The 144,179-nt window shown below is 41.2% G+C and overlaps 4 protein-coding genes and 2 pseudogenes across 6 annotated transcripts in view; 3 read left to right on the top strand and 3 right to left on the bottom strand.

Moving 5' to 3' along the window:
- The window catches only part of tmem144a (transmembrane protein 144a), a 14,273-nt gene extending 6,005 nt beyond the window's left edge, over positions 1-8,268 (top strand). Inside the window, exons 3-12 of the mRNA XM_017724925.2 lie at positions 1,171-1,293; positions 1,975-2,074; positions 2,249-2,329; positions 3,169-3,247; positions 3,460-3,536; positions 4,521-4,639; positions 5,428-5,547; positions 6,545-6,642; positions 7,407-7,460; positions 7,537-8,268. Coding sequence (XP_017580414.1) covers positions 1,171-1,293; positions 1,975-2,074; positions 2,249-2,329; positions 3,169-3,247; positions 3,460-3,536; positions 4,521-4,639; positions 5,428-5,547; positions 6,545-6,642; positions 7,407-7,460; positions 7,537-7,620 — 935 coding nt within the window. The 3' untranslated portion in view covers positions 7,621-8,268. The remainder of the gene's footprint in view (positions 1-1,170; positions 1,294-1,974; positions 2,075-2,248; positions 2,330-3,168; positions 3,248-3,459; positions 3,537-4,520; positions 4,640-5,427; positions 5,548-6,544; positions 6,643-7,406; positions 7,461-7,536) is intronic.
- A 3,826-nt stretch (positions 8,269-12,094) lies between these two features.
- On the top strand, positions 12,095-19,207 carry LOC108443983 (C-type lectin domain family 4 member K-like). 3 transcript variants are annotated; one of them, XM_017724916.2, is made up of 7 exons: positions 12,095-12,567; positions 14,872-15,091; positions 15,177-15,254; positions 15,873-16,337; positions 16,947-17,092; positions 18,004-18,110; positions 18,221-19,207. In XM_017724916.2, exons 2-7 carry the CDS (start codon positions 14,980-14,982, stop codon positions 18,387-18,389), a joined length of 1,077 nt encoding a protein of 358 aa, XP_017580405.1. In that variant the 5' UTR covers positions 12,095-12,567; positions 14,872-14,979; the 3' UTR covers positions 18,390-19,207. The 3 variants fall into 3 exon arrangements, with proteins under 3 accessions (XP_017580405.1, XP_017580404.1, XP_037388607.1); XM_017724915.2 differs by having other exon boundaries at positions 14,826-15,091; XM_037532710.1 differs by lacking the exon at positions 12,095-12,567 and having other exon boundaries at positions 14,603-15,091.
- Positions 19,208-33,925: 14,718 nt separating this feature from the next.
- On the bottom strand, positions 33,926-49,089 carry LOC108443984 (C-type lectin domain family 4 member F-like). Its single transcript, XM_037532875.1, has 6 exons — positions 48,873-49,089; positions 47,616-47,695; positions 35,968-36,405; positions 34,632-34,777; positions 34,360-34,502; positions 33,926-34,290 (listed from the first exon to the last, which is right to left on the bottom strand). Exons 2-5 carry the CDS (start codon positions 47,620-47,622, stop codon positions 34,500-34,502), a joined length of 594 nt encoding a protein of 197 aa, XP_037388772.1. The 5' UTR covers positions 47,623-47,695; positions 48,873-49,089; the 3' UTR covers positions 33,926-34,290; positions 34,360-34,499.
- LOC108443992 lies at positions 44,100-96,820 on the bottom strand (annotated as a pseudogene).
- Positions 90,251-143,654, bottom strand: LOC108443991 (annotated as a pseudogene).
- On the top strand, positions 106,036-118,713 carry LOC119262034 (gastrula zinc finger protein XlCGF49.1-like). Its single transcript, XM_037532874.1, has 3 exons — positions 106,036-106,292; positions 106,378-106,543; positions 115,853-118,713. The coding sequence occupies exon 3, from the start codon at positions 115,959-115,961 to the stop codon at positions 116,661-116,663; it is 705 nt and encodes a 234-aa protein (XP_037388771.1). The 5' UTR covers positions 106,036-106,292; positions 106,378-106,543; positions 115,853-115,958; the 3' UTR covers positions 116,664-118,713.
- Positions 143,655-144,179: the final 525 nt, after the last annotated feature.

The following is a 144,179-nucleotide window of genomic DNA, read 5'->3' as shown; positions in this document are numbered from 1 at the left end:
ATGCATTTCCAGTGGCTTGTGTAACAGAGTGGTGAGTCAGAGTTGGCAAGAGTGACACAACCAGTATTAAAACTAGACCCAAGAGAGTTACAGTAGGGAAGCGGGCCTATTTTCGCACCAGTAGGCATAACGTATTGTCATGTCCGCGGGTGTGATTGTAATTGAACTGCTCTGTCCTTCGGGTCAGAATGAGCAACAGCATGAGAATAACAAGGGCTGCCGTTTTCCCTTGAGCAAATAATGCAGTCGTCTTCGGGATGAGTTTAACAATGAATGCCTTCTGGACGTTATTACACCTCCCACATCTTCCTCCCAGTACATGGTTTAATCTGTGGACGAGCTAAATCTGCCTGAAATCGTGCTTCAAATAATCAGCCAGACGACTGGATGGACCCTCTGATTTTTGTCTCTGTAGAATTAGTGCTGATCAATCTGAAGTGCTGGGAACATGATGTCTGGCATAAATCAGCTTTAGCTCAGCAAGCTGCACGTTAATAGAACCGCTACCTGACGAATCATCATGCCATGTGGACGAAGGCTTGTGTCCGGTGTGTTAATTAAGCAACGGAACGCGAGAGGAAATGTGTTATCGGGAAATGACATCATTAAGTTCTCAGCTTTAGCCACATCCCCTCTGGGTTGTTCAGATGTCGGAGGGGTTTAACGCAGTCTGGGCTGTAACCCTGGCGTCCTACTGCAGCCTTTATTGGCAGTTTTACCAGTGCTTACTAAACACTGGTGTATGTACACTGCAGGTAGTCTTATAGATGGCTGAAGAGCTATGAAGAAGGTACCTTGCTTAGGAAATTGAAACTCAAGCAGAAGTAAACAAATAAGTAATTTGCACAATTGGACCTCAATTTGGTGCGAGTTGCCTTTTCAATTGACTTAAGTGAGTGCTACTGTCTACTAGGCTCCCAAATCACAGCTCTCTCATTGACGTTACCATGTTTCTGTGTGTGTTTGTGTTGCTAATTCCCTCTATTGTACATCGGTGGACTGTGTAAAATAAAAAGGGTTTATAGTTATTCATGAGGCATCGTAACTTTTGTGCTAGGTGAAGCCCCATGTTGTGCAGTAAATGCCCTTTTTATTTTTTCACCACTGTTATAGATATGCCACTATATCCTGAGAGTGTATAAAAGTGTGTGTGTGTGTGTGTGTTTTTAGGCATGTTCTTCCAGTGGGTTTTGTGTGCTGCTGTATGGACCGTGTCTCTGGTGGCAAATATAATCTTGAGGAGCCCAAAATTCTGGCCTTTGGCAATGCTGGGGGGGGCCATTTGGGCTACAGGTAAGGAGGGCTTTACTCCATTGTATCAGCAGAAAGGGTGTAAATGTATTAATACATTGTAAAAATATTTTATGGTTATACCAACCTGTTACTGCGCCTTATGGGCTCCCACACTTGATTTAATTCTGAAGGATTTTTAGTCTTTTAGTTTGTTGTGCTTAGAGATGAAGTGCCATGGATGTTTGGCATGAATTTAGAATGCTTTAAACTAAATAAGCTGAAATGTGTTTACACAGATTTAAAATGTTTTAAAATACAATTTAAGGGCTTAAAGACAAAGCGCCCAAATGCTAAATAGAAAACTTGATACTTAAATTCATTCATTATGTTGGTATTTGAATTATTTGTGCCAACTGTAAACTTTAGAACAATTTACTTTATTATGGCTGTACATCTTTCAATCTGTTTTCAGACTTTTTTAAAAAATCAAACATTTTCTTCTTGTATTCTACTGCTCTGCACATACAAAATGTGACCTGGAGGAAATATGATTTATTTTTAACCAATACTTTTCATACAGAAGTGATGAAGTCAGTGAAGTCTAAGATAATGATGCAATTAACCACTTTCTAATCAATCGTAATCCAGTTGTGAGGTTAGTAATGATGATGTTTGATGCTGCATGATAGCATTGATAATGATGCTCATGGGTCTATAAGGTGTTTGTTTTTTACTCTGTAGGTAACATCACTGTGGTTCCAATAGTGAAGACCATTGGTCTGGGGCTGGGCATTTTGATATGGGCTTCTTTCAATCTTCTTATGGGCTGGGCAAGCTCACGGTAAGCACAGACCTCAAATGCAGCAGCGCACGTTCTTATTCATTTAGTGGTGTTTCAAGTGGTAAACAAGCCATTTACACATTCAGCACTTTGACCCTTGTCTGTTCATTGTGATAAGAGAGGTCTTTGTGGTTTTTGGTGAGCCCCAGTCCAATCACTTCTCACTGTTCTCAGGTTTGGCTGGTTTGGTATCGAAGCAGAGACGGTTGGCAAACCAACTCTTAACTACTGTGGCGCTGGCCTGTGTTTGCTGAGGTAGCACACACACACACACACACACACACACACACACATATATGCATTCGTGTTTTGAAGAATTGTGACCAACTAAGATCAGTAGCTTGACTTCATTTTTTGCATTAAATTAAAGACGCATACAAGATTAAAAACACAAGGGCTTTTCTGGGGCCTACATCATAATAGTAAATACAGGGTGTCCCAAAGTAATTGACCTCATTTGAGATGGGAATATCTGAGTAACTACATGTCCTAGGCAAACAAAATGAAATGGGCTTCATGTTGAACAAGACAAAATTTATTTTCCAAAATTTGAACAAGGCATTCAGAGGGATGGAGACTTTATAACAGATTTCACATCTTCACAAACACGACACACACAGTCGGTAGTCCAGCTCCTGCCAAACACGGGTTTCCAGAGGAGCTCTTCTTACAGACTTTCTGGGGCTTCTCACAAATGTTTCTCAAACCTGATTGATCTCTTCCAATACCGGTGGTCTTCCAGATCCCTTTGCCCTGCACATTCCTCTTTTAATTTTTTGTGGCATGTCCAAATCTGCTTTCCAGATGGTGCATTTTTTTGTTTTATTGAATTTTCTCAGTCATGTTGGAGCATATTCGAACACACAACGTGCTGTTTCTTTTCTAGTGAATGCCATTCTTCAATTTGGGGGGATTTTAACTTGTTTAGTTTTTACACATTTTGTTAAAATTCATTTGAGGGAGAATTGACCAAGTTATTAGACTAAGAAGTTGTCCCTTTTTTGGGACACCCTGTACTGTAAGTGTTAGATTCAGTCACTTTGGAATCATCTTGATCATGATGTGTGTAAATGATGGCTGTGTTCTCCACACAGTGCCATCGTGTTTTTCTTTGTGAAGACCGACGTTCAAAGACCCGCCACGTCTGAAGAAACGCCACTACTAATAGACAACGTATGTCATTTTTGTGTCGTTGCTGTGGGAACAAAACCTCTTATCTCTGAAACTATAACTTTACAGGCGAGGGGAAAACATTCTTAGAAGATAAAGGGTGTTGTTCTAACAGCTCTAGGGTTCTTTATCTTTAATCAAACATGTTATTAGATCATTTAATTCTACTGCGCTGTGTAGTTTTAGGGTGACCTACTCTGGTTTCTCTGTTTCAGAGTGCAAACTCGTCCAGTCAGGGCTCAACAGATGATTCCTGGGTGGACATGTTGTCACCACTCGCCAAACGGCTTGTGTATGTATATAATCTACCGATGTGTTTGGTGTCTGAGGTTTGCTTCATCTTTTAAACTGGAGCTGCAGCGTTAACAAGAAACGAAAGCTTGTGTTCAGTTTGCACTGTGAGGCCTTTATGTCTAAATCGGTGCCTTTCTAGGTGTGTGTGTGTGTGTGTGTGTGTGTGTGTGTGTGTGTGTGTGTGTGTGTGTGTGTGGTGTTCTTCAATAAACATTGACAAAAGTACATCACTAAAACAGCAGGCATCTGAATACCTGAATTTTGTCTCCATGTTTATGGATAGGCGTGTCGGAACTAATGTAAGCGAATCTGTCAGAGATGACTTTACAGGGCAGTTTGCTGATTGGTCACTTCCATTGTTCCATGGCTCCATTTAGAAGACTAGAGAAGCAAACTTCTGACATCAAACATGTTTTGGCTTGATTGCATTTGGGATAAAAGGAAATTGTGGCCTTGGTTTGAAGGAGCAGCGTTCTGCTCGCTTGTCCTGATGTCGCTTTTCTTTGTTTTTGCTTCTTTGATAACAAGGATTTGCGTTTGTTTGTGCTAAATAATAACTATGATCTTCCATTTATCCTCCATTTGTGTTCTCAAACTTCTCAAATTCTCAAAATGGTTAGCAGCTGCTTTAACGCTTTGAGTTTGTGTTAAGTTCATCTGTTCTGGGCTACTGTAGAAACATGGCGACACAGTGTGGCGACCTCTGTTGTAAGAGCAGCTGCTCCCTATGTAGATATGAACTGCTCATTGCAAGCTAAAGAAAATGCAGTGATTCATATTTCCAGGTGATTTTACACTAATGAACACGTGATTTTCTGTTTCTGCTAATGGATCTCCATAAATCTTACACACTGCACCGGTAAGCAAGATTCTCCGTCTGTTTTAGGGCAGTTCTAACTTTATCGGGCTGAGAGAAGTCAACTCTTGACTTGATGTTCTTCGTTCGGTGAACTGATGTTTCTTCATCTTGTGTGTTTTTCAGTGGGTCAGGACTTGCTGTAGTAGCCGGAATCCTTTATGGCTTCTCGTTTGTCCCGGTGCTGTACATCAAGCATCATGCATCTGATCCAGGTGGCCCGTTCAGTGGGGCCAGTCAGTTTGGTAAGACCAGGTCACCACATCTCTGTTAAAAATGATTATTAACCTTGATTGCCTTTCTTACGTTTAGTTTGATCAGTTCTCACCCAAAGCTCATGAGTAATGAGTAGATGATTATATTAGTAATAAGCAGAGAAACTCTGTTGAAAATGCAGATCATAAATGTTGATTTGAACCGCATGTTTGTACATAGTTTTACTTAAAGAAACACCAGTTTTGTCATTTCAGACAGACGCAAAAGGGCAGACTTGTTGGTGCTGAATTCCAGACATATGTAAATGCAGACTGGGGTCTGTACCGATTAGTCCTTGCGCAAGACTCCCAACACTACCTGTCTCTGTTGTTCTGGATGAGAGCGTCAGCCAAATGCTGTTAATGTGATTATGTATTTATGAATAATTGGCTTATGTGCCTGTAAATCTGTTTTTATTTGGACTTTGTTTTGAAATACATTCATACAGTCTGATCCAGATTCATACAGCCTGATTCAGGCCACCACTACCACAATGGTGTCACTGCAGTGCTTAGAATGATCCCTCACCCAAATGGTACCTGCTCTGTGGGGGTCCTGGACATTAAGAATCGTGTTAAAATGAACTCAATCAGTAGTGGTCATTCTAATCAGCAGTCTGAGCAAATTATTGGTGTGCTACCAGCTCTACATACTTTTGGACAGATGTCCGTCACGGTTGTGGATAACATCATGAATTGGTCAGCTTCACTGAGAGAGACTCCGGTTTATTTCTGTTGCTTTGACTGCGCCGATGACTCATTTTTGCTTGTCGTTTTAGATCTGGATTACGTTTTTGCCCAGTTCAGTGGAATCTTTCTCACCAGCACAGTGTATTTCCTCATCTACTGCGCCTTCAAAAAGAACAAACCTCAAGTCTTCCCTAAAGCTGTGCTACCAGGTAAACCATACTGAGGATACCCACTAAGAGCCTGGCAGGACTCGCCTGCTCCCGGATCTGGTTCAGATTTCAGATTTGGGTTTACACAGCCCACTTGCCATTTTTAACAGAGGATGTCCTGCATTTCTTCAGCCTTATTATGCCTTACTTTATTGTTGTTGTGTATTTTTACACCTTTAAAATGCCTTTAAAGTCTGGCAAACTGGAATAATCGTGTATCGTGTTGCTGACAGAAGTTAGTGCTGAGTTTCACACTCCTGTCCATTGAGCTAAATAAAATGCTCACTGATTTGGGGAGGTACAGATTAGTGCAGCCAAACAGACGTTATGCTATATAACATATGGTCCTTCAGGGGTTCTTCATGAAAGAAAATGGTTCTGTATAGAACAATGTACTGTCCAGAAACCCTTCAGATTGATGCAGAATGTGCTATAGATAATTCTCTATAGAACCTTCTTGAAAAGGGTTCTTCTATTCATACAAGCTTCATGTCCTTTTCTAAAAGGTTCTATGTAGGATCATCTACAGCACATTCTCCATCACTGTCATTTAATCATGCACAGGGGTCTTTGAGTGTTAAAGGTTATAAAGAACCCTTGAAGGACCATGTAAAGTGTGTATGAGCACCACACTACATGAGCACAATGCAGGATGGAAAGTTTACTAAGTCTAAAACCTTTTTGAGATGAACGGTTTTGGTAAAGCTGAATTTAAGAGTGTGGGAAAAGGTAGTTCTACCAGTTATGTTGGCAGGAACGTCATGGTTTTTAACTGAAGTTCCCCTTTCGCCGTTTACAGAGTGGGTGTTGCACCGTGTTTCAGGTTGAGTCTGGACAGTACTTTGTCCAGCTCTGGGTGGTTCAGATAGATTTGTATTTGTTTTTTAGGGCCACATTTAAAGCTTTAATACACGCACTTTGATGTTACTTTTGCTGTCTTAGGCCTTTATATGGCAAGGTGTCAGGATCCAGTCTTATTTGCTGATTCTGTGTGCAGGTTTTGTGTCCGGCGTGATGTGGGGCGTGGCCACATGCTGCTGGTTTCTGGCCAATCACTACCTCAGTCCAGTGGTCAGCTTTCCTATCATCACCACGGTGAGTGACCGCTCTCACAGCCAGTCAGATTACAGTACTGATGTGCTGGGACGGCTGTTATTTGATTAACCGACTAATTGAGCCAAGGTGCCTTCTGAAATTTCCCAATCGCATCACGGCGTCGTCGTTCATAGTGCCATCATTTGTGTGACGCGTGGTTTTCTTCTCTTTATGGTACAGCAGAAGATTGCATTACAGCATCATGTCACCCCTATGCTTGCTGTAGTGTTTTGCAGTTTGACCTCACATATGAACGTTTTCCCCATTACCTTCTGAACTGAGTCATTTTAGTGAAAACTGTAAATGGAATTTAGCTAAAGTAGATCTGTCCTTTCAAGAAATACTTAAATATCTTATAACTTCTATCAGTAGTGTACTTGAATTATATGTAGACAATACCAAAGTTATTTGATTACGTTTATTTAGGGTTAACGGAAACGCACCTAAAATATACTCGTCTGTACTTTATGAAATCTAGATTTTTTTTTTTTTTTTTTTTTTTTTTTTTTAGTAACACATTTTAAGATTCTTGAGTATGCTGTAAGGAATACACGTCTACATATGTATGTTTTTAATATACTTCTAATGTTCCAAAATAATACGTTTAGCGTGCATCAATGTATGTTTATAGTGTAAGCCTTAAAAGTATGTACTTCTCACTTAACACTTAAGTTCATGTTTTTATTGCTTAAATGTATTTCTTTCACAAGGGCAGATCTAATGTGGACATAAGCTGTAAAAAAGCTCTGTGTGTCGCCTCACAGGTTCCTGGCCTTATTGCCGCCATTTGGGGTGTTGTAGTGTTTAAGGAAGTGAAGGTAAGCGTCTCTCTGCGTCTCTGAAGCTCTGCGTTCTTTTGGAAATGCTGAATGTTTTGCGTCTCTTCTTCTTCAGGGTCTGCGGAATTATCTGGTTCTTATCCTGGCCTTTTGTCTGGTGCTGGCGGGGGCGTTACTGACTGCGTTCTCCAAACTGTAGTTGGATGACTTCTCCACAAGGGGGAGGCAAAACACCAAAGCAAATCAATGGAGGGTGAATGCAGTACTGCCAGTTTTAACTTTATTTGAAAGATTTTAACAATCGTACCTCTTAGCAATATTTTGATTACTGTGAACGAAACAGGAGTCACAAATGTGTACGAGACAGATTCACAACTCTCGAGGCCTTTTAAGACATTTTATTGAGGTAAGGCAAGAGGAAGCCCTTGAATCATAGGCATTAACCTCTTTGTTCATATCATACAGTCTGGGTTTGTTAAATTGTAGTGATATAATGCAGAACTTGTGCCAGTGCATTTTGTTTTGTCCAATATACACACGGTTACTGATTTTATAATATAGAACATAATTTTTCTATGATGTTTACAGCCGGGAAGGACCTCATTTTCATGACGTGCTTTTTGTAATTGCACTTTATAATAACTCATTAGGAAGCTGAGGTTTTCATATTACTAGTGATGGTTAAGGGAAAGAACAGAAGTTTGAATGGGTGGCATTTTACAGACACATTTTCATGTAAGCTAATTGTAAACATTTCTGTGCGTTGATTGCTGGAATTTGTGTAAGGTTTTATTATGGAATAATGTTTTTAAAATTTGCATCAGGGAATAAAGAAGTACTAAGAAAAGTGTTTGACATGCGTTTAATCCTAATGTGCAGACGAATTCATGTTTGCTTCATTCGTTATTGTAATATCAGTATTGAGAACATGGCCCATAGGTTGTTGGGCCTTTTTTAAGCACACGGCCATTATCGAGCCCCATGATGTTAACAAAAGCCAAGACTATAGGCATTGCATGTAGTGACCTACTGGCCTGTAGTAATGAAGCTTCTCAGAGTACGAGTGCTGTCTGTTCCTATCAGTAAAACTCAGAACTCTCGCTCAGAGAAGCTTTGTGAATGCAGGTTATGGTGGGCTTGCTTTGTACTACCAACCCCAAACATCTCCAGACTTCTTCTTGTAGACTGCTTTTTGATGATCTGTACAAATGTTAGTAAAACTACACATATTTAGGCTGCAGCAAATGACCACAGCTTGCCCTGGCTGAAATCTATTGATGAACTAATGGAAATCCAAGCACAAAACAGTCTCAGATCTTCATGGCATGGCTGAATCTATAACTATAAGGATGACCTGATTGACCGCAAATATTATCTTCACAAGATCCTAACAAGGTCTTGACTGAAGAACTCATATAGTTTAGAATTAGCTAAACTATCCTGAGGAATATTCAGAAAAATGATTGTGGGTTTGTAGGGATGGGGCACAGTATCTTAATCTGGACCTGCTTCGTGGAATGGGTTGCACAAGATGTTGAAATGTTTGAGATTCTGGTCCATATTGACATGATTGCATCATGCAATTCCTGCAGACTTTTTCATGGAGCAAATATCTCCTTCTACCACGCCCCAAAAGGGTTGGGATAGGATTCAGATCTGACTCGGAAGACTGCCGAAGAACTCATTTTCTGGTTCATGAAACCAGTTTGAGATTTTTACTGTGACATGGAGCATCATCATGCTGGAAGTAGCCTAGTTATTAGAAGACGGTAAATTGTGGTCATGAAGAGATGAACATGGTCAGAAACAATACTCAGACTGTGGCATTCAAGCAATGTTTGATTTGTATTAACAGGCCCCACTATGCCAAGAAAACTTTCCCCACACCATTACACCACCTCCACCAGCCTGGACTGTTGACACAAGGCAGATTAAGTCCATGGAGTCATGCTGTAGGTGCCAAATTATGACAATTATGCAATTTAACCCCAACAATCATGCCACAGTCAAAATCAATCAATCACTGAGCTCATGGTTTTCCTCCATTCTGACAGCCGATGTAAACGTTCCTAGCTTGTGTCTGCATGATTTTATTCATTGCACTGCTGACATACGATTGGCTGATTCGGTAATCGCATAAGTAGGTTTACAGGTGTTCCTTGAAAGGTGCTGGGTGAGAGTATATGCAAAAATAAACATCCTACACACATCTTAGTCAAAAACACTTCAGGAAGAAATAGATTTTTTTTTTCTTCATTAGTTTTTCATCTGAAAAACTAACTTTTTTTTTTTTTTTTTTTTTTTAATATATTTATTTATACGATTTTCATATTATATGCTTCCATAATGTTAACAATGATTCAGCATTTTTAAAGACAAAAATAAAAAATAAATAAAAATAAAATAAGACACAATAAAAAGCAAGGGGCACAGTACAGTAGGCTCACAAACATCCTCAGAATCAACTGAGCAGTGGTAATACATAAGATAGGTTAAATAATAGGTAAATAAAGCAGCTACGGTGAAACACCTAGTGGTTATGCGCATTGGCTAAGTACTCCAAAAAAGGGTTCCATATTTTACAAAACTTTTCCAAACTACCAGACAACACATATCTGAGCCTCTCAACATGCAACACATTTACTACTTCTGTCAGCCACATTTTAAACGTAGGTGGGATGGATGATTTCCAAAGCCTTAAAATGATCTTCTTAGCAACTATCATACCATATGTTATAGCAGATTGTATACAATTATCAAAATTTTGAAATGCCATGGAATAACCAAACAAAGGCCTTTCAGGGTCAGGAGACCTGAAAAACTAACTTAAACAGGATGTTGCGAAGAGAAAGGAAAAAGTGGAGGAAGTTAAGACACATGCTTGGACTATTACAACAGGAGGAAACTTTTTCTTGCACAGATTAATCAGCAATGGATTAAGGGCTGACCACAGAATGACCGCATGCAGCCAGAGCTTTCTTCATGATATATTGCAACACTGTTATTGCAACACTGAGTCAGGAGGACACATACTAGTAATTTAATAAATTCTTGTTTTTTTTTTTGTTTTTTTTTCTTTCCATTTTTCAAGTGCTGATTGCTTGGCTTTACTGCTGTTGAGTGCTGTTGGGTTGGTGAGCTGATCAGCTCATTGGCTGAGTTTAAGTGGTTTACACTCAACGATGGCCTGACTGTACATTGCTGAAAGGTCTTATAACTGGAGTTCAAAAGTGCAAACATTATGACAGCAGTGTTGAAATATTTTACATAGTTCAGTGCTGAGAAAATGAATAATGAATTCTAATTTTGTATAATAGCTCAGTAGGAACCTATTCATTTTTGGACTACAACATAAGACTATATTATATACTAAAACTAATACAAAGAAACCTTACTGTCAAAGGCTTTAGTATTCCAGACAGTATAAAATTAATAAACCCTTTTCATTATGTTCATAAGTCAGTTACAGCATTGATGTTTACTGGTCAGTTTTGTCCCTGAATGGCTAAATCACCTCAAAACTGTCCTAAACCTTGTGTTACTCTACAATTTGTATTTGACTATACTTACAAACCCATTAACAAAGATGAACTTGTTTTAGTGTATTTTACTGTTCATAATCTTAAAGTAGTGTATTTACATTCATTACAAAACACATTTTAATGCATTTTATGGGTTTAAATTGCTATTTTGGATGTAGGAGCCATATATATTCTAGTGGACTATCACTTTCTAGCATGTATGTACTTCAGATATTGTATTTGTGCTGATGGCATTGCATTATAAATATATTGTGACATACCATTCTAGACATGAATGCCTCCCTTTCAGCATATTGCTGCACATTGGTTTTATCATCAGAGGGGAAGTCCTCAGGCTCTGAAGTGACTTCAACATTGCTCTCTGTTTCAGATGCGACTTCTTCTATTACCAGCATTTTGTAAATCTTGGCCTCTTCTTGATCAATGATTTTATGGATTTTATAGACTGTGAACCTCCTTTTAGCCACAATGTATTTTAGAATATATTTTGTCGAAATAACTTTTAATAACATATTTCTTACAATTAAACGAATTGCAGCTTTACTACATCATTTTTACTATTAAATGAAAACATAGTAATACAAACATTCTGCTGTGGGGATGTTTCAGGGGTTGTTTACATTTTGGAGCCAATGAACATGAACAGTCAAGTAATACTCAGTTAAGCCATCACCAACTTGATCAATTCGATCCTAAATCAACAGATTTTATTTAAAAATATAAAACGGTGGTCTCAACCTGTGGGCTGCGACCCCCCCAGTGGGCCGTGGTGCTATTGCAGAATTCAAAAATGAGTTGTGCTATACATTTAAGCAAATTGTAAATATGATAAATCTTCTTCTTCTTCTTCTTTCGGCTGCTCCCTTTAGGGGTCGCCACAGCGGATCATCTGCCTCCATCTTGCCCTGTCCACTGCCTCCTCTACTTTCACACCAACCATCTCCATGTCCACCTTCACTACATCCATAAACCTCTGAGGTCTACCTCTTCTCCTTCTACCCGGCAGCTCCATCTCCAACATTCTTTGCCCAATATATCCACTATTCCTCCTCAACACATGTCCAAACCATCTCAACCTGGCCTCTCTGGCTTTATCTCCAAACTGCTCCACCTTCACTGTCCCTCTGATCTGCTCTGAGTGAATGTTCAGGCCATGAGTTTCAAAAGACAGATGCAGTGAAAGGACCAGTTTATTAAGGTTCTATTCAGTTATAATTCAGTTTTTGGTTACCTCAGATGGAGGCGTCGCACTCGGCTGGTCTCGCCATCAGTTTCGCCATCAGAGTCCACCTTACCCTGAGACTGAAAAGAGACCATTAGATCATGGTCTTGAGGCTGGACTCATGTATTACAACACTACTTTTATGGAAGGCAGACATGAGAAGTGTGTGACGTTGAAACCTGCAATGGGTCAGTTTTGACCCAGAGCACCACAGGAGGCCTGAGTTTAACACGACTGACTCAGGAAAACTCAGGAGGCTCCATTTTCAGCAATATCAGGCAATGTTGACATAATTTGACACTTTAAATGGACATGAATCTGACTCAGATCAAGCACTGGACATGTGTCACAACTGCTTGATGGATGTGACGACACGTTGAGGGTGAGTGTGTCAGCCGTTTCAAAATCCCCTTCCAGAACGATGTGATGAAAAAGGAACTTGGCCTTGAATCAGTGGGCAGCAGTTTCATTTTGGTAATCAGACGGAAGAATTTGTGATATAGACGGTATGAATTCATGTACTGATCAGATGACCTGCTTTATTTCTGTAGTCATATCCTATTATTTCCATGGTAAACGGTGGTTTCCCCCTTTTCACTAGCCACAAGTGCTAAGTTGTGTAATCTTCAGAAAAGAAGTTCTGCTTTCTGTCTCAACAACAGCAGCAGTATTTGTGTCTGCTAATAACCCAGGCCTACAGACTGCACACTACATAGCAGGGACTCCATCTTAACACTGATACACATGCTTTTACTGGAAATGCCCTTGGGCTAAATATTGGGCAAGAAATTGCAACTACTTTATTTGCACCATACTAGCTAGCCACCATGGGCAGTTATTCATAATAGGCTTTAGATACAAAGTGCAGAGTTAAAGCACTCCTGCACATTTAGATTGATTGATTCGTTTTGGTAGCTGGTAGCTAGCTAATTGGCATAATGCAAAAAGCAATGCTGAAAAGCAATCCATTGCTGATTTGAGTCTAGAACATGGATTGGTTTAGCTCACCGAGTAAACTGTGTGAAAATGAGCAGGGCTGCTTTGATGGTGTTCCTAGATTTAACTAGCTAAACAAATCAATCAGTTGGTCTGAAACAGTGTTTTAACCGTTAACTAATAACAACCCCAATTCCAGTGAAGTTGGGACGTTGTGTAAAACAAATAAAAACAGAATACGATGATTTGCAAATCCTTTTCAACCGATATTCAATTGAATCCACTACAAAGACGAGATATTTAATGTTCAAACAGATAAACTTTATTGTTTTTGCAAATATTCACTCATTTTGAATTTGATGCCTGTAACACGTTCCAAAGAAGTTGGGACAGGGACAGCAAAAGACTGGGAAAGTTGAGGAATGCTCAAACACCTGTTTGGAACATTCCACAGGTGAACAGGTTAATTGGAAACAGGTGAGTGTCATGATTGGGTATAAAGGGAGCATCCCTGAAAGGCTCAGTCGTTCACAAGCAAGGACGGGCGAGGTTCACCACTTAGTGAACAACTGCGTGAGCAAATAGTCCAACAGTTTAAGATGCAACTGCAGGAATTTAGGGATTTCATCATCTACAGTCCATAATATCATCAAAAGATTCAGAGAATCTGGAGAAATCTCTGCAGGTAAGCGGCGAGGCAGAAAACCAACATTGAATGCCCGTGACCTTCGACCCCTCAGGCGGCACTGCATTAAAAACCCACATCATTCTGTAACGGATATTCCCACATGGGCTCAGGAACACTTCGGAAAACCACTGGCAGTGAACTCAGTTCGTCGCTCCATCTACAAGTGCAGGTTAAAACTCTGCCATGCAAAGCAAAGCCACATATCAACACTCTGCACGTGTTACAACAGCGTGGCTTCGTAATAAAAGAGTGCTGGTACTAGACTGGCCTGCCTGCAGTCCAGACCGTCTCCCACTGAAAATGTGTGGCGCATTATGAAGCGTAAAATACGACAGCGGAGACCCCCGGACTGCTGAGCAGCTGAAGCTGGACATCAAGCAGGAATGGGAAAGAATTCCACCTACAAAGCTTCAACAATCAGTGTCCTCAGTTCCCAAACGTTTACTGAGTGTTAAAGGAAAGGTGATGTAACACAGTGGGAAACACGCCCCTGTCCCAACTTCTCTGGAACGTGTTGCAGGCATCAAATTCAAAATGAGTGAATATTTACAAAAAACAATAAAGTTTATCTGTTTGAACATTAAATATCTTTGTAGTGTATTCAATTGAATATGGGTTCATTGTATTCTGTTTTTATGTTTTACACAACATCCCAACTTCATTGGAATTGGGGTTGTAAATCAATTAGCTAGCTATATCAGTCAGTCAGGTGTTTTGAGGTGTCATACCTGTATTTTGATGGTGTACAGTTTACCTCAATGGTTTTGAGGTGTTTCAACTGTGTACCTAGATTACGTTAACTAGCTAAATCAATCTAAAACGACCAGTGGTGTTTCAATGGTGTTCCTAGACTTGATTACACCGAAATCAATCAGTTGGTCTAAAATGAGGCATTTTAACTGCGTATCTTTGCCCAGTAGCTAATTCAATTAAAACTGCAGTGGTGGGATAAATTGACTCATGGTCATTGTCACTGAGTTAATAACTGATAATGGTATGGTTTCCCCCTCTCTAAGTTGCCTCACTGCTCTCAGTTCCTGATTTTCCATTCATTTCAACCAGTGTTACACCATCAACCATGCAACTACATTCAGGGCAGAGGCTAAGCATGACAACCACATCCAGGCTGTGAGTTCAAAAGCAAAGGTCCTCTGGGTGTCGGAGCACTTCATGTCAATGAATGTAGACATGGACTTTCGAAACGAACCTATTCACGCTTACCAAAATGTAGAGACACTACACAAAAGCTCTCGCTCGGACGCAAGACATGCTCAACGCAGAGGTAAGAGTACAACTTACCTTCACCTGCCGTCTTTACCTGCAGGAGCACAGAATGTATGCTATATCGGTTGTGTTTGTGTGTTTAGCGTTCAGGCTGGCTGCCCTGTGCATTGGTGTGATGTGTATTCTTCAGGCGACGCTCAATATTGTCCTGAGACTATACTGTAAGTTACCTTCAGTTTTTGGGGGTCGTTAATGGGTTTAGACCAGTGGTGGACAGTAACAAAGTACATGTACTTCATTACTGTTCTTAAATACTTTGTCTAAGCTTTTCCTTTTTTAAAAAACAACTTCTACTTTCATGCCACTACATTTCAAAGTAAATTATACCCTACCTAGGGTGAGCAGCACTTTGTTACTTGAAAGTAGAAGAAAATGGGAGTTTCTGTAATATCTGAAAGAATATCAACTATCAAACTGATCATACCACACGTTACTAAACTTCCCCCTTACATTCCAGTAGTCAATCATAGCTTGACTTGTGCTCTGGCACATCTGACAAGCCTTCAAAATAAAAGGAAATGCTTAAAGGTTGTCATTGGGGTATTTTTTTTATCTGAGACCCAGTTGTTTTACAGTTGTTTTACCTTTGATTTTTAATATATTTAAAAGCAAGTACTTTCATACTTTAATTCAAATAAAAAAGAATTCTACTTGTACTCAAGTAATAATTGGCCAACAGTATTTTTACTTTTACTCAAGCATAAGATTTGTGTACTTTAGTCTAAAACAGTAGTGGATAATGTGCTTTTATCTGTGTTTCTAATTGCTTACATTTTCAGTTACTTTTCAGGTGGACACGAATCTGTTATATACTGGCTGCAACAATCAGTCTGTGGAGAGAGACCAGACCTGTTGCAACAACCTGGCTAAAGAGAGAGACCAGTTACAGGCCAGTATCACCAACCTGGCTAAAGAGAGAGACCAATTACAGGCCAGTAACACCAACCTGGCTAAAGAGAGAGACCAGTTACAGGCCAGTAACACCAACCTGGCTAAAAAGAGAGACCAGTTACAGGCCAGTAACACCAACCTGGTTAAAGAGAGAGACCAGTTACAGACCAGTTACACCAACCTGGCTAAAGAGAGAGACCAGTTACAGACCAGTTACACCAACCTGGCTAAAGAGAGAGACCAGTTACAGGCCAGTAACACCAACCTGGCTAAAGAGAGAGACCAGTTACAGGCCAGTAACACCAACCTGGCTAAAGAGAGAGATACACTCCAGAGGAAACTTTCTGAGCTTGGTTAGTGATTTGTAGTACTTACAGACTTACATACTAACATTCTTTCCACATTTTCCATCTGAAGGACCCTTTCACGATGCAAAGAGCCGTTTAATCATGCAAAGTGTTCTGTGAGTGTTCATGATTCTATACGCAACTTTGTTCGCTAAAGAACCCCTGAAGAATCTTTTGTAAGAATGTAGGGAGCATGGTTTGATTCCACTTGCCCGCTTAAAGAGAAGCATCCCTGCAAATCAATGCAAAGTTAATCTGACTGATCGCCCTTATCCTATGATTGTCCTGATCCTGTCCGGTCTCTTCCAGGGGCACAGGGCATGAGGGGCCACCGAGTGGTTTAATGAGTGTGAGAATTATGTAAATCGCATGCTATGGCCTTCACAGTCACCAGATCTCGACCCAGTTAATAATAGATTATATAAATAGGTAGATCTTATCCCACCTATAATAGATGCTGAACCTGAGACAGGGCTCTCCATCTCCATCACCAAACACCACCTGAGGGAATATCTACTGGAAAAATTCTACAAACTGTTTTTCACTGTCACCTGTCTGTACGTTCAGAATTTTACTTTAGAGAGCAAACTGTATCTTAATTTATTCCACGAACAGATGGAAACATTAACAAGGCGGGATGGATGTACTTCAGATCCAGTATTTACTACATGTCTACTGAGAAGAAGAGCTGGACTGAGAGCAGACAAGACTGCAAAAATAAAGGAGCAGACCTGGTGATCATAAACAGCAGAGAGGAACAGGTGAGAGAGAGAGAGAAAGAGAGAGAGAGAGAGAGAGAGAGAGATGGGGAAGAAATGTGAATTTGCTTGTATCCTACTATGAACCATGGCATAGCCATGCTATTAACATGTTACGTCTTAAGCTGATATGAGTTGCTGTGATTTGGCCAAAACATGAGGGAAAAATACTTCTCTGATGATGCTAATTTCTGTTAGGTCAGGTGAGAGTGATGTGTGTTCTCTCAAAATTGGTCCCATCCACTAGAAAGCAAAATGTGATTGGCTGATTTTCCTATCACTTTGTAAGGATGCTGATGAGATCTTGCTTAGTTTTATCTACTGAGATACTAGACATTCTTAGGCCTTCTCTTAAGGGCTAGAGGCCTGAGGGTGCCTGCAGAGAAAAAAACCAACATCATGAGACTGTGATGAAACTGTCATGAGACTGTCATGAGACTGTCATGAGACTGGTAATGGTAACGTGACACTGTTACATTGCTGAACAAAATCTGTCATGACAGCCCATAACAGCTCTTGACATCTGCTATGACATGTTTATGTCTTGGTTATGTTAATGTTACAGGATTCAGATTTAGGGGGCAGTCGTGGGCTGAAGGTCAGGGATCTGGCCCTGTGACCGGAAGGTTGCCGGTTCGATCCCCAGAGCTGACAGTCCATGACTGAGGTGTCCTTGAGCAAGACACCTAACCCCCAACTGCTCCCCGGGCGCTGCGGATTGGGCTGCCCACCGCTCCGGGCAAGTGTGCGCACTGCCCCCTAGTGTGTGTGCGCTCACTAGTGTGTATGTGGTGTTTCACTTCACGGGTGGGTTAAATGCGGAGGTGGAATTTCTCCGTCTGTGGGATTAAAAAAGTATCACTTCACTTAAAGCTTTACCAATTTGTGCATCATCAATTATTATACCTCAACAGGAGTTTGTTGAAATGATCAGGAAAGGTCAGGAAGCTTGGATTGGCCTGAGTGACATTAACCAAGAAAACGGCTGGAAGTGGGTGGACGGCTCGACTCTAAACACAAGGTAAGAGATCCCTGACCTAAAATGCTGGTCATGCAGTTGCTAACTCTTGCTCTCAGTCAGCTGTAGTGCACGATAAAAGGACAGAACAATCTTTTTTCCTTTGCTTTCAGGTTCTGGTGTAGCAGGGAACCCAACAATTATGAAGGAAACGAGGACTGTGTTATAACTGGCTATGTTCCACAAGATGGGCGACCCGTATTAGATATATTAAATACATGGAATGATATTAAATGCTCTGTCCGAATCAGTTGGATATGTGAGAAGAAAGTTTCCATTTAGAGGGAGCAGCATTGCTTAACTTACTGAATCCATCGAACGCAGGATGTTTTCGCTGGACCTCTTTTCAAAACTTGACGTGTTTTTAATCACACATGTCCACTGAAGTGCGGATGATGCCTGGTAAGCTTTGTGATTGATTGTTCTCAGATTCTGCAAGTGAATCTCGAATAGTGATCTAACATTACTAATTGTATGCCACATGGTGGGGGTGTATTTTTATTTTAATTCTTGGTGTGATGAGGCAAATGCATTGCCCATCACCAGAGACTGTGTATGTGTGTATAATACCGAACTGTAATACTCACTTGTTGTGTGGTTCCATAGCAGAGTCAGCAAAAGGGAGACTAATGGCTAGTTCATGGGAGGGGTGATGTTTTAAACCTAGTTCCCAGAAAATAAAGAGGTTAAGAAATGTGCACACTGTATTAAACACCTTTACCGGTAACATATTAAGGAATTATGAGATTGATTGTGATTTTATTTACCTTTGTGTTAACCCACTCTTAGAGGACAGCAACACCCACACGAGGTTGAAAGCCTGATTACTGACAGTAGAAATTTGGCTCAGGTGATGCAGGCATGGGGCTAAGCCTATAAGACCTATGGGAGAGGTTTAGTGAGGAGGCTAGCTCAATAGTACTCACCTCAGACTGAGGCAGCTGAGGGAAATCTGAGCAGAACAAGTCAGAAGTGTAGTAGGACTAAATATATTCACCTGTCCGGTTAATATTTTAACGGCCGTTTTTTTCCGTTTATACAGTTTTTCTTTTGTATGTTTTGCATGCTTGTAAATAAATCACTGATCGTTTGGACAAGAACCACTCGAAGTTGTCGTATCTTCAACCTTCAACTTCAGCCCTCATACCATTCAGTCACAACCTACCCAGTGACTTCGTGTCTCACGGGGTTCAGCGAAGCATCGTCACATTATGGTGGCAGTGGTGGGATTCGAACCCACGCCTCCGTAGAGACACTTGGTTCAAAATGAATTAGTTCTATGTTTTATTTCTGACTGCAAGAGGAGAACGTAATGAGAGAAAATCAGCATCAGTAGGTAACGTCTGTAGGCAGGTCTAAAGGAATTGTTGAGACAGCTTACTTCATGTTATTGGCCATGGGTATGACATTATTAAACCGATATCAGGATGAAAGATTATTGTTATTGTGGAAGGTTATTGTTCAGATACAGGAATATTTGAGTTGTTTCATTAACTGAGCAAGTACAAAGACCCTCCTGCTCCTAAGAGAAGCTAATACTAATAATTTTATGAATTATGAAATACTGGCTTCTTCACACAAATAGTGCAGTGTGTGTCCAGCTATTGTGTGCATGCGGTTGAATCTCAAATATCTCTCTGTTGGACATATTAGGCACTGCTTGGGTTCAGAAGCCTTACATGTAAGACCTACATTGCGCATTATGTAGAGAGTAGGGAGCCATATGAGATTCAGACTATAAATACTACGCTTTTAAATGGTTCACGTTGTTTCTTTTAGAGATGAATACTGAAATTCTGGGCTAGTTGGAGCTTAGGGTGGGAGGGTTTTAAGCACATTTCAACCTGGCAACCCTGCCATGAGAGTTCAAACAAAGAACAATCTCCTTATCAGAAAATGCTACCAACATTAGAAGAATATTTAAATCCAATTATCAGGGGGTAAGTAGTTAAGTAAGTAGTAGGTAAGTATTAAGCTGAGTCTGTACTGTATTGACATTAAAAACTCAATAAAACATTTGAAATATAATGTTACCATGCTTAGGGCGGTCGTGGGCTGGAGGTTAAGGAACTGGCCCTGTGAAACTGGAAGGTTGCTGGTTCGATCCCAGAGCTGGCAGCACATGACTGAGGTGTCCTTGAGCAAGACACCTGTTAGGAAGGGTCTCCTAGAACAGTGCTCTCCCTCAGAAACCAGAGAATGAAGCGATAAACCTGCTTGGCAATCCTACTAAGTCCCAAGACAGAGAGAGCTCTCGATGCAATAATGAACAACACTCTCGTAGAGAGATGAGAGTTTTATTCATAAAGCACACAGAAGAAGGAGCAGTCCCCTCTTTATAAACACAGAGAGCCCGTCCCACGTGCACGCAGGCAGCCAGGAAGGGCCCGACCACATTCTAACATATGTCGTAACCTGCTGGTCCATACATGGAGTTGTTTTTCTCCATCTCTGAATGTGCTCAGTTCAACATCAAAATCCAGTAAGTCAAAAGTGCAAGTGGTTTGCAGAATAAAAGAGGAACAATAGTTATTAACAGCCTGTAAGTTTGCACAAAGGGCAAACACCCTTGCACCCTCAGCAGAGTCTGATTTTATTAATACATGTTAGTCACCGGGGAAGAGACAGGCCAAAGGAAAGTTAACCCTTTCAACACCTAACCCCCAACTGCTCCCCGGGCGCTGCGGATTGGGCTGCCCACCGCTCCGGGCAAGTGTGCTCACTGCCCCCTAGTGTGTGTGTGTGTTCACTAGTGTGTATGTGGTGTTTCACTTCACGGGTGGGCTAAATGCGGAGGTGGTATTTGCTCAGTAGGACCACTCGACAATTATTAGAGCACCGGAGTGAATGCTGAGCGAGGCTGTTCGACTCGCAGATAAATGTCGACTCACTGATTCTCCTGCGTTTGTATCGTCCTCTACGCTGCTGTCAGGTTTGCTAAGAGCTCTGAAAATAAAGGCCGAGCCCCCTCAGCCCTGTAGCTTGCTGAGCAGCTCACTTTAATGGTGTTGTCGCTTAGTTCTGCTGTTCAAGGCGCTTGCTAACGTTCACATGGGCTGAGTTGGAAGGAAAGACAACTACTGGACCCTTTCCCCCTTATTATTATTATTAGAAACATTTTTTTGTTTTATTGCCATAATTTTAGTCCTCATACAACTTCAGTTTATAAGAAATACATTCTTTGTAGAAATAAGTCATTTTATATTAAAGAAATGACACTGGGTTGTGGTCAGTTGCATGCTTGTTTATGCTGTTAAGCTTTCTCGAACACATAATCAGTTTAATCGTGTAATAAAAGCTCTGAAAGCAGTTTAATAACCGTAAAATTTATTTGATAAATTTCACTGTGTCCTCTTCTTTACACTCAACATCCCTAGAAAATGGCAATGAGACACTAAAAGATAGCTTTTCAAATATGTTATTTAGATTTATGCTTAAAGGTGTCATATCCTGTATCATGAAATCAGAAATTCTATTTTACGATTATTCAGTGAATATAAAATTAGAAATAAATACTTAACTACTTCCTTTAAATTCGTTTTAAACAATGTTTACACTTCAAGTGAATGTTTAAGAAAGAGGCTTAATTTGGAGGTTAACGGCTAAACATCTAACCATCTACTCTATAACTGCATTTTTGATAGAACATTTTGGGAAGACGTGTGACTGGCTAGATACAAAAATCACTTCAGTTCAACAGGAATCACATACTATTTGGTATATTAATGAATTTTATACACAACACAGTCTACACATCTGAAATCCCAGCCTTATATATTATACTCAAGATAAATCTTTTTTTTCTAATGACTTTGAATCACTGCAAAACTCTGAGAAGCTAGCATCGTCATGTTAGGAATTTGACCTTTCTGGTGACCCCTTTAGTCGTTTTATTTTGTTATTGATCTGTTTTTTGTGTGTTTTTTAAACCTTTTGGTTACTTTTGTTAATTTATATGTCCTTTTTCATAAGTTTTTCCACATAGTTAAAGTTAACCTGGATTTGTAAACTTAAAAGCCTTAATAAAATTGAATTTGAATTCCTCTCTACTGCAACGCTAACTTTTCATGGTTTTCCTTGACATTATTGAGTAAATAATGACTATAACGTAATACAACTCTTGGAGTTTATGAAGTTATGAGAAATATGTAAATATCCTGAAGCCATGCTCAGCCTTTTTACTTCTTTAAGGGGAGTTTTTCCCCTTAAAAATCCAAATCCATGTCCAGTCTCTTTACTTTTAACCTTGGCATGCTACTTTTAAAGTCACATTAAGGTGCAAAATTAAGGAGCTAATGTTTTGTGGAGCCACCTGTGGTATTATTTCAATAAACATGCATACTCATACTAATTAAAAGCTTAGCTTTATTAATAAGAATGACTAATACAGATATTAATAAGCTACATTCTGTAATTATGCAGACCTCCACAGGTGCTGATTGCAGCTGAAATGCAATTTTCTGCATCAACAGAGAAACTGAATAAAAAACTGAATAAATTGTCTCTACCAGCAGAGGGTCATGATTTATAGCTAATTCTGTTAGTTCATAATCAGATCTCAACTTGAATTCTCTGCACAGAAACAATCTAAAGGAAATTATGCTAATGGAGTAAATATGAAAGAAAAAATACAAAAACAAAAGGAACTTTTAAGAAGCAATAAGCTGCACAAAATGATCAAATTTCTAAGAAAGATCAAATAGTGACACTATGAACTTTAGACCATAGAAAAGTACTGCAAAGATTGAACATCACCACCAGGGGGCAGACTAACTGTGTGCCTCTCCATCATCTGAAGTAACACGGTTTTCTATAATATTATATGTAATAATAGTCCAAACATATTTGCAAGGTCACGTTGCTTAAGCAAAAAACTAAACTACACGTTACTTTTAGGATCTATAGATGAAAACGGCAGCTGTGTGGAAAACAAGTCATGTATCTCCAGTGGTCACTACAGGAGAAGGAAAACCTGTTGTTAACCTGTTAAACTAACTATTTCTTTTAAAATTGTAAAACAATGAAAAAGATTACTAGAAGTTTTAAAGTGTGCAAAAAAGCCAAAAATGACAAAAATGGAGATACAAAGTTTTTGTGCCACAGTGACGATATGCTGGATCATAAATTCAGGAGGTTTAACTGCAACAGAGGATCACATGGTCAGAACTGACCTACTGACCCCTGATGGATCTCAGACTTCTCAAATATTAATACAGTCTTTAGCACAGAGGTATCTGGACATGAGGGCTCCAAGTTCATACTGAGGACACAAATATAGACACTAAGAAACAGTGACTGTGTGTTTAGACTCTTAACATATTAAAGCTCATCTGAGTGGACAGCAAAGCACTTTTTAGGCCTTTCTGGATCTGCTAAATGCTGTAAATGTAAATCAGTGATCACAGCTCTCCTCCTGAAGATCTACGTTCCTGCAGAGTTTAGTTCTAACCTACGTCTGACGCTGCAGCCATTACCCAACATTACTGCATATGATCTAGTCAGTCAGAGAATTCTGAAGAAGTCCATTAGTGGGAGCAGGTGTGGATTCTTTTTGTTTGCATGCTTTGTCTGCACGTTTGCACTTTATACTTTTTATTCCTTTGAACTTTTTATTATATTTTATTATTATGTATTATATTTCTATTATATTTTTATATTGTTTTACTTGTATTATTATAATTTTATTATCATTTTATTGTTTATTATTGTTTTATTTGTTTAACTTTTATTCCTTTTAAATTTTTTATTCCGTTTTCTAAGTATGTATCAGTTTAGCAAACACTTTTCTCACAGATCCACCCTTCTTTGTAAGAGCATGGTCTGTCATTCCAGCCCTTCTTATTTGGCAAATCCCAAATCTCAGCACAGTCCTCATTCTGATCATTGTTTGGTTCTCCCTGATCCCAGAACCTGAAAGCCAGAGAATCAGAATCAGTCTCTGATCAGTGCTCATTTACTCCTTCAGCTGAACTCTTAGCCTGTGTTCATCAATTCCTACAGCAGGCCTTTTTCCATCTGTTCAAAGTTGTATTTGATTCTTGAGCTGGATGGAAAACTCTCAGTTTATCTGTTTCTTACCCAGTGGTCAGCGCTGATCCGTCCACCCATTTCCAGACTCCCTCCGTGTCACTGTCAGTCAGACCAATCCAAGCTCGACTGCGGCCCAGAGTGTTAAGGATGAACTCCTGCAATTGAGACAAGAATGAGCTGAAGAAAGTTCCCTTTTCTACACTCTCACTCTCTCTCTCTCCCCCTTCTCTTTCTCTCTCTCTCTCTCTTATTCTCTCTCTCCCTTCTCTCTCTCTTTCTCTCTCTCACTCTCTCTCTCTCTCTCTCTCTCTCACTCTCTCTCTCACTCTCTCTCTCTCTCTCCCCCTTCTCTTTCTCTCTCTCTCTCTCTCTTATTCTCTCTCTCCCTTCTCTCTCTCTTTCTCTCTCTCTCCCTTCTCTCTCACTCTCTCTCTCTCTCTCTCTCTCTCTCTCTCACTCTCTCTCTCACTCTCTCTCTCTCTCTCCCCCTTCTCTTTCTCTCTCTCTCTTATTCTCTCTCTCTCTCCCTTCTCTCTCTCTCTTTCTCTCTCTCTTTCTTTCTCTCTCTCTCTCTCTCTCTCTCTCTCTCTCTCTCCCTTCTCTTTCTCTCTCTCTTTCTCTCTCTCCCCTCTCTCTCTGTTTGACACAATGTGCACTCTCTGTCTCTCTCTCTCTCTCTCTCTCTCTCTCTCTCTCTCTGTTTGACACAATGTGCACTCTCTCTCTCTCTCTCTCTCTCTCTCTCTCTCTCTCTCTCTCTCTCTCTCTCTCTCTGTTTGACACAATGTGCACTCTCTCTCTGTCTCTCTCTCTGTCTCTCTCTCTCTCTGCCCCCCCCTCTCTCACCTGTTCTTCTCTGTTGTTTATGATCACCAGGTCTGCTCCTCTCTCTCTGCAGTCCTGTCTGCTCTCACTCCAGCTCTTCTCTCCAGTAGAGATGTAGTAAAGACTGGTTTTTAAAACCTTCCAACCCTGCTGCATTACATTCTCTGTGCAGTGAAGACAACACACACATACAGTTCTGTGAAAAGTCAAAGACACTGTCTATTTAATTTCCAATCAAAACAGCCATTAAGTTCAAGTTATTCATTTTTCTGTGACAGTAAAAAGCAGGAAGCGTATATTTAATGGAAAGTTACACAAAAGTCTCAGACACTTAAAATAATATCAAATCTATAAATATTTCATTTCTTCACTCTTCACATTTTTGCACCTGCTACCACTTCAACTCTTTCCTCCTTCCCCACAAAAGCTGCTCCCAAAACCGGACTGACATTATATTCCCTTTCAAAGAGACACTAGCTTTCATAAAAGCATAAGACAATCCAGTTGGGAAAGTCAAAGGAAAATAAGTGAAACAACAGGAGTTTATGTGTGTGGAACAACATGTTTTCCTTTTTTTCCTGATCCTGAAAAATGAAGAAAAAAAAATTAAAGGCTGTTTTGACTGGAAATTAAATAAAAGTGAGGTTTTTGACTTCTGCACACTAGTGTATAGACACATATATGAAATAATTTAAAAGTATGTTGTAATAATATGCATTGAATGATTTAAAGTTGAACTGGATTAAAATAATTAAATGATCTGCTCACCCAAGATAGAGAACCTCTGATGACACTCTCTCTGATTCTGAAGTTGACGCATCACAGTGGTGTAATTGGTCTTAAATTGATCTCTTTCAATTGTCACTTCCACACATCTGGTCTGTAACTGGTCTCTCTCTTTAGTCAGGCTGGTGTAACTGGTCTGTAACTGGTCTCTCTCTTTAGTCAGGCTGGTGTAACTGGTCTGTAACTGGTCTCTCTCTTTAGTCAGGTAGGTGTAACTGGTCTGTAGCTGGTCTCTCTCTATAGTCAGGTTGGTGTAACTGGTCTGTAGCTGGTCTCTCTCTATAGTCAGGTTGGTGTAACTGGTCTGTAGCTGGTCTCTATCTATAGCCAGGCTGGTGTAACTGGTCTGTAGCTGGTCTCTCTCTATAGCCAGGCTGGTGTAACTGGTCTGTAGCTGGTCTCTCTCTATAGCCAGGCTGGTGTAACTGGTCAGTAACTGGTCTTTCTCTGCAGTGAACTTGATCCACAGCACTGTGATCGCAGCCAGCAGGAGAACACACAGCAGCCCCAGACACACTGCAGTCAGTCTGGAGCATCTTCTGTCTGCAGTGCTCAGTTCTGAAAATTGATACATTCATATTTCAGTGAATTAATGAATTCTTCAGATGTAAAACTAAGATGATAAAGCAGGCGAACTAGTAAAATAGAGATTTATGTTTTGTGATGGTGAAAATTTCCTTGTAACTAACATTGTTGTGCATTTAGAACATATGGCAGTGGTAGGGCTGTCCAGTACATCCCATGCATCTACCTGTACCCATTGTGTAAATGCCAGTAGGCTACCTACTTCTCCTAGCAGGCTTCACTTGGTGAGTGTAACCATGTGAGCAGTTAAAAAAACACTGTACCTGTTCAAATGCTTTTAATAACCAGCCATGGGGCCCAATCACACTGGCCCCATGCTGAGAGCAGGCAATAAAAAATAATATTGTTACATACGTTCAGACGTTTAGTCAAAAATATAATAAAGATTCAATTTAGTACCCTGCCATTAGAGCAGAAAATAGAGATCAAACATTTTGGACACACCAGCCTGAGGATGTCAACATCATTCAGTCTGGAAAGGACAAGAACAGCTCCTTCAGTCCAGAGAGGCTCAAGAGAAAAACATGGCTAACTGCGAGTGTAGCTAAAACCACTCTTCTGCTTTCCTTGCCTGCCCTTGCTTTGCTATCACTTGACCAATTCATTCATGGATTGGTGGACATCGTTACAGGACATGTTATTCCTAATGTCCAGAAAGCAGTGCGTTTCCCTGCTCTGAGATGTTTCATTTCCAGAAAAGATGGGACATTTTGTAAAATACAACAAAAACAAGAAAAATATCATTTTTCATTCTGTGTATTGGATTCAGCAGGTGAATTGGTAACAGGAGAGGGCATCATGATCAGATAAAAAGGAGCATTCAAAGGCTTTGAAAGTGAAGATGGGTCATGGCTCACCGCGTTGTGCCAAGTTTCATGAAAGAATTGGCAAACAGTTCTAAAAGGACATTTTTCAATGAAACATTCCAAAGAATTCAGGTCTTTCACCACTTACCATGAATAATATCATGAAGGGATTCAGGGAATCTAGAGAAATCTTGTAAGGCATGGCCAGAAACCACTGTTGAATGTAACCGTCAAGCCCTCAGATGGAACTGCAAACTGTCAGGCTACTGTTTAATGTAGCCACTGGAGCTTGGGAGCACTTCAGAGAACTCACCTAACACAGTCCAGTGCTGCATCAAGAAATGGAACTTGAAACTCTTACGCTATGAAGGACAAAGCCATGCAGAAATGCCTTTCTCTGGGTCATCTCAGATGGTCCAAAAGACAGCAGAAATGCATGCTGTGCTCAAATGAGTCCACGTTACAGCTTGTCTTTGGGAAAATGGACGTTGAGTTTGGGCCAAAGATGGGAAGAAGGGACCATGCAAACTTTTATCAGCAAAAGGTGCAAAAGCCAACCGCTGTCATGGTACAGAGGAGAATCAGTGATCACAGCATGGGTGACCTGCAGATGTGTGACGGTACCATTGATTTATAGGCATATATTGAGGTTTTAGACAGATTCTTGTTTTTATTCTTCACAGAATATCTCAACTTTTCAATTTTGGAAATGGAGCTTGTTGTTTGTTTGTGTGTACATGCATCTAAGACCTAAAAACAAACCACACTCAGACACTTCAAAAGTGGGACTCGGTAACATTAGGATTTGTTTGTTGTTCATTTTGTGGTCTGATGCATCCTTTGTGAAAATTACACAGCCTTACATTGTGCTTTATGGTTGAAGCTGATCTCAGTACCCAGTCATAATCTTCCATCATTTCAAGCCGGAAAACAGAACGGCCGCCTGTGAGTTTGTGTGAAGATAGTAGCGCTGGCATATAAAAGTAAAAAGCCACAAGAGCCTGCCATATGTGTCAAAAGTGATTTCTCTGTATTTAAAGACAGCAGGCAGAGAAATACTTTTATAAGGTGGTGATAAACAATGTAGTATACAGTGCAGGGAAATGCAGCATAATGAAATACAATGATTCCATAATGATTATGTACAGCTTCAAACATGGCTTGGCCATTTAGATCTCGTTGTGTGATAAACTATAACCAAACTGTCCAAAATTCAGCTTTACCCAGGTGGGGTCTGAGTTCTAAAGGTGTAGTGTGAACTGCAAGTGATCTAAGATCTCATTAGAGTTGCAGAGGACCAGAAACAGAGCTGAATACCTTTAAAGTTCACTTACATATGTAACACAGAAAGCACTGAGGTCATTTGCAGACGGCCCCTTTCAGATTCACGTTAACAGAACTGAGTTTAAGATCAACCGGATGGCCCCTGTGGATGTTGACAGCTACTTATATTAACGCAAAAATGCATTGTTCTGTATCTGAATATGTACATAACCAAACACTACCTTTATATGATTTGATGAGTATCCAGCCCTCTTTGCTGCAGTAATTGTCCTCCTGACTGAGCTTGTTGTCTTCTGTTAAGTTTGTTTTTGTTTGCTGTGAGCAGTGAGCCCTGGTTTATTTGCTAGTATCTGATGTTTCTTGACATGAAATTCACATCTATTTTTGTACTGGCTACTTCTAAACAAGTTATCTGACTCATGTCTGTTTCAGGGGATTAAAATCACACTTTCTTGTGCAAAAGGTCCTAAGTGGGCTACAGAGCTAAAAGCCTTACACTGGACTGCTCCTGTGTGATACAGTACAAAGCAAACTTCACCTGCTAGTTGTTTCGCCAAAATGTGTATATATCTTTCAGCTTTAATGGTACCTTCACAGATGTGGAAGTTACACAGGCCACAGGCACTAATAAACATTCTTATACCATGCCAGACTCTGGCATTACACTGGTACCAGTCTGGGTGTTAGATTGTTTTCATGAAAGAATCTACCAGATTGATTGTTTGGCTGGTTATCTTTGCAATATGTGCCACTGAAAATAAAATATTAACACATTCAACTAAAACAAGCTTGTTTTACATCTGAAATCAGACATAATGAAGGCAAATTAAGCAGAAAGTTTGTGCAATGCAATTTTTGAACATTTGAAAGTGGATGACTGAGTGTATTTTACTTCTAGAGACAAGGAGCAAAAATCAGCTCACGTATAAGCCCCTGGGCTCAGGACAGTGACCCAAAGCACACCTCAGAATCAACAGAAAAATGGATCACTGAAGGTTTTACCGTGGCCAACCCAGTCCCCTGACCTAAAACCCATTAAATAAAAAGTATGATGAGCTGAAAAAGAGAGTCCATAAGCATGAACCTTAGAATCTGAAGGATCTGAAGAGGGTCTCTATGGAGGGATGGCCTCTTAGCTCATGTCATAAGCATTATAGGAAAAAAGCCTCTGAGTTGTAATTAATTAACACAATCATATGTTTTTATCAGCACAGAGACAAACTCAGCTGTATGTGGCTGTTTCAGAACATGAAACTATGTAAAAACCCCATTAAAGCCTTAAACTTACCTCTGTACTGAGGGTCTGCTGCATGTGAGCGAGAGGTTTTGCCCACTTTATCATCATTTATAATGTATGCGGTTCCGGAGGTTCCTTTGCTGTTGGTGTTATGTCTTTCTTCATCCTCATTGGCATAAATGTCTTCATATGAGTGTCCACTGCTGTCTGAATTCCTTCTGTTTTCTGCAGTAATTCCTGAATTAGCATAAATATCATTCCTCATTTCCATTCTGCTCTGACTGACAGGAGCAGAACATATAAGACTGCTCACAAGTCTGAACTAATGACTCTGTATGTTTTACTCGTCATCTTATCTACTGGTAGGAAGTCACTGCAGAGTATCTGTGCTCAGCTGTAGATAGACTTAATTAGGAGATTGTGTTAGATAGTGAGGCCGGACACATATACGAGACTGTGATGGTCTGTGAGATGTGTGAGTCACATGGTACAAGGGTAAAAGCATCTTGAACTAAACATTTTGCTTTAGTTTGTTGACCTTAATTCAGCTCTTGGTAATGTCATCACATATGAGGCTATTACTAAGCAGACTTTCAGAGTTGGGTTAGGAGCCCTGCACATATTGGATTCTGTTCAGTTTTTTAGTTTGGCCAGCTTAGTAAATTATAGAGCAATGCATGTACACTATAGTGCCAAAAGTATTCACTCGTCTGGCTTCACACGCAATGAACTTGAGTGACATCCCAGTCTTAATCCATAGGGTTTAATATGATGTCGGCCCACCCTTTGCAGCTATAACAGCTTCACCTTTTCTGGGAAGGCTTTCCAAAAGGTTTAGGAGTGTTTATGGGAATTTTTGACTGTTCTTCCAGAAGCGCATTTGTGAGGTCAGACACTGATGTTGGACCAGAAGGTCTGGCTCACAGTCTCCACTCTAATTCATTCCAAAGGTGTTCTGTCAGGTTGAGGTCAGGATCAAGTTCTTCCACACCAAACTGGCTCATCCACGTCTTTATGCATTTCTAACATTTCTATTCTTTCCGGAAATTAGATACATACATATTTTATTGAATGAATTGAACGATTCACTGAATTAATTTTTCAGATGTTAAACAAAGAGGAGTAACAACTTTACATACATATTCGAGAAGCATGGTTTTGGTCTGAAATGATGTCACAGTGTTATAGCAAAGGTGTGTTATATGTTCATTATACCTAAAAACACTCCAGGATAAAGCATGTGTGCTAGTACAGTTTGTCTTTTTGTAACAGAGTGAAAGACCTTGTGCTTGTAGAGCTGCTGTTGAGTAAGTCAGTTAAGATGTTATAACCCTTTAATAAGCACATTTTTAACTTCTACACTATCGTGACTTGAATATGAGTTAAAATTTCAGCGCTATAGTTTTGATTCTGAAATTGTTTTTATACCCAGAGTGTTAATAAAACTCTGAGACTGGTGTTATCAGGTTGTATAAGCACTCTCTGTTCATCATTTATGGCAGTTGCTGGGTGCAGAGCTTTGCTATCAAAAATTTCTGAGCAGAGTAATTAAAATTCCTGAGAGTTTGAGTATATATAATGGTAGACATATATTGTCAGATAAAACCATTTTTTTGATTCTTAAGTAAATCTACTTTCGTAGGTTAACAGTGGTTTAATAACTTAGAAGGTCCCATTTTTAACAAGAACCCCTTTTAAAGACCAAAGTAAATCTGAAATAATTTTATTGAGCAAAATAATACAAACAAATCTGAACAATACATAGATAAGCTTATGTCAGTATTGCTTTCTAACCCTAGCGCTGGTGGTGAAATGTGCTAAATGGGATATTCTACAAGGCTGGTTTTGGTTTCTATTTGGCAGCTTTTTGTTCGAGTTGTCCAGTTCACTTTAAATGGGGCAGCCGTTACATTCTGGCACCTGTACAGGCTCCAAAAAGACCAGCCATTCTTTTTTGTCCACCTCCTTGAAAACAAGGTTCTGTAATGGACTATACAGTGGGAGATGAAAGGTGGCTGCATTTTCATTTTTTTAAACGACTGAGATCTCATCAGTGTCAGAGGACCAGAAAGAGACATCACTTGCTTTTTAAAGTTCACTTACATTGTGAACACAAAAGCACTGAGGTCATTTGCAGCTGGTGCCTTTCAAGTTTAGTTACAAAGAACTAAACGTAAGGACACGCTTAGAGCCTCAAATCAGTGGGATGTTGTGGTTGTGGTTGTTGACAGCTACTCACATTTATGTCAATTTCTCTTTCTGTGTACGTATGTAATCAAACCAGGACTTTATATAGTGATGAACATCCGTCCCTTTTTCTTGCAGTCATTTTCTCCTGACATTGAGTTTAATCTCTGATGTTACTTGTAAGGGGGAGCGAGGAGGCGGACGCACACGCTGAGATAAGCGAGATTTATTATGGGCAAATCCAGGGTCGTGGTCAAAACAGTCCAGGGTCAATGAGCCGACACGTACAGAGTTAGGGTATGACATAACAAAGACCTGAACCAACACAAACAAAGACCAGGTACAAAGATACAATGATACAAAGACTGGCAAAGGCAAGGGGCAAACACAGGGCTTAAATACATGGAACAATGAGGGACAGGTGAAAACAATCAGTTCCTTCTGTACTTCCTGATTCAATGAGTTTCAATGTCGTCCTCATTGGCATGAATGTCCACTGCTGTCTGAATTTCTTCAGTTGTCTGCAGTAATTCCTGAATTTGCATAAATCTCCTCCATCATTTAACACGGGTAGTATAAGGAGTTTTAGCCTATCAAAATATTCCACCCAGAGGTTTTATTTATGAGTATACCTGTAAATATGCGCTATAGTAGAACATTTAGATAAGATAGCACAACTTGTCTGAGCACCAGATCAGCCAGCCTTAGTGTCGTGTAGCTTAGTGATGTCAAATTGATGCACAGTAGCTTCAGCTCTCATGTAGCAATATTAGTATTATAGCTCTTTACAACCTCGTAATTTAGAGGTTCCAGTGGTAGTCGGGAGAAAAATGTACACAGGACAAAACGTATCGGATTCTGAACATTTTTATTTAACACAGAGTAAGACAGAGGCACCTATTCAAAAACCCTATTCATTCTAGCCATAGAGAAATGGGGCCTAGACCCGGAGTTCCTAATATGGGCATAACGAGGACTACAAAATGACACACAGCGACTGTGGTCTATGGCAGAAGCAGCCCAGCGGCACGGTAACTTTTGCTTAGCGACATCAACACTTAATCCATTTTTCATCCATAACACGGCAAGAGAGTCACATTTAAAGTACCTCCTGACTTAAAAAAAATCATAGACCCCATTAAAAGTGTCTATTGGCTCCTGGTGGTTTGCATTATCGGCATGAACAGAGAAACTGAATACATTTCTATAGTAAAAATGATGGGTCATGATTTATTGCTCATTGTATTAGATCATAATCATATGTCTACTCGAATTCCTTGCACACAAACATTCTGAAGGAAATTTATGAAAATGTTTATAATAAAAAAGAAAAGAAGCAACATTGAAATCTGATTTCTATGAAAGATGTGGTTAAAAATAGTTAAAGTTAAAATCGTGACATTATGAACTACAGATCATAGAAAAGTACTACAAAGACTGAACATTACCACCAGAGGGCAGACTAATGCCTCTGTCATCTGAAGTAACATGGTTGACAAAGTTACAAATACAACACAAAGTTTTTGTGCCACAGTGACGATATGCTGGATCTTAAATTCAGGAGGTTTAACTGCAATAGAGGATCACATGGTCAGAACTGACCTACTGACCTCTGATGGATCTCAGATTTCTCAAATGTTACTGCAGTCATGTGACCCTCCTCTTTAGCACAGAAGTATCTGGACATGAGGGCTCCAAGTTCATATTGAGGACACAATTATAGACACTAAGAAACAGTGACTGTGTGTTTAGACTCTTAACATATTAAAGCTCATCTGAGTGGACAGCAAAGCACTTTTTAGGTCTTTCTGGATCTGCTAAATGCTGTAAATGTAAATCAGTGATCACAGCTCTCCTCCTGAAGATCTACATTCCTGCAGAGTTTAGTTCTAACCTACGTCTGATGCTGCAGCTGTTACCCAACATTACTGCATCTGATCTAGTCGGAGAGACTTCTGAAGAAGTCCATTAGTGGGAGCAGGTGTGACAGACTGTGGTTAGAACTACAGTCCATATCAAAGTAGATCTACAAGACCATTTTATTAGTCAGTATCAATTTACCACTAAAATGCTTTTCTCACAGATCCACTGCTCTTGGGTAGAACATGGCATGTCATTCCAGCCCTTCTTATTTGGCAAATTCACAATCTCAACACAGTCCTCATTATTATTATCATCATTTGGTTCTCTTTCACCCCAGAACCTGAAATCCAGAGTATCAGAATCAGTCTCTGATCAGTGCTCACTGTTAGCATGCCTTTATTTATCAGCTAGAAGGTACAGTTGGTACTTGAGAAGGTGGGATTAATCAGTTAGCCACTTAATCTGCTTCCTACCCAGTGGTCAGTGCTGATCCGTCCACCCATTTCCAGACTCTCTCCCTTTCACTGTCGGTCAGACCAATCCAAGCTCGACTGCTGCCCATATTGCTAAAGATGAACTCCTGCAATTGAGACAAGAATGAACTGAAGATCAGTGGGCTGCGTTCCCTTTTCTACTCTCTCTCTCTTACATGTTCTTCTCTGCTGTTTATGATCACCAGGTCTGCTCCTCTTCCTCTGCAGTCCTGTCTGCTCTCACTCCAGCTCTTCTGTGCAGTAGAGATGAAATAAACACTGGTGCTGAAAAACTTCCAACCCTCCTGCTCGGCCTTCACTATAAATAGAACACACAGAACACACATGTACACACACTCAGACACTCAGACCAAAGTATTGATTCTCATTCATATTAATTAACTTCAAATTCAAAATTAAATTAACTCACTCAATCTCTCTCTCTCACCTGTTCTTCTCTGCTGTTTATGATCACCAGGTCTGCTCCTCTTCCTCTGCAGTCCTGTCTGCTCTCATGCCAGTTCGTCTCTCCAGTAGAGATGTAATAAAGACTGTTCTTGAAAAACTTCCAACCCTCCTGCACGGCCTTCGCTACTGAACACACATGTACACACACACTTTTTTTCATGTTTTGCTGCTGCTTTTATTGCAGTTATGACTTTCCCTGTAAATCATGTTTAACGTTTGTCATGCTTACCATTGCTTAAGGTGGTTGCTGGGTGTTGCTAAGTGGTTGCTACGGTATCCAAGGTGTTATATTTTTAGATTTATTCAATATTTTATTTGATAAGTGCTTTGGCTGTTTGCTGTGTAGTTGCTTTAGTATCTTAGGTTCTAACACGGATGTGTTTGTGTTGATGTTATTGAATTGCATATTCAATGCAGTTTCAAGTGGAGAACTATCTCTCATGGTTGCTGAGGGCTGTTCAATGGTTACAATCTGTGTTCCAGGCAGGTGGTTGTTATGATATCTTAGGTGATTGTTAGGGTATATAGTGTACATGACTGTTTGGCAGTTGCCGAAAAAAAGTACTCCTAGGATACGACTGTCAATGAACAGATTTATTTATATACATGTATTGCATGTATTAGTTGTGAGCCAACTAAGTAATTCATTCAGTTACTTATCCATTGCTTCGTTGACTAATTAACTTAGTAGGGACTCAGTTGTTATCACTTTGTTGTTTGAATATCTAAAATGTACAGCAGGGGAGCCAAATAGTGGTCTTGGAAATCTACCATCTACCATAGAATATTTAGACAAATAGAATTTAAATTTTCTGTTCCCAGTTAAAAAATGTTTTATCATAATTATTTTAACCTGAGACTTACATGATGTTTCAGAACAGTGCTAGTGGTGAATGCTGTCTGTGTGGATGTATGCCCAACTGAATGCTTTATCTGCGGTGCATGCATGTTCATGTGTTCATTACGCTCAACACAGCATGGCAAGTTAGCCACTGGTGAGGAAAATATTCTGCTACTACAGAGGTGACCAGTCCTGCTCCTGGAGATCTACAACCCTGCAAAGTTTAGCTCCAGCCCTAATCTAACACCCCCAATCCAGTTAATGAAGGCCTACAGTGACTTCTGCATATGAGTGCCAGGTCAGAATCCAGGAGCAGGACTAGGCACCCCGTATGAACAGGTAGTGTGCAGCAGTGGTAGTGATGGGAATTTTACAATATTGTTTTATAAAAACAGAAGTTAATAAAAATCTGTATGAATTCACTGAGAAGAAAATAGAACAAGTAACCCATTTCAGCTTAAATGTGTCTGCTTACCCACTGAAGAGAATGTCTTCTGAAGCTGATCCACTTTAATTGTTGCATTGTACCTTGACTCCAACAGATTTTTCTCTAAAATCAGGTTGGTGTTTTTGGTCATTAACTGGTCTCTCTCTGTAGCCAGGTTGGTGTTTTTGGTCATTAACTGGTCTCTCTCTGTAGCCAGGTTGGTGTTTTTGGTCATTAACTGGTCTCTCTCTATAGTCAGGTTGGTGTAACTGGTCTGTAACTGGTCTCTCTCTGCAGTTAGGTTAGTATTTTTGGTCATTAACTGGTCTCTCTCTATAGTCAGGTTGGTGTAACTGGTCTCGAGCTGGTCTGACTGTGCAGTAACCTTGATCCACAGCACTGTGATGACAGTCAGCAGGAGAACACACAGCAGCGCCAGACACACAGCAGTCTGTATGAAGCATCTTCTGCCTGCAGTGCTCAGTTCTGAAAATATATACAAGCACATTTCACTGAATAAAGTAATTGTTCAGTTGTTAAACTAAGAGGTAAGAGGTAATGCACCAGTAATGTCTATAAATGGGTCATTCCATGGAAATGGCACATTTTGAGTCCTCATCTCCTCTTTAGGTGTATTTTATCTACTGGGTCACAAAAATCTATATTTTAACAGCTTTACACATACATTGAAATATCTCCTTTAATACAGTGTATTTTTTTTTATTTGATCTTTTTATGAGAACTTTATTTATTTATTTTTGCTGACACCACCTATTTTGTCATGTCCCTCATGGCCTTCAACGAAAGTATACTTAGAATATACCAAATGCAACTATAAAAAAGTCCATATATTTTGATGTCAACCTAAACAACTGTCTGTGTTTAATTGTTTGTGATATTATTTTTCAAAATTAATTGATAATTATTTATTAAAATCACATTATTTAGTTCTGTACCTAAGTAACCCCGTAACACAAATTAATCTCCCCCACAAAAACAATGGTATGATCCATATGATCCATATACATCAAGAAGTGACATCACTCAAGTCTTTTGGACAACAGGACAGCAAAGACAGGCAAGTGGCTTCCTTCTTTTATTTAATTTTGGTCATTTATCTTGTGATATTGTGGTCGCCAAACTCAGTGACTCAACACCGTCACATGAAAAAAAGATAGAAAACTATTACTTATAAAAAAAGTTTTTTTTATTTCAAAACTATAAGCTAATTCTGAATCTCATGCATGCCATGTGCTCTCTCTCTGGTATACAGTATGTAGAGCAGCGGCCATTTTGTGCAAAAATCACAACCCCGTCACACTCAACCCCGTTACATGTTTGACTGTGAGGTTTACATATCAATGATACATTTAAGCAAAAAATTTGAAAATGTCAAAGTCCAATTTGAACCATTCTAGTGGAATGACCCAAATATATATTCAAGAAGCACAGTTTTGGTCTGAACTGATCTCACAGTGCTTTAACAGAGACCCAGTCATATAGCCATTTCATTTAAAAACATTCCAGGATTCTGGAACTGGTTTTACACCCTGTGTTTTAATAAAGCACAGTAACTGGTGTTTTCATGGTGTGTAAAAAAATGCACTCAATCTGCTCAACTTTTATGGCAGTTTATGTTGGCCCAAAGGGACAAAGAACATACATGTATTCTAAAACAAAAAGCTCTTAGTCTGGAAGGTAAATAGTGTATATCAAAACTAGATGTTTCTGAATGGAATGGAAAAACAGGATCATAGAGTATGAGCATACCCATAATGCAGCCAAAGCATCCTATTTTTCATCACTAATTGAGAATAAAAAAAATAATCCTAAGATCCTGTTCACAACTATATCCAAACTAACTGGTAACATTAAACAGTTTGAAGACGATATTCAAACAACATACAGCAGCAATGATTTTAGCAGATTATTCAATGTTAAAGTAAAAAACATTAAACAACAAATCCAGAAATCTGCCTTTAGATCTAATTTCACAACATGATGAGATGAAACATGATAAAACTTCACTGTCACATTAAACACCTAATTAAAAAGCAAGATCTTTATTACAATGAACTCGCCAACTATAGACTAATATTCCCAATCTCCCATTCATTGCTAAGATCTTAGAAACATTGGTCTCACATCCACTGTGCTCCTATCTACAAGCAAACTCTCCCCATGAGATGCTTCAGTCTGGCTTTAGACTCTTTCATAGTACTGAAACAGCTTTAACTAAAGTAGTAAATGATCTCCTTGTGTCTCTCAATAGTGGCCATACTTGCATACAATTCCTTCTAGATCTGAATGCAGCATTTGATAAGATCAACCACAAGATCCTCCTTGATAGGCTGAAAAATCTGGTTGGTATCAAAGATCTGCCTGAATCGCTACATGAGAGCCACCAGAGCTGCTAGAGTCACCAGAGCTCCATCTTTGTTGGCTGATCTGCACCATTTTGAACACCATGGTGTTTCATGCTGTAGAAAGCTGTGCAAACCTCACCTGCATGAGCTGACCCTCCTGATGCTGCTGCAACTCAAACTATCTAATTAACCATTACTCCACCTGATTTTCAAGGTTTTGTACTTTATACTAATACTGTTTGCTGTCCGGTGTCGACCAGAGGAGGATGGGTTCCCCCTCTTTTGACTCTTGGTTCCTCTCAAGGTTTCTTCTGCTTACTCTTATGGAATTTTTCCTTGCCACTGCCACCATTGGCGACTCTCATGGGGCCTTGGACCCGGATTTTTTTGTAAACCTGCTTTGTGACAACACCTATTGTAAAAAGCTCTATACAAATAAACTTTACTTGACAAAGTTTGCTCTTCCAAGGTTGTACTAATTCTTATTTTTAGGGCTAGTCCCCTTAAGTTTTTTTCTTCAGCATATGAAAGGCAGGCTCAATAGAATACAAATCAGGTGACTTAATTTTCCAATCAAGAATTTTACAGTATTAAGCTTTTAGCTCCATTGCTTTGTGATTGTCAGGGTGTGACCAAAAGCAAAGGAGCACAACAAGGAGTCAATTTGAACATTTATTACCCCTTACTGGGACACAAGGTTCTGGCAAGGCAAAAAACACTTTTTTTTCCCAAAACAGGGCAACATGGCCACTTTTAACAACATGGGTGAAACCATAAACAATCCACAAGGTACCTTCTCCACCAACAGTAACTAACAGATTACATTTAGCTTGATAACGCCGTTTCCCATTTCACAGCACATTCCCAACCCACAAAATAATATTTCAATATTAGGTATAAAAACAGTAATGTTACACATTATTCATATAGCTCTCTGAGTACTTCTGGTTTACCCCTTAAGCACCACCCACTGGCCCACGCTGCAGACATGGTTCCTGGGGAACAAAGAAGGCGGTAAAACACATCCGATGAGCTTGATAAAGTGTTAAAACTGTTCCAACCTATGGTCTGACTAGCATAGAAAAGTATACATTTTAATGATGTTAAATTAGCAACCATTAGCACAAGATATGAGCAGTGTTAGAAATGTTACAAAGAATTAGAGAGCTATATACATATTATAAATAACAGTGTATTTCTATATTTATGTGGAGCACCTTAAGCTACATTTAAAAACTGCATTAAACTACATGAAATCCCCAGCACACTTCAATATCAAACACACACAACCCATGTTGATGTTACATGTGGGGACCTTAGCGGGCTATTACAGTGATCATCATCTTGCATGATCTTTTCCTGAACTTTTGCCAAAAGAACACACTCTACAGCATACAAAGATGTAAATATGTTAAACAATTACATGCTACAAACTTGTTTTAATTGTCTGAAGAAACTCATTCCATTTTATTGATTTAGTTTTTTAGTATTTGATAAGGGGCGGCGGGGGGGGGGGGGGGGGGGGGGGTGGTTGGAGTAGTGTACCTGTTGTTTAACAGCAGTAGGTCACTTAGTGTTAGTGTGTTAAGGGCACTGCAGGCCACATTGCGAAACGGAGGTCCATGTGCTGGCATAGATAGCGCACACAGTCTGGTGACTTATTGAATTACAGCATTAAAGTTTTGTCTTCCACAGTGAACAATAATCTGTAATAGTCTATTTTACCCCATAGAAATCTCCAGTCCGATTAGGATGATTAAAAACGTATAAAATGAATGCCTGTTAAATACTACAACAGTTAGACCAATCATAATAAGGTCTTTAGCTTTAGTCCATGTAACAGTTCATTTACTTTTTGGACAGAAGTTAAATTTGACGGTCACTGATGCTTCCTCAAAAGGCAGGAAGTTGCAGACTTCTCACAAGCTTTTGATTTAGGGCGTTTTCACACTTTCAGATTTCGAGTGGTTTCTCAGACCCTGAGTCAGGGTGAGTGTCTCGAAGAGCTCTCTGCTTCAGTGGTCAGTCAAAACCTCTCCAGTGCACCAAGCATTCATTCCCTGAAAATTCCCACAATGCACTGTAATACCAGTGAACAGTGACTGTTTGCTATGTTCCCTGACTGGACACAGTGCCACGCCTCCAGCTCAACTTTCAGGAAAGATTTAAAATCCATCCATCCATTATTTTCCGCTTCTCCGGGGTTCGGGTCGCGGGGGCAGCATCCTAAGCAATGAGGCCCAGACCTCCCTTTCCCCAGCCACTTCCACTAGCTCTCCAATGGGGATTCCGAGGTGCTCCCAGGCCAGCTGGGCGATATAGTCACGCCAGCGTGTCCTGGGTCTTCCCCGGGGTCTCCTCCCAGGTGGACTTGCCTGTGACACCTCCCGAGGGAGGCGTCCAGGAGGCATCCTAACAAGATGCCCGAACCACCTCAGCTGGCTCCAAGAGCCTCTCCATGGATCACCACCTTATCATGGTGGAGGGGTTTGCGTGCTTGAATGATCCTAGGAGCTATGTTGTCTGGAGCAAAAGCCCCTGGTAGGGTCTCCCATTGCAAACTGGTCCTAAGTGATAGGTCAGACAAAGTGTGATCCATAATAACCCCTATGAAAAGACAAGAACAGGATTTGTGTTCCCTGCCCGGAACAGGGTTACCGGGGCCCCACCCTGGAGCCAGGCCTGGGGGAGGGGCTCGCCAGCGAGTGTCTGGTGGCCGGGCATTTACTCATGCTGCCCGGCTGGGCTCAGCCCGAAGGAGTTACATGAGTCCCCCCTCCCATCGACCCACCAATGGGAGGGGCAGTAGTAGGGGTTCGGTGCTTTGTGGATTGGGCAGTGTCCGAAGGCACGGGCCTTGGCGTTCTGATCCTCGGTTGCTGAAACTAGCTTTTGGAACTTGGAATGTTACCTCACTGGCGGGGAAGGAGCCTGAGTTGGTGCTCGAGGTTGAGAGATTCCGGCTAGATATAGTCGGGCTCACCTCAACACACAGCTTGGGCTCTGGGTCCAATCTCCTTGAGAGGGGCTGGACTTTATTCTTTTCTGGAGTTGCCCATGGTGAGAGGCGGTGGGCAGGTGTGAGCTTTCTCATAGCCCCTCGACTCGGTGCCTGTATGTTGGGGTTTACTCCGGTGGATGAGAGGGTAGCTTCCCTATGCCTTCGGGTTGGGGAACGGGTCCTGACTGCTGTCTGTGCTTATGCACCGAACAGCAGTTCAGAGTACCCAGCCTTCTTAGAGTCCTTGGAAAGGGTGCTTGAAAGTGCTCCTCCTGGAGACTCTATTGTCCTACTGGGGGACACGCTCACGTGGGCAATGACCATGAGACCTGGAGGGGTGTGATTGGCAGGAATGGCCTCTCTGATCTGAACCCGAGTGGTGTTCAGTTTTTGGACTTCTGTGCAAACCAGAGTTTGTCCATCACGAACACCATGTTTGAACACAAGGATGTCCATAAGTGCACATAGCACTAGGACACCCTAGGCCGCAGTTCAATGATTGACTTTGTAGTCGTGTCATCGGACTTGCGGCCATGTGTTTTGGACACTCGGGTAAAGAGAGGAGCTGAGCTGTCAACTGATCACCACCTGGTGGTGAGTTGGATCAGGTGGTGGGGGAAGATGCCAGTCAGACCAGGCAAGCCCAAACGTATAGTGAGGGTTTGCTGGGAATTTCTGGCAGAAGAACCTGTCAGATTGATCTTCAACTCACACCTCTGTCAGAACTTTGACCAGATATCGGGGGAGGTGAGGGACATTGACTTAGAATGGGCCATGTTCCGTTCCTCCATTGTTGAAGCGGCTGACTGTAGCTGTGGCCGTAAGGTAGTTGGTGCCTGTCGGGGCGGTAATCCTCGAACCCGGTGGTGGACACCCCAGGTGAGAGATGCCGTCAAGCTGAAGAAGGAGTCCTACCGGGCATGGTTGGCCTGTGGGACACCAGAGGCAGCTGGCAGGTATTGACAGGCCAAGCGATCTGCGGCTTCAGTCGTCGCCAAGGCAAAAACCAGTGTATGGGAGGAGTTTGGTGAGGCCTTGGAAAGTGACTAAGTCGGCTCCGAAAAGATTCTGGCAAACTGTCAGGCGACTCAGAAGGGGAAAGTACAGGGGAATCACACTCCTCAGCCTCCTTGGTAAGGTCTATGCAGGGGTACTGGAGAAGAGAGTCCGGCTTATAGTTGAACTTCTGATCCAGGAGGAGCAGTGCGGGTTCCGTCCTGGTCGTGGAACACTGGACCAACTCTTCACCCTCTCCAGGATTCTGGAGGGTTCATGGGAGTTTGCCCAACCAGTCCACATGTGCTTTGTGGATCACAGAAGGCATTCGACTGTGTTCCCCGGGGTATTCTGTGGGAGGTGCTTCGGGAGTACAGGGTACATGACTTTTCTACAAGCCATTCAGGTCCTGTACAAACAAAACAGGAGGTTTGGTTCGCATGGCCGACAGCAAGTTAGACTCGTTCCCAGTGAGACTTGGACTTCATCAGGGCTGTCCTTTGTCACCGATTCTATTCATCATTTTTATGGATAGAATTTCTAGGCGCAGTCAGGGGATGGAGGGTGTCCGGTTTGGTGACCTCAGGGTCACATCGCTGCTGTTTGCAGATGATGTGGTCCTATTGGGGACATCAGGCCGTGAACTTCAGCTTTTGCTGGATCAGTTTGCAGCCGAGTGTGAAGCGGCTGGGATGAAAATCAGTACCTCCAAATCTGAGGCCATGGTTCTCAGGTGGAAAAGGGTGGAGAGCCCTATCTGGGTCGGGGATAAGCTCTTGCCTCAAGTGGAGGAGTTTAAGCATTTCGGGGTCTTGTTCACGAGTGGTGGTAAAAGGGAGCGGGAGATTGACAGGCGGATTGGTGCTGGGTCAGCAATGATGCAGGCTGTTTACTGGTCTGTTGTGGTAAAGAAAGAGCTGAGCCATAAAGCAAGGCTCTTGATTTACCGGTCGATCTACGTTCCCACCCTCACCTGTGGTCATGAGCTTTGGGTAATGACCGAAAGAATGAGATCGTGAATACAAGCAGCCGAAATGAGTTTCCTCCGCAGGGTGTCTGGACTCTCCCTTAGAGATAGGGTGAGAAGTTCGGTCATCTGGGAGGGACTCTGAGTAGAGCCGCTGCTTCTCCACATCGAGAGGAGCCAGCTGAGGTGGTTCGGGCATCTGGTTAGGATGCCTCCTGGACACCTCCCGAAGGGAGGCAAGTCCACCCAGGAGAAGACCCTGGGGAAGACCCAGGACACGCTGGCGTGACTATATTGCCCAGCTGGCCTGGGAGCGCCTCAGAATCCCCCCTGGGGAGCTAGTGGAACTGGCTGGGGAAAGGGAGGTCTGGGCCTCATTGCTTAGGATGCAGCCCCTGCGACCCGAACCCCGGCAAAGCGGAAGATAATGGATGGATGAATGGATGGATGGATGGATGGATGTAGTAATACATTTCATATAGACAGATAGATTATATTTTGCACTATTACTACCATCTGCACTTCTGGTAGATGCTAACTGCATTTTGTTGCGTTGTACTGAGCAGTGACAATAAAGCTGAATCTGTCTGTCTATCGATCTATATTTACTTCTGAAAGATTCAATGTCTCTGGGATGCTCTTTTTTCATGTTGCAAATTAACCACTACAGGTTTTTGTAGCATTACACAACTTTACCAGCCTTTTGTTGCTTTCGTCACAACTTTTCTGAAACATGTTGACATCAAATTCAAAATGGTCATTTAATTGTTTTGTTTTTTAAATATATGTTGCAGTTTCAACATCTGATATGTTGTCTTTGTACTATTTTGAATTGAATATAGGGTTCAAATGATTTGGACATCATTGCATTTTGTTTTTATTTACATTTCAGTGTCCCAACTTTTAAATGAAGCTGTAGTAATCATGGCCTTGGCCATGTCATTGCATTTACATTTATGGCATTTGGCTGACGCTCTTATCCAGAGCGACTTACAATTTGATCATTTTACACATGTAGGCCAAGGTGGTGTTAGGAGTCTTGCCCAAGGACCCTTATTGGTATAGTGTAGGGTGCTTGCCCTGGTCGGGGATTGAACCCCAGTCTACAGCGTAGAAGGCAAAGTGTTAACCACTACACTAACCAACCACCAGAGAAAACAGCGAGAATGATAAAGAGCCCAGCGCACTGGCAAATGCTTGTCAAAACATCCACCATTACAAAAGTAGCACAGTACTAACTTAGATCTGCTAAATTAGAAAGCAAAGAGCCTCTTATTACTGAAAGTCTCCTGATAGGTATCAACAGCATAAGCAATGAGGACATTTTGGGGAGAAGTATCACACCTTCTCATTGGGTGTATGAGCTTTAGGTCTGACTTGGTGGTCACTACAGAAAATTACAGTCCATTTTATACTTATGTTTTAAAAACGGTGTAAAACAAAACAGGTGGTTTTCCCCCAAAAGAAACAGACTGTAATCTGACCTAGAATCACAGTGTCCTGTAGACATTTATAACTGGAATATATAAAGGTTACTCATTACTGCTGATTTCCACCACAGCTCTTAGTGCACTTGTGTCTCCTTACAGTCTTTAAATGCCTGAAACTCTGTCCACACTCTAAGCAGTGATACGGTTTCTCTCCTGTGCGGATGTGCTGATGTATTTTGAGAGGACTCTGTTGACTAGAACTCTTCCCACACTCTGAGCAGTGATATAGTTAGTCTCCTGTGTGGATGCGCTGGTGGATTTTGAGCTTACTCTGTTGACTAAAATTCTTCCCACACTCTGAGCAGTGATATGGCTTCTCTCCTGTGTGGATGCGCTGGTGTGCTTTGAGATGACTCTGTTGACTAAAGGTCTTTGCACACACTGAGCAATGATACGGCTTCTCTCCTGTGTGGATGCGCTGGTGGATTTTGAGATTACTCTGTTGACTAAAGGTCTTTCCACACTCCGAGCAGTGATACGGCTTCTCCCCTGTGTGGATGCGATGGTGTGTTTTGAGATGACTCTGTACAGTAAAACTCTTCCCACACTCTGAGCAATAAAATGGTTTTACTCCTGTGTGGATGCGCTGGTGCTTTTGGAAATGACTCTGTGTAGTAAAACTCTTCCCACACTCTGAGCAGTGATACGGCTTCTCTCCTGTGTGGATGCGCTGATGTATTTTGAGATCACCATGTGTAGTAAAACTCTTCCCACACTCCGAGCAGTGATACGGCTTCTCTCCTGTGTGGATGCTCTGGTGCTTTTTGAGAGTACTCTGTAGAGTGAAACTCTGTGCACACACTGAGCAGTGATACGGTTTCTCTCCTGTGTGGATGCGCTGGTGTGCTTTGAAATGACTCTGTTGACTAAAGGTCTGTCCACACTCTGAGCAGTGATACGGCTTCTCTCCTGTGTGAATGCGCTGGTGTGTTTTCAGATGACTCTGTACAGTAAAACTCTTCCCACACTCTGAGCAGTGATACGGCTTCTCTCCTGTGTGGATGCGCTGGTGGTTTTGGAGAGTACTCTGTACAGTAAAACTCTTCCCACACTCTGAGCAGTGATACGGTTTCTCTCCTGTGTGGATGCGCTGGTGAGTTCTGAGATTACTCCGTGCTGCAAAACTCTGTCCACATTCCAAGCAGTAGTGATTTCTCTCCTTGCTGTGTTTCTGCATTTGTCTGTGAGATGTGTTCATGTGGAGGGTACCAGATGATGTTTGTTGAATCCCAGAATGTCTTCTGGATGCCATATTCTTATATGCTCACCCGTTTCAGCAGATTAACTTTCCTGTTGGTGGAATGTCCTGATGTGTTTACCGAAGCACATTTAAGCTAAGTTGGAAAGAGCAGGAGAAGACTTGAAACCAACGTCAATAATTTCTGAAAGAAAAAAAAGAAAATATAAAATCAACTTGCAATAAAACAAAATTAGTCCAATCCAAATCAGTAACGGCAGAAAGTGAACTGGCAATGGGTGAGGGTATCATGATTGGGTATGAATATCCACCAAAGGCTGGGTGGTTGAAAGTGAAGATGGGTTGTGACTCACCACTTTGTGAGAGAACAATCAAATAGTTCAAAAAGAACATCTCAATGCAAGACTGCAAAGAATTCAGGTCTTTCACCATTTACCATACATTATATTGATCCATGGAATCCAGAGAAATCTCAGTCAGTGTAGGTCAAGGCCAGAAACCACTGCAAATGTGCATGACCTTCAAACCCTTAGACGGCACTGCATTAGAAACTGTCACACTGTTTTAAATAAAGCCAAATGGATATGTGGAATGTAATAAAGCCAAATGGGCTCAGGAGTACTTTGGAAAACTTATCATTTAACACAGTACACCACTACATCAAGAAATGCAACCAGAAACACTACTATGAAAGGAGAAAGCCATACACCATTTTTATGAAGAAACACTCCTGAGTATTGTTGTCAAATGAGTCTTTGTTTCAGCTTGTCCTAGAAACTTTCCCATGATTGTATAAAGGGAAAAAGCGATTGTGTTTGCTCTCCGCTTCTCTTTGTTTTCTGTATTAAACATGAAGGATCATGGAGAAGCACTAACAGGTACTGATGCGCAGTGTACCTTTGGTCAGTGTAGTTCAATTTCATGTCAGCTACTGATTTAAAAAATGCCATGGACAGTTCTTTAAATTAGCATCTACAGGGTTTTACTCAATGCCTAATAGAAAGCACATGGCATTGTACTCAGTAAGGGCCAGTGATGAGCACAGTCTTTGTGTACTTCATAAACTTAAATAAAAAAGAGTAAATGAACCGAAGGAAGACAGTATTACTGATATGATATGATGATGATGATGATGATGAAGAACCTTTAATGCCACTAGTCACAAGTACCAGCGAAATGGCCATCAACCCATCCGAGTACATACAATATGACAAACAGGCGGGAGACAGGACGGGAGGACAGGAGAGGAAAAATACTGAATACTGACTACATGGGGAAAGGGAGAAGATTAAATTTAAAAAAAACATCCCCCAGACTATGTTTCTAAGGGAATGCAGTCTGGGAACAGAAAAAAAAACACCCCAGCACATAAGTACACATTACAACCCAGAGTCCAAGACTTGCAACAGGGGTGGAGGTGAGGGGTGAAGACAAACCCAGCACAGCAAGCAGCCATCTGGTTATGCAGCCATATTCGGCGCTGATCACAGACCTGTCATGTCACGAATATGAATGAAATATCGTAATAAACTAAGTGATAAACGCTGAAATTACTGGTTTAGCCAAACCTGTGTTTCGAGACTAAACTAAGCAGCACTGAAAATGCACGCATAACATACATATAACTATAATAACTGATCATGTAGAGAGAGATGAAAGTAGGATCAAATCGAATCACCTGACATCAGAAATGTTTAACTTTTCTTGCCTCTGTTGACTTTTGCTGGCAGTTCATGAAGACCGGAGCAGGGACTGGACCTATAGAGAAGTATTGTCTATTATGCACATATAAATATAAATAAACCATGTAAAACCACATCCTCATGTTGTCCCTTTGTCTAAACGACCCAAAACCCCCTACTTGAGGGGCGACTACCTCCATCCATCCATCCATTATCTAAGCCGCTTCTCCGTCAGGGTCGCGGGGGGATGCTGGAGCCTATCCCAGCAGTCTTCGGGCGGAAGGCAGGATACACCCTGGACAGGTCGCCAGTCCATCGCAGGGCGGGCGACTACCTCTAACTTTGTAATTAAAATAGGAGTGTTGTGCCTCAACCAGGAATCTACAGTCTGCCCCATCTAGGAGCCAGGATATCTCAGAGATATCTGCACAACAATGGCATTGCTGGATTGGGGAGGTATAGATTTTACAACTGGTTCACCATTGGAGGTTGTTACATGACAAAGGGACTACTCTTTATAGTCTTCACATATCATCCAATAGAGACATACAAAATGCAAACGAGATTAACATAAAAGGCATGGGAACAGTAAGACCTTTCAAGAAAAGTTAATAAAAGAAAATAAAAAAAATAATATTTAACCCTTCCAGTCATTCTTTGTAAGTCAGTCCCTCATTCAGATGAAATTCTGTCTTTGGAGAAATGTTTCAAATGTAGACATTTTTATTAGCAAGTTTATTAATTTATTTTGGGCACAATCAGTTATGGCACAGCAATGCAAAGAACGTCTAAACTGATATAAAATGATGACAACAGGCTTTAGTTGAGGCATGATTTACCAAACTAAAGGTTGTAATATGTTTGTCAGATCAGGTCAGATGTAGACTTGTTAGTGTCAGTTATTGATTTTCATGTCATCTTTCTATCTCAGTAGTTTTAAAGTCTGTAGAAATAACAACAGGCTCATGTCTTTGAATGTTTTACGTTTTTAAGCAGTACCCAATCTTTACCGACGGTCCCTTACCGTTTTCGGCGCCTACTGCAGCGATTACAGCTATTTTCCCCAAAAGTCCTCGGCGAAATGGAAAGATCGAGAACTCTAACTAAATGTAATGATTGTAGTTTGTTGTCTGTTTTACCATATTTAGAAAATGTTCTTTCAGAATCTTTAAGAGGCGGTTTGTGTGCGACAGGAGGGGCGAGACGCGAATATCCGCTGAATATCCAACATCAGCCCAACTTTACCGACCTACCGACTTTACTGCAGCTCCTCCTCTAAACCCCTGCAGGACGAGCAGCACCTCCATCAGTGAGGCTCTAACAGACATTTAAAAACACTCATCAGTCAGTTACGCTGACATATAAGGACTGAAAGCAGCTTAAAGCAGCACTTACAGCTCTTTAACCTCAGACTGAGTCTCCGCTTCAGAGCTTCCCCCAAACACAACACGCTGTGGGAACACAGCAACAACAGACCACAACCGGGAGAATATTTTTCACAATAAAAGTTTCCAGCGCTCAATACGTTTCAGTTCATATTAATGAATGTGCTTACTAACAATTTAATTTCTAAAAAGAACTCTTTATGGCTTTACATTGAACACATGTAGGAATACGATGGGTGTGACACATCTTACAACCTACTGCTTTTATATTAATAAAGGATGGGCACAGTTTGTCCACTGTTTGTTTTCTCGTTGCCATTATTAATTTGCTGATTTGTAAATATTTTATTTTTGGCTGTGTGTGAAAAAAAATCTGTTTATTAAAGTTAATTGCTGAAAATTGTTGGTAAATGTTTAAAAGGTTCTAGATATGCTATGGGGAGAAGTGGTGATGGTACACTGTACACTCAGCACTCCATACATACCCTGTTTACTTATGTTTTTATATCAAGTTATATATTTTATAAATGCTACATTAACATCTGATACGTGGTGTTTAATGTCTTACACTTTACTACTAAATAAATAAGGGAAAAAATGGTATTGAAAATATTGAGATTAACCAAACAATAAACAATCAAACCATCAATAAAATAATAATCAGAATAAAAATTATGAGAAATTTTATATAGTTAAATTATAGTTTAACTATATTTAATTATTAAGATTTTTTTTCCTCAGTACATATAATTTAGAGTTTAAAAAGACCTAAAAATACTACGAGTTCACCTAAAATCAGAGGGAAAGATGTGAAATTTGTTTTATGAGAATTAAATGTTTATCTAACATCAAACAAGTTAAATATAAGATTTCAATCAGGTTTTAGTTCTTACCATAGTATTGAGACAGCATTGGTTCATGTTGTGAATGAGCACTGATGCACAACATACTTCTACTCTTGTCTTTTTGGATCTTAGTGCAGCTTTTGATACTGTTGACCACAAGATTCTAATACACTACATTGAACACTGGGACGACTCTCAGGTTCAGTTGTAGAGCAATTTAAATTAGATTTAGACAAAAAACAATTCATGGTTTCAATGGGAAATTATTCTTCAAACATCTAACACTGTGGAGTCCCTCACGGTTCTGTTTTATGGCCTTTGTTTTTCTCTTTGTACATGTTATCTCTTGATGTGATGCCATTAAGAAACAAAAAACAAAACGTTTCTGATGACACCCAGTTATACATTTCCATTTATTCTGATGATCAAGACTCTTGATTATTACTACTAAAACTCATAGAAAATGTTTCATGATGAACTTGATTCTTTAGCTTTATACATGAAATCTTAAGTACGAAACCTGGGTGCGATCTGAACTCTGTTTTATGTGCACATAAACACATGTGCTAATGTAGCTTTTTATCATTTGAGAAAATCATTAAAGTTTTCTGTCTCAGAGTGAAGCAGAGAAACTTGTTCATGCATTTGTTATGAGCAGAGTTGATCACTGTAATGCTCTTCTTACTGGACTTCCTAAGGAAACATTACATTTCCCTTACAACTCACACAAAATGCAGCAGCATGGATCCTAACAAAAACTAAAAATAGAGATTATTATGTTCACCTCTCTTCTAACTTTCACTTAAATAATTTATTCCCTTCCTCTTTTTTGTCAATGTCTCTGAAATAGCCCATTTTCTTTCTGTAAGTATTCTGCTCTGTGTTTAGGATCAGCATCTCTAGTGTTAGTAAAGTTGCTGCTTATCAGCTTCATTTAACTTAGCCATTACTGACCCAAAGAGGATTAACAACAATAAAGAAAAGTTATAATCATGAAGTCTGTGTGGTGTTTTATGCAAAGGAACTCAATCAGCAACTTTGATAACATTTATCTATGTACATGAGTCACTGGTGTTATACATAAGAAAGGTAACACCAGTGACAGGAAAAATTCATGAAAAATTAACTGGACAAAATGGCTGTTACAGTGTATCAAACCATATGTTGTCAATCATGGAATATCCACTAAATTATGTAATTTATTCCATTTCATTTTTTTCACAATTACCTCAAAATAAAGTTCGTCACACCAATGACTTCAACTAAAAGCTCCTGGGGAAATTTTATTATGTAATTTATAATATTTATTTGGCATTTGTTTTTTTTATGTCAGGTAAAACATATTTCATAATCATACAGAGATTACTGCAGTTAAAATTGTAGAAAACTTTTTTTTTACCTCAAAATATGGCCTCACTCTTTACACATTTTTGTGGTGCTTGGCATTCTATATGATTGATTTAGAAAAAAATATATATTGCTTAATTGATGACTCAAGAAGGTGTAATTGTTAAAATATCTGCTTGTTTTATTTTAATATTTAAATTTTTTTAAAACCTAATGTGTCTAAAGTGTAATTTATCTGTAAAGTCTAGAGGCTTCTCTCTCTCTCTCTCTCTATGTATGTATAGAGGTTATTCTGTCTCACACAGAGTCACTGAGGAGTATAGAATCCAGCGTACAGTGGTTCAGTGAATGTGGTGGTGAATGTGTGTAGGTGAGTCAGTGTGTGTGTGTATCAGGCGAGATGATGTAGAAGGACAGAATGCCAGACCCCCAGTCCAGATACACACTTACTGTGTTAGAGGGAGAGGGGGTGGCTGGTAGGTCTGTTCTCTGTTTACTGTGATAGAAAGAGTAACTGTTATTAAAGCAGTACAGACTCCAAGAATGATGACCGTTTCCAAACCAGGAGTCACCACTCCGTCCTTTCCACTAAAACTCGGCTCACTGGTGTCACTTAGTCATTTTAAACTTTTAATATCAAACCACCTTCAGACAGCCTGTACCTGTTTTATTTAATCTTATTTATTCTTAACTTTTCTTAACTTCTCTTAATTCTTCATTATTTTTTAACTTATTTTAATTAGCTTTTTTATTATTAGTTTTTATTATTGTTGTTATATTTTTTATTTTATTAATCTCTTATCTTCCTTTGATCTTAATCCCTTATCAATTAAACCTTGTTTTATTTTTATTATAATCAATCTACTTTTATCTTTTTTCAGTTATTTTAAAATGTTCTTTTAATTTAAAATGATTAAATATAAATATTTTCTTTGTCATGTCAATCCCTGTTTTTGTAAATGCTCAGCTACACTGAAAATGAGGGTTGCCCTCATTGTACTTCTGAGTCAAAATAAAGGTTGATTGATTGATTGGTTTAATTGAAAATGAAAACGAACATCAGCGCCGCCTGCTGGAGATTCACTTTTCATTTTCCACTTTTCAATTTCTTTTTCTATCTGACCAACATGCAAATATATGTTAATTAGCACTAGGCAGGGCTATGGGGTACATTTTAGGACATCCTCAGCAGTCTGCGACATAATTGCCATCATTCCTTAAGGTAAAAGGCTTAGAGTCTCCAGAAAAACTTGGCTTGGCTTACATGTTGGCGAGGAATTGGGAGAGAGGAGAGGACGCTGGCATGGTCTGTTCGCTGCTTCTCCACCTGATTCTGCCCCAGTTTTTCTCAAGTTATTCGAGTTTGACATTCTATATAAACGTTAAGTTCGCTTACGGACCTCACTCTACTGGTTCTGGATGCCTTCTACCAACCTTTAGTTGGCAATTCACAGCATTTCACTGCTTGGAGACTGACTCCCTCGCCGAACCGTCACGTGGACTTCACCTAGGCACCATCTCTGGCTCAAACTTGTACTGGTATAGTCTGCCTCGATACCTGAGTCCGGGATCTAGAGTCTCCATACTGAGTCCTTGCTGTTCACTCACTGTGTTGGATGTTTTTTCCCCTGAAACATCATGTCCTTGGCCAACTGTAAACACCGAGCGACAAGCTCTGATCTCCATGATGTTGAATTATTCGGTCAGCCAGCTGATGAAATTCAACAATTTCACTACTCCATCCTGCTTATCAGTCATTAAACAACTTAAACTCCTTCGCCGACCTCGCTACATTCAGAGGAGCTCGCAGAGAAAGTTAGTTTACTCTAGCTCTGGGCACGCCATCCCATCCATCTGGTCAGCTGTGCACACCGTCGTGCCACAAAGTCGTCATCAGAATGCTGCTGATACTCACACTAGTAACGTTGGGGTTCCCGTGGCAATGCTACTCACGGAGCGGGATGGAAAACCTGGAGTGGATTTCAGTGTTCTTCAGCCTATACGGAGACCCAGTGCTCCATCCAATAACAAAATTGAATTATTCAATACACAGTCATTAACAAATAAATCCTGCCTCATACATGACCAAATTCTGGACAAGTGCTTGGATTTAATGTGCCTTACAGAAACCTGGCATCAATCAGAGATTTTTTCTATATTAAATGAGACCTGTCCCACTGGCTACAGCTACCTTCAGAAAGCCCGCAGCACGGGTCGTGGTGGGAGTCTGGCTACTATCTACCGCAGTGATCTGGACTTATCTTATTTGCCTCTGCCTGAGCTTTCCTCTTGTGAATGTCTGCCGTTTAGATGTAAACTGCCATCTCCTGTGACAATACTTCTCATTTATCGGCCTCCCAAACCCATCCTTCATGCCTGAGATGTACAACCTCCTCTCATCACTCTGTACAACCTCTGCCAATATTATTATATTTGGGTATATCAACATTCATGTCAACAATCCTTCCTGCCGGCTGAATTTCTCCAACTGCTGAACTGCTTCAGTCTAAGGCAACTTCTTGATGTCCCCACACACACTAGGGGGCACACTCTTGACTTGGTCATTACTGACTCTGCCCCAGTCAGAAATCTTTCTGTGTATGATTTGGGTGTATCCGATCATAAGATAGTCTCTATGGAATTGCCCATTTTGTTTCCATGAAGCCCAAGCACCCTTGAGCATTGTTGCAAAGCCTCTGGCCTCACTGTTCACAAGTTAGTGTATTGGGAACATCAAAAAGCCTACTCAAGATCCATTACGGAAGCACGGTCACAGTTTTATGGAAACATCATCAAAAACAGTCAGGGGAATTCTAAGCAGTTATTCATCACTACCAACCATCTCCTGAAACCACAAGCCCCCTTACTCACTGAAAGTACAGAAGAGCATTGCAACAACTTAATGACTTTCTTTAGAACAAAAACCCACTCAATTCGTTCTGCTATTTCAACCTTCTCCACTCTACATGTGCAGGGTATGTACTCACAGTCTGAGGTCTCCCAGCCCCTAAACTGTTTTCCAGAAGTCTCACAGCAAGAGGTTGAAGGCATTGTCAGGAAGATAAAACCTTCCACCTGTGCCCTGGATCCCTTTCCTACCTCTCTGGTGAAAGCAAACATCTCTGCCATAAGCCCTCTGATCACCACTGTAATAAACCACTCTCTCCAAGCTGGGCTTGTTCCATCTTCTCTAAAGGCAGCCATAATCAGACCACTGCTCAAAAAACCTACTCTTGATCCAGAAGCCTTTGCAAATTATAGGCCCATCTCCAATCTTCCCTTTCTCTCTAAAGTACTGGAAAAGGTAGTCGCTGCCCATCTTCAGGACCATCTTAAATGCAATAACCTTTATAAAAAATTTCAGTCTGGTTTCCGCTCTGCTCACAGCACAAAAACAGCTTTGGTTAAGGTCACAAATGACCTTCTGATGGCAGCAGAGGCTGACTCACATTTGCTCCTCATCCTCCTGGATTTGTCTGTTGCATTTGACACTGGTGACCATGGCATACTCCTCAATCGGCTTCATCACACCATTGGTCTCACGAACACCGCCATAAACTGGTTTTAGTCTTATCTGACTGACAGAATACTTAACATATGGAAAGGCAAGATCCCAGACACACACTGTGACCTGTGGAGTCCCCCAGGGGTCAGTCCTGGGCCCCATCCTGTTTACTATGTTCATGCTTACATTTTACGGCATTTGGCTGACGCTCTTATCCAGAGCGACTTACAATTTGATCATTTTACACAGGTAGGCGAAGGTGGTGTTAGGAATCTTGCCCAAGGACTCTTATTGGTATAGTGCAGGGTGCTTACCCTGGTGGGGGATTGAACCCCAGTCTACAGTGTAGAAGGCAGAGGTGTTACCCACTACACTACACCAACTAGTCACCACTGCTGTGCTGATGATGTACAACTTTACCTTCGAATCGACACAAACTCCACTGTAGCCTCTTCATCGTCAATGCCATCATCACAACTTGCTGCCTGTCTAGAAGATATTCAGGTGTGGATGGAACACAACTTCCTCCAGTTGAACAGTGCCAAAACAAAGGCAATCATGATTGGCACCCCACATCAGACTCAGTCAACCTCCATAACCAGTATTACATTCTCCGGCCACAACATTCCACTCTCCTGATCAGTCTCCAATCTTGGAGTGAGGTTTGATCCTCAACTCACTTTCGAGGCCTATATAAAAAACCTCTGCAAGATCTTCTTTCACCACCTCAGAAACATTGCCAAACTTCACCCCATTCTGACTGTATCTGATGCTGAAAAACTGGTTCATGCTTTCATCTCCTCCAGACTCGACTACTGTAACGCACTTCTCATTGGGATTCCTGGCAAGAGTCTCCAGAGGCTACAGTACATTCAGAACAATGCTGCTAGGATACTGATTCAAGTGCGTAAATATGAACACATCACACCCATCCTCTGTTCTCTTCGCTGGCTTCCCATCTCTGCCAGGACTGAATACAAGGTTTCCCTCCTCACCCACCAGCGCATTTATGGCAATGCTCCTACATATCTGAAAGAACTCCTCACCCCACTCACCTCATCACGATCCCTTCGTTCTACGAACACAAATCGCCTCCTCCCCCCAGAACTAAACTCCACACCATGGGGTACCGGGCCTTCTGTTCTGCTAGTCCTCGCTTATGGAATGCTCTCCCTGACCATCTGAGGGCACCACAGTCAAGTGAGAGTATTAAAAAAGGACTTAAAACCTTTCTCTTCAGCAGAACTTATAACCCGTGATCTTCCTATGGAGTGTAAAGATGTTTTATAGTAGTTCTTTGATTTCATTGAAATGCTTCTACTGTTCTACTTTGAGATTTGCTTAAAATGTAAAGTGTGTTGCAAATAAAATTCATTATTATTATTATTATTATTAAAAAAACACCGTAAACCAGCCATTAGGGGTGTACTTTGTGTACTTCTGGTGCCGATCCCAAGCCCGGATAAATGATGAGGGTTGCGTCAGGAATTGCATCCGGTGTAAAACTTGTGCCAAAACTATCATGTGGATCACAAATATGATTGCCATACCGGATCGGTCGAGGCCCGGGTTAACAACGACCACCTCTGGTGCTGTTGACCAGCAGGGTGCCAGTGGAAAATGGACTACTGTAGGTCAAAGACCATCAAAGACGAGAGGAGGAAGGCGGGTTAGAAAGTAGCGAAAGAGAAGGAAAGGCAGGAGTGTGGAGGTTAGAGAAGGGACTCTAAACATAGGGACAATGACTGGTAAAGCCAGAGAGCTTGCAGACATGATGGAGAGAAGGAAGGTAGATATTCTCTGTGTCCAGGAGACCAGATGAAAAGGAAGCAAGGCCAGGAACTTTGGAGGTGGATTCAAACTGTTCTATCATGGTGTAGAGAGGAAGAGAAATGGAGTAGGGATAATCCTAAAGGAACAGCTTGTGAAAAGTGTTCTGGATGTAAAGAGAGTGTCAGACAGGATCACAAGCCTGAAGTTGGAGGTTGATGGTGTGATTTTGAATGTGGTTTGTTCATATGCACCACAGGTTGGTTGTCAGTTAGAGGAGAAAGAGGAATTTTGGAGTAAGATGGATGAAGTGGTAGATGGTGTCCCTAGAGAGGAGAGATTGGTGATTGGTGCAGACTTCAATGGACATGTTGGTGAAGGGAACAGAGGGGATGAAGAGGTGCTGGGTATGTATGGTGTGAAAGACAGAAATGTGGAAGGTCAGATGTTGTAGATATAGCAAAGAGAATGGAAATGGCTGTGGTGAACACGTATTTTCAGAAGAGGGAAGAACACAGGGTGACATACAAGAGTGGAGGGAGGTGCACACAGGTGGATTATATCCTTAGCAGGAGATGCCACCTAAAGGAGATTGGAGATTGTAAATTGGTGCCAGGGGAAAGTGTAGCAAGGCAGCATAGGGTGGTTGTCTGTAGAATGAAATTAGAAACAAAGAAGAGCAAGAGAGTGAAGACAGAACCAAAGATTATATGGTGGAAGCTGAAGGAGGAGGATGGTTGCACGTAGTTCAGGGAAAAATTGCAACAGGCCCTTGGGGGCAGTGAGGAGCTTCCTGAGGACTGGGAAACTACAGCTAAGGTGGTGAGAGAAACTGGCAAGAATGTGTTGGGTGTTTCGTCTGGTCAGAGGAAAGAAGACAAGGAAAGTTGGTGGTGGAATGAGGAAGTCCAGGAGAGTATTCAGAAGAAGAAGACAGCTAAGAAAAAGTGGGATAACCAGAGAGATGAAGGAAGTAGGCAGGAGTACTGTGAGGCTAGTCGCATAGCGAAAAGAATGGTGGCAAAGGCAAAGGCTCAGGCCTATGATGAGCTGTATGAGAGGCTGGACAGTAAAGAAGGAGTAAAGGACTTGTATCATTTGGCTAAACAGAGAGATAGAGCTGGAAAGGATGTACAGCAGTTTAGTGTGATAAAGGATAGAGAGGGAAATGTACTAGTGAGTGAACAGAGAGTGTTGAGTAGATGGAAGGAGTACTTTGAAGAACTAATGAATGAGGAAAACGAGAGAGAGAGGAGGACAACGGGGGGAGAGATAGTGAATCAGGAAGTGCAGAGAATTAGTAAGGTGGAAGTGAGGGCAGCTTTAAAAAGGATGAAGAATGGAAAGGCCAGATGACATACAGATGACATACCTGTGGAGGTATGGAGATGTTTAGGAGAGAAGGCAGTGGACTTTTTAACCAGGCAGTTTAACAAAATCCTGGAGAGTGGGAGGATGCCTGATGAGTGGAGAAGCAGTGTACTGGTCCCCATTTTTAAGAACAAGGGTGATGTGCAGAGCTTCAGTGACTACAGAGGTATAAAGTTGATGAGCCACACCATGAAGGTATGGGAAAGAGTTGTTGAAGCAAGGCTAAGGTGAGAGGTTCAGATCAGTGAGCAGCAATTTGGTTTCATGCCCAGAAAGAGCACCACAGATGCAATTTTTGCGTTGAGAGTTTTGGTAGAGAAGTACAGAGAAGGTCAGAAGGAGCTGCATTGTGTCTATCTAGAGAAGGCATATGATAGGGTGTCAAGAGAGGAACGGTGGTACTGTATGAGGAAGTCAGGTGTAGCTGAAAAATATGTTAGGGTGGTGCAGGACATGTATGAGGATAGTGAGACAGTGGTGAGGTGTGCAGTTGGAGTGACAAATGGTTTCAAGGTGAAGGTGGGGTTACATCTACATCAGGGATCAGCTTTGAGTCCCTTCTTGTTTGCAATGGTGATGGAAAGGTTGACAGATGAGGTGAGTAAGAGGGTGCAGGCAGGATGGAGTGGGTGGAGACGGGTGTCAGGGCTGTGACAGAAGGATAGCAACAAGAGTGAAAGGGAATGTTTACAAGAAGGTAGTGCGTCCTGCTATGATGTACGGTTTGGAGACTGTGGCTCTGTCTAAAAGACAGGAGGCTGAGCTGGAGGTGGCGGAAATGAAGATGCTGAGATTTTCGTTGGGAGTGACAAGGATGGACAAGATTAGAAATGAGCAGATCAGAGGGACAGTGAAGGTGGAGCAGTTTGGAGATAAAGCCAGAGAGGCCAGGTTGACATGGTTTGGACATGTGTTGAGGAGGAATAGTGGATATATTGGGCAAAGAATGTTGGAGATGGAGCTGCTAGGTAGAAGGAGAAGAGGTAGACCTCAGAGAAGATTTATGGATGTAGTGGTTTGTATGACTTAGAAAACTATGGTGTATCTCAATATAAATGCCACTGTAACATTTTCACAGTTTTTTCTGAGGCCGTTTGGTCTGATACCTTTTCTGTGGGGCCATTTGTTCACCAGATCTGAGACATGACATGTTTTTCCTCAGATGGCAGGGGCTGTCCTAAAATGTACCCCGTAGCCCCGCCTAGTGCTAATATCCCAGCGGTCAACGGGTGAAAAGCAGGATACACCCTGGACAGGTCGCCAGTCCACTGCAGGGCAGACAAACAGACACACACACACAATCACACCTAGGGGCAATGTAACATGTCCAATTTGCCTGACTGCATGTCTCTGGACTGTGGGAGAAAACCAGAGAACCCGGAGAGAACATGCAAGCTCCACAGAAAGAGGACCCCAGTTGCTCAGCCAGGGAATCAAACCCAGACCCTCTTTACTGTGAGGCGACAGCACTACCCACCACACCACCATACTGCCAAAAAAGAAACACAAAAACTGGAAAGTGAAAAGTGGATCCTGCAGGTGGCGCTAATGTTCATTTTAATTTTCCTTTTCAATTTGACAGTTAAAGCGCGTCAGTGACGAAAACGGAATCACAGACGGTCAAATAAGAAAGTGAACTTTGCATTTTGATTTTAGTTTTGACACGTTTTCTGTGTTTCATGAAGAAAAGCCAAAGCCAAAGTGAAGTTTGTGTTTTCTTTTGTGTTTTAGTGTTTTGATTTTAGATTTGGCCATGAAAAAACAGAATAATCACTAAAATGAAATGACAAATATTTTCAATTTATTTTTATTTTTGTCACAAATGGCTCATACTCATGTGAAAAATAAGATTGCAAATGAAGGCATTTCATTTCATTTTCAATTTTGGCAGGATATTTTCTCAGATGTTTGGAAAAAGAAATGGCATAAAGAGGTTTGCATTTACAATTTACTGTTTTAATTTTCATTTGCTTTTTGGATGGATTTGCCTCCCATACCATGGGGGTCCTGACTTCTGAAGAACAGGGTAAAAGGGGGCTAGCAAAGTATACAGAGAAACAGATGGACTACAGTCTGTAGAACTGCAGGTAGCATTAGCATCTCATTTTGAGATAAACATAGCATGACATTAAAGAAATAGTTTAAAATGATGCATCACTTAATGCCAGATACAGTTGTTAAGGCATGACATGTCTGATATCCAACGTGTGCGTCTTAAATTTACTATTCTTGCTAACAAAACCTGGGCTGTCACTAACCCCATACAGAAAATTACATTCCATTTTATACTTGTTTTAAAAACAGTGTAAAACAAAAGTGGTGGTTTCCTAAAAAAAAAAAACAGGGTGAAATCTAGAATCACAGTATCCTGTAGACTTCTACACCTGGAATGTGTTAAGGTTACTCATTACTGCTGATTTCCATCACCGGTCTTAGTGCACTTGTGTCTCTTTACAGTCTTTAAATGCCTGAAACTCTTCCCACACTCTGAGCAGTGATACGGCTTCTCTCCGGTGTGGATGTGCTGGTGACCTTGGAGAGTCCTCTTCTCATTAAAACTCTGTCCACACTCTGAACAGTGATACGGCTTCTCTCCTGTGTGGATGCGCTGGTGATACTGGAGAGTCCTCTTCTCATTAAAACTCTTCCCACACTCTGAGCAATGATACGGTTTCTCTCCTGTGTGGATGCGCTGGTGAATTTTGAGAGCACTCTGTACAGTAAAACTCTGTTCACACTCTGAGCAGTGATACGGTTTCTCTCCTGTGTGAGTGCGCTGGTGCTTTTGGAGATTACTCTGTTGAGTAAAAGTCTTCCCACACTCTGAGCAATAATATGGTTTTACTCCTGTGTGGATGCGCTGGTGGTTTTGGAGATTAATCTGCTGAGTAAAACTCTGTCCACACTCTGAGCAGTGATACGGTTTCTCTCCTGTGTGGATGCGCTGGTGGCTTTGGAGATTACCCTGTTGAGTAAAACTCTTCCCACACTCTGAGCAGTAATACGGCTTCTCTCCTGTGTGGATGCGCTGGTGTGTTTTGAGAGCACTCTGTACAGTAAAACTCTTCCCACACTCTGAGCAGTAATAAGGTTTCTCTCCTGTGTGGATGCGCTGGTGTGTTTTGAGAGCACTCTGTACAGCAAAACTCTGTCCACATTCCAAGCAGTAGTGATTTCTCTCCTTGCTGTGTTTCTGCATTTGTCTGTGAGATGTGTTCTTGTGGAGGGTACCAGATGTCATTTGCTGAGTCCCAGAATGTCTTCTGGATGCCATATTCTTATATGATCATCCGCTTCAGCAGCTCAACTTTCCGCTTGGTGGAATGTCCTGATGTGTTTACCAAAGCACATTTAAGATGAGTAGAAAAGAGCAGGAGAAGACTTGAAACCAACATCAATCAATTCTGAAAGAAAAAAATATATATAAACTCAACTCGCAATATAACAATATTAGTCTAATCCAAATCAGTAATGGCAGAAAGTGTAAAGAAAAAACCTCCATCCGACATGGAAAACCCAATAACCTAATACCCTCAAACTCTTTAAATACACACATAGACCTTTGAAGCTTTGTCACTACACCGACATTGGAAATTGTGGGACTGAACTGGATTTTTAAAATGTTTGACTGAATGTATCTGGATTCTCTGCTTTTCAAGATCATTCAAGAGCTCAGATAAGAATTTTGCTGTGTGTATTTTTTCGTTTTTGCCAAGTTCTCAAAGCTTAATTGTCTTAATAGGCCTTAATCTAAGTCATGTATAGACAATTTCAGAGCATAATAAATGGTGGTCCTGCAAATCTCTTGGGGTGTTTACACTTTACAGCCAGGGGCTCATCTGCAACTACAGATAAGAGAAGGGAAGAATATAAAATATATCTGAACACTTCCGACTTATAAACATCCACTGTATGACATGTCATTAAGAAATGAAAGGTAGGGACAATTATTGAAGTCAGGGTAAGATATGAAAGACTAAGGAAGACCTCTACAAAATGCTTGTTGACTTAATTTAAACAAAGCAAAACCCCTACCACACTGCCATAGACCTGCACAAGCATCCGGCTGGCATGGGAACCATGATATACTGGCCTACTGTGTCTGTGTTGTTGCACAAACATCACAGACATAGAAAGATTATCAGATGATAATGTTAACTGCGATCTCATTATAACTTTCAACATTAAATTTTCATGCAGCTCTTCGATAATCCAGAGGCATCTTGAAATCAAGTTCTGTGGCTTGGCTTAATTAAAGAAAAATTTGACTCTTTGGCTACTACCACCATTGACTGAGAAGGTCACTTTTGCACACACCACAAGTTTTATTTTCCACCTAATATACAAACCTAATTTCTCAAAAAGTTAGCACATTTTTAAAAATGCAATAAAAATAACAATCTGTAATTTATTTTTCTTGAACCTTTAACTAACAGAATTACAAAGAGACGATGTTTAATGTTTTGCCTGACTAACTGGATTGTGTTTTATAGCAAAATTGAAAGCAAAATTTGAATCTACTGCCGGTAACACACTAAAAAAGCTGACAGACAAAATGAGAGTGAAAAGAATATTCAAGTTACACCATTTCTGAAAAATTACACAATAAGCAGGTGAACTGGTAATAGGTGAGAGTATCATGGTATAAGCATCCACCAAAGCCTCAGTGGTTGCAAGTGAAGATGGGTTGTGGCTCACCACTTTGTGAGAGAACCATCAAATAGTTCAAAAAGAACATCTCAATGCAAAACTGCTTAAAACAGGAGTGTTGTGGCTCAACCAGGAATCTACAGTCTTGCCCATCTAGGAGCCAGGAGATCTCAGAGATATCTCCATAACAATGGCATTGCTGGATTGGGGAGCTATAGATAGCCTATTTTACAACTGGTTCACCATTGGAGGTCGTTACATGATAAAGAGACTACTCTTCACAGCCCCCACATGTCAGCCAATAGAGACATACAAAATGAAAACAAGATTAATACAAAAGGCATGAGAACAGTAAGACCTTTCAAGAAAAGTTAATAAAAGCAAATCAAGAAAAAAATATTTTATTTCTCCAGTCATTCTTTGTAAGTCAGTCTCTCACGGAGATGAAAATTCTGTCTTTGGATAAATGTTTTAAATGTAGCCATTTTTATTAGCAATGTTATTACCTTGTTTTGGGCACCAGTTAGTTACGGAAATACTGGCACAGCAATGCATATAACTTCAAAACCTGATATAAAATGAGGACAACAGGCTTTATCCATCCATCCATCCATTTTCTAAGCCGCTTCTCCGTCAAGGTCGCGGGGGGATGCTGGAGCCTATCCCAGCAGTCTTCGGGCGGAAGGCAGGATACACCCTGGACAGGTCGCCAGTCCATCGCAGGGCAGACAGACAGACACAGACAGTCACTCACACACTCACACCTAGGGGCAATTTAGCATGTCCAATTGGCCTGACTGCATGTCTTTGGACTGTGGAAGGAAACCGGAGAACCCGGAGGAAACCCACGCAGACACGGGGAGAACATGCAAACTCCACACAGAGAGGACCCAGGCCGCCTGGCCGGGGACAACAGGCTTTAGTCGAGGTATATTTTACCAAATTAAATGTTGTAGTGTGTTTGTCAGGCGTGTCTCTGTTCACTACAAGTAATTTTAGATCTGCAAGTTATATGGATGAGTCACAGTATCAGTTTATTTCTATTAAAAATTCATTAAAATTCAGTCGAGGCATGTTTTACCAAAGGTTGTAGTATGCTTGTCAGATCAGGTCAGATGTAGACTTGTTAGTGTCCGTTATTGATTTTCACATAATCTTTCTATGTCAGTAGGTTTAAAGTCTGTAGAAATAACGACAACAGGCTCCTCGTGTCTTTGAATGTTTTACGTTTTTAAGCAGTACCCTGCGCTTTACCGACGGTCCCTTACCGGTTTCGGTGCCTAATGCAGCGATTCCGGCTATTTTCCCCAAAAGTCCTCGGCGAAATGGAAAGATCGAGAACTCTAACTAAATGTAATGATTGTAGTTTGTTGTCTGTTTTACCAGATTTAGAAAATGTTCTTTCAGAATCTTTAAGAGGCGGTTTGTGAGCGACAGGAGGGGCGAGACGCGAATATCCGCTGAATATCCAACATCAGCCCAACTTTACCGACCTACCGACTTTACTCCAGCTCCTCCTCTAAACCCCTGCAGGACGAGCAGCACCTCTATCAGTGAGGCTCCAACAGACATTTAAAAACACTCATCAGTCAGTTACGCTGACATATAAGGACTGAAAGCAGCTTAAAGCAGCACTTACAGCTCTTTAACCTCAGACTGAGTCTCCGCTTCAGAGCTTCCCCCAAACACAACACGCTGTGGGAAGACAGCAACAACAGACCACAACCGGGAGGATATTTTTCACAATAAAAGTTTCCAGCGCTCAATACGGTTTAGTTCATATTAATGAATGTGCTTACTAACAATTTAATTTCTAAAAAGAACTGTTTATGGTTTTACATTGAACACATTTAGGAGTACGATGGGTGTGACACGTCTTATAGCCTATTGCTTTTATATTAATAAAGGATGGGCACAGTTTGTGTGTGTGTGTGTGTGTATATATATATATATATATATATATATATATATATATATATATATATATAAGCTTAATTGATGACTCAATAAGGTGTAATCTTTAAAATATCTGATTGTTTTATTTTAAAATGTAAATTTTTTTTTAAACCTAATGTGTCTAAAGTGTAATTTATCTATAAAGTCTAGAGACACAATAATGGACGTTTCTGTAGAATGACGCAAATGAAGACAAAAATCTGTAAAATAACTAATAATAATGTTTCTTTGCTGAACATTTGGTGTTGTACTTTATTGAAGGTGTTTCATATCTTACGAAATATCTGTATTATGATTTTTTTTTACAGTGCAGAGATGACCAGGCCTGTATCGTCATAGACAATAGAGGAAATGCTTCCCCAGCAGAATCTTCATCTCTGAGAAAGTCTCAGCTAAATACAGATAACCGGTTCTGTCCTCAGGGTTCCTCTGTAAAGCTCTCTGGGCTGGTTTTCTCCAGCTCTGCTGTCAACTTTGTGGAGCTTCATTGAAGAGCGTAGAGGAAAGAACTCGTGCTCGTCCTCCTGATTAGGGTGGGGGTCTGTGCTGATATGTCAGGAACCAAGAACCAAGTAGAGTAACAAATTACCATCTACAGGGAGTAAATAAGTAGTAAAGAAGTACAGTAATTCAGTAATTTAACATTAATGAGTAATGAGACAGTCAGTACAGTTGTACAGTAATAACACAGACGCAGGGCTACTGCACCAAAATACCTGAATGTTATTCATTTTACTGCAATTGGAAATTATACAGAAACATATTCTGGAATATGCAGCACCAGGAAAAAAGTTTTAGTCTCTTAAACACAGTGTTAAAAACCATTTATCTCAGCAGTGAGTGTGATTATGCATCTACATGCCAGAAGAATAAACATCAATACAGTAAAAACTAACCAGCTTAGTGAATGTGTGTTTCTGTAACAGTAAAACTGAAATGTATCTCATATATAAACACGTCTGTGTGTCTGTTCTGTTCAGTGCATCTTCTGAACCCACATTTTAGAGAAAAGTTTACTCTTTCATTTGTTTTCTATAATTTAACGTTTTAAAGTTTAAAGTTTGATTTCTCTCGTATTTACAGTCTGAGATCAAAGAAATAAACAAATGCATTTTAACAGCCTTCTCTCTCTCTCTATGTATGTATAGAGGTTATTCTGTCTCACACAAAGTCACTTAGGAGTATAGAATCCAGTGTACAGCGGTTCAGTGAATGTGGTGGTGAATGTATGAAGGTGGGTCAGTGTGTGTGTATCAGGCGAGATGATGTAGAAGGACAGAATGCCAGACCCCCTGTCCAGATACACACCTACTGTGTTAGAGGGAGAGGGGGTGGCTGGTAGGTCTGTTCTCTGTTTACTGTGATAGAAAGAGTAACTGTTATTAAAGCAGTACAGACTCCAAGAATGATGACCGTTTCCAAACCAGGAGTCACCACTCCGTCCTTTCCTCCTGATTCCTCCGTATGACACTGATATACCAGCTCCTTCTCCACTCAACTGAACCTCCCAGTAACCGTCCCCAGTCAGACTCTCCACACTCAGAACCTGATACCAGTGCCCAAATCTGTCTGGATGATCTGGATACGACTGAATGTCTCTTACAAACTCCACCTTTATGTTCCTCTCAGACAGAGAGAGACATCTGTTCACTGTATTTGGATCCAGAGTGAGATTAACAGCATTTTACACACACACACACAGATTAGCATAAAAGAGTGTGTGTGATTTGTGTGTGTGTGTGTGTTATATTTCTTCAGTGCTGGTTTCATCGTGTTCTTCCTTCCATGATCCACCCTGAAGAACAAACAGATACATTTATGAATTCTATAAATTCAAAAGTAAGATAAAGACTCAAACATATCATTATGGTATAAAACACCCTTCTGACCTCACAGTTTAGATAAAATGAAACTAAAATAAAGATAAACATATCATTACGGCATATGTAACATCACAAAATGACAGACATGCATCGGTAAAAGTAGAATGAGAGGCTTTACTGGTGAAAACACAATTCAAAATCAAAGTCAGTAAACTGGCATAGGTCAGATCCAAAAAGTGCAAAAAAACACAGAAACACAAACATCCAGGGAAACAATCCGAAAAAGTCAAAAACAGGGCAAAATGTCAGAACAAGAATAATGAACGCTTAGCAGCTCTAGAGACAGAAGCAATGCCTCACAGAGAACTGTCAGGGAAAATGTTCTTGAACCCTAATTAATAAATGTTTTGTAACAATCATTAGCTTGGAAATGATTAAAAACAGAGTTACAAGCACTAAAACTGAGACAGACAGGCCTATAAGCATTTAACTGAGGCAGACAGATGGATTTACCAGAAGAGCAGGCCTAACATTTCCATTTATGGAATGAAGTGAACTCCACTCCAGACACAGAGCAGGGTATTGTATGAAAGGAGCTTTTGTAGTAGGAAAACACCTTGAAGGTCAGAAAGAGTGAGAAAACACTGTTTGTACAGAAGATGCTAACTGGGAATAGGAAGACTAGCTGATTAGGGTTGGTAAGAACCGGTCTTTGAGCCAAATTAATAAGAAAGTGTTACAAACAACAGACACAGGGAGGACAGGAGGGCCTGATAAAACAAGGCAGAGAAAATTAATTCAAAAAAGTTGGGTGAGAAATAATGGTTACCAAACATCTCAGGAAAATTAGACATATTGGGAATCAGAACTTGGGTCCAGGGACATTAAAAAAGGAGGGGCGAAGAAATCGCCAAGGAAGGGGTGATAAGGATGCTCAGCTTTGGGTATAAGATGAGGGCCATCTTGTCACTTGGAACTTAATAAACGAAGAGATCCTCTGTCCTCTCAAGGAAGGGATAGTCTAAAATCCACGGCCAAATCCACTAATTCATTTCTAAGGATGAGAAGTTAATTTGAGGCCAGCTTTGTTCATTTTTTCTCACTGATGGTCCAGCATCCAGCTGGTGCATTTCTTCATGAACTCTGATTCAAGCATACAGTATATACAGTTGGGGCTAATTTGTGCAGAGAATATGGTAATTAATATCACAAATATATATATATATATATATATATATATATATATATATATATATATATATATATATATATATATATATATATATAAAAAGGTAATGTGTTTGGTGACAGTCCAGCGTTTGTTAGCAAGACTAGCCTAACTGCTGCTGCAAGCTAATGAAGAACATGTCAGATGCATATGACTGACTGCATCTTGGGTAAGTAATAAATCATAATCAGATTTTTTTTTCAAAACTTTTCCTGTATATCTGTGGCCAAAACACAGCTGTTATTAAGTCTGCTGAGAACAAGTTATTGCTGACTGAGAAGTCTCATCGCTGTTTTCACATTGAATCACATAAAATCCTTCCAATCATACTGAGCTCCTAAAGAATGTCATCCTCAGAAAAACAACAATTCATCATTAGACAAAGAAATTTATGGTAAAACATTAGCCAGAATAGTGCATAATATGTATAAACAGTCAGTTTGTGTCTATAGAAAGTCATAAACTCACTGTCGTTTCTCCAGTATGTGAATCCTCCAGTAGATCAGACAGCAGCTACACTCCAGCAGAAAATACTAACTGTTCACCCTGTAAAAAAATTAGTTTAAAATCACATGAAAAGATGTGAAATTTCACATACATATGATAAATAATAAATCACCTTAACTGCAGTGCAATTCATAGATTTCTCATGGCTGATTTCCACACATATTAAAGGTTAGAACTGAGACAGCACATAAACATCAGGGTATGCAGTTATTTAATTTTACAAAAATGTCTTTAAACCAGGTGGGTGTAGCTCCATTCTTGGTGGGAGTCTATCAGTCATCTATTGCTGAGCTGAATTCTGTTGTATCAAGTAAGTTATCAAACAGTGCTAGAAAAAAACCATCCAGGACTGGAAGTGAACACCCCTCACATCATACTCTTCTATTAAATTTCATCTAAAATGTTTCAAGATACAATTCATTTAGTTTAAATATGAGGTGAAAATGTGTAGATATCAATATAAGCTACAGCTATACAGTTACTTCAAGGAGTTTTAAATAATAAAGCTGTGGTGTGAATTCCTTTAAGCAGAATGTGTTTCTTTTCTGTGTTTCTGTGACTTTGCATTGATTTAAGAATTCCCTGTATTTTATATTGATGGAGAAGTTCACACAACGGTTCTCAGAGAAGTTCTCATTTGGTTCTGGCAAAATGGATTACATGGAACACTGAATAACACTGCCTTCATAAAGAAGCACACGTTTGTCTCAGAAAATGAGGGCATTGTGATAAAATTCACATTGTAAACACTATCATTCTTCTGTGTAATGCCAAACATATTTTTTGTAGTTCAGCAATAACTTTAACAATTTCATGTTTATATGACTTGAATGATTTTGAAAATTTTTACCTTAATATCAGTACATTTTTTTGTCTAATAGATTTTGCGTTATATTGAAAACAGCAGTAACTAGTACAGTAAGTAGTAAGTAGTACAGAGCCTATATTCACTGGAATAACTACAGTAATAAATCTCCACCACTTTCTTTTGACTTTTGGAGCATCTGGCAAAATGTTTATCTCTTCACAATATAAACTGCAAAGCTGTTGACTTGCAGATGTGGATGGGCACATCATCATCTTTTCTTTTATAACTTCTCTTCTAAAAGAGCAAGTAGGCACCTGCAAATCTGTCATTTAAGCCATCTTCCACTTTAATCAACTCTAAATCCTGTTAAAATTCATTTTTGGAAGATCATCATGGTTTTTAAAAAATACCTCTCTCTGTTTGTAAGTGGTGGTTATCTGACATGGCTCTGTACATTAATGTTTTGTATCCTAGAATTTAAAATTGTATTCTCCAATCTTGTAAATATTGTCATTAAACACCGAAGATAGTTATTTTTTTATTAAGATTATTGATTTTAGATTAAATTGCACTGCTCTGATACTATATGTAGTGTTTTAGGGAAATGATGGCCTCATTTTTATAAAGGAAATGGTATTTTTTCTTCCACATTTGTTACACTTGTTTATTTTAGAAAATTATTTCAATGAAACCTCATATCCTGTAGATGTAAGCAGGTTTGTTGGTAACGTAAGGATTTTTATATTTCTGCTATATACAGCTGGATATTTGCTAAATAAAGACAAAACATGAATGTCCTTCAAATCATTTGATAAAAAAGTCCCTGAAAGTATCTGTTGTAAAAAGTTGTGAATGTAGGAATATATTAGTGCTAAAATTGACAGGCGGATTGGTGCTGGGTCAGCAGTGATGCGGCCTCTTTACCGGTCTGTTGTGGTAAAGAAAGAGCTGAGCCATAAGGCAAGGCTCTCGATTTACTGGTCGATCTACGTTCCCACCCTCACCTAAGGTCATGAGCTTTGGGTAATGACCGAAAGAATAAGATCGTGAATACAAGCGGCCGAAATGAGTTTCTTCCGCAGGGTGTCTGGACTCTCCCTCGGAGCGCCTCGGAAACCCCCTTGGAGAGCTAGTGGAATTGGCTGGGGAAAGGGAAGTCTGGGCCTTATTGCTTAGGATGCTGCCCCTGCGACCCGAACCCCACCACACCGCCCCGAGAACACACCAGTTAAAGCTAAATCTATGTCATTGATCTTGAAGGAATAACGCTGCAGTAATAATAATAATAATAATAAATTTTATTTAAAGCGCCTTTCAAACACCCAAGGACACTGTACAAATAAAATGGGAAAAAGGGTCAGATAAAGCAGAAAATAATATAAAACAATTAAGAGTTATTAAAAGCAGTCCGAAACAGACAGTTCAGATTTAAAAGTCTTGAGTGATGTGTAGGAACGCAGGGAAATGGGGAGCGAGTTCCATAACTTTGGGCCAACAACGCTGAAGGCTCATTCACTGAACCCTTGTAGTCGAACTGGAGGAACAACCAACAGGTGAGCATCAGCGGAACGGAGAGAGCGAGCAGGACAGTATCGCGAAACTAAAGAGGACAAGTAAGGGGGGGCCAAGTTCTGTAGTGAACGGAAGACCAAAAGTAATGTCTTGTACTGAATGCGGTATTGGATGGGTAGCCAGTGAAGGCATATCAGTTTTGGGGTGATGTGCTCCGAAAATTCAGACCGTGTCAGGACCCTGGCAGCAGAATTCTGCACATGCTGGAGCTTCTTTATTCTACTGGCAGGCATTCCGGCCAGCAGAGCATTGCAGTAGTCCAGTCGACACGTAACAAAGGCATGAACAAGAGTTTCAGCCGCAGAGTCAGTGAGTGAAGGGCGGAGTTTAGCAATACAGTACAACTCCATAAGAGAGAATGTAGGCTGAACACAGATGGTGTAAAATCAAGCTTCAAATCTTCCAAGATAGACTGCACAATTACAACACAATAATATTAACAACAGTAGAAACCTCTTCACCATGGTTCACAAACTAAGTCAACTACATATAGGGACCCAAAATTTGTATCGCCTTGAAAATGCAATGAATTTGTTACCTTTTTAAGACTAAAATCCAGAGTATCGGACAAGCTTTTAATACATCTATATCTGCCAAAGAACTCATGTACTCAAGATCACCATGTAAAAATGTAATGGATAAAATGACTCAGTATAGTTCTATCAATAAACAAATTTGATACAGTGAATCATCTCAAATCCTCCACTTGTCTTGACAACTCAATTTTTAAAGAATGTGTTTCACTCAATATCAGAAGACATACATCAAAGACTAAATACTAGGAGATTTTCCTAACAAATTAAAAACTGCACTTGTGAAGTCTCTCTTAAAAAAGAAAAATCTAGAAGCAGCTTTATTGAGTAATTACAGACCAATTTCAAATCCACCTTTCATTGGAAAGTTTTAGAAGATTGACTTTTTATTTTTTTTATTTTTAATATTTACCCGATTTTTAGTCGTCTCCAGTTCCGCCGCATTAAATGAAAACTGAAATTCTTCCCACACTCTGAGCAGTGATACGGCTTCTCTCCTTTGTGAATGCACTGGTGATCTTGGAGATGACTACGGCTTCACTCCAGTGTGAATGCGCTGGTGGATTTTGAGAGCATATAGTACAGTAAAACTCTTCCCGCACTTTGAGCAGTGATACGGTTTCTCTCCTGTGTGAATGCGCTGGTGTTTTTTTAGATTACTCTGTTCAGCAAAGCTCTTCCCACACTCTGAGCAGTGATACGGCTTCTCTCCTGTGTGGATGCGCTGGTGCTTTTGGAGATTACTCTGTTGAGTAAATGTCTTCCCACACTCTAAGCAATAATATGGTTTTACTCTTGTGTGAATGCGCTGGTGCCTTTTAAGAGTACCCTGTTCTGTAAAACTCTTCCCACACTCTGAGCACTGAAATGGTTTCTCTCCTGTGTGAATGCGCTGGTGGTTTTGGAGATGACCCTGTAAAGTAAAAGTCTTCCCACACTCTGAGCAGTGATAGGGTTTCTCTCCTGTGTGGATGCGCTGGTGTGTTTTGAGAGCACTCTGTGTAGTAAAACTCTGTCCACATTCCAAGCAGTAGTGATTTCTCTCCTTGCTGTGTTTCTGCATTTGTCTGTGAGATGTGTTCATGTGGAGGATACCAGATGATGTTTGCTGAGTCCCAGAATGTCTTCTGGATGCCATATTCTTATATGATGAACCGTTTCAGCAGCTTTACTTTCCTGTTGGTGGAATGTCCTAATGTGTTTACTGAAGCACATTTAAGCCAAGTAGGAAAAAGCTGAAGAAGACTTGAAACCAACATCAAGCAATTCTGAAAGAATAAAGGAAAATTTGAACTGAACTTGCAATAAAATAAAATTTGTCTAATCCAAATCAATAAAGGCAGAAAATGTAAAGAAAAAAAACTCCATCCGATGTGGAAAAGCCAATAAACTAATACCCTCAAACTCTTTAAATAAACACAGACTACTGCAGCTTTGTTGCAACACTGACATTGGAAATTGCAGGACTGGTTTTTAGAAATGTATTTTTGACAGAATGTATCTGGATCCTTTGCTTCATTCATGGTCATTCAAGAGCTCAGAGAGAAATTTTGCCATGTTTTTTTTTGCAAAGTTCTCAAAGCTTAATTGTCTTAATTGGTCTTAATCCACTTTCAAATGATTGTGTAAAGGGAGATACACATTGTGTTCTTTCTCAGAATATCTTTGTTTTCTGTATTAAATATGAAGGATCATGGAGAAGCATTAACCGGTACTGATGCAGAGTGTAGCTTCGGTCAGTGTAGCTAAATTTCATGTCAGCTACTAATTTTAAAAAATGCCATGGACAGTTCTTTAAATGAATGGCTACAGGGTTTTACTCAAGGCCTAATAGAAAACACATGGCATAGTACTCAGTAAGGACCAGTGATGAGCACAGACTTTGTGTACTTCATACACTTAAATAAAAAAGACTGTTACTGTGGGCTATAGGTGTAAATTAACTGAAGGAAGACAGTATTTCTGTTTTGACCACTGCTTTAAAAAGATATTTGTTGTGTTTAACGTGAATAAAATATCATAATTTACTAAGTGATCAACCCTGAACCCTCTCAAAACCTATGTTTTGAGACTAAACTAAGCAGCACTAAAATGCATGCATAACATACATATAACTTTAATAACTGATCTTGTCGAGACATGAAAGTAGGATCAAATCGACTCACCTGACATCAGAAATGTTGAGGTTTTTCTTGCCTCTGTTAATTTCTGCTGGCAGTTCGTGAAGACCGAAGCAGAGACTTGACCTATAGGGAAGTATTCTTTATTATGCACAGGTCTCTTACATAACTTAGACTTAAATAGTCAACCATGTAAAACCAAACCTTCCTGTTGTCCGTCCCTTTGTCTAAATCACCCGAAACCCCTACTTGATGGGCAACTGCCTCTACCTTTGTTATTAAAATAAGAGTGTTGTGGCTCAACCAGGAATCTACAGTCTCCCCCATCTAGGAACCAGAATATCTCAGAGATATCTCCATAACAATGGCCTTGGTAGATTGGGGAGCCTATTTTACAACTGATTAACCATCAGAGGTCGTTACATGACAAAGGGATGAACTCTTCACAGCCCCCACATGTCACCCAATAGAGCCATACAAAATGCAAACAAGATTAATACAAAACACATGGGAAGAGTAAGACATTTCAAGAAAGTTTATGAAAGCAAATAAATCATTGACAAAATAATATTTAACACCATTTTGGTTGTGTGAAAAAATATGTACATTAAAGTTAATTGCTGAATATTGTTGGCAATCGTTTAAAAGGTTTATATATGCTATGGAGGTGAAGTGGTGATGGTACACTTTGTACACTCAGCACTCCATACATACCCTGTTTACTTATGTTTTTATATCAGATTATATACTTCATAAATGCATCTATTACATGGTGTCTAATGTCCTGCAGTTTCCCCAGCAAAATCTCTGTCTCTCAGAAACAGTCTCAGCTAAATACAGAAAAAAGCGGTTCTGTCCTCGAGGTTCCTCTGGGAAGCTCTCTGGGCTGGTTTTGTCCAGCTCTGCTGTCAACTTTGTGGAGCTTCATTGAAGAGCATAGAGGAAAGAACTCGTGCTCATTCTCCTGATTAGGATGGGGGTCTGTGCAGATAGGTGGGCATATGTCAGGTTTAACCAGTTATTACACAACAATGTACCTCAGTAACGCAGAACTAAGTACTTAGAAGAATAAAAATTGCCATCTACAGGGAGTCAATAAGTAAACGTAGAGTAATTCAGTAATTTAACATTAATAAGTCAATCAGTACTGTTTCAGAGTAATGACCCCAACACAGACGCAGGGCTCAAAATACCTGAATTGTGTTAATTTTACTGCATTTGGAATTCATACAGAAACATATTCTTGAATATGCAGCACCATGAAAAAGTTTTAGCTTTTTAAACACAGTGTTGAAAACCACTTATCTCAGCAGTGAGTGTAATTAAGCATCTAAATCCCACTAGAATGAATGAAAATAAATGTCAATACAGTAAAAACTAACAAAGCTGGTGTTTCTTTATGTGTGTGTTTCTGTAAGACACACATACACACACATTCTAAGCCACTTCTAACTCAGGGTTACAGTCTGGAGGCTGGAGCCTATCCCAGTGGTCATCAGGCAGAAGGCAGGATACACTCTGGACAAGTGGCCAGTCCATCGCAGGGCAGACAGACATACACAATCACACACTCACACCTAATAGCAATATAGCATGTCCAATTGGCGTAACTGCACGTCTTTGGACTGTGGGAGGGTACTGGAAGAAACCCACGCAGACACGGGGAGAACATGCAAACTCAACACAGAAAGGACCCTGGTCACCTGGCTGGGGAATAAGACTTTGAGGTGGCACAGATGGTCACTACCCACTGTGCCACCATTTCTGTAACAATAAAACTGAAATGTATCTCATATATAAACAAGTCTGTGTGTCTGTTGTTTAGTACATCCTCTGAACCCACATTTAAGAGAAAAGTTTAATTTTATTATCAAAAGTTATTTTTAAAAGTTTAAAAATGAGGTTTCTCGCATATTTACACTCAAATTGATAAACAAATGCATTTTGACAGCCCACTCTCTCTTTCTCTCCATGTGTAGAGGTTATTCTGTCTCAGACAGACTCACTGAGCAGTTCAGTAAATGTGGTGGTGAATGTGTGTAGGTAGTTCAGTGAGTGTGTATCAGGGGAGATGGTGTACAAGGACGGAGGAAGCAATGCCTCACAGAGAACCAAGAATAAATTGTCAAAAGTATTCAGTCAACCATCTAGATCATGAATTCAGGTGTTCCAATCACTTCCATGGCCACAGGTGTATAAAGCCGAGCCCCTCGGCCTGCAGACTGCTTCTACAGACATAAGTGAAAGAATGGGTCAGTCTCAGGAGCTCAGTGAATTCCAGCGTGGTACTGTGATCGGACGCCACCTGTGCAACGAGTCCAGTCATGAAATTTCCTCACTACTAAATATTCCACAGTCAACTGTCAGTGGTATTATAACAAAGTAGAAGTGACTGGGAATAACAGAAACTCAGCCACGAAGTGGTCAGCCACGTAAAATGACAGAGCGGGGTCAGCGGATGCTGAGGGGCATAGTGCACGGAGGTCACCAACTTTCTGCAGAGTCAATCATTACAGACCTCCAAACTTCATGTGACCTTCAGATCAGCTCAAGAACAGACAAAGAGATTTGGAAAATTTCATGCTCCCAACTTTGTGGGAACAGTTTAAGGATGGCCCCTTCCTGTTCCAACACCAACACTTTGTGCACCAGTGTACAAAGCAAGGTCCATAAAGACATGGATGAGCCAGTTTGGTGTGAAAGAACTTGACTGGACTGCATTCTTAACCTAAACCGAACAGAACACCTTTGATATGATTTAGAGCAGAGACTGCGAGCCAGGTCTGACCTCACAAATGCACTTCTGGAAGAAGTGCAATAGTGCAATAGTGCAATAGTGAGGCAGGAGTCATGCAATCCCCATGGGGTTCTAGGAGATTGCAAACAAAGAGACATCAGAGCCAAAGGGAGTCAGTATAAAACACCCTTCAGACCTTATTATCCTGATAAAACAAGATACAATAAAGGCTAAAACAGATCATTATGATATAAAACTTCCTTCAGAGCTCACAGTCAAGATTAAACTAATGTAAACACCTCAGTGTCACTACTGGACTGAGAATCCCCCAACTAAAAATATCCAGCCAACAGTGTCCTGTGGGCAGCGTCCTGTGACCACTGATGAAGGACTAGAGGATGACCAACACAAACTGAGCAGCAGAAGATGAGCTATCGTCTCTGACTTTACATCTACAAGGTTGACTGACACGGTAGGAGTGTCTAATAGAGTTGTGAGTGGACACAGTGTTTAAAAACCCCAGTGGCACTGCCATGTCTAATCCACTCGTACCAGCACAACGCAAACTTACACACTACCACCACATCAGTGTCACTGCAGTGCTGATAATGACCCACCACAAAAATAGTTCCTGCTCTGTGAGGGTCCATGGGGGTCCTGACTGCTGAAGAACAGGGTAAAAGGGGTATGCAGGTATGCAAGGTATGCAGAGAAACAAGATATGCAGAGAAAAAGATGGACTACAGTCTGTAAAACTGCAGGTTCTATGCCAGATACATTTGTTAAGGCATGACATGTCTGATATCCAACGTGTGCTTTTAAAATATACTACAGGAGTAGCTATTCTTGCTAACAAAACCTGGGCTGTCACTAACTAGATATTGGTAAATGCATGCCAAAATTGTAATTTATTTTCTTCATATATTTATCAAAAAGTTACATAACTTTACAGGAAAACGTTTTACTAAAACATCGCAGACGCACGTTTTTGTAAAATTTAAGCTAAAACTAGAACAGTATAGTGTTTTGCTGTGAAGTACTATTTCACTTTAAAAGTAAACCAGAACAGGTGTGTTGTATGTCACATTGTCACTACAATAATAGTGCATAATATGTATGAAGTCAGTTTGTGTCTATAGAGAGTCAGTAACTCACTGTAGTTTGTCCAGTGTGCAGTGTAAATCCTTCAGTAGACCAAACAGCAGCTTCATTCCAGACTCTCCTGATTGATTATAGGTCAGATCCAGTTCTCTTTGGGTTTGATTTCAGAGCAGAAGCCAGAGAAGAACAGTTTTATGTGCAACCATACAACCAGACCATCTGTAGAAAAGAAGGAAAAAAAGGGACAGATCAAGTCAAGTCAGCTTTATTGTCAATACTACAATATGTGACATTCTACATGAGCTTTTGTGAAGATACCCTTGTTCCCACCACAACACCAAGCCTTGGTTGAGATCTTTTTCCTAAGTACATATAATTTATCGTTTCGGGAGAAAGGCAGAAAATACTAATTGTTCTCATTGCAAAAGAAAATTACAGTTTAAAATCACATGAAAAGATGTAAAATTTCACATCCATATGATAAATAGTAAATCACCTTAACTGCAGTGCATTTCACAGAACTTTTTATCATGCCTGTTTTCTCATGGCTGATTTCTAGACAAATTAAATATCTACTGAGACAGCACAGAAGTATCAGGGCATGCAGTTGTTTCATTTTATCAAAATCTTTTTAAACCAGGGGGGCTTAGCTCCACTTATCAGAGTTTGGAAAGTCTTCTATTGCTTAGCTGAATTCTGTTATGTCAAGAAGTTCTCAAAGAGTGCTAGACTAAAACCATCCAGGACTGGAATTAACTGCCCCTCACATCATACTCTTCTATTTAATTTAATCTAAATTGTTTCAAGATACAATTGTTTTAGTTCAAATATGAGGTGAAAATGTGTAGATGTCACTATAAGCTACAGCTTTACAGTTAATTCAAGGAGTTTTAAATAATAAAGCTGTGGTGTGAATTCCTTTAAGCAGAATGTGTTTCTTTTCTGTGTTTGTGACGTTGTGTTGATTTAAAAATTCCCTGTAATTTATATTGATGGAGAAGTTCACACAACAGATAATCTCTCATTCGGTTCTGGCAAAATAGATTATGTGGAGCACTGAATAACACAGCCCTCATAAAGAAGCACACATAAAGACCACAGCTGCTGCCACAATTGTCTCAGAAAATGAGGGCATTGTGATAAAATTCACACTGTAAAGTCTATCATTATTCCATGTAATGCCAAACATATTTTTGTAGTTCAGCAATAACTTTAACAATTTCGTGTTTATATGACTTGAATGATTTTCAAGATTAAACTAGCCATTTGGGGTGTACTTTGTGTACTTCTGGTGCCGGTCCCAAGCCCGGATAAATGGTGAGGGTTGCGTCAGGAAGGGCATCCGGCATAAAACTTGTGCCAAAACTATCATGTGGATCACAAATATGATTGCCATACCGGATCGGTCGAGGCCCGGGTTAACAACGACCACCTCTGGTGCTGTTGACCAGCAGGGTGTCTGTGGAAATTGGACTACTGTAGGTCAAAGACCATCAAAGAGGAGAGGAGGAAGGTGGATTAGAAGGCAGTGAGAGAGAAGGAAAGGCAGGAGTGTGGAGGTTAGAGTAGGGACTCTGAACATAGGGACAATGGACTGGTAAAGGCAGAGAGCTTGCAGACATGAAGGAGAGAAGGAAGGTAGATATTCTGTGTGTCCAGGAGACCAGATGGAAAGGAAGCAAGGCCAGGAACATTGGAGGTGGATTCAAACTGTTCTATCATGGTGTAGAGAGGAAGAGAAATGGACTAGGGATAATCCTAAAGGAACAGCTTGTGAAAAGTGTTCTGGATGTAAAGAGAGTGTCAGAGAGGATCATGAGCCTGAAGTTGGAGGTTGATGGTGTAATTTTGAATCTGGTCAGTTCATATGCACCACAGGTTGGTTGTCAGTTAGAGGAGAAAGAGGAATTTTGGAGTAAGGTGGATGAAGTGGTAGATGGTGTCCCTAGAGAGGAGAGATTGGTGATTGGTGTAGACTTCAATGGACATGTTGGTGAAGGGAACAGAGGGGATGAAGAGGTGCTGTGTATGTATGGTGTGAAAGACAGAAATGCGGAAGGTCAGATGGTTGTAGATTTTGCAAAGAGAATGGAAATGGCTGTGGTGAACACGTATTTTCAGAAGAGGGAAGAACACAGGGTGACATACAAGAGTGGAGGGAGGTGCACACAGGTGGATTATATCCATAGCAGGAGATGTCACCTAAAGGAGACGGGAGATTGTAAAGTGTAGCAAGGCAGCATAGGGTGGTTCTATGTAGAATGAGATTAGAAACAAAGAAAAGGAAGAGAGTGAAGACAGAGCCAAAGATTAGATGGTGGAAGCTGAAACAGGAGGATGGTTGCAGGCGGTTCAGGGAAAAATTGCAACAGGCCCTTGGGGGCAGTGAGGAGCTACCTGAGGACTGGGAAACGACAGCTAAGGTGGTGAGAGAAACTGGCAAGAACGTGTTGGGTGTTTCGTCTGGTCAGAGGAAAGAAGACAAGGAAAGTTGGTGGTGGAATGAGGAACTCCAGCAGAGTATCCAGAAGAAGAAGGCAGCTAAGAAAAAGTGGGAGATGAAGGAAGTAGGCAGGAGTACTGTGAGGCTAGTTGCATAGCGAAAAGAATGGTGGCAAAGGCAAAGGCTCAGGCCTATGATGAGCTGTATGAGAGGCTGGACAGTAAAGAAGGAGTAAAGGATTTGTATCATTTGGCTAAACAGAGAGATAGAGCTGGAAAGGATGTATAGCAGGTTAGTGTGATAAAGGATAGAGAGGGAAATGTACTAGTGAGTGAACAGAGAGTGTTGAGTAGATGGAAGGAGTACTTTGAAGAACTAATGAATGAGGAAAACGAGAGAGAGAGAAGGACAACGGGGGGAGAGATAGTGGATCAGGAAGTGCAGAGAATTAGAAAGGTGGAAGTGAGGGCAGCTTTAAATAGGATGAAGAATGGAAAGGCCAGATGACATACAGATGACATACCTGTGGAGGTATGGAGATGTTTAGGAGAGAAGGCAGTGGACTTTTTAACCAGGCTGTTTAACAAAATCCTGGAGAGTGAGAGGATGCCTGATGAGTGGAGAAGTAGTGTACTGGTCCCCATTTTTAAGAACAAGGGTGATGTGCAGAGCTTCAGTAACTACAGAGGTATGAAGTTGATGAGCCACACCATGAAGGTATGGGAAAGAGTTGTTGAAGCAAGGCTAAGGCGAGAGGTTCAGATCAGTGAGCAGCAGTTTGGTTTCATGCCCAGAAAGAGCACCACAGATGCAATTTTTGTGTTGAGAGTGTTGGTAGAGAAGTACAGAGAAGGTCAGAAGGAGCTACATTGTGTCTTTGTGGATCTAGAGAAGGCATATGATAGGGTGTCAAGACAGGAACTGTGGTACTGTATGAGGACGTCAGGTGTAGCTGAAAAGTATGTTAGGGTGGTGCAGGACATGTATGAGGATAGTGAGACAGTGGTGAGGTGTGCAGTTGGAGTGACAAATGGTTTCAAGGTGAAGGTAGGGTTACATCAGCTTTGAGTCCCTTCTTGTTTGCAATGGTGATGGACAGGTTGACAGATGAGGTCAGGCAGGAGGCTCCATGGACCATGATGTTTGCAGATGACATTGTAATCTGTGGTGAGAGTAGAGAGCAGGTGGACGAGAATCTGGAGAGGTGGAGGTTTGCACTGGAGAGGAGAGGAATGAAGGTCAGTAGAGACAAGACGGAATACATGTGTGTGAATGAGAGGGAGGCAGGTGGAAAGGTGAAGATGCAAGGAGTAGAGGTTGTAAAGGTGGATGACTTCAAACATCTTGGGTCAACCATCCAGAGCAATGGACAGTGTAGAAAAGAGGTGAAGAGGGTGCAGGCAGGATGGAGTGGGTGGAGACGGATGTCAGGGCTGATGTGTGACAGAAGGATAGCAGCAAGAGTGAAAGGGAAGGTTTACAAGACAGTAGTGCATCCTGCTATGATGTATGGTTTGGAGACTGTGGCTCTGTCTAAAAGACAGGAGGCTGAGCTGGAGGTGGCGGAGATGAAGATGCTGAGATTTTCGTTGGGAGTGACCAGGATGGACAAGATTAGAAATGAGCAGATCAGAGGGACAGTGAAGGTGGAGCAGTTTGGAGATAAAGCCAGAGAGGCCAGGTTGAGATGGTTTGGACATGTGTTGAGGAGGAATAGTGGATATATTGGAAGGTGGCTGGGTTGTTAATTATAGGCTTTGGGATTATATTAAGGTTAAGGTTAGGATCAGGGTTAGTTTTCCGGAACATTAAGGAGAATGTAATGGTTATTTGGTTTAGACTCACTTCTAAACTGGCCTGGTCTACCTTGATAAGTAGAGAAAGTGCAAGATAGATGATCCATGCGCTCCTTACACATTCAACAGTCTACAGACATTGGAGCGCAGTAATGTCAAGTATCCCTGCACCAGCAAGCCTCCAAACATCCATCCATCCATCCATCCATTTTCTAAGCCGCTTCTCCGTCAGGGTCGCGGGGGGGTGCTGGAGCCTATCCCAGCTGTCATTGGGCGGAAGGCAGGATACACCCTGGATGGGTCGCCAGTCCATCGCAGGGCAGACAGACAGACACAGACAGTCACTCACACCTAGGGGCAATTTAGCACATCCAATTGGCCTGACTGCATGTCTTTGGACTGTGGGAGGAAACCGGAGAACCCGGAGGAAACCCACGCAGACACGGGGAGAACATGCAAACTCCACACAGAGAGGACCCTGATCACCCGGCCAGGGAATCGAACCCAGGCCCTCCTCGCTGTGAGGCGACAGCGCTACCCACCACGCCACCGTGCCGCCCGCCTCCAAACATATGTTGCCTTAATAGTGTTTTGATAGTTTTGAAATTGTTATCTGATTGAGTGCTAATGGTGCAAGTCATTGTTGCTGAGGGCCAGCTCTTTCAGAGAGGAGTATGTTAATTGTAGAGCTGATCCCAGATTTTCACAAGCTTTTGCACCAAGACTACAGATGATAAGTTTGCAAATAGGCTTCATGAATACAGTAACAAAATAGATGCCTTATATCATTTAGACTGAGTATCTCCTGTTACCAGTGTAATTTCTCCAGTGCAGCAGAGAGCAGCTGTAGTACTCCGTGTTGAAGGTAACTGTTATGCAGGTCTAGCTCTTTCAGAGAATTCACAGCCAAATAGTTATCAAATTAAACAAACAAACAAACAAACAAACAAACAACAGCAGAAATAGACTGAGCATGAATCAGAACACACTAGTTCAGATCTGTCACTGGAGTACTAATAGTGTTGTGATGAGGTTCTGATGACTTTCTAATGCTTATCTAATAGATTTCTGATGGTGTTCTAATGGGATTCTAATGGATTTTTAATCATGTTCTGATGGTGTTCTGTTGTTTTCCCAAATTTATTCTAATGGATCTTTGTTGGTGTTTCAATGGATGCATGTTAGTGTTCTCATGGTTTTGGATGGTATTCTTATGGTGTTCAAATGGTTTTCTCATGGTGTTCTGATGGTGTTTTCATAGCGTTCTAATGGTTTTCTTAAGTTGCCTTAATGGTGTTTCGATAATTTTGAAATTGTTTTCTGAATGAGTGCTAATGGTGTTGTAATTGTGTTCTGATGGTCTGATGGTTTTCATGTAGTGGTCTGATTGAGTTTTAAAGAATTTCTGATGGCCTTATAATGGTGTTCTGATGATGGTGATCTAATGGATTTATCATGGTGTTCTAGTTGTGTTCTAAAGGTTTTCTGATGGAGTTCTAATGTTTTCCTTCCTTTTCAGGATTCTAATGGTGTTTTGATAGAGTTCTAATGGTTATATAATGGAGGTCTGTTAGAGTTCTAATGGTTTTCTCATGGTGTTCTAGTTGTTTTGTAATGGTTTTTGTATGTCGATGTAATGCTTTATGATAGTTCCAAAAATGCTGACATTATAAAGATGTTTCAATTGCATATTAAAGGTTTTCTAATGTTTTTATTATTTTCTGATGGTGTTCCATTGTGTTTTTTATAGTGTTCCAGTCGTTTTCTGATTGTTTCTTATAGCTGTTCTAATAGCTTTCTGATAGGGTTCTGCTGATTATCTAATTGTTTTCTGTTGGTGTTCTAATGGTTTTAATGGTGTTGTACTGTGATGCTTTTTTGTTTTCTGATTGGTTCTGACAGGATTCTGATGGTGTTTTGGTAAGGTTCTAACGGCAATCTCATGGATTTCCGATCACAGTCTAATTATTTTTTTTTCATGGTGATCTATTGGTTTTATGATGGTTTTCTTATGGTGTGAAAATGACTGTGGTTGCCTAGTTGTGCTCTAATGGTTTTCTGATGGTGTGCTAATAGTGTTCTAGTGATGATGTGTGGGTTTTCTACTGGTTTTGTCAAGGTCTTCTGAAGGTATTCTTATGGTTTTCTAATAGGATTTGAATAGTTTTCTGATACTTTTCTAAATATGTAGTGAGGCTGGAGTTCGAATTGTTTTTCTGACGCCCCAGTGGCATTCCGGTGGTTTTCTGATGGTGTTCTAGTTCAGCTCTGTCACTGGATTGCTAATAGATTTTAATTGGGTTTATAATAGATTTCTAATGGTGCTCTGATGGCGTTTTAATGGTTTTATGATGTGCTCTTATGGTGTTTTGGTGGTATTCAGATAGTATTCTTACTGCAGCGTAATTGATTTCTGAGGAAGTTCTAATGGTTTTGTGATAAGGAAAAAGTGTATTAAGTTACTGATTTTCCATTTTATTGATTTTTTTCTTTTTTATTCATTCAGGATTGAATTCACAGAAAACTCCACTGAGTGTCTCCAGTTTACAAAATGAGCTCATCATTTCAGCAGAGAGAAGCTCCACTCGTGAATCCTGCAAGTCATTTTTGCTGAGGTCCAGCTCTTTCAGGGATGACAATGTTGAGCTGATCCCAGATTTTCACAAGCTTTTGCACCAAGACTACAGATGTTAAGTTTGCAAATAGGCATTACAATGTACGAAAAGACGGATTTATGAATACAGTAACAAAATAGATGCATCATATTGTTTAGACTGAGTATCTCCAGTTAAAAGTGTAATTTCCTCAGTCCCACAGAGAGAAGCTTCAGTCCTCAGTTATGAAAGTAACTGTTTTGCAGGTTTACCTCTTTCAGAGAATTCACAGACAAATAGTTAACAAAAACAAACAAACAGCACAACAGCAGAAATAGACTGAGTATGAATCAGAACACACTTGTTCAGAACTGTCACTGTAGTGCTAGTGCTGTTGTAAAGGGGTTCTGATAGATTTCTAATGGTGCTCTGATGGTGTTCTGAGATTTTATTAATGATTTCTGATGGTTTGGTAAAGGTGTTCTGGTGGTTTTCTGATGTGTTCTAATGGATTTCTGATTGTACTCCAATAGTTTATGTTGTTCTAATGGTCTTTTCATGCTGTTTTAATGGTTTTCTGATGTTCTAAAGGCATTCTGATGATGTTCCAAAGGGTGTTCTAATGTGATTTGTCACGATCTCCTTCTATTGTCCACACTGGATTTATACTAGCCTAGTAGCGAGGTAAGGGTAGCGAAATAGACCAATACACTAATTTAATGCTCAAGTGAATAGATTGTATTATGTAGAAAGACAAACAAATCACAAGGCTGTTGACTTCAGGGTGGGCTGATGCCAAAACAACAAACAAAACCCTCCGAATCCACCCCCATAAGTCTACGTGATCGAGTTCACAAGAAATTATGAAAAGAAAATACAACAGGAGCTAGCCTGTAAATCTCCCTAGCCAGTAAACAGGAAAAAAATATGCATATTAAAATAAACGGCACCTATCCCTACATAGTTGTGACCTCCAGGGTAAAGTAACAAACAACTAGCAATATGGTATAAATCTTAAATATGTAGAGTTAAACAACACTGAATCTCAGTCACTAGTTCATCAGAAATCTAGTTCACATGTCTCACTGGTCTATAATGCCAAATCAACAAGGTGACAACAGAGAGAGAGAGAGAGAGAGAGAGAGAGAGGCACTAAAGCACACAGCTTCCTTCTAGACTGCCATGGCCCACATGGTGAAAACACCACAGGCCACCTGCGTTACCAAGGCTGTTGCTTTTTCAAGGGCGAATCTTCATTCAGCGACCAATCACAGCACACTTTGTAATCAGCTGACATTAGCCCGACCAGATCAGCTGGTTAGATGGTGTTCTGATGTTGCTTTTATGTTTTTCTTCTTGTGGTTATTTCTGGTGTTCTAATGGTGAACTACATCCTGCATCCTTGTTCATCTTCAATTCAGATGCTTCTCTGCTATCTTTCATTTATCCTTTTTATTTTCAGAGGTTTATTCTCTTTTTTCAAGCTAAAGTGTTTCAGCTTGTTATTTATATAGAAAGATCAAGAACACTAAAAAGCCAAAAATGGATTTTTATTTATTTATTTATTTTTATTTAACAGTACTGTTGTAGACCCATGAATTAGCAAAGTTTCCTGTGGCTACCTAAATAGAAACATATATAAAATTCCTCTTCAGGTTTCAGAACACATGCTGCCTCGATTGTTACAGTCTTCCAAAAATAAACAACAGTTGTTGAGGTGAGTTTTTGGAGCCTTTTATCTGAGTTTAAGGACTGTCATTACTCCATTACACAAGCAGTGGTATGTGGGAGAATCTCTGTAGTCTCATTCTCCACTCTTGGTAGCACAGCTCACCATGGTAATGCTACTGCTGAGAAACCACAAAGCCAGAGTAGAATATCAGTCCCAGTCACTCTACTTGCAGAACAGATTTGACCCACTGCAAGGCCATAGTGAGTGAGGGCAGTGGTCAGAATGCAAAAGGATCAGATGTGTCAGCTGGTCAGAGCGCCCTGGTAGAGCCACTAGGCCCCAGGTTCGGGGTCAAAGCAGACACCCTTGTTTGTGGAGATGATTCTGTTTATGTTGTAAACAAAAAAACCCACAAATTAAAACTTTGAATCAAACATCACAGCCTCTGAGCTGAATGAAAAGCTTACAGTACCTATTGCTATTACTAGCCAAATACACAGCAGTGAATAGTGAGTCATTGTTCATGTAGGTAAGAATGACACAAGGAAGCTGGCATATGCAGTGCCTATCTGAAGAACTGGTTACATAAAAGCTGCAGGACAAACAGACTAAACTTCATTGACAAATCTAACAAGGACTTTATAAATAAGATGGACTGCACATCAACAAGAGGGGAGATAAATCACTGACAGAGAACCTCATTTTTTCCATGAGCAACTTACCCACCCCTATTGGCGGAGACATTTCAGCACAAAACCCAACGTCATCAATCGTTGGGTCATCAAACGTCATCACCGCATTTTACACCCACTGAGAATCCTCTGACAGAGCTGCACTTATCGGATGAGACCTATGATGATCAACCTGTATCAGTGGCTGGAGACACCAAAACCACACAAGCAATCTACACCTTCCTCCATCTCCACCAACATTTCATCCCATCTGAACCTCCCACGAATTATGAACAAGCTGGTTTCAGCTGGGATCAGGCTGTAGCCATCTCTGTCAGCCCTCAGGTTCAGTGAAAAATTAGCCCAGCTTCTCCTCCACACTCAACTACTGCCACAGGGACCCAACAGCCCTCCTGCCCCATCACAGTCACCAGTCACAGATAAACTATTAAACATAGCTTCCTCAACACCTGCACCACCTTAAAGAAAGAGACAAGCTCTTCAACCACCAGAAAGGCAGCTTTGCTGTCTACCTCATTGTCAACAGGAGCTCCACTCACCCTTCTCTGCTGAAAGGTAAAAGGTCACATAATTTCCAAGTAATCCGGCAAACTGATATTTTCACCTCAGTGCTGCTACAGTGATGTCAGCAGTATGTGTTTTCAAAACAAGCTCGGACCCTGTGTTCCAGAAATCTGTTCATTTCAGTGCTTAGAATCCCACCCTTCAGATCCTTAGGATCAGACCCTTCCTCACCCGAGAGGCTGCCCAGTTGCTAGTCTCTTGTCATCTCAAGGCTCGACTACTGCAACTCGTTCTTGGCTGGTCTTCTCATGCAGGCCATCAAGCCTGTGCATCTCATCCAGAATGCGGCAGTGCGGCTCGTCTTCAATCTGCCCAAGTTCAGCCACGTCACCCCACTGCTGTGCTCCCTTCACTGGCTTCCTGTAGCTACATCAGATTTAAAACCCTAATGCTGCCTACAAAGCCAAAAATGGACCAGCCCCTACCTACTTGATGGCAATGGTGAAATCTCAAACTGGACCACAAGCCCTTCGAGCTTCGAGTACAGCTCGGCTTGACCTGCCATCCTTCAAGGCGCTTGGAAGTCAAGCGTCGAGGATGTTCTCTGTACTGGCACCCAAGTGGTGGAATGAACTCCCACTGGCGGTCCGTACAGCAGAGTCTCTTGTTGTCTTCAAATGCAGACTGAAGACCGTCTCTTTACACAGCACTTAAATGAGCATTGAATTAAGTATTGATTGCAATATATTGTGCTGCACTTTTATATTTTATTGTATTGTATTGCTCTGTGTATATTGTAGTTTACTGTATTATATTGTATTGTATTGCACATTGTATTAAGTTCTGTGTTCAACTCCTTTTTCCTCCTGTTCATTTTTCTCTCTGTATCAACAGTGACTTTCTGTTTCTAGCAGTACCTGAATTCAGGACTATCTTTCTCTCTAACTTATTGGTAACTAGCAAAGATACTTTCTCTATATAGACAAAGCACTTCTTGTAAGTTGCTCTGGATAAGAGCGTCTGCTAAATGCTGTAAATGTAAATGTAGTACTCACAAACAGGGAGAACAGGGAGTACATGTCTGATAATATGAATTCATCCAATTTGCATTATGTAAAATGTGAGTCACAGATTCTGGGGTACAGTGCACAGGTTATTAAGTTAGCTCTTCTTAATATAAGATCTCTCACAAACAAGTCTTATTTAATTAATGGTTTTATTAAAGCTCACTGGCTTGGCCATATTAACTGAGTCGGGTCCACCAAATTTTAGTTTTACAAGTGTCTCACATGCTGTCAGGTAAGGTGGTGGTGTAACTGCTCTTTTTAACGATTCTTTCCCATGCAAGCAGTTATGAATGAGTGATTTCACATCCTCTCAGTATTTCTGTGTGGTTCTGAAAGGGGCACGATAAATATTACTAGTATTTGCAACAGGCCTCCAAAATACAATGCTAATTTCTTTTCATCAATTTACAGATGTTAGCTTTTATTTCCATGATTTTTGATCATTTTCATATTGCTGGTGATTTTAGCATGCATATTAACTCCAACAAGGGTTATGCCAACGAACGCTGCTGTAATGTGCTATATCTTACAGACTTTCTCAGCATGTTCCCGGGAGCACACCTTGTCATAGTTACACTCTGGATGTGGTTATTTCAAAGGGTCTCAACATATCAACCACTGTTCAGGATGTCGCTTTGTCAGATCATTATTGTCTTCTTTGAAATGTGGAACTCAATAAGCATCAAGACCAGGCACATTTTCTTTAAAAAAAAAAAGGTTCATAAATGACAGCAAAGCTACACTTTTCATGAGGTTAGGGAACTGGCCCTGTGACCTGAAGTTCGCCGGTTCGATCCCCAGTGCTGACAGTCCATAACTGAGGTGTCCTTGAGCAAGACACCTAACCCTCACTCTGTTGATGCTTAGCTGCATAGCTTCAACTTAAAAATTGCTAGTATTATGGATAAGATCGCACTGGTTATAGCTAAATCTACAAATCATTTCAACAGAAACATCTTGGAGGAATGATGCTGCAGTTCAACTCCATAATAATAAACTCCATTCACAAGGAAATCTTCAATGATAGCGCAATTACAACTCAATAATGTGCAAAGCTAGACAGTCCTTTTTCTCCAGGGTTATCAACAATAATATTAACAACAGGAGAATACTCCAAGTCAGCTACACATATGGACACAGAATTAGTATCACCTCGAAAATGGAATGAGTTTGCTACCTTTTCAAACACTAAAATTCAGAGTATCAGACAAACAATTAATACATCTGCCAAAGAGCCCATGTACTCTCCATTACCATGTAAAGATGTCATGGTTAAAATGTCTCAGTTTAATGCTATCAGTGATGGAATTTTAATTGATAGGTGATTTTCCTAACAAATAAAAAAATGCAGTTGTGAAGCCTCTGGAAGCAGCTCTACTGAGTAAATACAGACCAATTTAAAATCCAACTTTCAATGGAAAACCATCCATCCATCCATCCATCCATTGTCTAAGCCGCTTCTCCGTCAGGGTCGCGGGGGGGGGGTGCTGGAGCCTATCCCAGCATTCTTCGGTTGAAAGGCACGATACACCCTGGACAGGTCGCCAGTCCATCGCAGGGCAGACAGACAGACACAGACAGTCACTCACACACTCTCACCTAGGGGCAATTTAGCATGTCCAATTGGCCTGACTGCATGTCTTTGGACTGTGGGAGGAAACCGGAGAACCCGGAGGAAACCCACGCAGACACGGGGAGAACATGCAAACTCCACACAGAGAGGACCCTGGTCGCCCGGCCGGGGAATCGAACCCAGGCCCTCCTTGCTGTGAGGCGACAGCAACAATGGAAAACCTATTGAGAAAATTGTCTTCAAGCAGTTTACTGGCTTAAATAGCCATCTAGACAAATTTCAGTCAGATTTTAGGTCTAATCATAATACTGTAAGAGTCACAATTGTGTTATTGTTAATGTTATTATGACATTTTGTGCTGGTGTATTATGACAGTTGCTTAAATACAGACTCTGGAAAAAAAACATATGTCCTATTACTGCTTGATCTCGGACCTGCCTTTAATACCACTGACAACAAAATTCTCACAGATAGACTGGGTTGGGTTTGCTGGGTCACTTGAGAACTGGGTTGGGCTCTCAAGAACTTTCCTAAAATGGTTAGTTCACACCTGCAAGCAAGGATGACTTTGTGGCAATAGAAAATGTTTCTGAGAGCGTGCCAGTGACCTGTGGTGTCCCACAGGGTTCAATTCTTAGGCCACTTTTATTCTATTTATACACGCTGCCCCTTGGCCAAATACTACAAGACTATGGGACATCTTACCATAGCTATGCAGATCATACACAGACCTACTTGGCACACTCCCCAAACAACTTTGAGCTCATCACTAACTGGATGGAACAAAACTTTCTGCAGTTTTAAAATTATTAGTTTAAAGTTATTTGGGAATAGCAATGAGAGGTAAAGACTAGCTGCATATCTGCATTCAAGAGCCCTAAAATCTAAAGAACTAGGACATAGCCTTAGTTTACTAATGGACTCAGTATCTGATCAGTCATGTCAAAGCTGTCACTAAATTAACTTCATCACCTGTCGTGGAAAATGTCTAAGTAAACCAGAAAGCAGATAAGTCTCAGAGTCACAAACAAATGCTGCAAAGTAATATGTTTATTAAAGCTCAGGGCCAGGGAGATGTCCAAAGACAGACCAGAGTTACAAAGGTTGTATATTCCTCAAATGGGGTGTTGTTTCATACCGTTGGTTAACAGAGAACAAAGAAGATACAATCTGTTGGTTACAGATAATTGCAAGATGCATAAACATGACAGTGTTAACATATGCATAATGAATAAACAGAAATTAAGCTGTAATATGGTCAAAAACCTTACCCACCTGACCCCTTCAACAGATTCTTCGCTCGAGGCCATGACACAATAACTCACAGCAGGCCCTTGTCAGCATGGTTTCAAGACTGATAACAGAGGCCTTAGAGCCTGGGAAGCTGCAAGGAGTTGACCCCAATCTAGCTGGTGCACAGTGAGAGTCCACCTAATGTTTAGAGTACCCTAAGCAACCTCTACGGCTAGATGCACTATAAACTACATCTGTATTTACCTCTTGTAAGCATTCATAAGTCATAAGCAATGGTTATATAAGTAAGACAACACACTACACTAGAATCCATTTAAATGGGTTACATGCATGCACCACCAAACGAGGTGAAGGAAAGTCCTGATTCCCAAAATAAAATGCACATATCTTATGAATATCAATCAAGATGAGAGATCTGGCAGGATTGATTACTGCAATGATCTCCTAACTGGACCCCAAAAAAACACAAACAGCTTCAACTGGTTCAGAATGCAGCTGCCAGAGTCTCACTAAGAGTAAAGAAGGGAACACATCACCCCCATTCTTAAGTCCTTACACTGGCTTCCAGTCTGTTACAGAACAGACTTAAAGATGCTATTATTGGTCTATAAATCGCTCATTGGTGCACAACCAGCATCTTCTAGTTTTTAAATTATTTAAATATCCCAATTTAATTTCTAATGATTACTTTAGATTTCATGAATCTAATAGATTTGATTGAATGCATTATGTTTTCTTTTTAAATTTATTTCACCTATGTTTCGATTGTTTTAAATGTTACTTTTAATTATGTTTCTCTATTTGTGCTTACTTTACTTTTTTTAATCAACTCTGACTCTGAATTTTCTCTGAAACTTTTAATGATATTATGCACCGTAGATGCTGAAAAACGAGTTCTTTGCTATTTCACATTGAGAAACATTGTTCTTGAATTGTGCCACTATTTGCCCATGAAGTCTTTCAGAGTGGTGAACCCCTCTTCAGCTTTTCCATACAAACAGACTCATTTCTGTACAACAGACTGTTCGCTGTATAGAGAAGACAACACATAACTGCTTACATTCAAAGTATATATACACACATGTATATATCATACATATAAAATTTCATATGTTATGTAGTTATATATGTCACAGACAGATATTTTGCACTATTGCTACCATCTGCACTTCTGGTAGATGCTAACTGTATTTTGTTGCCTTGTACTGAGCAGTGACACTAAAGCTGAATGTCTGTCTGTCGATGTATATTTACTTCTGAAAGGTTCAATCTCTCTGGGATGCTCTTTTTATACACAGTCATGTTCCAAATTAACCACTACTGGTCTTTTCTGGAACATGTTAACATCAAATTCAAAATGGTCATAAACTTTTCTTTAAAAAAAATAAAATTTTGTAGTTTCAACATCGCATATGTTGTCTTTGTACTATTTTATAGAGTTTAAATGATTTGGATATCATTGCATTTTGTTTTTATTTACACTGAGTGTCCCAGCTTTTTTTTTCTTAAATGGGGTTGTAATAATCATGGTACTTTCCAGCCTCCTATGTTTTACCTCTTATTAAGAGAAAACAGCGAGAATGATAAAGAGCCCAGCGCACTGGCAAATGCTTGTCAAAACATCCACCATTACAACAGAAGCACAGTACTAACTTAGATCTGCTAAATTAGAAATCAACGAGTCTGTTCTTATTGAATGTGAAGTCTCTGGATAGGTATCAACAGCATGAACAGCGTGGAAATTTTGGGGAGAATCTGCAGTACCACACCTTCTCATTGGATGTATGAGTTTAGGTTTGACTTAGTGGTCAGTACAGAAAATTACATTCCATTTAATACTTACGTTTTAGAAACAGTGTAAAACAAAAGAGGTGCTTTTCCCCAAAAAACTGAAGACTGAAATCTGGCAGAGAATCACAGTTTCCTGTAGACTTTTACAACTGGAATATGTAAAGGTTACACATTACTGCTGATTTCCACCACAATTCTTAGTGAACCTGTGTCTCTTTACAGTATTTAAATGCCTAAAACTCTTCCCACACTCTGAGTAATGATACGGCTTCTCTACTGTCTGAATGTGCATGTGTATTTTGAGAGAACTCTGCTGACTAAAACCCTGTCCACACTCTGAGCAGTGATACAGTTATTCTCTTGTGTGAATGCGCTGGTGGATTTTGAGATTACTCTGTTGACTAAAACTCTTCCCACACTCTGAGCAGTGATACGGTTTCTCTCCTGTGTGGATGCGCTGGTGTCTTTTAAGATGACTTTTTGTAATAAAACTCTTCCCACACTCTGAGCAGTGATATGGCTTCTCTCCTGTGTGAATGCGCTGGTGGTTTTGGAGATTAATTTGTTGACTAAAAATCTTCCCACACTCTGAGCAATAATATGGTTTTACTCCTGTGTGAATGCGCTGGTGCTTTTGGAAATGACTCTGTGTAGTAAAACTTTTCCCACACTCTGAGCAGTGATACGGTTTCTCTCCTGTGTGAATGCGCTGGTGTATTTTGAGATCACCATGTGTAGTAAAACTTCTCCCACACTCTGAGCAGTGATACGGCTTCTCTCCTGTGTGGATGCGCTGGTGCTTTCTGAGAGTACTCCGTTCAGTAAAACTTTTCCCACACTCTGAGCAGTGATAAGGCTTCTCTCCTGTGTGGATGCGCTGGTGTGCTTTGAGATTACTCTGTTGAATAAAACTCTGTCCACACTCTGAGCAGTGATATGGCTTCTCTCCTGTGTGGATCCGCTGGTGTGTTTTGAGAACACTGTGTACAGTAAAACTCTTCCCACACTCTGAGCAGTGATACGGCTTCTCTCCTTTGTGGATGCGCTGGTGTGCTTTGAGATTACTCTGTTGACTAAACCTCTGTCCACACTCTGAGCAGTGATACGGTTTCTCTCCTGTGTGAATGCGCTGGTGTGTTTTGAGAGCATATGGTACAGTAAAACTCTTCCCACACTCTGAGCAGTGATACAGCTTCTCTCCTGTGTGGATGCGCTGGTGTGTTTTGAGAGCACCCTGTACTGTAAAACTCTGTCCACATTCCAAGCAGTAGTGATTTGTCTCCTTGCTCTGTTTCTGCATTTGTCTCTGAGATGTGCTCATGTGGAGGGTACCAGATGACGTTTGCTGAGTCCCAGAATGTCTTCTGGATGCCATATTCTTATATAATCACCTGTTTCAGCAGCTTCACTTTCCTCTTGGTGGAATATTCTGACGTGTTTATAGAAGCAGATTTAAGCTGAATAGGAAAGAGCAGGAAAAGTCATCAATTCTGAAGAAAAAAAAAAATATATAAAATCAACTTGCAATAAAACAAAATTAGTCTAATACAAATCAATAATGGCAGAAAGTGTAAAGAAAAAAAATAAACCTCCATCTGATGTGGAAAAGCCAATAAGCTACTACCCTCAAACTCTTTACATAGACACACAGACCATTAAAGCTTTGTCGCTACACCAACATTGGAAATTGCAGGGCTGAAGTGGATTTATAAAATATTTTTGACTGAATGTAACTGGATTCTCTGCTTTACAAGGTCATTATAATCTCAAAGAATTGTGCTGTATTTTTTTGCCAAGTTCTCAAAGCTTAATTGTCTTAATAGGCCTTAATCTAAGTCATGTATAGACAATTTCAGAGCATAATAAACGGTGGTCCTGCAAATCTCTTGGGGTCTTTACACTTTACAGCCATGGGCTCATCAGCAACTACAGTTAAGAGAAGGGAAGAATATAAAATACATCTGAACACTTCCTGCTTATAAACAGCCACTGTATGACATCATTAATAAATGAAAAGTAGGGGCAATTATTGAAGTCAGGACAAGATATGAAAGACTAAGGAACACCTCTACAAAATCCTTGTTGACTGTTAACCTGGGCAAAGCAAAACCCCTACCACACTGCAATAGACCTGCACAAGCATCAGGCTGGCATGGGTAGAGTGATTTACTGGCCTACTGCGCCGTGTTGTTGCACAAACATCACAGATATGCAAAGATTATCAGATGATAATGTTAACTGTGATCTCATTATAAATTTCAATATTAAACTTTCATGCAAGTCTTAGGTAGTCCAGGGGCATCTTGAAATCAAGTTCTGTGGCTTAATGAATCGAAATGAGAAGATCACTTTTCCACATACCACAGTTTTATTTCATTTTCCACCTAATATACAAACCCCATTTCTGGAAACGTTAACACATTTTTTAAAAAATGCAATAAAAATAAGTATCTGTAATTTGTTAATTCTCTTGAACCTGTAACTGACAGAAATACAAAGAAATAATGTTTAATGTTTTCTAATTGAAAACAAATTTTGAATCTCCTGTCTGCAACACAATAAAAAAAAGCTGAGAGGCAAAATGAGAGTGAAAAGAATATTCAAGTTACACCATTTCTGAAAAATTCCACAATAAGCAGGTGAACTGGTAATGGGTGAGAGTATCATGATTAAGTATGAATATCCACCAAAGGCTGAGTGATTGCAAGTGAAGATGTCATGGCTCACCACTTTGTGAGAGAACAATCAAACAGTTAGAAAAGAACATGTCTCAATGCAAGACTGCTAAGAATTCAATGTCTTTCACCATTTACCATACATTATATTGTGAAAAGATCCATGGAATCCAGAGAAATCTCAGTCAGCGTGGGTCAAGGCCAGAACCCACTGTGAACGTGGGGATAATACTCAGTAACGGCCAGTGATGAGCACAGTCTTTATCTACTTTACACACTTAAATAAAAAAGGCTGTTATTGTGGGCTGCGGGTGTAAATGAACTGAAGAAAGACAGTATTACTGTTATGATCACTGTTTTAAAAGATCATTATTTTGTTTAGTATGTGAATGAAATATCATAATAAACTAAGTGATAAACCCTGAAGTTGCTGGTTTAACCAAACATTTGTTTCGAGACTAAACTAAGCAGTACTGAAAATGCACGCATAACATACATAGAACTTTAATAACTAGCCATGTAGAGAGATGAAAGTAGGATCAAATCGACTCACCTGACATCAGAAATGTTTAGCTTTTTCTTGCCTCCGTTGACTTTGGCTGGCAGTTCATGAAGACCGGAGCAGAGACTGGACCTATAGAGAAGCATTCTTTATTACGCACAGGTCTCTTATTCAGCTTAGACAAAAAAATTCAACCATGTAAAACCACACCCTCCTGTTGTCCCTTTGTCTAAACAACCCAAAACCCTCTACTTGATAGGCGACTGCCTCTACCTTTGTAATTAAAATAAGAGTGTTGTGGCTCAACCAGGAATCTACAGTCTCCCCCATCTAGGAGCCAAGATATCTCAGAGATATCTCCATAACAATGGCATTGCTGGATTGGGGAGCTATAGATAGCCTATTTTACAACTGGTTCACCAGCATGACAAAGGGACTACTCTTCACAGCCCCCACATGTCACCCAATAGAGACATACAAAATGCAAACAAGATTAACACAAAAGGTATGGGAATAGTAAGACCTTTCAATAAAAGTTAATAAAAGAAAATCGAAAAAAAATCATATTTAACCCTTCCAGTCATTCTTTGTAAGTCAGTCCCTCATTCAGATGAAAATTCTGTCTTTGGAGAAATGTTTTAAATGAAGACATTTTTATGAGCAATGTTTTTAACTTGTTTTGGGCACCAGTTAGTTACGCAAATACTGGCACAGCAATGCATATAACTTCAACACCTGAGAAAATGATGATAGCAGGCTTTAGTCGAGGCATATTCTACCAAACTAAAGGTTATAGTATGTTTTTAAGTTCAGGATAGAGCTATACTTCTTAGTGTCAGTTATTGGTTTTCACGTCATCGTTCCATTTCAGTAGGTTTAAAGTATGTAGGAATAACGACAACAGGCTCATGTCTTTGAATGTTTTACGTTTTTAAGCAGTACCCAACCTTTACCGACGGTCCCTTACCGTATTCGGCGCCTCCTGCAGCGATTCCAGCTATTTTCCCCAAAAGTCCTCGGCGAAATGGAAAGATCGAGAACTCTAAGTAATTGTAATGATTGTAGTTTGTTGTCTGTTTTACCAGATTTAGAAAATGTTCTTTCAGAATCTTTAAGAGGCGGTTTGTGAGCGACAGGAGGGGCGAGACGCGAATATCCGCTGAATATCCAACATCAGCCCAACTTTACCGACCTACCGACTTTACTGCAGCTCCTCCTCTAAACCCCTGCAGGACGAGCAGTACCTCCATCAGTGAGGCTCCAACAGACATTTAAAAACACTCATCAGTCAGTTACGCTGACATATAACGACTGAAAGCAGCTTAAAGCAGCACTTACAGCTCTTTAACCTCAGACTGAGTGTCCGCTTCAGAGCTTCCCCCAAACACAACACGCTGTGGGAACACAGCAACAACAGACCACAACCGGGAGGATATTTTTCACAATAAAAGTTTCCAGCGCTCAATACGGTTTAGTTCATATTAATGAATGTGCTTACTAACAATTTAATTTCTAAAAAGAACTCTTTATGGCTTTACATTAAACACATGTAGGAATACGATGGGTGTGACACGTCTGTGACACTGTGTGACACTGTTTGTTTTCTCGTTGTTATTATTAATTTGTTTGGTTGTAAATATTTTTTCTTCGGCTGTGTGAAAACAATACGTTCATGAAAGTTAATTGCTTAAAATTGTTGGTAATTGTTTAAAAGGTTCCAGATATGCTATTGGGTGAAGTGGTGATGTTACACTTTACACTCAGCACTCCATACATATCCTGTTTACTTATGTTTTTATATCAGGTTACATACTTTATAAATGTTACATTAACATCTGATACGTGGTGTTTAATGTCTTACAGTTTACTAGTAAATAAATAAGCAAATATGTAAAATGGCATTAAAATATTAAGATTATTAAACAAACAACAAACAATCAAATGATCAATAAAATAATCATCATAAAAATTATGAAAAATGTTATATAGTTAACTCATATTTTAACTATATTTAATTATACAGATCTTTTTCCTTGGTACATACAATTTATGTACAATAATACTACGAGTTCACCTTGTAAATTAGCAGTTTAAAATCAGAGGGAAAAATGTGAAATTTGTTTTTTGAGAATTAAATGTTTATCTAATATCACACAAATATAAAATTTCAAGCAGGTTTTAGTTTTTACCATAGTACTGAGACAGCAGTGCTTCATGTTGTGAATGAGCACTGATGCACTCCTTCTACTCTGGACTTTTTGGATCTTAGTGCAGCTTTTGATACTGTTGACCACAAGATTCTAATACACTATCTTGAACACTGGGACAACTCTCAGGTACAGTTGTAGAGCGATTTAAATTAGATTTAGATAATAAACAATTCATGGTTTCAATGGGAAATTGTTCTTCAAACCTGCAACACTTCTTGTGGAGTCCCTCAAGGTTCTGTTTTATAGCCTTTGTTTTTCTCTTTGTACATGTTACCTCTTGATGTGATGTCATTAAGAAACAAAATATCTTTTTTTTTTTCAAAACGTTTCTGATGACACCCAGTTATACATTTCCATTTATTCTGATGATCAAGACTCTTGATTATTACTACTAAAACTCATAGAAAATGTTTCATGATGAACTTGATTCTTTAGCTTTATACATGAAATCTTAAGTACGAAACCTGGGTGCGATCTGAACTCTGTTTTATGTGCACATAAACACATGCCCTAAAGTAGCTTTTTGTCATTTGAGAAAATCATTAAAGTTTTCTGTCTCAGAGTGAAGCAGAGAAACTTGTTCATGCATTTGTTATAAGCAGAGTTGATCACTGTAATGCTCTTCTTACTGGACTTCCTAAGGAAAATTAAATTTCCCTTACAACTCACACAAAATGCAGCAGCATGGATCCTAACAAAAAGTAAAAAATAGAGATCATATCATGTCTTATGTTCACCTCTCTTCTAACTTTCACTTAAATAATTTATTCCCTTCCTCTTTTTTGTCAATGTCTCTGAAATAGCCCATTTTCTTTCTGTAAGTATTCTGCCCTGTGTTTCGGATCAGCATCTCTAGTGTTTGTAAAGTTGCTGCTTCTCAGCTTCATTTAACTTAGCCATTACTGACCCAAAGAGGATTAACAACAATAAAGAAAAGTTATAATCATGAAGTCTGTGTGGTGTTTTATGCAAAGGAAGACATTTTTCATGAAAAATTAATTGAACAAAATGGCTGTTACAGTGTATCAAACCATATGTTGTCAATCATGGAATATCCACTAATTTAATCCATTTGTACTAAATATTTCATAATTACCTCTTTTTTTTCATAATTTAGAATGAAGTCGGTCACTACAGTGTCTTCATATGAAACCATGAGCTAAATGAGAAAGTCTGAAAGATACAGTGGACTGACCATGTGCTTTTCTTCATAGATTCTCAGAAAACAGGTATGAGGAAGTTGAGTGACGTCATCAGTGTGATTTTTTTTTCAAATTAGAGATTTTTTGTTATTTGGTAACAAGGGATAGGCTCCATTTCTGTAGAATGATCCAAATGCAGACAAAACCTGTTAAATAATTGTGTTTCTGTGCTGAACATTTGATGCTGCACTTTATTGAAGGTGTTTGTTTTTTATAATTCATGAAACATCTGTCCTTATTGGATCGGGCCTTGTCATGGCAAAAGGGCTTGTGTGGTCTTGGCATACTCAGAGCTAAGTCGTTAGGAGCAATATGCTCCTGGTAGGGTTTCCCAGTCCAAACAGTTCTGGAGTGAAGACCCAGACTAACACGATCCAAAAAAAAAAAACACCATGAAAAATGGGCACAGATAATCGTGTACCCTGCACAGGAGAGGGTCACCATGACCTACCCCTGAAGCCAGGCCAGGGGGTAGTGCCCCCTGATGAGCGCCTGGTGGCCGGGCAGTAACCTGGCCGGGCTCAGCCCGAAGAGGTAACGTAGGCAGACCATATGGGCCCACCACCTGCAAGGTCCAGCTTGGGGGAGCGGAGCAGTGCTGCATAGGGAATGGGAGATTGCAGGGGGGCCCTTGGTGGCCTAGGCCACTGCAACAGAAACTGACTCTTGGTACATGGAATGTAACCTCACTGGGAGGAAGGAGCTGGAGCTTGTGCGGGAGGTTGAGAGGTAACAACTAGTTTTAGTTGGACTCACCTCCACCCACAGTGTTGGCTCTGGAACCTCCTGTATAGGGGTTGGTCCCTCTCCTACTCAGGGGTTGCACAGGGTGAGAGGTGCAGGGCGGGTGTGGGAATACTCACGAGTCCCCGGCTAGCGGCCGTGCAGTTGGAGTTTGTCTAGGTGGACAAAAACGACAAGGGTGCCCAAATTTATGCACCTGCCTAATTTTAAAAAAATAATTATTGCACACTTTCTGTAAATCCTATAAACTTAATTTCACTTCTCAAATATCACCGTGTTTGTCTGCAATATGATATATTTAACTGAAATTTCTGATCCAAACAACCAATGATTAAGGCAAATCATGAAAATTATCAGGGGAGCCCAAACATTTGCATACCACTGTAGCTGGGGTTTTGGAAAGGGTCCCTTCTACAGACTCCATAGTCTTACTGGGAGACTTCAGTGCTCACGTTGGCAATGACTGAGAGACCTGGAGAGGTGTGATTGGGAAAAACGGCCTGCCCGATCTAAACCCGAATGGTGAATTGTTATTGGACTTCTGTGTCAGGCATGGACTGTCCATAACAAACACTAAGTTCGAACACAAGGATGTTCATAAGTGTACATGGTACCAGAGCTCCTTGGGTCAGAGGTCAATGATCAACTTGTCATTTCATCTGATCTGGGACCATATATTCTGGACACTCGAGTAAAGAGAAGTGCTGAGCTGTCAACTGATCACTATCTGGTGGTGAGTTGGATCAGATGGCAGGGAAGACTGATGGTCAGACCTGGTAGGCCCAAGCGAATAGTGAGGGTGTGCTGGGAATGACTGTCAGAGGCCCCTGTTCGGAATGATTTTAACTCCCACCTCCAGAAGAGCTTTTCTCATGTCATGGAGGTAGGGGACATGGGGTCTAAATGGACCCTGTTTAATGCCTGCATTGTGGAGGCTGCCAGGTGTAGCTGTGGCCAAAAGCTTGTGGGTGCCTGTTGGCGCGGTAACCCAAGAACCCCCTGGCGAACACCAGTGGTGAGGGAGGCCGTCAAGTTGAAGAAAGAGGCCTTTAGGTACTGGATAGCCCGAAGCACTCCTGACTCAGCAAATAGATACCAACAGGCGATAAATGTGGCAGCCGCAACGGTGGCAGAAGCAAAATCTTTTGGGAGGAGTTTGGTGAAGCCATGGGAAAAGACTTTCATTCGGCTTCAAGGAGGTTCTAGACAACTGTCCGGCCACTCAGGAGTGGTCGGTGTGGCTGTGCCTGAGCTGTATTCGGCAAGGGTGGAGAAACTCTGACTTCAAGTGAGGATATTGTCAGTCAGTGGAACGAGCACTTTGAAGAACTCCTTAATCTGGGAGACATACCTCCTTCACGGGAGTCAGGGTCGGAGGCCTCTGGCGTGTCAAGCTCCATTTCCCTGGTGGAGGTCACTGAGGTAGTTGGCAAGCTCTTCAGTGGCAAGGCACCGGGGGTGGATGAGATTCATCCAGAGATGCTTAAAGCTCTGGTTATTGTGGGGCTGTCATGGCGGACACGCTTCTGCAATACTGCATGGACCTCAGGAACAGTACCCTTGGACTGGCAGACCAGGGTGGTGGTCCCCATTTTTAAAAAAGGGGACCAGAGGGTGTGTGCGAACTATTGGGGTATCACACTGCTCAGCCTCCCTGGAAAAGTCTATGCCAATGTTGGAAACAAAGAGCTCCCCGTCCTCCGCTTCGAAGTTCTAGACAATGTGGAAAAACATTACTAATTGATTATAGTAAAATCAAAGTTTTAGTTTTAATTTAATCTGTTCTCTAATGTAAAAAGTAGTGAATTAAAAAGATGTTCTTGCAAAAGTTAAAGAAAAGTGAAGAGCAAAAAAGTCAAAGTCAGATGAAAAACTAAACTTCAGTCGCAGGTTCAGTTAGAAGGGAAGAAAAGGCGTCTTTATTAGTTCCAATGTGGAACATGGCACCCGAAAGCCAAAATGTGAAGACAATACAAACACATAACAACTTATACCCAAAGTTGAGCAACCTTTTCACCCCTCCCGGAGGTGAGATCATCACTCCACTCATTTTTGATACATCCTGAAATCACCTTGGATACCAATATAACTGTTTTTTCCATTTTTCTTAGGAATCCTTATTTCTCACCCAACTCAAGATGTTTTTAATGAATTTTCTCTGCCTTGTTTTGTCAGGCCTCCCTGTCCTCCCTGTGTTCGTTGTTTGTAACACTTTCTTATTAATTTGGCTCAAAGACCGGTTCTTACCAACCCTTATCAGCTAGCCTTCCTATTCCCAGCTAACTTCTACTGTAAAGGCAGTTTCTCACTCTTTCTGACCTTCGAGGTGTTTTTCCTACCACAATGGCTCCTTTCATTACACTACCCTGCTTTGTGTCTGGAATAGAGTTATTCCATATATGGAAATATCAGGTCTGCTTTTCCCGGTCCCTGTCTGCCTGCCTCAGTTAAATACTTGTAGGCCTGTCTGTCTCAGTTTAGTGTTTATAACTTTAATAATTTCTAAATTAATGATTATTACAACTCTCTGTGTGGAGTTTGCATGTTCTCCCCGTGTCTGCGTGGGTTTCCTCCGGGTTCTCCGGTTTCCTCCCACAGTCCAAAGACATGCAGTCGGGCCAATTGGACGTGCTAAATTGCCCCTAGGTGTGAGTGACTGTCTGTGTCTGTCTGTCTGCCCTGCGATGGACTGGCGACCTGTCCAGGGTGTATCCTGCCTTCCGCCCGAAGAATGCTGGGATAGGCTCCAGCACCCCCCCGCGACCCTGACGGAGAAGCGGCTTAGAAAATGGATGGATGGATGGATGATTATTACAAAACTTTTATTAAAAGGTGATTTAAAGATATATTTCTTCAAAAACCCTGACATTCCCTCCTGTCTCATGAGAAACTAATCATGAGATTTCATACTTATCAGCTCATTTAAATAGATTACAAGTGTACCATTTTACAAATGATAAAATACAAGGTTTGTGAAAGGTTTGTGAATATAAGTCATACTAATATCTAACCTGGTTAGTAAAGTGAGATTAAGTACATCAAACTGAATAATAAACAATGTTCATGTAAGTGTTTAAAGTTAAAATATCAAATATGAATTAAATCAAATAAAACTTCAAAAGTTATAAAAGTAAAAGTGTTACGGATTGCTACATCCTAAAAGGTGCATAATTGATTATGTGAGTCAAAAGTGTAAAACAAAAGTAGTTCTAAAACTAAAATCTTAGAATCGAGAAATTTAAAAATGAAAGAGTTAAAAGATTAAAAATTAAAAACTTATATAATAAGTTAGTAATAATATATATAGTATATATAATAATAATATAGAATAAAGCCAAACTAGGAGTCTGATAAACCTTTAAATGTGGGTGAGAAACAGTCAGATGTGACGGGCATAGCATAAATGGTCCACATTGCTTATAAAGTCAAACGAGGTCAGCATAGAGTCTCGCAACTTCATTATATACATGACAGGTATCCCAAAAAGCCATATAGCCCAAAAAGGACCCTTCCGGCCCCTCGGCATGTAACTCAAGACCTCGGCATGTAACAGTGACCAACCACAACTCCTTGTAGTTAGGCAACGTGTGTTCAACCGGAAAAGCAAATCAGACTCATACATATGCAAATAATTTAAATTATAAAATGGAGGTGGGTGTGAGTCCTTAAACACAAAACAGTGAAATCCAAGCAAAAGGTAAGGCATGGCCAAAAACTTAAAAAGTAAGGTAAAAAATGAAAAAGGCAAAAATATTAAAAAACGTAAAGATTGAAACATTAAAAAAAATATATTTTTTAGTTTTTTTGGCCTGGGAGCGGCTTGGGCTCCCTGGGAATGAGCTGGAGGAAGTCAAGGCGGACAGGGTCAACTGGGATTCTCTGCTGTCCCAACTGCTACTGAGACCCTATCTGGACTAAGCGGTTAACGACGTTGAGGATGATGATGATGAAGAAACAATCTGTAAGAAATGAAGAAATATCTGTAATATTTTTTTTTTACAGTGCAGAGATGAACAGGCCTATATTGTCATAGACAATAGAGGAAATGCTTCCCCAGTGCTTCCCCAATGCTTCTTCATCTCTGAGAAACTGTCTCAGCTAAATACAGATAACAGGTTCTGTCCTCAGGGTTCCTCTGTGAAGCTCTCTGGGTTGGTTTTCTCCAGTTAACTGTCGACTTTGTGGAGCTTCACTGAAGACCTTAGAGGAAAGAACTTGTGTTCGTCCTCCTGATGAGGACGGGGGTCTGTGCTGATAGATGGGCATATCTCAGGTTTAACTGGCATTTACACAACAATATATCTCAGTAACTCAGAACTAAGCACAGAGTAACAAATTACCATCTACAGGGAGTAAATAAGTAGTAAAGAAGTACAGTAATTCAGTAATTTAACATTAATGAGTAATGAGTCAGTCAGTACTGTTTTACAGTAATAACACAGACGCAGGGCTACTGCACCAAAATACCTGAATTTTATTCATTTTTCTGCAATTGGAAATTATACACAAACATATTCTGGAATATGCAGCACCACAGTGTTGAAAACCATTTATCTCAGCAGTGAGTGTGATTATGCATCTACATGCCAGAAGAATAAACATCAATAGAGTAAAATCTAACCAGGTTAGTGAATGTGTGTTTCTGTAACAGTAAAACTGAAATGTATCTCATATATAAACACATCTGTGTGTCTGTTCTGTTCAGTGCATCTTCTGAACCCACATTTTAGAGAAAAGTTTACTTTTGTCTTTCATTTGTTTTCTATAATTTAACGACAGAAAAGTTTGATTTCTCTCGTATTTACAGTCTGAGATCAAAGAAATAAACAAATGCATTTTAACAGCCTTCTCTCTCTCTCTCTCTCTCTCTATGTATGTGTAGAGGTTATTCTGTCTCACACAGAGTCACTGAGGAGTATAGAATCCAGCGTACAGTGGTTCAGTGAATGTGGTGGTGAATGTGTGAAGGTGGGTCAGTGTGTATGTATCAGGCGAGATGATGTAGAAGGACAGAATGCCAGACCCCCTGTCCAGATACACACCTACTGTGTTAGAGGGAGAGGGGGTGGCTGGTAGGTCTGTTCTCTGTTTACTGTGATAGAAAGAGTAACTGTTATTAAAGCAGTACAGACTCCAAGAATGATGACCGTTTCCAAACCGGCAGTCACCACTCCGTCCTTTCCTCCTGATTCCTCCGTATGACACTGATATACCAGCTCCTTCTCCACTCAACTGAACCTCCCAGTAACCGTCCCCAGTCAGACTCTCCACATTCAGAACCTGATACCAGTGCCCAAATCTGTCTGGATGATCTGGAATGTCTCTTACAAACTCCACCTTTCTGTTCTTCTCAGACAGAGAGAGACATCTGTTCACTGTATTTGGATCCAGAGTGAGATTAACAGCATCTTACACACACACACACACACACACACACACACACACACACACACACACACAAGCAGAGCATATAAAAGTGTGTGTGTGTGTGTGTGTGTTACATTTCTTCAGTCCTGGTTTCATGCTGATCCTCACTCCATGAAGAACAAGCAGATACATTTATAAATTCTATAATTTCAAAACTAAAATAAAGAATACAACAAATCATAAAAAAATAAAATACCATTCAGACCTCACGGTTCAGATAAAACTAAACTTAAAAAAAAGACTAAAATGCCAATACGGTATATGTAAAACGACAAAATGACACAGACGCTAGTCAGTAAAAGTCCAAAATCAAAGTCAATAAACTGGCATAGCTCAGATCCAAAAAGGACAAGAAATACAAACACATCCAGGCAAACAACAAGTCAAAAACAGGTCAAAATGTCAGAACCAGAATAATGAACACTTAGTAGCTCTAGAGACAGAAGCAATGCCTTACAAAGAACCTGCACTAAATTGCCAAAAGTATTCACTCCCCGATCCAAATGACTGAATTCGGGTGTTGAAGTCACTTCCGTGGCCACAGGTGTATAAAGCCGAGCCCCTAGGCCTGCAGACTGCTTCTACAGACATTAGTGAAAGAATGGGTCGCTCTCAGGAGCTCAGTGAATTGCTTTTTGCACATAAGCACTGACCAGTAATGCCCACTTGTAAAAGTCTGCTCAGGATGACAAGTAATCCCCACAATTTCTATTATATAGTTTTGGATTTATTTTCAACAGGCCACCTCATTACAATCTGGATGTGGTCATTTCAAAAAAACTTCCTGTTAAGGAAGTTGGTTTGTCAGATAAATTCTGTTTTCTTTGAAGTGTGGACCTCACTACGCATCAAGATCAGTCACATTTACTTTAGGTTCATAAATGACAGCACAGCTAAAACAGACTGAAATCTGGCCTAGAATCACTGTTTAATGTAGTCTTTTACACCTGGAGTATGTGAAGGTTACTCGTTACTGCTGATTTCCACCACAGGTCTAGGTGAACTTGTGGGTCTTTACAGTCTTTAAATGCCTGAAACTCTTCCCACACTCTGAGCAATAATGTGGTTTTACTCCTGTGCGAGTGCGCTGGTGGATTTTAAGTGTAGCCCTGGTGCAGCGTTTCCCGTTTTTTTGCGAATCAGGCAGGTATATGGGCACCCTGGGGTCCGTATCAGTAGCATTGTGGTGTGGCTAAGCTAGGCACAACAGCGTTTGGTGGCCGCGGTTGCAGCATCGGGCTGGCTTGATTAAGAGACCGTGGTTTTAAGGTACGTTGTCTGTCTAGTTGTGTACTTTGCGATGTGTTGTGGAAAAATAGAGCCAGCAGTCAAGTGGCCTGTTTTGCTCATTTAGTGAGGGATCGGCACAAACGAGGTGCCTCGGTTACTGGTGGTGTCGCGTTGGGAGCTGAGCTGAGCTGAGCTGAGCCGAGCCGAGCCGAGCCGAGCCGAGCCGTCGCTGTCCGCTTCACCATAAACGTCTCGCCCCCGCTTGACGCTGGTTGCTGATTTAAGCGCAGGTATGTTTTCCTTTCTTTTATATCGCGGTCTTTGAGTATGGCTGTTACTGTTGGCGTAGTTTTCCAGCTGCTATCGGTAGCATTTATATGCCATTCGCTAGCGTGGTTAGCTACGCATAGCCTTTTAGCCACTGCTGCTAACGCTTGTATGGTGCAGCCACCCACAGCCTCCTATCCATGGCGGTTAGCACCTACATGTTTCGTATCTGCTACTAGCTACTTCTAGCCTTTCAGTTTTAGCATTTCGGTACTGTTAGTCTTTACTGTTAGTCTCTTATAGCGCTCGAACTATTGTTGCTAACCGCTTATGGCTTTGTACATTGTGATTAATGGAATGATTTAGTCCAGAGCCTAGCAGGGTGGAAGAAAGGAGGTAATGTTGTATATTAACACGTGTTTATACAGTTTAGGCCTACATATGTGAGCTCTTTCCCTTGAGCCTGATCCATCTTGTTAAACTCTGGAAGATCGATCGATACGGCAACTGGGTTCCTGGCTGCTTTTCTTTGTGTTTTACTTTGCTCTTTTCTTATTTTAGCTTTTACTTTTTCTTTTTACTGGTGTCTTTATTTTTGGTGCTGGTTTTATTCCCGAGGTTTATGTACTTTTATGATTTTATTTGTAGACCTCCTCTGATGCTGCTGTGAAATGTTTTAGGTTTTTAACACTAGTGTTCTTAATTGTGAGTATGTAAACGTGGGCTTCCTCATAAGTAGTATTTGGGTAGCCTAACAGTACAAGGGTCTACTCATCTATTTTATTTAGTTTAGTATCAGGGCTTGCTGACTAAGAAGCTGGGAATCAATTGGAGTCTTTGTGGTGTTCACTAATGTGACCTGATTGCAGTGCAATATAGTGCAATTGCTCTGAGATTTTCTTTGATTGGGTTGATAGGAATTTAATCACGTGTGTAATAGAATAGCACTAGCTGATTTCTCACTCTATACCTGAGCAAGCCCTGGTAAAGAGAATTTCATTTTAATACCAAACTGACAGTGTGAACAATTTAATAAAGTCCTTTTTATATATATTTTTTAAGATCTGTGTTGACATCTTTTTTTGCGGAGCTCCCCTTTGCTCCAGGTATAAACCAAGGGGTGGCGTAGTCTGCCATCATAGTTAAGGGGGCGCCACATAAGAGTACCCTGTTCTGTAAAACTCTTCCCACAATCTGAGCAGTGATACAGCTTCTCTCCTGTGTGGATGCGCTGGTGTATTTTGAGAGTACTCTGTGCAGCAAAACTCTGTCCATAGTCCAAGCAGCAGTGATTTCTCTCCTTGCTGTGCTTCTGCATTTGTCTGTGAAATGCGTTCATGTGGAGGGTACCAGATGTTTGAGTCCCAGAATCTCTTCTGGATGCCATTCTTATATGACCCGTTTCAGCAGTTTAAGTGAGAAAATGGAAAAAGAAAGGGGGAAAAAACCCCACAGTACCATGATTAAAGGATGAAATGTGCTCAATGCAAGGTGGTTTACGTAATCAAATAATAATCATAATATTAATAATAATAATATTATTATTATTAATTAAATAAATATATATATGACTGCTATATATATATATATATATATATATATATATATATATATATATATATATATATATATATATCCTCCCATCGACCCACCACCAATGGGAGGGGCAGTAGTAGGGGTTCGGTGCGTTGTGGATTGGGCGGTGTCCGAAGGCGTGGGCCTTGGCGTTCTGATCCTCGGTTGCTGAAACTGGCTTTTGGAACTTGGAACGTTACCTCACTGGCGGGGAAGGAGCCTGAGTTGGTGCGCGAGGTTGAGAGATACCGGCTAGATATAGTCGGGCTCACCTCAACACACAGCTTGGGCTCTGGGTCCAATCTCCTTGAGAGGGGCTGGACTTTATTCTTTTCTGGAGTTGCCCATGGTGAGAGGCGGTGGGCAGGTGTGGGCTTTCTCATAGCCCCTCGACTCGGTGCCTGTATGTTGGGGTTTTCTCCGGTGGACGAGAGGGTAGCTTCCCTACGCCTTCGGGTTGGGGAACGGGTCCTGACTGTTGTCTGTGCTTATGCACCGAACAGCAGTTCAGAGTACCCAGCCTTCTTAGAGTCCTTGGGAAGGGTGCTTGAAAGTGCTCCTCCTGGAGACTCGATTGTCCTACTGGGGGACTGCAACGCTCACGTGGGCAATGACAGTGAGACCTGGAGGGGTGTGATTGGGAGGAATGGCCTCTCTGATCTGAACCCGAGTGGTGTTCAGTTTTTGTACTTTTGCGCAAACCACAGTTTGTCCATCACGAACACCATGTTTGAACACAAGGATGTCCATAAGTGCACATGGCACCAGGACACCCTAGGCCGCAGTTCAATGATTGACTTTGTAGTCGTGTCATCGGACTTGCGGCCATGTGTTTTGGACACTCGGGTAAAGAGAGGAGCTGAGCTGTCAACTGATCACCACCTGGTGGTGAGTTGGATCAGGTGGTGGGGGAAGATGCCGGTCAGACCAGGCAAGCCCAAACGCATAGTGAGGGTTTGCTGGGAACGTCTAGCAGAAGAACCTGTCAGATTGATCTTCAACTCACACCTCCGTCAGAACTTTGACCAGATATCGGGGGAGGTGGGGGACATTGACTCAGAATGGGCCATGTTCCATTCCTCCATTGCTGAAGCGGCTGACTGTAGCTGTGGCCGTAAGGTAGTTGGTGCCTGTCGGGGTGGTAATCCTCGAACCCGGTGGTGGACACCCCAGGTGAGAGATGCCGTCAAGCTGAAGAAGGAGTCCTACCGGGCATGGTTGGCCTGTGGGACACCAGAGGCAGCTGGCAGGTATCGACAGGCCAAGCGATCTGCGGCTTCAGTTGTTGCCAAGGCAAAAACCCGTGTATGGGAGGAGTTTGGTGAGGCCTTGGAAAGTGACTAAGTCGGCTCCGAAAAGATTCTGGCAAACCGTCAGGCGACTCAGAAGGGGAAAGCAGTGTGCCACTAGCACTGTATATAGTGGAGATGGTGTGCTGCTGACTTTGACTGAAGACGTCATTGGGCGGTGGAAGGAATACTTTGAGGACCTTCTCAATCCCACCGACACGTTCTCCAGTGAGGAGGCTGAGTCTGGGGACATGGGAATAGGCTTGTCCATTACTGAGGCCGAAGTCGCTAAGGTAGTTAAGAAGCTCCTTGGTGGCAAGGCTCCAGGGGTGGATGAGATCCGCCCTGAGTTCCTCAAGGCTCTGGATGTTGTGGGGCTGTCTTGGCTGACACGCCTTTTCAACATTGCGTGGACATCGGGGGCGGTGCCACTGGATTGGCAGACTGGGGTGGTGGTGCCTCTTTTTAAAAAAGGGGACCGGAGGGTGTGTTCCAACTACAGGGGAATCACACTCCTCAGTCTCCCTGGCAAGGTCTATGCAGGGGTACTGGAGAAGAGAGTCCGGCTTATAGTCGAACCTCGGATCCAGGAGGAACAGTGCGGGTTCCGCCCTGATCGTGGAACACTGGACCAACTCTTCACCCTCTCCAGGATTCTGGAGGGTTCATGGGAGTTTGCCCAACCAGTCCACATGTGCTTTGTGGATCTGGAGAAGGCATTCGACTGTGTTCCCCGGAGTATTCTGTGGGAGGTGCTTCGGGAGTACGGGGTACATGGCTCTTTGCTACGAGCCATTCAGGCCCTGTACAAACAAAGCTGGAGTTTGGTTCGCATAGCCAGCAATAAGTCAGACTCGTTCCCAGTGAGAGTTGGACTCCGTCAGGGCTGCCCTTTGTCACCGATTCTATTCATAATTTTTATGGATAGAATTTCTAGGCGCAGTCAAGGGATGGAGGGTGTCCGGTTTGGTGACCTCAGGGTCACATCGCTGCTGTTTGCAGATGATGTGGTCCTATTGGGGACATCAGGCCGCGAACTTCAGCTTTCGCTGGATCGGTTTGCAGCCGAGTGTGAAGCGGCTGGGATGAGAATCAGTACCTCTAAATCCGAGACCATGGTTCTCAGGCGGAAAAGGGTGGAGAGCCCTCTCTGGGTCGGGGATAGGCTCTTGCCTCAAGTGGAGGAGTTCAAGTATTTCGGGGTCTTGTTCACGAGTGATGGTACAAGGGAGCGGGAGATTGACAGGCGGATTGGTGCTGGGTCAGCAGTGATGCGGGCTCTTTACCGGTCTGTTGTGGTAAAGAAAGAGCTGAGCCATAAGGCAAGGCTCTCGATTTACCGGTCGATCTACGTTCCCACCCTCACCTATGGCCATGAGCTTTGGGTAATGACCGAAAGAATAAGATCGCGAATACAAGCGGCCGAAATGCGTTTCCTCCGCAGGGTGTCTGGACTCTCCCTTAGAGATAGGGTGAGAAGTTCGGTCATCTGGGAGGGACTCTGAGTAGAGCCGCTGCTTCTTCACGTCGAGAGGAGCCTGCTGAGGTGGTTCGGGCATCTGGTTAGGATGCCTCCTGGACGCCTCCCTCGGGAGGTGTCACAGGCGAGTCCACCTGGGAGGAGACCCTGGGGAAGACCCAGGACACGCTGGCGCGACTATATCGCCCAGCTGGCCTGGGAGCGCCTCGGAATCCCCCTTGGAGAGCTGGTGGAAGTGGCTGGGGAAAGGGAGGTCTGGGCTTCATTGCTTAGGATGCTGCCCCCATGACCCGAACCCCGGACAAGCGGAAGATGATGGATGGATGGATGGATGGAGATATATATATATATATATATATATATATATATATATATATATATATATATATATATATATATATATATATATATATATATAAAAATAAAGTTCGTCCCTTTGAACGAAGTACAGCTCACCAACTATGGAGAAAAGAAGAAGAGAAAAATCAGTCTCCCAACCGAGCAGCGAGTTGGATCACCAGGTCACCAGGATCACCAGGCTTCGGTTTGGGAGCTAGCGTGCGATGAGCGCGGTCCACCAGCGGGGTTTATCCAACGCAAATGCCTCTTTCAGGAGCTCAGAAACTCTGGAGGTGGTGATGGTGAAAGACTCTCCTTCCTGAATTCCTACAATGCGAATGTTTTGGCGACGGGATCTAGACTCCAAATCGCATTTAGCATCCAGCCTGCTAATTTCTTTAATTGACTTTATGAGACTCAACTTTAGCTTGTAGTGCTACCACGTCATCCGTGCATGTAGAGAGAGAGAGCGCTCAATGTCCGAAACAGTGGATTTCAGACCGGCGAAGTCCGATCTTAACGCTACAAAATCACGAAGCAGCTCTGGCTTCATGTCGAGTAGCTCTGTCTTAATGTTGGAGTAATGTTCGTCCATTACTGTGCGTATCTCGGAGACCACCGCTCGAGCAATCTCAGACCTCAGCGCTGAAACGTCCAGCGACACATAAAACATTAGTAAACATGTATGGAGTGCCGAGTGTACAGTGTACCATCACCACTTCACCCAATAGCATATCTAGAACCTTTTAAACAATTACCAACAATTTTCAGCAATTTACTTTCATGAACAGATTTTTTTCACACAGTCAAAAATAAAATATTTACAAACCAACAAATTAATAATAACAACGAGAAAACAGTGGACAAACTGTGTCCATCCTTTATGAATATAAAAGCTATAAGATGTGTCACACCCATCGTACTCCTACATGTTATGTAGAACCATAGTGTTTTTATAGCATTTTTTTTAGAAAGTAAATTATTAATATGCACAGTCTGAGGTTAAAGAGCTGTAAGTGCTGCTTTAAGCTGCTTTCAGTCCTTATATGTCAGCGTAACTGACTGAGTGTTTTTAAATGTCTGTTGGAGCCTCACTGATAGAGGTGCTGCTCGTCCTGCAGGGGTTTAGAGGCGGAGCTGCTGTGGTTTGGGGAACTTTGTGTGTGTGTGTGTGTGTGTGTGTGTGTGTGTGTGTGTGTGTGTTCACGCGGTGTTTATTAATGTGTACTGTCTGAAATGTTCAGATAGGGAATGTAAATGTCTTCGTTTGGGTGTCTCAGTTGGTGGTTTGTGAAGGGGCTGTATGTCTGAGGAGCAGCAGATGTGGCTTTTCTCTTTCTGTGTCTGATATGGAGGTGTTTTTATAAGAAAACACAGCTCTGCATGTTTTTAGCATGTTGGCTAGCTAGTTAACGAGATGAGCCAGTAAAAAGTAGTAGTGCAGAGTCAGTGCACAATTAGATGCGCTGGCTTTTTGGTGGTCTTTAAGGATGATAGTGAACTGTTAGGGTCTACCAGACATGAGAAAGAAGCTCTGGCTTGTTCCAGAGAGGATTTTGTGCTTTAGGCCTTGTTTCTTCCATTAAGCAGACAGCAGAGACTCAAGTTCCATTGACCAGCGGGAAATTCTGCCCACCTCACCAAACCTTAACGGTTATATTCCCTCCTTTAGTTACAGTGAAGCCATGGTCATTTTTGTAGATGTGGGGGGAGTTGACCAAGTGGGGCAAAGTGGCTGATGCAGGACTTAAGCAGGAGCTGAACCCCTTTTCGCCACATTCTCTTGGATATGCTCACTGTGAATGTCTGGATGGGGGTGCAGTTTAATGGCTGGCAGGACTGTCTGTGGTGGGTGACTGGGGGGTGGTGTAATGTGAGAGCCATTCATCTTGATGGCCTAGTTCAGATTTTAACCCCAGTCCTGGAGACCACGCACTCTGCATATTTTAGTGCTTGCCCTTCTCTGACACTCAGTCCAGCATTTAATCAGTTATTACGAGTTGGATTAAAAGCGCTAGATCAGAGAAAATGGAGGAATGTGTGTAGTGTGATTCTCCAGGACTGGAACTGGGAACCTTTGGTCTCAATGAACCTGAAAACTGGTGGTCCTTGATCTTTCCCTCTCTCTCCAGACAGTGTGAGTGTGAATAGGACGCGATGGGGCGAGTAGTCATATTCATAATGAGATCATTCTTCCTGCAGATCTTACAATATGCCTTAGCTAATTTCAGATTTAGAGGATCCTTGATGAGGGATTTGATACGTAGGAATGTCTTTCGATGGTAAGAGTTCTTATCTAGGCCACTGACTGAGGTCAATTTGCACAGTCATTAGACTTCACATTTGTTTCACTAGGCATCTAAAGATACACATTTGATTTAAGAAGATTTGATTGTGTGACAGAGGTGTGTCTTAGTATGATAAGCAGAAATAATTAGTGCCTTAATATGTGCCTCATGGTCACGTCTTAATGTTAGTATGTTAAAGCATTTTGATCCAGTTTACCTTCAAGTTGGTTAGTTAGCCACCGGTAGCTGTTTGGCTAACTAACTTACATTTTCAGCAAGTTTACATTTCAGCTTTCTGTCTGTAAAAAAGCTGACGATGTAAAGAGAATGGCTTCTGTTAATGGATTTTGGTGGAGCTCGTCAGTGCATTCTTTCTGTTGGAGAATCTACTAAATAGTTGATTTGGCCACTGATTGTTTTGTTTCTTCAGGCTAATTTTTGGACCCTCCACTAGCACTGACACCTCTTTGGACCACATTTAGAGCTCCCATGAAAAGTTACTGTATACTGTATGTTGAGCACTTGGAAGCAGCTCCTGACCTTTTTTCTCCTTTGTCATGAAATAGTGGAGGAACTGGCCATGAAACTGCTTGATTGCATGAAACTTCTTTTGAACAATAAACCCTTCATATCTTAAGCTTGAGCAACCAGCCCGAGACGGTTATCACTAACGGCTTGTTCATGACCTTCAACATCATCAGTGAAAAATGCAACTTTCCAGATCAATGTTACTTTTAGTATATACATCACACCAAGGCTCTAAAGAAAGTCATCAACATTAGGAATTTTTAGATCCCACTGCTTTCATCTGCTCAGAACTACAGAGTCTTAAACATCAGAAAATGTTAGAACTAACAGGAATAAGTAGCCTTGATCAGATGCAAGAAGATCATTAGTTATCTTAACTAGAGCTGTCTCAGTGCTGTGATGTGGCCTGAATCCAGATTGGAATTTTTCATATATATGGTTCTTATGTAGATATGAACTAAGTTGTTGGGCGACAGCTTTTTCTAAGATCTTTGATATAAACGGTAAGTTAGCAATAGGTCTATAATTTGACAGTACACTAACATCAAGATTTTGTTTCTTGATCAGAGGTTTGATAACTGCTAGTTTAAAAGCTTTGGGAACATGGCCCAGACTAAGGGACGAGATTTCTATAGTTAAAAGAGGGTTTATAATAATTCGAAGTACTTCTTTGAGTAATTTTGAGGGAATTGCATCGTCAGTGCAACTGGCCTGTAGTCCTTGGCATCACTGGGTCGTGGCGTCTTTGGAACAGGAATAATGCAGGATGTCTTCCGCATCATGGGGACCTTCTGGAGACTCAGGCTCAAGTTGAAGACATGTTGAAGTACTCCACAAAGCTGGGTGGCACAGGCTTTAAGCACCCTGGGGGGAACCCCATCAGGGCCTGCAGCCTTGTTTGTATGGAGTCTCTTCAGTTGTCTTCTCACCTGGTCAGCAGTGAGACTCACTGTAGAGGTGATGGGTGGGGGAGGGATGGAGGTGTGAGATGGGCTGCCACAGGAGGGGGGCACAGAGAGTGAGTGAAAGAAGCACTTTCACGGTGAAAAAACAGACCAAAACTCTCTACTCGCATGTTTTGAGAGGGCACAGCTTCAGTAAGTTGCCTCGTCAAATAACTTTTATTTATCTTTTTAATTAATCTTTTATTTAAGAGGAAAAAGTAAAAAACACGAACGGGAGCTACTGTAACAGGCAGCATGCACGCACGTGCGCTAACAAGCCTACAAGGGTGGCTTAATTTAAAGCTGAATATTCATCCAGTCTAACCCATGTTTCAGTGAGACAGAAAATGTTAAATTTATGATCACTTACAATTTCATTTACAATGACTGCTTTTGAGATTAGTGATCTTATATTGAGTAGCAATTATGCACTGAATTGTCTGTACATGGCTTGGTATAAGTCCTAATAGGACAAATAAGCTCAGAGAATTTATCCAAAAAAAAATACATGTAACAAATTTTATAAGTCAGCTCTTTTAAAGCAGAGGATCCAGTTACATTCAGTGAAACATATATATAGGATGAAATGTTGAGTTTGGGATCACTTTGTTTTTGAATAATCCCAGTCAATTGAGCCAAGTTATTGGTAGTATTACTATTGGTATAGCAACATGACATACTGCTTTTCAACATCAGTGGTTTATGTGTAGTTAAAGAAATTAAGTAATTAGGTTATTGGCTTTTCCTCATCTGATGGATGTTAATTCTTTCTTTGTACTTTCTGTCAGTGTATGAATTTCTTGATTTTCATTAGACATTTTCATTGCAGATTGAGCTTGTTTTTTTTTTTTTTTCTTATTTTTCTTTTTTTTTTTTTTTTTCCTTACAGAAATTTAAGATGCCCTGTATGAAGTCTTCTCCTACACTTTCTTACTCAGCTTAAATTCCACCAAGAAGAAAGTTAAGCCGCTGAAACTGGTGAGATATATAATAATATGGCATCCAAAAGACGTTCTGGGACTCAGGGGGCATCATCTGGTACCCTCCACATGAACACGTCTCACAGACAAGCACAGAAAAACAGCAAAAAGAGAAATCACTACTGCTTGGAGTGTGGAAAGAGTTTTACTGAACTGTGTGCTCTCAAAACACACCAGCGCATCCACACAGGGGAGAAGCCGTATCACTGCTCAGTGTGTGGAAAGAATTTTACTGTACAGAGTAATCTCAAAACACACCAGCGCACTCACACAGGAGAGAAGCCATATTACTGCACAGAGTGTGGGAAGAGTTTTAATGAGAAGAGGACTCTCCAACATCACCAGCGCATCCACACAGGAGAGAGGCCGTATCACTGCTCAGAGTGTGGGAAGAGCTTTACTGTGCAGAGTAATCTTAAAATACACCAGCGCATCCACACAGGAGAGAAACCGTATCACTGCTCAGAGTGTGGGAAGAGTTTTACTATACGGGGTAATCTCAAAATACACCAGCGCATCCACACAGGAGAGAAGCCGTATCACTGCTCAGAGTGTGGGAAAAGATTTACTGTACAGAGTGCTCTCCAAACACACCAGCGAATCCACACAGGAGAGAAACCATATTACTGCTCAGAGTGTAGACAGAGTTTTTGTCAACAGAGTGCTTTCATAAAGCACCAGCGCATCCACACAGGACAGAAACCGTATCACTGCTCCTAGTGTGGACAGAGTTTTACTTAACAAAGTAAACTCAAACTACACCAGCACATTCACACAAGAGAAAAACCGTATCACTGTTCAGAGTGTGGACAGAGTTTCAAACATTTTAATACTGTAAAGACCCACAAGTGTACTAAGGGCAGTTTTAGAAATGACCAGTAATGGCCAGTAACCGTAACACAACACCATTACCATAGCACATCTCAAGAATTAGTGGTAGTGGTTGGTGTAGTGTAGTGGTTAACACCTTAAGCACCCTACACTATACCAATAAGAGTCCTTGGGCAAGAGTCCTAACACCACCTTCGCCTGCTTGTGTAAAATGATCAAATTGTAAGTCGCTCTGGAGAAGAGCGTCAGGCCAAATGTTGTAAATGTAATTAAAGTCGGCAGGAAACGGTGGTTTCAGGCCTAACTTCAAGCTGTTTATACTGAAAACCACCTACTGGTGTTTTACACTTTTTTTACAACATAAAGCATAAAATGAAATGTAATTTTGTGCTGAACACCAAGTCAAGCCTAAGGTTTGTACACCCAATGGGAAGGTGTGATACTGCATGTTCTCTCCCAGATGACTTTCATTTGTATTACATATGCATAACAAATGAGAAGCCCCACATTGAGTAATAAGAGGATTTTACTTTCTAATTTAGCAGATCTAAGCTAGTATAGTGTTTCTGATGCGATGGTGGATGTTCTCACAAACATTTGACAGTGAGCCTAGCTCTATATCCCCCTCTCTCTCTCTCTCTCTCTCTCTCTCTCTCTCTCTCTCTCTCTCTCTCTCTCTCTCTCTCTCTCTCTCTCTCTCTCTCTCTCAGCCTATTTATTTCTTTAATCTTTTTCAGCTTTTAAAACAAATCGGCTTCTACGTCAAGTCCCTTTTGTTTAAGTCAAGTCATGATATGATTGAAACCTCTTAAATTAATATTAACTCAGAACTAACCCTAAACACAAGAACCCTTTATGTTCAAGAATCATGCCAATGCCATGGTCCAATGCAGAGAAATGTTTTTTATAAAAGACTCTTTCAGACGACTTGTATTTTGGTTAAATATCAATTATTCTGCACGAAGAGTTTCTGTGTCATTTGTCCTAATTTTTGCTCTAAATCTGAAATTGCCATAAGCTTAACTTAGATATAGTTTGTCTCATACTGTTTTACTTTTACTGTTTTACAACTTTTAAAGTCTAAAAAATTGTTTGCTATTAGTGGTAAGGAGGAGGTTGCAATTCTGTCCCTCAAGTTGTTTTCTTTCAGCATTGATAGTGTAATATTAATAATTCTTTTGTTTTAAAAGGTGTATTTGTTAATGTAAGTGAAATGTATTTGGTTAAAGAATTATATAGACTTGTAATGTGATTGTCAGATTGTGTATCATAATGGATTTCCATCTATTATGCTTATGCAGACTAGATTCAGGATCAAAGGAAAAGAATTATATTCAGTTGATTTGTGGTGAATTAGAAGCTTTTTTTTTTTTCTTTTTTTTTTCCCCCCAAATGGCTTATTCTTTAAACTTGTATGCTCAAACCTATCAAACCCCTGTCTCCCCCCCAAAAGGAGTGTCTTGCACACAGTAGCATGTAGGTAACCTCTCCATGTAGGCCAAGATTCTTTTAATTTATACAACAGAAAAGACACAAACTCTAACATACTGGGGAGGTCACCACCAGCTATGCACTTCACCCTCACAATGACCAGCCCTCAACATAAAATGCCCACACAGTAACCTCACTTTCTAACACTGGATAAAACAAGTAACACATACACACACCTTTTAATTAATAGACAAGTGTTTTTACAGTATTTTAACATTTAGTCCATTTTTTGGAGGGTACGTGCCTCCCATGTTCCTCTGAACTTCATTAGCTTCAAAGGGTCAGCAACAGCTCGCTACCATATTTTAGTAAACTGAATTAAAGTATCCCTCATAAATTTCATTTATCTAATTCCTGTATGTATATCAGTCAAAATCTGTCATTTAATGCATTTTTACCTTGTAATGCAGTAGTTACTTTTAAATAAATAAATCATTTATTGAAGCTATCCTTTGTGTAGCTGTCAATTTTTATTACAAGTTGTGGTTAATCTTTCCCAAACTAAATAAGCTTTACCCTGCTTTAGCTTATGAACAGGGATGTCACTAGATATATTGCCAAAAATATTTGCTCATCTGCCTTCACATGCCTATGAACTTGAGTGACATCCCAATCTTAACGCATAGGTTCTAATATGTTGGTCCACCCTCTCCAGCTGTAACAGCTTCAGCTCTTCTCTGAAGGCTTTCCGCAAGGTTTAGGAGCGTATTTATGAGAATTTCTGACCATTCTTCCAGAAGCGCATTTCTGAGCTCAGACACTGATGTTGGATGAGAAGGCCTGTGTTGCTTTCTCTGCTCTAATTCATCCTAAATGTGTTCTATCGCATTTAGGTCAGGACTCTGTGCAAGCCAGTCAAGTTATTCCACACCAAAATGGCTCATCCATGTCTTTATGGACCTGCTTTGTGCACTAGTGTGCAGTCATGTTGGAACAGGAAGGGGCCATCCCAAAACTGTTCCCACAAAGTTGGGAGCCTGAAATTGTCCAAAATCGCTTGGTGCTGAAGCATTGAGTTCCTTTCACTGGAACTAAGGGGCGGAGCCCAACTCCTGAAAAACAACCCCACACCATAACTCCCCCTCCACCAAACTTTGTACTAGGCACAATGCAGTCAGACAAGTGCCGTTGTCCTGGCAACCACCAAACCAAGACTCATCCATCAGACATCCAGACACAGAAGCGTGATTCATGGTCTCCACTGCTCTAGAGTCCAGTGGTGACACCACTGCATTCAACAATTTGCATTGCACTTGGTGATGCAAGTCTTGGATGCTGCTGCTTGGCGACGGTAACCCATTCCATGAATCTCTCTGTTCTTGAGCTGATTTGAAGGCCACAAGAAGTTTGGAGGTTTGGAGTCCTGACCTCAGCCCGATAGTTTTTAGTCCAAAAACTGAACACCACTCTGGTTTAGGTCAGAGAGGCCATTCCTCCCAATCACACCCCTCCAGGTATCACTGTCATTGCCCACGTGAGCGTTGAAGTCCCCCAGTAGGACAATAGAGTCTCCAGGAGAAGCACTTTCAAGAACCCTTCCCAAGGACTCTAAGAAGGTTGGGTACTCTGAACTGTCAGGACCCGTTCTGCAACCCGAAGACGTAGGGAAGCTACCCTCTCGTCCACCAGAGAAAACCCCAACATACAGCCGCCAAGTCGAGGGGCTATGAGAGCCCACACCTGCCCACCGCCTCTCACCATGGGCAACTCCAGAAAAGAATAAAGTCCAGCCCCTCTCAAGGAGATTGGACCCAGAGCCCAAGCTGTGTGTTGAGGTGAGCCCGACTATATCTAGCCGGTATCTCTCAACCTCACGCACCAACTCAGGCTCCTTCCCCACCAGTGAGGTAACATTCCAAGTTTCAAAAGCCAGTTTCAGCAACCGAGGATCAGAACACCAAGGCCCACGCCTTCGGACACTGCCCGATCCACAAAGCACTGAACCCCTACTACTGCCCTTCCCATCGGTGGTGGGTCAATGGGAGAGGGGACTCATGTAACTCCTTCGGGCTGGGCCCGGCTGAGCACCATGAGTAAATGCCTGGCCGCCAGATGCTCGCTGGCAAGCCCCTCCCCCAGGCCTGGCTCCAGTGTGGGGCCCCGGTAACCCTGATCCGGGCAGGGTACACAAGTCCTGTTTTCTTATTTTCATAAGGGTAATTATGGATCACACTTTGTCTGACCTGTCACCTATGACCAGTTTGCCTTGGGAGACTCTCCACCACAATAAGGTGGTGATCCATGGAGAGGGCCATTCCATGGCAATTGTGTGAAATATTCATAATTTACTCTGTTTCCAAAGATTGACAATGATGAACTAGATGAGTCCCATATGGTCTCTAGTGGTCAGCATTCCTGGTTTCACCCGAGTACGTATGGGAAGCTGTTTGACAAAACGCGTATCGGGCAACAGCCTGCATTGTGTCCAAGGGTACTGGGCCGTGTTTTGGGTCATGACAGGCCTTTCACTAGTCCAGCTTAGATGTCTATCTACTCATGGTCCATAAGGTATATTAAACTCGCATGGAGGAAGGATAGGAGCTGGAGATAATCCTCCTCTAAATAAGCATTTGAGCCCACTCATTTCCATGAAATTTGTTCAGGGGAATATGTACCCCAGGAAGTACTTGACTTGGACTCTGATGTCTTTGCTTCATGGGGACTTTCGTCCAGCAACAAACCATTGAGGACACAGTATAATTCTTTAGTTTGACCTGAGTGACCATTTAAGGAATGCAGGTTATGGTTTGATATACTCCGTTATGTATCTCCATGTGTGAAAAGAATCAGTCGGATGCTACTGGGTCAGTTCGCTCAACAGCAGCCCAACACAGGTAAGAAAAAAGGTTATATCAACTTGAAACAGTCAGTTGATGTAGCTCTTCTGCTATGAGACACACCAACCTTTGAGTTTATGAAAGTCACTTAAATAATCATGAGAAATTTAAGGATATTTTTTTACAGTGCACTAAGCAATCTGGTGGTTCTATCTAAAATGCTTTTATGTTATGAACCTGAATGGGACCAAGTTAAAATGGTTTTAAATGAAATGTTTTTTTGTTTGTTTTTTTTTAACTATAAATTTTAAAAGGGAATATAAATTAATGGCAACTGTGAAAACAATAAAATAGTGAATAATACCCCCTAGATAAGCACTGTACTACAACAGGATAAAGAAAAAAAAAAAAAAAACACGAAAGTTACCAGGAAGGTAGAGAATCTAGAAGCTTATTTTGGTGAAGCTGTAATCACTTGGTGTGAAACACGAACATTTATGCATTGAAGCAAAACAGACTTTATCTTCAGTTTGTCCACTTTAATCTTGTACAGTAAACAAGAAAGACCTGACACACTTGTGTTAAAATTGTTGAATCCTGTTGATGAATCTGTGGTAAATAATGTATGTTCTGTTATCGGACTGTTCAAAATTTCCAGCTAAAGCGATTTGATGACCTGTGCAGAATGAACTGTGTCCATGTGTCCAAGTTGGGAAGCAGAATAACAGGTCTGTTATTTTTATTTTTATGAATAAAAATGCATTAAAAAACACCCGGTTATCATTTCATTTTAGTCTGTATTCTGCTTTTCACAGCCAAATCTAAAATGAAAATACTAAGACAAAAGAAAACACAAACTTCACTTTGGCTTTTCTTCATGAAACACAGAATACGTGTCAAAACTAAAATCAAAATGCAAAGTTTACTTTCTTATTTCTTTTTCATAGCGATCAGCTGCAAATCTGACAAAATTAAAATGGAAAATGAATAAATCAATAGAAAAGTGACAGTTTGTGATTGTTTTTGGTGCTGACGCGCTTTAACCATCAGATTGAAAAGGAAAATGAAAACAAACATCAGCACCACCTGCTGGAGATTCACTTTTCATTTTCCACTTTTCTGTTTCTTTTTCTAACTGACCAGCATGCAAATATATGTTAATTAGCACTAGGCGGGGCTGCAGGGTACGTTTTAGGACAGCCCCAGCCATCCAAGGAAAAACACGTCTCAGATCAGGTGACCAAATGGCCCCAGAGACATGGTATCAGACCAAACGGCCTCAGAAAAAACTGAAAATGTTAGTCACATTTATATCAAGATACACCATAGTTTTCTAAGTAATATGAACCAGTCTGTTCTTGACTGGGTTTGTGTTTGGTCTGATAACTTTTCTCTGAGGCTGTTTGTTCAGTTTCAATAGATCTGAGTCATGACGGTGATTTTTCTAGAGACTCGACGTCTTTTATCTTGAAGAATGATGGTGATTCTGATGCAGACGGCTGAGAATGTGCAAAAAAAGGTATGTTTTGATTTTATTTCTTCTGGGACTTGATGGTGTCTGAGATTCTTTGATATCTGAATAAACTGTCCAGGGCCTTTGGAAGAACAACGACCCACCAATGTTTACCACACCTATATTTTAGGGTTTCCAAGCTACTATCCCTGCAGTCCCGCAGGCAGGTATGTTTTTAGCGTAACCCAGCTTTGATCCATACTAGGCCGGATCAACACTAAGAATTCTTCATCAATCTAACTCTCACAAAACACTTTCAATCAACTTCTACATTGTTTCACTTTTTACAATGTAGTGTTTTTAGCATCCAAAATGGAAAAACCTGTGGTATGAGCTGAGGAGGAAAATCCACGGTATGGATCTCAGAATCTGAAGGATCTGGAGAAGTTTTGTGTAGAGGAATGTTCTCAGATCCCTTCATATGTATTCTGCAGTCTCATTACATGTTATAGAAGAAAACTCTGGGCTGTTATCTTTGCAAAGGGAGGGTGCTCAAAGTATTACATGACGGAGAGCCAACAATTGTGGCACAAATAGATTTGAGACAAATTATTTCATGTTAAGATTTATTTCCTTTCAATTACTTAAAACAGATTTGTGTTAATATTTTAATGTAACGTTAAGTTTTGTGTTCATGTCTTTAATTTGTATTGCCTGGTCTAAAAGTGAAGTTGGCTGGACAGCAGTGGCTGCTCTGCCCTAGTAAGTGTGAGTTAGCCAAACACTCAGCCAGCATGAGAAACACACCTGCTGATATCTATCAAATTAAAAATCCTGGTGAGGTCAGTGCTTGATGCTCATAACAACTTGTCTCACCACCTGACCACTACATGAATGAACAAAAATGGGACTGTCAATTGGGATGAGGATGTGAGAAAGTGCGACACTTGATGGAAAGCCAAATACAAGATTTGGGTCAATCCGTGGTGGATTGTCTGCAAAGATGAGATGTGCAAATAAAGGCCAAGTTTCAGCACCAGCAACCTCTGTGAAATGCGCTTCCTGTCATGCTGACCATATATCTACAGCCCCTACACCTGCATAGCACCCAGAGCAACCTTCATTTGCAGCCCACCATAAAGCACCCATTAAACTGGATTTTCCCAAATACAACTCCCCTGAAAATGGAGATTTTATTGACTTCATTGAAAGGTGTGAAGAATTTTTAGCAGTCCGACAGTCCACTAGGAGATGCTGAAATATTGGCTACGTTAACATCAGTTTTATCTGACACAGCAAAAGATTGGTGGCTTGCTGGAAAAAAGGCATATAATTACATGTAGTCAATTCAAAAAAGCATTTCTGCACTCTTTTCTACCTGAAGATCATGAAGAGGAAGTACAAGACAGATAAGTGCAAGACAGATAAGAAAAATGAAGCAAGGTTTGGATGAGTCCATATGTGCCTTTGTCTACAGGTACAGAACACTGTGGAAATCCTATATGAGTGAGAAAGACATTCTACAACTATTGTTGCCTGTTAAACTGAAGAATACTCTTATTTCAACTTTAGTATATATTGGCAGCACCTTTTATTTGATCCATCAGTCTTTGTGGCAGAAGTTGAAATGCAAAGGAAAGACTTGTCAATCTTTGCAGACTTTTACTCTGGCCTTGTATAGTCAGCCCTAGGCAAATCAGAATGGGTGTGCATGCTGCAAGGAGAAAATTACCCATTGCTGTTGTATGTCATGAGAGATGAAAACCTGACATTTCCCCTTGTGCTAGGACTGCAATTCCTTCTGATTCCTGGAATAAACATTGATTTCAGAAAATTTACCTATGCTTTAATGATGAAAGACGACACATCTCATGTTTTTTCTTGGCATGATGACACTGATGACTAACTGTTTCAGCTAATTTGATTTTAGTCCTGGACCAAGCAAATATTTCCCAAGCCACTGCTGAAACTGTCCACCAATTGGTAAGCCAGGCAGATGTGAGAAACATTGAAAAAAAGCAATTAGAACAACTAGTCTTTAATTGGTCTACCATATGTACCAATGTGCTAGGACACAATAAAGTGATCCAACATCACATACGGACAATGGATGAAGTTCCTGTTCGACAGAAAGCATATCCAGTCCCAGTAGCTAAACAGCAGTTTATTGAGCATGAGTTGACAAACATGCTGAATATGGGATCATATGACCATCCACTTCTCCTTAGGCTGCACCAGTGGTTTTTGGTCCCAAAAAAGGATCAAGGAAATAGACTCTGCATAGATTACCTGGCTTTAAATTCAAATAGGTTTCCCATGCCAGAAGTCTCAGAAATTTTATAATTGTTGCACAGAGCAACAGTTTTTAGTACTTTAGACCTGAAGAGTGGCTACTGTCAAGTTCACGTGTACAGACGATGGCATTCGCAGTAAAAAGACAATTTATATGAGTTTTTGCATCTCCCTTTGACCTCAGAAATGCCACAGCCACTTTTCAGTAATGAGTAATGTGTTTGTGTGTTGTGAGGCTTTTTATGCAGTGGTAGCTTCATCTTGATGTAGAGAAAGTGATGGACGGTAATACCTCATTCATCCATCCATCCATCCTCCACCGCTTATCCGAATCCGGGTCGCGGGGGCAGCAGCCTAAGCAAAGAGGCCCAGGCCTCCCTCTCCTCCGCCACCTCCTCCAGCTCTTCCGGTGGGATGCCGAGACATTCCAAAGACAGTCGAGAGATATAATTCTTCCAACATGTCCTGGGTCTTCCCCGGGGTCTCCTCCCCGTTGTCCATGTCTGGAACACCTCCCTAGGGAGGCGTCCAGAGGCCGTCCTTACCAGATGCCCGAACCACCTCAACTGGTGTCTCTCAACGTGGAGAAGCAACGGCTCTACTCTGAGCCTCTCCCGAATCGCCAAGCTTCTCACCTTATCTCTAAGGGAGAGCCTGGCGACCCTGCGGAGAAAGCTCATTTTGGCCGCTTGTATCCGCGATCTCATTCTTTCAGTCACTACCCAAAGCTCGCGACCATAGGTGAGAGTCGGAGCGTAGATTGACCGGTAAATCGACACCTTCGCTTTCTGGCTCAGCTCTCTCTTCACCATGACGGACTGGTATAGGGTCCGCATTAATGCAGACGCCAGGGCAATCCAAGTAAGTGGGGGAAGGGATAAAAGAAGCGTCTCACAGCAGTGTTCCTCTGGGGGAGATGTAATGTACCAGCCAAGGCCAAGGCCAGTGCTGATACGGGGAGCCGAAAGCAGATAAGAAAAGAGTTGCAGGCTTTGGGTGAGTAGCTGTAATTTTCACGGCAGTTCACCAAGTCCATTATGGTCACTCAAATGATCCATTTTCCTTTGCAAAGCCACCAACTTCTCCACGATGTTATCCAAGGTACGACCAACGGTGATAGTCTTGAGTGTTGACAGCTCTGCCCACCATGTCAATCATGTCGGACAGCTTTAGGGGGCCGTGGACAGCTGCCCTCATTCCGCGAATTTGATGATACACCAGGGCAATGTCTAATCAAATCAGCAAAACATCTGTGATCATGGTTCTGAATAGGTAGACATCCTCTATATCCTCCACGGAGAGAGCCGCCAGGCACACGACACGCCACCTCTCCCAAATGTCCATCGTGTAGCCAGCTGCAAATGTTCTGGCAGGACAGGCTGGTTCCCCAAACCAGAACTTCTCATCAAGAAGACGGTGTCAATTGCGTTGAGAGACCATTTGATCAAATCCATTTTTTAGGTTTGAAGAACAATGCAGAGAGAGTATCTCAGTAAAGAGCGTAGACAGTAGACACAGAAGCAAAGCAGGAAAGATAAGAGAGAGGAGAGGGAAAAAGTGCGACCGCCTATGTTGAGAACCAGAGAAGAGAAGATTGCGCACGATCTGCAAAAAGCAAATGTGAGATCCTGAGGCCACCATACTGGATGCCCTCCGCCACTTGGCTGTTCCGGGAAATTCTGTCCATAAAAGTTGTGAACAGAATCGGCGGAGTAAAACCCTGACTGGAAACCAGTCCGACTTACTGCTGTCTATACGAACCAAGCTCCTGCTCCATTTGTACAGGGACTGGATGGCCCGTAACAACGAGCCCCTCACCCTGTACTCCTGGAGCACTCCCCACAGAATCCCCCGTGGGACGCAGTCGAATGCCTTCTCCAAATCCACAAAACAAATGTAGACTGCTTAGGCAAACTCCCACGAACCCTCCAGGACCCTGGTGAAGATAAAAAGCTGGTCCAGTGTTCCACGACCTGGGCGAAACCCGCATTGTTCCTCTTGTATCTGAGATTCAACTATCAGTCGGACTCTCTTCTCCAGTACCCCTGCATAGACTTTACTGGGTAGGCTGAGAAGTGTGAACCCTGATAGTTGGAACACACCCTTCGGTCCCCTTTCTTAAAAAGCGGGACCACCACCCCAGTCTGCCATTCCCTAGATGTCCACGCGATGTTGCAGAGGCGTGTCAGCCAGGAAAGCCCTACAACATCCAGAGTCCTCAGGAATTCCGGGCGGATCTCATCCAACCCCGGTGCTCTGCCACTAAGGAGTTTTCCAACCACCTTGGTTACCTCAGCCCGAGTGATGGACGGACCCTCGATCAGATTTCCAAGCTCTGCCTCCTCTAAGGAAGGACCGTTGGTGGGATTGAGAAGATCCTTGAAGTGTTCCTTCTGCCGTCCAACGACGTCTCCAGTCGAAGTCAGGGGCCCCCCAGCCCTACTGTATACAATGTTAGTCGGGAACCGCTTGCCTCTCCTGAGGCACCTGACGGTTTGCCAGAACCTTCTCGGAGCCTGTCGATAGTCTTTCTCCATGGCCTCACCAAACTCCTCCCACACTCGAGTTTTTGCCACAGCCACCACCGAAGCCGCTATCTGGTTGGCCCTTCAGTACCCATCTTTTGCCTCCAGAGTCCCACAAGCCAACCAGGCCTGATAGGCCTCTTTCTTCAGCTTGACGGCTTCCTTTACCTGAGGTGTCCACCAACGGGTTCGGTGATTGCCGCCATGACAGGCATCTACGACTTTGCGGCCACTGTTCTGATCGGCGGCATCGACAATGGAGGCACGGAACAGGTCCCACTTGGACTCGATGTCACTGGCCTCCCTCGGTATGCAGTTGAAGCTTTGTCGGATGTGAGAGTTGAAGATCTTTCTGGTAGGTTCCTCTGCCAGACGTTCCCAACAAACCCTCACAACTTGTTTGGGCCTGCCAGGTCTGTCTGGTATTTTCCCCCACCATCTGATCCAACTCACCACGAGGTGGTGATCGGTTGACAGCTCCGGTTCTCTCTTTAACCGGGTGTCCAAAACACACGGTCACAAATCCGATGACACAACTACGAAGTCGATCAATGAACTGCGGCCTAAGGTGTCCTGCTATGTGCACTTATGCACACCTTAGGTTTGACTTGGTGGTCAGTAGAGGAAATTTTTCCATTTTATACTTCTCCTTTAGAAACAGTGTAAAAACAAAAGTGGTGGTTTTCCCCAAAAAACAAAACTGAAATCTGGTCTACAATCAGTTTCCTGTAGACTTTCACACCTGGAATATGTAATGGTTACTCATTACTTCTGATTTCCACCACAGCTCTTAGTGCACTTGTGTTCCTTTACAGTCTTTAAATACCTGAAACTCTTCCCACACTCTGAGCAGTGATACAGTTTCTCTCCTGTATGAATGCGCTGGTGGTCTTGGAGATGCCACTGTACAGTAAAACCTTTCCCACACTCTGAGCAATAATATGGTTTTACTCCTTTGTGAGTGCGCTGGTGCTTTTGGAGATGGCCTTGTTCAGTAAAACTCTTCCCACACTCTGAGCAGTGATACGGCTTCTCTCCTGTGTGAATGCGCTGGTGTGTTTTGAGATGACTCTGTGCAGCAAAACTCTGTCCACATTCCAAGCAGTAGTGATTTCTCTCCTTGCTCTGTTTCTGCATTTGTCTGTGAGATGTGTTCATGTGGGGGCTACCAGATGACGTTTGCTCAGTCCCAGAATGTCTTCTGGATACCATATTCTTATATAATCACCGGTTTCAGCGGCTTAACTTTCCTCTTGGTGGAATCTTCTTACATGTTTATGGAAACACATTTAAGCTGAGCAGGAAAGAGCAGAAGACGTGAAATCAACATCAATCATTTCTGTAAGAAAAAAAAAGAAAAGATAACTTATAGCCATAAAACAAAATCAGTCTTATTCAAATCAAGAAAAGGCAGAAAGTGTGAAGAAAACATAACTTCCATCCGATGTGGAAAAACCAATAACATAACACCCTCAAACTCTTTAAATACACACATAGACCAGTGAAGCTTTGATACCATGCCAACTTTGGAAATTGTAGGGTTAAACTGGATTTTTCTTTGGCTAAAAACACTGGGATTGTCTTAAACCCATGGTAAACAAAGTGATATAATTTTTCATCTAATGTATATTTTTGACTGAATGTAACTGGATACGCTGCCTTACAAGGTCATTAAAAAGCTTAAGATAAGAATTTTGTGTAACTTACAATAGGATGGACTTAAATAGTCAACCGTATAAAACCACACCCTCATGTTGTCCCTTTGTCTAAACGACCCAAAACCCCCTCCTTGATGGGTGACTGTCACTACCTTTTGTAATTAAACTAGGAGTGTTGTGGCTCAACCAGGAATCTACAGTCTCCCCCCATCTAGGAACCTGGATATCTCAGAGATATCTCCACAACAATGGCGTTGCTAGATTGGGGAGCTATAGATAACGCATTTTAAAACTGGTTAACCATTGGAGGTCATTACATGACAAAGGGACTACTCTTCACAGCCCCCACATCACCCAATCACAAAATGCAAACAAGATGAACACACAAGGGATGGGAAAAGTAAGACGTTTCAAGAAAAGTTAATAAAAGCAAATAAAATATATATATATATATATATATATATATATATATATATATATATATATATATATATTTACAACCTGTGGATGAAACCAGTCCTGCATGTTCGTTGATGTTCGGCTGAGATAAGAATTACTTTTAAAGAAGTACAGAGAAATGCTTGTGCTGTTTTTGATATTACAGAACATCAGAATTTAACATGGTTAAGTCTGATAAGCAGGGGTGTAGAGCAGGGCTGAATGTTTGGTTGAGCTGTATATTCTGTAGAGTGACTGAATGCAGTGAGGGAGGATGTCAGAGATTAAGGGCTGCTGATGTGGTGAAAAGCGAGGTTTGTTCGGATTCCTTTTAGTAAAAGTATGATCTGAGGGTGGTTAGCTGTGGTGTGTTGGGTCCATTGATAAGTTTTGTATTGAAATGTTCCCAGCTAAATAGACTGTTAAGGTGGAAGAGCGAATGGCTAGGTACGAACTGGCAAATGTGAGGAAAGCAGATGTCATTGAAAGATTTTCTGATGTGAACAGATTGCAGTGGAGTGTATGAAAGTGCTGGAAAGATTTCCATCCAGACCAACAGGTTGACAGGTTATGAAGGTCAACCGCGCTTAAGACTGTTTCTTGAGCTTGGAGGAGCAGCTGAAAGAAATGCTGGTCAGTTGAAGGATGGAGTGCCAAAAATCAGGGTGCAGAGGAATGATCTTAAAAGCGAAGACGATGTCAGCCTTGGCAAGCCATAGCATGAGACTATTGATGGATGGTCCTGAGCAGCCATAAGGGGCTGACAAAATGATGATGAGGCATTTCTTGCCAGAGCATTTACAAGTGGCAATACTGATAGGATTGACACAATAAGTGGGGAAGGGAGGAAAAGCAAAAGGACCCATCATAAAACCTTCCGAAACTTCTTTGGCCAAAATGGAAGACTGTGCGGAGGTTGTGACACGAAAGGGAAGAGGCAGGAAGCACAGCAAGTCCTGGAAAAAAGTCTAATATAAGGCCATCTGGCAAATAAGAGATGAAGGAATGATCAGAATGGAGGGATATGTTAGCAGCAAAAGCAAGGACATTGACAGGAATAGAAAGATGACATAGTAGTCTTTTGGGACCAAATTTAAGAGAATGAAGAGGACATTAAGATATGGAATGAGCTTGGCCACAATGAGAGCAGACATGGTGCAACTTGCATGAAGAAGAAAAACATACAGCAGAGCTGAAATTATCACAGACCATCTAGACCTCAAGGAAAAGTAGATGCCTGTGGCTTTCATGGGAACTGGATTTCGTAAAGATGGGGTGGGGGCTGCAGTGGGAGCAGAGAGTATGGCAGGGTTGGGAGTGGGTGGAGTAATGAGATTGCAGGAGGAAGCAGGGCAGAAGAGGGAAAGTAGAGGGAAAACGAGGAGTCAGTGAGGAGGGGCCGTCGCTGAGCTGGCAGTGACTGCAACTGGAGCAGGATGAGAAAATGAGGCAGAAGGGCAAGCAGGGAACGCCAGGAAAGACTGAAGAAACGGGTATGAAGAAAGGGGGAGGGACTGGTACAATGAGGGAATGGGGAGCGAAGATAAGGGGAGGGGTTGGCATAATGAAGGAAAGGGGAGGGATAATGAGGGAATGGAGAGAGATGATGAGGGAATGGGATGGCAGCACGGTGGCGTAGTGGGTAGCGCTGTCGCCTCACAGTGAGGAGGGTTTGACATGCCAATTGGCATATCCAATGCCCCTGGGTGTGAGTGACTGTCTGTCTGTCTGCCCTGCGATGGACTGGTGTATCCTGCCTTCTGCCCGATGACCACTGGGATAGGCTCCAGCACCCCCCGCGAACCTGACGGAGAAGCAGCTTAGAAAATGGATGGAGGAGGGAATGGGAAGGAATGATTAAGGTGTTGGGTTCTGATGATAAAGGGAGGGGTTGGGATGATAAAGGTTGAAGCTGGAAAGAAAAAGGAAAAGGCATAGCCAAAGGTGGGGCAGAAAAAGGCTGGGAAAAGACAGGGGGAGAGAAAAAACAGAAGAGGCACAGCATGCAATGGGCAAACAAGCTGCCTGGGAGCATGACTGGGACATCCGGCAGAGGGCAGCACTTCTCCTGAGGAGGCGTCCGGGGATCTGGTGATGTCATCACGCGCTGGGGCTGTAGGGAAGGCGATGCAGTCAGGCTGTGCTAGAGCAGCATTTGGTCCCAGCAGTAGCATGAAGCTGGGTTGGTGCAAAATTTTGGCACAACTAAGTGAAGTGAAGGAATGGATTGAGAATTTAGAAGAAGCTGGATTCAAGAAGTCGTTTTAGGCATGGTCTTTCCTCAAACTTCAGTTATGCCATGACTCCATTTCAATTTCAGTGTACATATAAAAAAATCTAATTACAACTCAACACAACTCAATAAACAATATAATCGATAGTGACAGCCTGTTTTCAGTAAAGTTATGAACATGTTGGATAGGAGAATACAGTTAAGACAATGGGTTTGTTCCTGAATTCCTGCTGCAGCACCAACCATTGCATGTATTTGTTCAGTTCTATCAGTGTAATGTGGCGACAGAGTACCAGATGTGTGCGGATGAGAGACAAAGGTGGTTTATTAGAAATAAACCAACTGTAGTCAAAATGGGGCAAAACATAAACAACAGTCAGAGTCCAGGCAAAAAGTCAAAACACAGATCCAATCAAACAAGCAAAGGTACCAGGGGATGAGTCAGAAATGGAAAACAAAACAAATCAAGCTAAAGGCCAAACCACACTGAATCAATCAGAACAGGTAGGTAATCAGTAGTTTCAGAGAAACAATACTTTGCAGTGAGACCAGGCTTATGTACTCCATCCGGCATATGACCACACACACACACAGGTGAGAAACATTCAATAATCAAGAGATTGAGATCTCTGATAGGAGCGCTTGCTAGAGTTTGAAGTCACAAGAGAATCCACAGTATCCTGGGTAATAGAGTTCTCTTGTTTGCCAGAGTCCGAGAGAAGATGGTCAGTCACCTGATCTCCCAGAGCATTCTGGGAGATGAAGTCTGTATCCTCCATAGAAGGATCCGAATGCTTGACAATCAGTAGTACACCTGATTCAGTTAAAGTAGAAACTGGATGGTTAGTGTACATAATGAGCTTCCTTAATGACATCTTTGGGAATGTTATGCTAACACATTCCCCTAACACAATTCACTATGTTTTGTATATTTGGATTGATCATAAAGATTCAGTTCACAATTCAGTTGTTAACCACAGCAATGATGAACTGTAAGAAATTTAAGTTATTAGACTTCCAACATTTGTATCAAGGCCCAATGGATACATAAACTGTAACATTCCAGAAATTATTTGTTAAGAGGCTTGTAGTTACATTAACACTTAACAAAATTTGCTGGAATTGTTCTATACTGTAGTATTTTATACTGTTTGAACTAACTTTAAAAAATGCTCGGTTGAAAAAATAATGATGTTCAATAATCTTTTTCCTTTATGAATTCACTTTGCTAAAAACATTCATAACTGAATGATTTGTGAACAATTGTGTGGCATATGGAAGTGTAGAGTGCTTGCCCAGGCCAGGGACTGAATCCCAGTCTAGAGTACAGAAAGCAGATGTGTTACCAACTACACTATACCAACCACGATTCTGGAATGGATCTAGTGCAACTCCAATAAATCAGTGTAGGACTCATTCAAGAGACAGCTGCAGTATCAACTTGAGCTTGGCAAGGTCCATGCCACATTTGGATAAAACAGTACCATTACTGGGCAGGTGCAAAAAGACACCAGGCCAGCTCTGCTTTGAGGATCCGGACTGGATGCAATACCACATTGGGCCCTTATCAGATGCTGTGAATGTTTATTGTCTGGGTAATTAAATCTTAGTTAGCTTTTGACAGTTTCTAATTGGGAGCAACAGAATCATTACAATTCACAAGGAAAACCCTTTCAATAGCTGAAAATTTAGCAAAAAATCACTCAACGATTGAGCTACTGCATGGCACTGTCGACACAGGACAGAAGCAGAGTCTTTTATGAAAATCCATTTCTCTGGTTCAGAGCGTAGTATGGGCATGATACTTGAACTCTCAGTGTGGCCATAAAGATTTCTTGCCTTTTATGGATAGGTCTGAATTAATAATAATTAGAGAAGGTAGCTATTAAATGTTAGATGTTTTCATCATATCATGGCTTACTTCACACAAAATGAAGCGATGTAGATTTCTTTAGGTGGATTCACAACTCCCAGGAGCGTTTATGGTGTGAAGTTGGATTTGAGAAAGGGTAAATGACCTTTGGTGGTGGTTTAAATAAATAAATTGTGCTTGGAAACATTAAAATGGACCAGTTAATTACTAAACAGTGAATTTCAAAAGAAGAATAGACGGAAGTTTAATAGGATTTTTCAAGTTTACAGGAACATAAAAAAGTAATAGAGAACAAGAACAATAATACAGAAAATGGAGAACAATAATCTCAACAGGTCAACATATTGCCTCACATATTGCATATTATTGAACGTAGAGCCTCTTGATTTTTATATACATATAAAACACATTTTGACGGTATCTGAAGTACCACATCTCATTCTGTGCATAAGCTTGACTTGTTGTTTAGTACAGAAAGACATAATGGTTATGTTTTACAAAAAGTGTAAAGCAACAAGTGGTTTCCTGCAAACTTTTAATCCCAGAATGTGTTATAGTTACACTTATTACTCCTGGTTTCCACCACAGCTCGTGCACTTGCGCGTCTTTACAGTCTTTGAAAACGTGAAACTCTTCCCACACTCTGAGCAGCGATACGGTTTCTCTCCTGTGTGGACGCGCTGGTGTATATTGAGAGCACTCTGTTGAGTAAACCTCTGTCCACACTCTGAGCAGTGATACGGTTTCTCTCCTGTGTGGACGCGCTGGTGTGTTTTGAGATTACTCTGTTGAGTAAAACTCTGTCCACAAACTGAACAGTGGTATGGTTTTACTCCTCTGTGAATGCGCTGGTGTGTTTTGAGATGACTCTGTCGATTAAAACGCTGTCCACACTCTGAGCAGTGATACGGCTTCTCTCCTGTGTGGATGCGCTGGTGTGTTTGAAGATGGTACTGTTTAGTAAAACTTTTCCCACACTCTGAGCATTGATACGGCCTCTCTCCTGTGTGAATGTGCTGATGCTGTTCAAGATGAGTCTTTTGAGTAAAACTCTTCCCACAATCTGAGCAGTGATATGGCTTCTCTCCTGTGTGAATACGCTTGTGTGTTTGGAGATTAATCTGTGCAGTAAAACTCTTCCCACACTCTGAGCAGTGATACGGTTTCTCTGCTGTGTGAGTGCGCTGGTGTATTTTGAGTTTACTCAGTTCAATAAAACTCTTCCCACATTCTGAGCAGTGATACGGCTTCTCTCCTGTGTGAATGCGCTGGTGTATTTTGAAATTACTCTGTGTAGTAAAACTCTTCCAACATGCAGAGCAGTGATACGGCTTCAATCCTGTGTGAATGTGCTGGTGCTGTTCAAGATTGCTCTTTTGAATAAAACTCTTCCCACACTCTGAGCAGTGATACGGTTTCTCTCCTGTATGAATGCGCTGGTGTGTTTGGAGATTACTCTTTTTAGTAAAACTCTTCCCACACTCTGAGCACTGATATGGTTTCTCTCCTGTGTGGATGCGCTGATGTATTTTGAGTTTACTCTGTCTAGTAAAACTCTTCCCACACTCTGAGCACTGATGGGGCTTCTCTCCGGTGTGAATGTGCTGGTGCTGTCGGAGGGTCCTCTGTTCAGTAAAACCCTTCCCACAGTCTGAGCAGTGATACGGCTTCTCTGCTTTGTGGATGCGCTGGTGTGTTTTGAGAGCACGCTGTGCAGTAAAACTGTTTCCACATTCCAACCAGGAGTGATTTCGTTCTTTGCTGTGTTTCTGTGTTTGTGTGCGAGATGTGTTCATGTGGGGGCTACCAGATGATGTTTGCAAAGCACTAGAATGTCTTCTGGATGCCATATTCTTATATAATCACCTGTTTCAGCAGCTCAACTTTTCTCTTGGTGGAATGTCCTGTGATGTCTAAAGAAGCACATTTAAGCTGAATAGGCCAGGGCAGGAGAAGACTTGAAACAGGACATTGTTCATTTCTGAAAAAAAGAAGAATATATTTAATTTCCAATGCAACAAAACTAGTCTAATCCAAATCAAGAATTAAATCTACTGGCAGACAGTTGAAGGAAATAACTTCCATCTGATGAGGAAAAGCCAATAATCGAACTACTCAAACTTAAATGCACACATAGACCACTGGCTGTAGAGGACCGAAAATGGGTGAATGATCTCAATCTGTTTTTCAGTAAATTTGATCACTCACCTCCTGCAACGCCACAGATGGAGAGTATGAGAGATATGAGAGTCCCATAACCTTGAAAAACACTCTTGTATGGTACCAGTGCCAAAGACGCAACAACTAAAGGACCTCAGCAGCTACAGGCCGGTAGCAGTGGTGTTGCACATGATGAAAACGCTAGAAAGGCTGGTCCTTGCCCATCTCTGCCCTCTGGTGAGCTCATCTATGGACCACTACAGTTTGCCTATCAACCTGGCACTGGAATGGATGATGCGGTCATCTATCTCCTACAGAGTTCTTTCTCACCTGGAGGAGCCTGGCAACGCTGTAAGAATCGTGTTCTTTGATTTCTCCAATGCCTTCAAAACCATGGAGCCTAGGCTCCTGAAGAACAAGCGGGAGAACACAGGGGTTCATCACTGCCAATCAATTTGAATTGTGGACTACCTCACCAATCGACCACAATATGTGAAGGCACAAGACAGGGACCCCACATTGTTGGGACTATTACTCTTCACCATGTAAACTGCAGACTTCATATACAGCTCAACTTACCATCTACATAAGTTTTCTGATGATTCATCAATCATCGAACTAATTACAGATGAAGACAACAAAGAGTTCAAAGAACTGATCGAGGACATTGTGGATTGGTATATGAGCAACCACCTCCAGATCAATGTGAGAAGACCAAGGAGACACAGTCACCTCCCTCCACCAGTGAACATCCAGGGAATGGACATTGAGAGAGTGGACTCATAAGTGCCTGGATTTTTACCTCAAGAACAGACTGGACTGATCAGATAACACTAGTGCACTTTACAGGAAAGGCCAGCGCAGACTCTACCTGCTTAGGAGACTGAGGTCATTTGGAGTGCGGGGGGCACTCCTGAGGACCGTTTCTGACACCGTGCTGGCATCAGCCATCTTCTATGGGGTGGTCTGCTGAGGTAGCAGCACATCAACTGCAGATAGGAAGAGACTTGACAGATTCATTAAGTGGGCCATCTCTGTCCTGTGAAGCCCCTTAGACCTAATGCAGGTGGTAGGGAGACAGGAGGATGTTAGCCAGACTAGCATCGATGCAAGACAACAGGTCCCACCCCATGAAAGACTCTGGCAGTGCTGGGTAGCTCCTTCAGTGACCAGCTGCTTCACCCCAAGATTATAAAGGAGCACTACTGCAGGTTCTTCTTTCCTGCTGCTGTTAGACCGTACAACCAGCACTGCTCCCAGTATAACCCTTCTTCACCTCACTTTAGACCTCACACAACTACAGCACATAAACTGAATTCATCACCCTTTCCTGTGTGCAATATAATCAATACTCCATGTGGAACACTTGTAAATGATCACTGCTGTTTCTGACCCACTTGTACCAGTACAACACAAAATAACACCACCACCATGTCAGTGTTACTGCAGTGCTGAGAATGATCCACCACCCAATGCTCTGTGGGGGTCCTGACCATAAAACATGGTAAAAGGGGGCTAAGAAAGTATGCAGAGAAACAGTTGGACTACAGTCTGTAACTGTAGAACTACAAAATGCACCTATATAGTAAGTGCACCTACACATTGTTAATTACTTAACAAGGTTTACAGTTGTGAGGTCAGACATGTGATGAGAGATGTTGGATGAGAAGACCTGGCTCACAGGCTCCACTCTAATTCATGCCAAAAGTGCTCTATTGGGTTGAGGTCAGGACTCTTTGCAGGCCAGTCAAGTTCTTCCACACCAAACTGGCTCATCCATGTCTTTATGGACCTGCTTTGTGCTCTGGTGCGCAGTCATGTTGGAACAGGAAGGGGCCGTCCCCAAACTGTTCCCGCAAAGTTGGGAGCATGAAATTGTCCAAAATGTGAAGCATTAAGAGTTCCTTTCACTGGAACGAAGGGGCCGAGCCCAACTCCTGAAAAACGGCACATCATAATTCGCATCATAGATGTGCAGCTGACAAATCTGCAGCAACTACGTGATTTTTCATTTTCATGTCAGCAAATCGTTTAAAAATGCCACATACATATCTTTAAGTGAGTAGCTATATGGTGTTGACCGGTGATGAGCACAGACTTGGTAAATTAGGCCTAAAATAATACAAAGGCTTGCATTGCGGGCTGCAAGTGTAAATAGACTGAAGGAAGAAAGCTTCAATACTTTAATGAAAAATTATTAAAAATGTATTAATTAAAATGTTTTATATTATATATAAATGAAACTCCATGACTACAACACAAATATAGCCATTTTATTTACTATCCAATGAAACTACATTTGTCTTCTGAGTTTTATATGGAATGCTGCTGATAATGAAATCTGAACTGTTGCTTCTCTTTTTCTTAGGGGATTAAAATTCAGAGACTTTTTTGCCTTACAACACCTGGCATGTTCCTCTCCAGCATGAATGTATTTATAAAAATGCTTTAAATGAAAATCTTCTCAAAACTGACATAAAACAATGTCTCACACATCAGGCAATGAATTCATTACCACTTCATGTAATAAACATCTGTGACAGAACATTTAGAGCAGGGTGTCCAAACTTATCCACAAACGGCTTATGTGGCTGTGTTTTTATTCTCACAATGCAGGAGCTCACATGACCAATTTAAACACTGCAATCAAATGATTAGAGTCATGTGTGGTCCTGTTGGTTTTGAATGAAAACCAGGAGTTAAAGCAGCGCTTTGGGGATTAGATTGGACACCACTGTTTCAGAGAAATTATACTCTTGAAGGTGTCTGGTACCTCTCACCACCACTGTGAACAATTCTGACTCTAAATTTATCAAGAACGGAACAAGTCACACTAAATGACTCTGTTTATTATCTTAACCATTTAATAATGCAGATTTTTTTTTAAAAAGTGGCAGAATTACCCTTCAAGTATTGCAACAGTGAGGCAGGTGGGGATGCCAAGGCCCAGGATCTCAGAGAACTTCTCCATGACCTCCAACCAGAAACGATGGATATAAGGACAACAACTGTGACAGTAACTGTATGTTGAGTCAGTTGAGTCAAGCTGAAGATATGAAGTGTGTTGTTGATTGGAATTATGGGGTTGTTCCATAAAGAACTGAGTACAGAAGGAAAAAAACATAAAATTGAGGATTTCATTACATTTTGAGCAGTTAGTGTGGAAATCTGCACACTAAATGTGCAAGAAAGCGACAATGAGAGAGAGGCATAAACAGGACAGAGAAAGAAAGACAACATCATCAAACTCAGATGCTACAGAGAAAGAGTTGTTTTTGTTATATAAAATCAGATCCACAAGTATTTAGACAGTGATTTTTTTGCCTCTGTACACCACCACAATGGAACTGAAATGAAGCAGTCCTGTGACTGCAGCTGCCGAACTCCACCAGTGGAGTTTGGTCAGACCCTTCGCCAGCAGATGCTCCGTCTTTTTTAGGCTCACAAAGTGAAGGCTCATGCCTGACAAATGGACCTCAGAAGAGGTGGTGGAGCATGCTGCCATGGAGAAGTTTCTGGGAGCCCTTCCCCCTGTGCTCAGAAGGGCTGTGGCTATGAAAACTGAAATGGGGGAGGCTTCAGTGCGTGCAGAGAATGCTCAGAGCATGTGTCACCTCGAGTGACATGACCCCCCCCCCCCTCCACCATGAACAAGCCCTATCTCGTCGCAACCCAGAGAGAGAGCTCTGACAACGAGAGAGAACACCTCCTCTGCATCAGAGTGCCCCGCATAGTGCCCTCAATGTGCCCATGCTAACCGAACCTGATCTGGAGTGAGCCCTTCCAAAGCCTGGCTAGCCAGCTGCAGCCTCCACAGGGAGAGTAAGACTGACAGTAGACCCTCATGACAATGTCCAGCAAAGCCCCGCCCCAAGTCAGGGGGAGGGTGAGTTCGCAAAAGAACAGCGAGAGGATGAGCGGCTAAAAAGAGCTTGGAAACTGTGATGTCAATTGACTGTGCCTCACTCACATTGGCCACTTCCCAGTACTTACTTTGCTGTCAAAGACAATCTTATATGCTATGTCCGTCATCTCCCTGAGGGTACACAGGCGTCAGTAGTACTCCCTAGGTCTCGTTTAAATGCAGCAATGCATTTAGTGCACCATCATCCATTGGGGTGTGTGTGACGATGCTTCGCCGAACTCCGTGAGGAGACACGAAGTCACCGGGTAGGTTGTAGCTGAATGGGTTTGAGGAATGGAGATGCAGGCTGAAGATGGACCGACTCGGAATGATTCTTTGCAAACACTGGCGTGATTTATTTACAAAAGTGAAAACACAAAAGAAAACTGTACAAACACAAAATAAACAATGGTTAAACTGTTGACCTGACTCAATAGCAGCACAGGTACGTATAAGTAGTCTTAGGCCGCAAGGCCATAAGACTAAATTGTCTAGCTTTGCTCTACTCCTCAATCTCCTCACAATCTGAGGTGAGTATCTGAGCTAACCTCCTCCCAGAACCTTTCCCTCACTTCTTATAGGGTTAGCCCCGCCCCTGCATTACCTGAGCTCTTCCATTCTCCTCAGCAGGGGTGTTGCTGTCCCACAAGAGTGGATTAAAAACAAGGATAAATAAAAGCACAACCGATATTACAAGGCCTCAAGATCCCATTATCGATAAAAGTGTCTAGCTGCAATATACACATTTGCTACGCTGTCTTACTCCACTTTCTGTGACATAGGTTACCGACATCACCCCTCTCATGAGCTAGCCGTGGGCCCTTCGGCACATTCATGAGTGAGCTCTTTCTGCTCTGCCTCCCTTTTGCTGCCTCTGCAAGGTAACTCAACAGGTGAGTATCACAGGTAGGTGTTCAGGTAAGTATTGCACACACACACACACACAGACACAATCTCTGGTGATGGGCAACGCATCTGCCTCAACACAGTGTGGTGAATGAAAATACCTTAGCACATATCCTGCATCATTTTAACTGGCCCTCTGTTCAAGCCGAAGTAAAACCTTCTGTTAATTTTGCGTCAAATGTCAGCTCGCATCCCCAAAGAAGCCACCTCCTGCCCAGTTAATTCCGCTCCCTATCATCTGAGTTCCTTTTGAGTGGATAAGAATGGATATAGTAGGCACACTGCTGAAATACAGATGAGGACATGAATATTGCTGATAGGGAATTATGTAACACGCTACCCATGAAGCACACAATAGTGTGGTTAGGCAGCGACCCTACCGTGTCCCCTAAGCAAGACAGGACATGGGGATTCTGTAATGACTTCTGAAAACTTAACAAGGTCTCCCATTTCGACTTATAATTTGGACGATCTCTTTGACCGCTTGGGTAAAGCCTGTTTATCTCCACTTTGAACCTTACCAAAGGCTACTAGGAGGTGGCGCTCTCACCTCAGGCTTGGCCAAAGACAGATTTTTCCACCCCTAGTGGTCATTGGCATTACAGGGTTCTCCTGTTTGGGCTCCTTGGAGCCTCCACTATGTTCCAGTGCCTCATGGACATACTTCTACGGCCCCACCAGACCTTCACGTGATGTCATCATTCACTCCAGTTCCTGGGCTGAACACTTGTTACATTACATTACATTACATTACATTTAGCAGACGCTTTTATCCAAAGCGACTTACAAATAATGTGGTACATAGAACAAACAAGTTGGGACTCACGGCCAATTTTGATAGGCCTTTCATTCTGCAGACGGATGCATCAGAGCAGGGCCTCAGGGCACTTCTAGCACAAGAATTCAATGCAGAAGACCATCCATTACCGTACATCAACCGTAAGCTCAACTCTGGAGCAACACTATGCTGCCCTGGAACCTAAAGCTCTCACCATCAAACGGGCCATTTGATGAGTTGATAATCTATCTTACTGATAGGCATTTCACTTTTATTACTAATCATGTTCCATTACAACGGCTGCCCAAGACTAAGGCTAATGCCCCACACACCTCTTTTGGCAAATGTGTCTCTAAGAGTCTTTCAATTCTTGTTTGGGGGTTTTTATCTGTTCTTGCTTATAAAAGTTTTTCAGTTCTGTGAGACTGTTGGGCAGTCAAACATACACTGCTATTTTAAGGTCCATCTCTATATTTTGGATGATGTTTAGGTCACTGCAAAACCTTCAAGCTTGTGCGTCTTGAAGTAGTCCACTGTAGATTTTGTGGTGTGTTTAGGATCATTATCCTGTTGTATAAATCATCCTCTTTACATCATCAGTTTTTTTTTTTATAGATGGTGTGGTGTTTGGTTCCAGATTTTGCAGGTATTTAACTGAATCCAATCCTCCCTCTACCAATTAAATGTTCCCTGTGCCACACTGCACACTTTTTGCCAAAGACGTTCCATTTTAACTTCATTAACTTCAACTTAATCTATAATGCATTAGGGTGGTTTAGACAGTGCACCGCAAAGTTCTGATGCTGAATTTTGTGGTGAGGATGCACGAATGCTTTTCTGCTGTTAATTCTACCATGAAGGTCATATGTGTGTAGGTGTTGCTGCACAAGACAATAACACACTAATCTTGCTTAAAACATTGAAAATATTTCATCTTTAATGTTATGCCTTTCAGAGATCAGTTCATCTTCTACTAACTCTTCCTATTAAGAGATAGTTGGGGCACTGCTGGTCAACCTTGTCATTTAGCACAAAACGGGTACAGGACATTGCTTCAGCATCATCACCACAAGTGGCACATACACAATAGTCAGGCTGCAGGATGTGCAAAGTCAAGTAAGGCAAATTATATCAAATACATCATGCTACAACTTTTTTTTCTTGATACAAAGGAAAACTTGCACAGCTCTCACATTACATGATGAATCTACAAGAGAAATCTGTCTGCTCATCATAATATTTCTGATTTATTTAAGTTACAAAACCCTAAAATACTTGACTGAAGTAAAAAATCAGCTGTCGGACCTAATAGTTCAAACAACCATGTGTACACTGTAATGTAAACATGTTTGTTAAATTGTGATTTAGTTAGCCACTGATGTTAAAAAGGCAAAACAAAACTTAAGTGTAAAAAAATAGATTTTATAAATATAAGACATTAACATACTGACATTAACACAACCATAAGGCACTACTTATTTCTTACTGACAAATCTTACTTAGACACCAAACTTTACATGATGTGTAGTGTTAAATGTCTAGTAAAGAATTAGAGTTACTAGTGTGAAATTTGAAAACTGATCATGGTCAGATTGAATGATAGTCAGCACAAACAATCACAGTCAGGAGATTATGTAAAAATTGTGAGAGGCCAGGCTTACACAAGAATTCACTAAAAGACATTACATCCAAAAAAGATATTCCTACATATTACATTCTTAAATCAAAGAACCACTACATCAAAGATTAACTAAGGCCTTTTTTTTATTTTAATACTGAAGTCCCACTCTGTGATGCTGCTATGGCAACGGCCCTAATGACTACTAAACAAACAAAAAAAAAACTCTTTTCACCTCGAACACCAATGAACGTGTATTTAATTGTGCTGAGGTACTGTTTCTTGTTAAGACCACAAAGAAATGCAGGAACAATCACTGGATCACATGATCAACTGCTGCGCCAGTGTATAAATCCACTTTAAGCTTCGCGTATTCTTATAAAAAACACCTCCATATCAGACACAGAAAGAGAAAAGCCACATCTGCTGCTCCTCAGACATACAGCCCCCTTCACAAACTACCACTGAGACACCCAAACGAAGACATTTACATTCCCTATCTGAACATTTCAGACGGTACACATTAATAAACACCCGGCAGTGAAGACACACACAAGTTCCCCAAACCACAGCGGCTCCTCCTCTAAACCCCTGCCAGGACGAGCAGCACCTCCATCAGTGAGGCTCTAACAGACATTTAAAAACCACTCATCAGTCAGTTGCGCTGAACTATAAGGACTGAAAGCAGCTATAAAGCAGCACTTACAGCTCTTTAACCTCAGACTGAGTCTCCGCTTCAGAGCTTCCACCCAAACACAACACGCTGTGGGAAGACAGCAACAGACCACAACCGGAGGATATTTTTCAAATAAAAGTTTCTAGCGCTCAGTAGTTTTAGTTCATAATAATGAATGTGCATATTAATAATTAACTCTAAAATGTTATAAACACTTTATGGTTTTATATTAAACCAGCATCACTGCCACATTTAGGAGTCTCTCATACATTTATCTTCATATCTTTCACTTTTTAGTGCTTTTATGTATGATAAAGGAAGGACCTAGTTTGTTCTTTTGTTTGTTTTTCATTGTTATTAATAAGTTGTGAATATTTTATCTTGGTTATATAAATATATATTGGTTATATAAATAAATATTGGTTGTGTGCTCTGGGGTAAAAACTGTTTTTTAATCTGTTTGTCCGGGATGAGATGGACCTAAAGCTTTTATCAGAGGGCAGTAGATCGAGCAGATGATGCCCCGGGTGAGATGTGTCCTTCAGGATGTTGGCTGTCCTGCTGAGGCAGCGGGAGCTGAACAGGTCCTCCAGGCAGGGCAGTGGGCAGCTGATGATCTTCTG

The sequence above is a fragment of the Pygocentrus nattereri genome, chromosome 22 (genome assembly GCF_015220715.1).
Source record: "Pygocentrus nattereri isolate fPygNat1 chromosome 22, fPygNat1.pri, whole genome shotgun sequence".
NCBI lineage: Eukaryota > Metazoa > Chordata > Actinopteri > Characiformes > Serrasalmidae > Pygocentrus > Pygocentrus nattereri.
This window is presented reverse-complemented; position numbering and strand designations above follow the sequence as displayed.

Coding starts and splice junctions, on each gene's coding strand:
- LOC108443983 (XM_017724916.2), top strand. CDS start 14,980: ATGTCAATGAATGTAGACATGGACTTTCGAAACGAACCTATTCACGCT. Junction 15,092..15,176: donor AAGACATGCTCAACGCAGAG/GTAAGAGTACAA, acceptor TTGTGTGTTTAG/CGTTCAGGCTGGCTGCCCTG. Junction 18,111..18,220: donor GGCTCGACTCTAAACACAAG/GTAAGAGATCCC, acceptor CTTTGCTTTCAG/GTTCTGGTGTAGCAGGGAAC.
- LOC108443984 (XM_037532875.1), bottom strand. Junction 34,778..35,967: donor GAAGACATTCTCTTCAGTGG/GTAAGCAGACAC, acceptor ATGTGTGTTCAG/TAGCGAAGGCCGTGCAGGAG.
- LOC119262034 (XM_037532874.1), top strand. CDS start 115,959: ATGGCATCCAAAAGACGTTCTGGGACTCAGGGGGCATCATCTGGTACC.